The 144,179-nt window shown below is 37.4% G+C and overlaps 10 protein-coding genes and 2 long non-coding RNA genes across 22 annotated transcripts; 6 read left to right on the forward strand and 6 right to left on the reverse strand.

The window, feature by feature from the left end:
- Nucleotides 1–764: 764 nt before the first annotated feature.
- Nucleotides 765–8,499, reverse strand: LOC141590781 (uncharacterized). The gene is made up of 2 exons (XM_074411339.1): nt 8,386–8,499; nt 765–2,157 (listed from the first exon to the last, which is right to left on the reverse strand). Exon 2 carries the CDS (start codon nt 2,109–2,111, stop codon nt 765–767), a length of 1,347 nt encoding a protein of 448 aa, XP_074267440.1. The 5' UTR covers nt 2,112–2,157; nt 8,386–8,499.
- Nucleotides 8,500–11,893: 3,394 nt separating this feature from the next.
- Nucleotides 11,894–14,626, reverse strand: LOC141593041 (uncharacterized). The gene is made up of 2 exons (XR_012521272.1): nt 14,484–14,626; nt 11,894–13,003 (listed from the first exon to the last, which is right to left on the reverse strand). It is a non-coding gene; the product is annotated as an uncharacterized LOC141593041 (long non-coding RNA).
- Nucleotides 14,627–16,403: 1,777 nt separating this feature from the next.
- On the forward strand, nt 16,404–17,305 carry LOC141593040 (inorganic pyrophosphatase 1-like). The gene has a single exon (XM_074413984.1). The coding sequence runs from the start codon at nt 16,454–16,456 to the stop codon at nt 17,288–17,290; it is 837 nt and encodes a 278-aa protein (XP_074270085.1). The 5' UTR covers nt 16,404–16,453; the 3' UTR covers nt 17,291–17,305.
- A 1,937-nt stretch (nt 17,306–19,242) lies between these two features.
- On the forward strand, nt 19,243–21,867 carry LOC141590782 (cysteine-rich receptor-like protein kinase 10). Its single transcript, XM_074411340.1, has 7 exons — nt 19,243–19,558; nt 20,208–20,327; nt 20,417–20,553; nt 20,659–20,869; nt 20,970–21,210; nt 21,291–21,441; nt 21,523–21,867. Exons 1-7 carry the CDS (start codon nt 19,243–19,245, stop codon nt 21,865–21,867), a joined length of 1,521 nt encoding a protein of 506 aa, XP_074267441.1.
- LOC141593035 (uncharacterized) lies at nt 21,381–38,815 on the reverse strand. 8 transcript variants are annotated; one of them, XM_074413978.1, is made up of 9 exons: nt 38,643–38,815; nt 37,707–37,815; nt 36,695–36,798; nt 30,425–31,655; nt 26,811–27,698; nt 25,272–26,587; nt 24,683–25,087; nt 23,284–24,604; nt 21,381–21,784 (listed from the first exon to the last, which is right to left on the reverse strand). In XM_074413978.1, exons 4-8 carry the CDS (start codon nt 31,101–31,103, stop codon nt 23,291–23,293), a joined length of 4,602 nt encoding a protein of 1,533 aa, XP_074270079.1. In that variant the 5' UTR covers nt 31,104–31,655; nt 36,695–36,798; nt 37,707–37,815; nt 38,643–38,815; the 3' UTR covers nt 21,381–21,784; nt 23,284–23,290. The 8 variants fall into 8 exon arrangements, with proteins under 8 accessions (XP_074270079.1, XP_074270076.1, XP_074270077.1 ...); XM_074413975.1 differs by lacking the exon at nt 21,381–21,784 and adding an exon at nt 22,624–22,810; XM_074413976.1 differs by lacking the exon at nt 21,381–21,784 and adding an exon at nt 22,624–22,810 and having other exon boundaries at nt 23,280–24,604.
- Nucleotides 38,816–42,587: 3,772 nt separating this feature from the next.
- On the reverse strand, nt 42,588–65,404 carry LOC141593042 (uncharacterized). 4 transcript variants are annotated; one of them, XR_012521273.1, is made up of 8 exons: nt 64,975–65,404; nt 63,944–64,050; nt 60,656–61,888; nt 57,724–58,611; nt 56,190–57,505; nt 55,407–55,847; nt 53,936–55,331; nt 42,588–43,140 (listed from the first exon to the last, which is right to left on the reverse strand). XR_012521273.1 is itself a non-coding variant. In XM_074413987.1 (8 exons), the coding sequence occupies exons 3-7, from the start codon at nt 61,860–61,862 to the stop codon at nt 54,033–54,035; spliced, it is 5,151 nt and encodes a 1,716-aa protein (XP_074270088.1). In that variant the 5' UTR covers nt 61,863–61,888; nt 63,944–64,050; nt 64,975–65,404; the 3' UTR covers nt 42,588–43,204; nt 54,007–54,032. The 4 variants fall into 4 exon arrangements, 3 of the variants coding, with proteins under 3 accessions (XP_074270088.1, XP_074270089.1, XP_074270087.1); XM_074413987.1 differs by having other exon boundaries at nt 42,588–43,204; nt 54,007–55,331; XM_074413988.1 differs by lacking the exon at nt 42,588–43,140 and adding an exon at nt 51,580–51,663 and having other exon boundaries at nt 54,026–55,331.
- Nucleotides 65,405–87,301: 21,897 nt separating this feature from the next.
- On the reverse strand, nt 87,302–88,633 carry LOC141593043 (uncharacterized). Its single transcript, XR_012521274.1, has 2 exons — nt 88,279–88,633; nt 87,302–87,970 (listed from the first exon to the last, which is right to left on the reverse strand). It is a non-coding gene; the product is annotated as an uncharacterized LOC141593043 (long non-coding RNA).
- A 22,288-nt stretch (nt 88,634–110,921) lies between these two features.
- On the forward strand, nt 110,922–113,227 carry LOC141591375 (protein DESIGUAL 2-like). The gene is made up of 3 exons (XM_074411685.1): nt 110,922–111,142; nt 111,305–111,510; nt 112,760–113,227. The coding sequence occupies exons 1-3, from the start codon at nt 111,029–111,031 to the stop codon at nt 113,010–113,012; spliced, it is 573 nt and encodes a 190-aa protein (XP_074267786.1). The 5' UTR covers nt 110,922–111,028; the 3' UTR covers nt 113,013–113,227.
- A 5,439-nt stretch (nt 113,228–118,666) lies between these two features.
- Nucleotides 118,667–120,028, forward strand: LOC141590783 (protein NRT1/ PTR FAMILY 5.5-like). Its single transcript, XM_074411341.1, has one exon. It carries the CDS (start codon nt 118,667–118,669, stop codon nt 120,026–120,028), a length of 1,362 nt encoding a protein of 453 aa, XP_074267442.1.
- A 10,767-nt stretch (nt 120,029–130,795) lies between these two features.
- On the reverse strand, nt 130,796–132,415 carry LOC141593046 (oxygen-evolving enhancer protein 3, chloroplastic-like). Its single transcript, XM_074413995.1, has 3 exons — nt 131,780–132,415; nt 131,131–131,426; nt 130,796–131,030 (listed from the first exon to the last, which is right to left on the reverse strand). Exons 1-3 carry the CDS (start codon nt 132,081–132,083, stop codon nt 130,932–130,934), a joined length of 699 nt encoding a protein of 232 aa, XP_074270096.1. The 5' UTR covers nt 132,084–132,415; the 3' UTR covers nt 130,796–130,931.
- A 626-nt stretch (nt 132,416–133,041) lies between these two features.
- Nucleotides 133,042–134,902, forward strand: LOC141593045 (anthocyanidin reductase ((2S)-flavan-3-ol-forming)). Its single transcript, XM_074413992.1, has 6 exons — nt 133,042–133,223; nt 133,462–133,628; nt 133,746–133,946; nt 134,031–134,190; nt 134,301–134,514; nt 134,657–134,902. The coding sequence occupies exons 1-6, from the start codon at nt 133,082–133,084 to the stop codon at nt 134,799–134,801; spliced, it is 1,029 nt and encodes a 342-aa protein (XP_074270093.1). The 5' UTR covers nt 133,042–133,081; the 3' UTR covers nt 134,802–134,902.
- Nucleotides 134,903–137,190: 2,288 nt separating this feature from the next.
- On the forward strand, nt 137,191–142,694 carry LOC141593047 (uncharacterized). Its single transcript, XM_074413996.1, has 6 exons — nt 137,191–137,544; nt 138,534–139,521; nt 139,624–139,847; nt 140,644–140,680; nt 141,001–141,074; nt 141,381–142,694. The coding sequence occupies exons 1-6, from the start codon at nt 137,444–137,446 to the stop codon at nt 141,856–141,858; spliced, it is 1,902 nt and encodes a 633-aa protein (XP_074270097.1). The 5' UTR covers nt 137,191–137,443; the 3' UTR covers nt 141,859–142,694.
- The last annotated feature ends 1,485 nt before the right edge of the window (nt 142,695–144,179 follow it).

A 144,179-nucleotide genomic window follows, 5' to 3' on the forward strand; every position in this document is an offset into this window, starting at 1 on the left:
CATTACTCTCTTAACACCTAACAACAATGATCAAGTGCGTTCAAACCACAATTTAACTTCAAATAAGCATAATTTATGTTTTCACATTTCAATAATAACTACGAACATCTCTTAAAGTTAAGCGTAAGTACATCATGACTTCCCAAAATAGGGTCTAAGCAAGTTTGAAACATAAAGGACTCATGCGAGATAGGTTAAAGCCAGAAAACGAACCAATTCCGTCTAGACTCTTAACATAGGTAGTTATTGACCAAAAATAAAGAAACCAAAGGTAGTCGAAAACAAAAAAAATAATGTAAGGTAGTATTTTTACAAATACCCCTAAATATAAGGTAGTTTCTGACAAAAAACCCTATTCATAATCATATTTGGTACACCTACAAGTGAACAGCTTATTCGAAGTGAAAATTATCACACACATTTCATAATATAAGAGTGATTCACTGGTAACAGAAAAAATGCAGATTATCATAGGAAAGGGTCAGATACCACAAGACCCATTAATTATCTTCCTTTTAATAAACCAAAACTGGTTTCAAACTTAAACTGGTTTCAATTTTTCTTGAACTGGATCTCAACCAGATTTTTGTAAAAACAATGCAGATCAAGTAACCAAACCAAAAAAAAAAAGACACAAGTTTGAGTCTTTAAAACTGGGTTTCAGTTCAGTTCCATGTTACAAAACCAATGAGAAAAAAGTTACACGTCACCTCAGTGGATTTCTGAAGAAGTCAGGTCAGTGCTACTCATAGAGTAAAGACTTGTTAGTTGTTAAGACCACAAGCGTAAGTAACCAGATGAAACGGAATCAACATATGCTGATGTTCGGATAAGGGAAACAAAAGGAATGAAAACTGGTAAAAGCACAATAGGAAGCAATTGAAAAGGGAACGATAAAAACCTGCCCCGCCCATGCCGAACACGCCAACAGAATCAACATTATCATCATTTAGCTTCTCCAAAAGTTGGTGAAGAAGTTGAGTCCTAGAATCCAAACCCTTGAGGAAGGGAGTAGGAATGGGCTTCAAATCTTCCGTTCTTATACGCAAAGTAACTGGATCTCGCGGGCATTTACTAATTACTTCATCTTGTATATGTTTAGCCATAAATTTAGCAGCTTTGCTAATCAGATAACGGTCATGGTAGTTACAACAAAGCGCAAGTGGAGAGCAGCAACAACCCCTGTGTTGTTTGGTGACATCGTCCATTTCCTTCTTTGATCCGCGACCCCTAATCAAAAGGCCATCAATGACTTCCAATCCTAATTTGACATCCACTGCATGAGGCACGGCCTTCTTAAAATCGTCATTGTCCATTAATTTCCCAAGAGGTGTAAGCAGATAGGCTAAAGGTGTAAACAACTTCTTAGCGGCTTCTTTTACCATATTCTCACTCACAGCCTTCGCAGGTAATTTAACTAGAAGAGGTTGTAGAACATTGGACTCGTCATCCTCGCGATTTGGCCATAGTTCCTCATCACTTGAATAATATCGAGCTTCTCTGACAATCTCCTCTATCTCTTTGTCGCCTTTTGTAAGCTTATCTAAGTCACTATCCTTTAACATTCTTATGGTTATTACTGCCATCTTCCTGTCCTCCTTCATAAGCTTCTTAAACTCGTCAATGGTATCCTTCATGACTTCCACTACAACTTCAGCCACCTGTTTATAATCATCTTCTAGAATCGTCCCCATCTCTTCCTTGGACTTGTCCACGTCTTCCTTGAGCTTTTTCATCACTTTGATCACCAACTGCTGCATCTCACTCTCCTCTCTTATACGCCTCTTGAGGTACTTACTTCCCATCATTTTTACCACAAATTTCGCTGTTTCAATGTCCTTATACATAAGACCTTTCAACTCTTCATCTTCCGTCAATATCCTGACATCTTTAAGCCAACTCGCAGCTTCCCTTGTAATCTCCTCCAGCTGATCATTCCCCTCCTTCACCTTCTTTTTGATGTCGTCCTTCTTATTACAAACATCACTAAGGCTTTTATGAAGTGCACAAAGATTATTATCGCAACTTCCAATGTAACCCACATACTCTTTAGCATTGTCATAAAAAAAGGATTTAGTCGCCTTCAACACTGTTAAAACGTCGCATACCATCACTTCCGGCTCTTTTGAAGCGTCTTCTCCTAGGAAACCAACAAATCTACGAAAAAAATAGACATTGATTGCAGAATACGTTAAGATAATTGATGCAACCCGCTATAATACTCCAATATTCAACTTTGGTGATGTGTCATCGTCGACACAATTCTCTTGCATGTGTCAGAGATTAGACATTTCAGTATAGAGTTTGAGGCCAAAGAACATACTTCCTCCATTCAACTCCACTCTACCACTTTGTTTTTTCACGTTTGCCAACGCGTGTTTTACGCGGTAAATATCGTTAGCTACGTATTTACAAAAATTATAAAAGTTAGATATTTTTAATGTACTCGTAAAGACGAATGAAACAAGATCTCACATGAATATATTTTCACTTACGTATTGAGAGAAAATCGAAACTTAATGTTCACTTGTGAATAGTGTGGAAAATGAAAAGTGGTAGAGTGGAGTTGAATGGAGAAAGTATATTTTTGGCTTTCTAAAAACATTATCAGTACTCCTTTAAATGCCAAATGTAATGCCAAATGTAACCTTGCCCTTTAATCGTTAACTTAGTCCTTTAAATCCTGACATACATGAGCATTTGGCTTCTTTTATTTAGTCACCTAGTCTACTCCCTCCGTTTTTATTTTATATATTACGATTTCGCTAAATTTAGTTTTTACTAAAATATATTTTTGTCCAAAAACTTCTCATTAAGGGTGTGTTTGGCCTAGTTTGTAAAAGTGTTTTTGGACTCAAAAACACTTTTTGGCCAAACACATAATTTTCTAAAAGTTAAACAAAAATTCTCTAAAGCTAAAAATCCATATTTTTGCCCATAGAAATAGAAGCAGCTATTCGTTGTTTCTGCTTTTGAAAAACACTTTTGAAAAATTAAGCTTGGAAAATAAAAACTCATTTTTGAGAATCGAGGCCAAACATGCTCTAAATTCCCTATGAAAAATTCTTTCATATGAGTATATGTATGTTTGGCCTAATTTTTTGAAGTGCTTTTAGTCACTAAAAGCTTAAACTTGGCCAAAGATACATTTGAGGTGCTGTTTGGCCAAGCTTTATAAGTGCTTTTATAAATGAAAAAGTAAAAGTTAGGCCAAACATTATTGTTTAAAGAGTTTAAAACTACTTTTAAAAAGCCATAAACTACATTTTAAGCCACTAGAAGTAGAAGTAGCAAATTCATCCAAGGTTATTTTAGTCTTTTTATCAAATACCTTTGCCAAAAAAAAAAGGTAACGTAATCCAATTTTCAATCCAATCCCCATCTCTCTCTCTGACTACTTCCATATTTTTCTAACTCCTCTTCATCTTCCTCCATCTTCCAGTTAATGAATTATCTTCTCCCTTAAATTATTATAACTAATTGACTATGCGGAACAAATCATATGGCGTGACTCGTGAGCATCATCTTGAAGGAATTTTTTTATGAGTTTCTAATGCATGAAAATAGTTAAAACTCGTATTATTTTACATTAGCTCGTATTCTTATCTTAATAGATCGTATTCTTTTGTGCTCGTATTTTTAAGCTTGTATTCTTATCTTAATATCTCGTATTTTTAAGCTCGTTCTTATGTGCTCGTATTTTTTAAATTCGTGATTCTTTTTACATTAGCTCGTATTCTTATTTAATAGCTCATGTTCTTATGTGCTCGTATTTTTTAAATTCGTGATTTTTTTTACATTAACTCGTATTCTTATCTTAATATAGCTCGTATTCTTATGTGCTCGTATTCTTTTAATAATAGTTTGTATGATAGGTCTAGAAATCTACCTCAAAATATTGTTAGATGCATTTTTCCGTCTTGATGATATGTAAATTGCTTCTCGTTCACCGAAATATTGTTAGATGCGTTTTTCCTCCTTGATGATGATGCCAATTATTTCTCTTTCACCATTTTAAAATCATAATTATGGAGAAGGGAGATTTGTCGACTGTTGTTTAAGAGAAATTTAGAGAAAGGAAAGAGGAGAGTTTGTCGACTTAATAGAAATCAGAATTAGGGAAAAAGGAGATGTGTAAAAAAAAAATATTTTTATCGGGCTTAGATAGTTTAATATATTGTAGGATTCTATTTGTGTAGCAAATTGGTGCTTCTACATCTACTTCTAGTTTTCTTTGTATTCATAAGATGAAACAAAAAAATTGTTCACTAATTGGCCAAACATATCAAACAATGAAAAAACAACTTCTTTAAAAATTTGGCCAAACACTTATAATTATTTTAAGAAGTAGTTTATGAAAAAGTCCTTTTAAAAAGGAATTTTTTTTTAATAAATACAGGGGCAAACACTCCCTTATACAAGAAAAAGTGAAAAACTATTTCTAAAAAGCTTAAAATCAGTTTTTAGCAGTCAAAAGCAGAAGCATCAATTTGGTGCTTCTAGGTTTTATTTTTACTTTAAAAAATTTAATACAAAAATGACAAATTTTTATGTTGTTAACATTTCAATAATATAAAATAAACGGATTTTTCCCATGGTACCCATGTGGTTTGTTACTTTGTCCATGATACCCCTCTTTTTAAGAATGTATCTATGGTACCCTTGGAGGTTTATTATTTGTGCCAATGGTACCCTTGTTGAATTATGGACGTTTAATTAGGAGTAACGGAGTTAAATTAAGACCAAACTAAATTTGGCGGGAAAAAAAGTTTTTTAACAACTTTTTTTTTTTAAAATAAAGTTTGCACCAAATACCCCTGAGGTTTACAATATACCCTTTTCTCATTTAAACCTCAGGGGTATTTAGTGCAAACTCCATTTTTTTAATAAAATTTTTAAAAAACTTTATTAAACAAATGTGCCCATGTTGATCCTTAGAACTTGTTTCAAGATAAAACATGGATGGAGAGAAAAGGAAGGAGGAAATGGGAAAGGGAGGGAAGGGAAGTTTAAGAAAACGGCTAAATGAGCTTTCCCTTCAATAAAATTATTTGGCTTTTAAGAGAGAAATGGAGAAATCTGCTTTTATTCCCTACCAAATTTCTTTATTCTCATTTTGCTAACCGAACAAAAGAAAATTTCCTTTCAAATACTCACCCTTGTACTTTAAATTTCTCTATTCAAACAAAGGGATAATGAAAACAGCAAGCAACAAGAATCGGAAAACATAAAAGGAAACATGAATTGAAAAACAAAGCAGAAAATATTTCTTTTAGTAATTTCTCAGAATGAAAAAATTGAAAATCCTCAGCATTGATTCCTAAAATTGAAAATCCTCAAACAGCAAACCATTTTCGCCCGATTAGTCTTTGTTCAACAATTTATAAAATTATTGCAAAAATCTTGACTAATCGTCTTCGAAGTGTTTTGCATAAGATTATACACCCGTTTCAAGGTGCCTTTACACCTAATCGCTTCATTCAAGATAATATTCTTTTAGCACACGAGATTTTTAACTCGTTTAAACGTAAAAAGGGCAAAGGAGGTTGGATTGCAATCAAACTTGATATGGAGAAAGCATACGACAGACTAGAATGGAATTTTATCGAGGAAACTTTTAAGCAAATGGGTTTTAATGCTAAGTGGATTTCATGGATTATGGCGTGTATAAACACTGTGTCTTACTCAGTGTTAGTAAATGGAACACCGGGAGACGTTTTTAAACCCACTCGAGGTATTCGACAAGGAGACCCACTTTCGCCATATATATTTATTATGTGCGCCGAGATTTTAGCAAGATCTCTACAAAAAAATAGCGATGTTAGCTCTAGTGATATTGGTATTAGAATTGGATCTGGGGTGGAGAAAATTCCCTTTCTCACTTTTGCGGATGACACTATCATTTTCGCTAAAGCCTCTAACCAGAGTTGTAGAACTATTAAGTCTATTTTAGATAAATTTTGCACGATTTCCGGACAATTTGTTAATTTTGACAAATCCACTTTTCAATGCATTAGAAATATTGAGCGTTCTCTTCGTGAATCCTTTAGAGGCATTCTTCATATGAACGAGGAAGCTCATTTGGGTAAGTATTTAGGATGTCCTATAATTGATAGCAGAGTGACTAAAAATACTTTCGAGAACATTATTCAATATTCTTGCACTCAATTATCGAAATGGAAAGCGAATTCTTTATCTCAAGCAGGTAGACTTGTTCTTGTAAATGCTAATTTAGCCGCGAAGGGAACTTTTCAGATGCAAAGTTTCCTCCTTCCTTCATCGATCCATAATAGATTAGATAAAATTAATAGAGATTTTCTTTGGAATAAGAATCCTTCCCAACGTTCTCCTAATTTGGTTGGTTGGCATAAAGTTTGTTTACCAAAGTCGGTTGGTGGTTTAGGAATTAAATCTTCTGAAGCAGCTAATAAAGCTCTTCAAATGAAACTTTTATGGAAAATTCTTATGGATAAGGAAAGTATATGGGTCAAAGTGGTATCTAAAAAATACTTGAGAAATTGTTCACTCTTTGATCATAAGCCTAATTCAGCCTCTTCTTGGCAATGGCGTAAACTAATGAGTCTTCGGACTCTTTTTAGAAAAGGACTGAGATGGCAGGTAGGTAATGGTAGCAACATTAAGTTTTGGTCTGATAATTGGGTTTTTTCACACCCACTAACAAGCAGTATGGTTGATGATGATAGTAACCGTGATCTTAATCTTTTGGTTAAAGATTTCATAACCTCAGATAAGCAATGGGATGTTTGTAAATTATCCACTTTAGTGAATAACGATATTGTTAATCAAATTACTAACATTTCAGTGCCACATAATGATATTCCAGATACCCTCATTTGGGGATTGTCCGTAGATGGAAATTTCTCTACCAAAACAGCAACTTGGTTAGCGCAAGGTTTGTTCGATCAAGCTCTTGACAAATGTGAATTTCAGTGGATTTGGAAATTGAATATTCCTCCTAAATTGAAATTTTTTCTTTGGAAAGCATGTGTTAACGGCCTTCCAACGAAAAGTAGACTTATCAAGAGTCATATTGATGTCCCACCTCATTGTGTTCTCTGCAACAATCCTATTGAAAACAAAGATCATTTCTTTTACGAATGTCCCTTGATTGGGTCTGTTATCCAAGACCTGAACATTATTAGTTTCAACAAGTTTTTGTCAAATTATGATACTATTACAAGTCAAAGTTTTCTAACGAAACTTAATTATCTCAAGGATTTAATTCCAAAAGATGAATTTATAAAGATTATTTTTATTTGGTGGAATGCATGGTTCCATAGAAATGATATTATCTTTAATAATGTTAATTTAAGTATCAGCAAACTTATTACTTTATGTAATAATAACACTAAGGCATGGAATGTGACTAGATTTAAGGATCTCAATAATCCCGAGGTAGAAGAGTTAACTAGAAACAATTCTAGTAAGGAAGAGATTTGGTGGGAAAAACCTACAAACGGTTTTCTAAAGCTAAATTTTGACGGATCGAGAATAGAAGGTAATAAAGCTGCTTTAGGATATTCTATAAGAGATCACAATGGTAAAATTGTTTTGTTAGGAGCAAAAAAGTGCGGATCCAATAGTATCCTTATTGCGGAAGCACTTGCTTTAAAAGAAGGTATTTTAGCAGCCAAATACTTAGGAATCTCAAAGTTAATTGTGGAGGGTGATAACTTATGTGTTATTAACTCGATTCGAGGTACTTGGCAAATTCCGTGGGAAATTTCTAGTATTATCAAGGATGTGAAATTAGACCTTCATTTTTTCGATGAAGTGATAATTAAACATTGCTTTCGTGAAGCCAACAAGGTTGCTGACTTTATGGCTTCAGTTGGACATTCATGTCCAACTCTTTCGAGGTGGTTTGATAGCCGGTGGCTTCAACTTACCTCCCTCATTCGAAAGGATGAGATAGGTTGGTCCTACCCTAGAGGATCAACCTAGTTTTCTTTCCTAATCAAAAAAAAAAAAAAAAAAAAAAAAAAAAAGCAGAAAATATTAAGAAATGAAAAACTAAAAAACGATCAGTCCGTTTTTCTTAAGACCATTCTTTTTGGTCTGAAATAAGACGGGTAACATGTCATCATTTTACAATAAAATGTTGTTATTTTTTGATAACATGTTACCATTATTGTTCACATCATTTTCAGGGTAAAAAATGACACCTCTAGTCATAACATTTTGTGAATTAATTGGTTACATTTTCTTAAAAAATGGCAACATTTTATCCGTCTGACAAATAAGACCAAAAGTGTCCGTTTGAAACAAGAATTTGTGAAAAACGATATATGAATTAAAACACAAAAAGGAAATAAGAATTACAAATGGTAAAGAGTAAAAGGGAAGATTGTTTTTAGAACTTACCTTGGGAAAGGCTGAAGAACAAAAGCAACTGGTTTCTCAAGTTGTTGCAACTGTATAAGTGTATAGTAAACAAGTTGGCATTACGCTGTACTTATATATAATGCCATCTAATTGTATAAAAAATTACGGTGAATTAAATATTACGTAAGACAGTTTTATAGTATAATATAAGATTGAGCTATTATATATAAAAAGAACCGTCTCCTACTGTAAAAAAAAAAAAAAAACATTTTTATTCTATAATTTGCGATAAAAAAAATGGATTAGACGGCTCATTTCCAGTTCACATATGCCAACCTCTATTCTTAAACTGAAGTGATAATGTGATTTAACATGTTCAAAGGAGACATATTCAGAAACATTGTAATATTAATATCATAATAATCCCTTTATTCAATTAATAATGTACGTTAGTTTAATATATGCAAGGTGGTTGTCATTTCATGATCGGCACAATATATTAATATTGTGCAAAACGTTGACCAAACCACAGTTAAGAGTACAGACAAATAATTGCCACCTACTTTGGTTAATTATCATAGGATTATTAATAACGGACATAATAGCAATTCCTAGATCATACGTTGTATGATTTGGACAATGTCATTAACTAGTATACATTGTTGTCACCTTTAAGTGGTTTGTTTAGAATTTTTAGGCCTATGTATTAACATTTCACTTTTTATCTTTTAATTTCACTTAAAAATGAGAGTAAAATTATTAAGGGAGTAATAGAGCTTAAATGAACTAGAAAATGGAGGAAAGAGATGGACGATGTAGATAGAAATGGAGGAAGATAGTGTAATAGTCTATCCATTAAGGGGGTAATAATTACACACCTCTCCCCTCAAGTAATGCATTACCTCCATCTGGACGTAATAATTCCTCCCTCACCACCTCTTTCCACACTCCACAACCACCACTAACCACCAATCTCCTTCCATTTCTTCTTATTTTAGCCTCTATTACTCCCTTAATAATTACTCGCATTCCAAGCGAGCCCTTATTATAATTCCTACCTTTTAATAAATTCTGCACTTAAAAAGTTCTTAAAAAATCTTGCTCCTTATTACCATTAAATTTCTCACCTTTTGAATTGATCATATTTAAACTTTAACCTTATGGAACATATAAACTTCCATCACAATTGTAGTGTAAGACGGTCCCATTGTAAAAAAAGACAACTCTTTTCTTAATGTTAAATGAATGTTTTTTCACATAAATGGACTGTTTCATAGTGAGACCGTCTTACATTACAATTACCGAAGCTTCATTCTTGTAATCTTTCTTTTTGTGTGTTATTAACGGCCATTGTGAATTATGACCCGCATATTTCTTTATGAACAAATTCTTATTTAAGACGGTCTATATCCATCTTAAACATAAAACGGGTCAAATAGTAGTTTTATCATCTCATATGCTCTTGTGTAATACTATGTGACCGATCCAGGCCAATAATAGTTAATCAAAACAAACTAAAAATACTTCTATTTGTTTAGAAAGCAATATTGTTTCGACGATGTGATGTTTTGCTGAAGCTCGCAATTAGAAAGTACAAGAGAAGCTGACCCAACTGAAACTGTAAGTTCACCTTGAATTTACTTACCCTCTAACATACATATTCCCTCCCTCTCGATCAATAGTTATCTATCTTTTACACAAAAAAATCGAGGAGATGAAAATGAGTGATTCTTGACTTTTGACCACACAAAACATAACGACTCCACTTGCATGGAACTAGCCCCACCAAAACCTACCTAAATATAAATAGTAGATAACTATAATAAACCTCAAAACGAAAATAAATCACTTCTCATTGGGTAATTGGGTTGGAGGGAGTACAATTTAAAGTTTAAAATCTCAGAATGCTGCCAATTTGCCATACTGAAGATTCTAAAGCAACAAGAAGCAATCAGTAAAACCAAGTAACTACACCTATAAGTTATAACTTCACCTATTTCAGTTGCAAAACAAATAAATTCTTCAGTTCCTCTGGTAAGACTCTTGTATATGGAGTTACTAACCCAAAGCCGAAAATCCTAACTCGGTAATGGAGTAAAAAATTGGGAAATTAGAGTCAGTAGACTTACAGGGCGGTTCTTAGAATTGGCCGTGTTAAAGAATTCTTCATACTTTGATCGACTTTCAAGACCTCTGATGTGTTGCCTCTCCCTGCCTTCACCAGTTGATGCTCTTCTATGTTGCCATATTTATTCCAACAGCAATGCTGATTAAAATATGGTTCTCTTTGATAATCTCCCACAGAAATCCAGCAATGAAATGAGATCAAAATCACAATCACTTGCACACACCAGGTCAACTTCAATGTTTGAAACCAAAATTACTACTCTGTAAAATTTTATCTTATCCTCGACAATTTCATTTAATTTAATTGTCACAAAAATGAACAATAGGCTTCGACAAAAGAGGAGAAAAAAAAAGACACGTGGGCAAATAGGGAGCTTTGCCATGGATATTCAATATACTCAGTACGTCTGAGTAAACAAGATACGCGACCTAAGCTGCAGATAGAAACCAATGATATTCGTCATGTGATACAGATTACATGTACTCTAGAAACAATTTCTATACATGTAGCCGTTACCTAAGAAAAGCTATGATTTTACGTTTAAGGGTCCGTTTGGATTGAAGGAATTGGAGAGAAGGGGAGGGGAGGGAAAGGGAGGGATTTAATTTCCTTTGTTTGGATAAAAAATATGGGAGAAAGGAAATGGAAGGGGAGAGAAATGAGAGGACTTATTTTCCCTCCTATAGAACAAATTATAATCTTTCCAAGGGTGGCAAGATTTGGAAAGAAAACATTATTTTGACTCTAATTATACCACCACCATCCTTCAATCCTCCATCCATTCTTCATCTCCCTCCTTCCTCCCCTTCCATTTCCCTTCATAATTTTTGTTATCCAAACACCCACATTCCATTTGCCCTCCCCTTCTCTCCCCTCCCTTCACCTCCCCTCACTCCCCCTCCCCTCCCTTTCCCTCCTAAAATTGTATCCAAACGGACCCTAAAAGTCAAGAGAAAAGGAAAGAAGTATCACCTTTAATCAATGCTGAACTGAGAATCAGAAGAACTCAACAGTCTGTTGATGAACAACTCCTATCTGACACATATTCACTCATGCAGCGAATCTTAGTGAGCACGGTGATTCCTTCACTGACGCTGGCTCAGGTGAAAAATTGATGAGCATCAAAATCTTTGGGTCTCCATTTAGACAAGGCTGAAAACGCAACAGAAACAAACGAATGAAAAATTTTCTAGTTCCATTACTGTTCTGGACACAAGATTCACTGTCGAATTCTTCTAACCCACTACAGAGTAGTAGTGGTCCGTAGTAGGCATTCGTCGCTACAGAAGAACACTCACATGTATAGTACAGCAAGAGAATTTTGAGACCATGCCATCACAAATCATAAATACATCAACCATTCAAGACAATTTCTAGATTGACTATCAGTTGTCAAATGTCCAAGGATAAACTGAGGTCAGTACATAATAGCCTCACAACTTGAATTTGAAACTCTGATGAGCAAATACTTCTTATCTATTTACAACAGCAGATTACAGGCAGTACCACACCCGAAAGCAAAATTTTAAAACCATAATGACTAATAACAATACTCTTGAAACATACTTGAGCCCCAATCACTCGACCCAACTGACTGATGGTCCGAACGGAGTAACCTGTTTGCCAGGTTTACTCAACTCCGATGTTATAAGCTACAGTCCCTTGACTTAACTTTAAAAGTTATAACATAGCTACAGTAACTTGTATTAACCACAATCTACAAGGAAGGTAATTGTAGATCGCCATTGTGGTTTGCGTTTCCTGGGAAAACGCGCTGCATGTTTTGGCATTGACATAGAGCATCACATCTTTAAATTTGGGTGCTGTTAGAGACCCAGATAAAATGGACTGGATAATTTTGCAGCCCAAAAAGGACACCTTTCGCAAAGATGGCTACTCGATTGTATCCTCTGGATTACTTACCAACAACTGTTGCAGCTTATTACAATGGTGGAGGGACGCGTCTTGTAATTTAAGAGCTGAAATTGAGCCTGGTCAAAAGTGTTCCAGCTTGTTACAGGACATGGTTACAAGTGATTCAAGTGATGAAAGAAGATAGCGGCTCCGTTTTTCGGGATGGAAGAAACGATTTATAAAAGAAGCCAAACCCAATAAATTTAACTGCTTGAGGCTCAGGAGCTTGATATGTGAACCAGCATTGATCACAAGTGCTTCCATGTCACCTTGATTGAAAGAAATTGGAGTTGGTGTACAGAATCCTCGAGGACGTGAGCTTCAATTAAATAACTCCACTTCAAATTCAGCCAAAGTGGGGGAACAAATACTCTTAAAGAGATGCAGAGGTATGAGATTCAGTAATGGCAAAGTATTCAACTCTTAACGTTTTGACATGCCCACAAAATGACGTCAAAGCATCATTTACAGCATTGTACTCCTCTTTTTCGAACAACTCTTTCAATGACTGGCTACCCTTAACCGTTAAACTCTTCCAAATTTGGCAGCTGTGAATACATCCATACAAACCCACTTCTCTCCTAAATCTGATGATGAAAAGGCAGCATCACCATCCTGAAAATGAAAATCAGCGAGTGTTACGACAGTAAATGTAGGTACAGTACAAACAGTATGCAGAAATAACTCGACGTTTTGTTTATAATTTATAGATAACAATGCAAGCAAACAGTAGAAGCCATCAAAACGCTTCAAAAATCACAAGTTTACTGGGCCTTCTAAGGTTCCAAGGCTCCTGCAAAATAACTTGTTGTCCCAAAAGAAGCAAAATGATAATCTAAGATTGTGTATTGACTACCATGCACTCAACATGAGGTATTACATCCAAGGCTCCCTGCAAGGTGCCCTCTTTAGCTGATAATGAATAATGTCGCCCGCACGAGATAGACTAGCTAGCTTTGGCGTCTGTCAAAACTATGAATGTCTACTGTGTGGAGCAGATAATGAGAGCATTAATCATCTATTTTTGTGGTGCTAATATGCTACGCAGCTACAGCAAATCAGTTTGAGTGGAGGGTGAGTCAGTATGGGATGAAGCAACTGTTCAACTGTATTCAAAGGCGTGGTGTACATATATTGCATAAGCATATCTGCTAGATGGTTTAAATGCTATGAGCTATAATGTAATAATGTATGGCATATGCGGAGCCGGAATGATATCTTGTGAAATGCTCAAGTGGAGAGGATTGACTTAGTTGTCACTAAAGTCAAAAGAGAGAACTACTATAACTATAAGATACAGGGATGCGATATAGCTAAATTTTCGAGTACTACTAAAGAGTTGTACCATAGAATCCTCAATTCTTACGAACGTGAGTGTGTCTTACTAACTGTTATCCTAGGCATTGGCCTGCGTGCTCTTGTATTTAGCCTGTTCTAGGACCGGTTCAAACGATATAAATATAAACAAAGACGACAATTGAAGTAGTCCTAGTCCCAAAAGAGCAAGAATTAGGCAAAATTGAACCAAAGATCATGGAGATTAAAATTTCAAGGACAAACAGGAAACGGTGACGACACTGAACCCCAGACATGAAACATCTGGAGTTAGATTTTCCAGCAATGCTATGGATTGTCTCTTTCTGGTCTTCCCCAAACTTCTACTCTCACAAACCGATCAAATAGTATCCGACAACCAACCGCTTGCATTTGTCATTCATGTAAGTAAAATATAAAGTATTCCGTATTTTATACTTAGGTGAAAGGAGAACGTTGGAGAAAAAACCCGAAAGAGAAGGTCCTTAAAATTTTATCGCATTTTTGTACTAACTTTTATATACAGAAACAATTATTAAACACATGAAATTGCTTGAAATGACATAAATTTGAAGAAGATAACCCTAATCACAAGCCAAACAAACCCAAAACAGATCAAATAAATAACAGTTCACAAATTAAACAAATTTAATCGCAATAACAACGCAATATGAACTAAAATGCAACAATTATAAACCCTAAAAATAATTGAAATGGAAACGATAATGCGCGAACAAAAAAAATAGATTAAAAGGAAGTGGAATTACAAGTTCATACTCACATTTGATACCATAAATTCCGTGATTTAGAAGAATTTAAAAATGAAATTGCTGGATTAATAGAGGAAATTGAGAGAGTGCAAATTTGTCTAAGTATATTCGGTCGTTGATTAAGGTAATGGGGAAGCGAGACATTGAGAAAGAAACGGAGAGGATCCGATTTGAATTGGATTGATCGGTAAATTTGGCTTTTGCAAATTGAATGTTTTTTTTTTTTTTTTTGGTGTAAACCGGGTTGTCCACTGTCCGACAACAGTGTATAATCCCCTCGCCGCGGGTGCTCTCACGAAGAGTTAAACGGCTGACCAAAGAATTTGCTCCATTCCCATGGGCAGGGATCGAACCCCTAACCTCATGGTTAAGGGATGAAGTGAGCAACCACTACACAAATTTTAAGAAGCAACAGATAACATTTGAGGGTGTCAGTACGCGTTAAACGTTTCTCAGACGAAAATCGGGTATTCCTTAAAAATAGATAAATATTTGTTATATAGGGCTGAAATCGGATATAGTAACTAATCAAGCGACCTCAGACACTTGGCAGAAAAATTGGAGAAAAAAAAACATGACCCGGTACGACCTCCTCCAAAACGGCTCAAATTAAGTGTATAATACACGGTTTTCGGGATTTCAGGGTCCCGGAACAAAAATGTCTGTAAATCATACGGACGGTTCCTCGGATCAGATAAAGCAGCCACACAAAGTTTGAGAAGCAACAGATAATATTTGAAGGTGCCGGTATGCGATAAACGATTCTCGGACCCGACCCAAACTAACCCGACCCGAACCCAACCTGATTGACCTGTTTGCCAAGGTCTAGCAGTGATAGGGGGCGGAACCAGGCCCATTCTACTAGGGCTATAGCCCTAGTTGTTTCCAGTACATATACATAATAGAGTAGCAAAGAATCAACTCATTCAATTTGTCACAGTGGTGTTGCTTTTAGTTTATAGAGGGAAGACCTGGGTTCGATTCTTTACGATATAAGCATCAATTTTAACTCATATTTCAGGTATAATAACAAATGAGTTAAGCACGGGCAAGTAAGAAAACATATTATATGTTCATCATTGATAATGAAGTTCACTAATATCATCTTACAAACTCAATTTAAGTGGTTAGTCGCTATACGTCTTACGAGTAATCAAGTATTGAAAAGTGGATCTTCCCCTTTTATTCTGACACAAAAATTAAGGAAACACACTACCCCACCATATAATTAAATTTGGACCACACAAATACACTACCCCACCATACAATTAAATTTGGATCACACAAACACTTACTAAAAAAGGAAATAGGGAAGTTATTGTGAATAGACGGAAATGGAAATAGGGAAGTTTATATTGAATAGGAGGGAGTATTATTTTTCTTACACATCACCATCCATTAATTAAAGTTAGGACCGTTAGATCGTTTTGGGATAATATATCTAGACGTTGAGAGATAATGGAGAGGAAAATTAATAGAGAGAATCCAAATTAACTAGAAACCTATACAAAATTTAATACCATGAATAGAACACCATATGATGTACGATTCATAGTTTATACGCCCGGTAAGTAGTTTCGGCATCACCGCTCATATCTTCCATTAGTTATTGTGAATTTGGTAATGTAAAATTAAGTAACACGCAATAATCAAAATTAAATTAATTTCTTAGAATATTCCACATTTCGTAATTTTATTTAGAATCCAACAAACCTAGAATTAAGTTTAACACCTAAAAACAGAAAGAGGCGGTAGTCTTAATTTAATTACTTGGAGTACAAACAATCCTTACTTAGTTAAGGATTTAAGGTAATATTCCTTTGGCATAATAGCATCTATTTATAATTATCAGCGTAAATTAAGAGCTAACCTCTCCATAATACATACCTATAAATACCCTTAAAAAATCTATCAAAAATTAGTATCAACAACAATAACACAAAAAAAAAGTGCTAGCAATAATATCGTCATAATATCGATAATGGAGGGTATTATAGCGATTTTCGACTTTGATAAGACGATCATTGACGTCGATAGTGATAATTGGGTGGTCGATGAGTTAGGTTTTACGAAACTCTTTGATAAGCTTCTTCCTACTATGCCATGGAACACGCTTATGGATACAATGATGAAAGAAATTCATGCACAAGGATGTACTATTGATCGAGTTTCCGAGGTTTTAACAAGGGTTCCGATTCATCCTCGTGTTGTGGCAGCCATTAAAGCCGCGCATGCTATGGGGTGTGATTTAAGGATTGTGAGCGATGCAAATACATTCTTCATCGAAACCATATTGAGTCATCTTGGGGTACGCGATTATTTCTCGGAAATTCACACAAATCCGAGTTACGTGGATGACGAAGGAAGATTGAGGATATTTTCGCATCATCAAGATTTCGACAAGTCTTCTCATGGATGTTGTAATCCATGCCCTCCAAATATGTGCAAGGGAGAAGTGATTAAAAGGATACTACTCGAGGAAGCGAACAAGAAGATCGTTTATTTAGGAGACGGTTGTGGAGACTATTGCCCGTCTTTAAAACTAAGGGATGGTGATCATGTTATGCCAAGAAAGAACTTCCCGGCTTGGGACTTAATTTCTGGAAACCCTAGTTTGATTAAAGCCAAGATACATGGATGGAGCGAAGGAGCTGAGCTTGAGCGAGTTTTACTATCTACAATCCAAGAGATTAACTTGGCTCGATTCCTTAATGTTGATTTAGGAGATCGAACATTGGCAAGAAGTGACGATTTATTGAAAAACCGACCTACTGGATTAGATTTAGCCTCCTCGCTTCTTGTTCGAGGCATGAGCTGATGGTTTAGTCACCATAATTATTCTGGATTGAGATTTTTTCGTTATAAAAATTATGTAAGCGGTCCTTAATTCGCGTTAGACTAGTCATTGTATAATATACCGTCTTAATTATCTGAATTATATAATGTGAATGTTCATATGTAGTTGATATCACTTCATATGATCTATATATATATTTTTTGAAATACTTACGGAGTAGTACGCATTTAGGCTTTAGCACTCAAGTCCGGTGTAGGGATATTAACCGATGATCTAAGTCGAAACTATCCTATCTGAAAATGACCCGATTGTCTATACTGAACATTAATAAACGTGACCTGAAATTACCTTGAACTGACCAGACACATACCTCAATTGATTAATTTTTTTTAAAATTTTTTTTTTTTATAACAAGGGGATTGAATTACCCCGGGACCATGCATTCCCGCACCACCACATGGATCATGTAAGTCACCCCTTCGGGGGCTCCAGTGGTTAAGAGAACATCGTCCTAGCTGGTAGTCGAACCCGAGACTTCTCAACTCCTGCATTTCTGCAAGTTCAAGGTTTAACCCGGCTACCACTAGACTAACACCACTTGGAACATAATAAGCACTCGCTGCCTCGTCTTAACTCTTTAAGGTTATGACGTAAGTGCATTTCGGATCAGATTATCATATAATCTTTCCATGAGGCTGAAACATTAAGATAGTTAAGACCCCATGATAGTCATAAATGTATGAACCATTCTTGTAGATGTAGATCTTATTAGAGACTATTAATTATCATTTCGAATTACTTAATGTGATCTTGTCTAGTGCCCATCACAGTCAACTCGTCAAGAATTGACATGATCAGATCAGATGATCTGCAAACAATTTTCGGCGGAAGAGCATTCTTAAAATACTGTTCAACTGTAATTCTTGAGTAACTGCTCCACCATGAAGACATTTTCTTTCATGGAAAGAAATTTTCTTGCAGAAAGTTTCCAACCAAATAGTAACATCACAAACAGCTCAAGACAAAAGTCAACTGTTGGAATCGATCAAGAAAAACTAGATTATTTGTAACTAGCAATAACAAAGAAACTTGTATATAGTACTATAGTAGTCACTCACGGTAGCTCGTCAGGCTGTGTAGATAGCCAATATATTTCAACACGTGTCCTTTCCAGCGCATTTTTTCCACACTTATGCGAGTCCCGGGAACCTTCCCAGAAGGTCGCCAATCCTAAGATCACTAGACCAGCCAAACACGCTTAAGTGTGTAGTTGATTAGGACCAGCCAAGCACGCTTAACTGTGTAGTTCTTTTGCATGGATAACCGAAAAAGAAAGTGCGCGCTTTGTTGATATGAGTAATACATTCAATCCCTTTAAGCACTAGTCATTTAAACATATCAATAGACCTCTTCAAAGTGGTACCCACCCGAATAACGTATTCAATTCAGTGGAGTATTACAAAAACTGACCTGAGTGACCTCATTGCTACATTTACTCACAACTCACAAGATATGTTGCCATGTGTGTTTATTACTTAAATTATTATATTTTGAATAAGTTTGTACTCCGAAATTTTTAAGTCAAACAGCACTACATATTTAAAAAAAAAACTTGCTTAGCATTATGCAGAGACAAGTTATGGCACCCTCACTTCATCCCCACATCACAAAACTATCTTTTCTAATTCTTGTTCAACTTCTACTCCAAATCAACAATCTCATTCCCATCGAATCACAATCGCATCCTCTACTCGTTAACTACGTGTGTGTCGACGAAAATGGCAATTTCACAGAAAACAGCCTATATCCAGACAACCTAAATACACTCCTAACCGATTTAACAACCCAATCAGCTAACTATTCCTTCAGCAGCTCTAGCCGCGGCCAAGGCTCTAACAAAGTCTATGGTCTATTCAATTGTCGAGGCGAATGCATCTAACCCTGATAAGTTCGAACGAGTATTGTCAAATACGATGGACGCCCTGATTAATAAGGCAACAGATGAGAATACTTCAAATCATTTCGCAACAGGAGATGCGCCTCTTTCGTCATCTTTGACTTTATATTGTCTAGTGCAGTGCACTCCTGACCTTACTGGACCCGACTGCTACTCATGTTTGCGTGCTGGGTTTGATCAAAGTCGTGTATTTGATTGTTGTGGGGGCCCAAGACTGAAGTTGTTCGTTTTTCGGCCTAGTTGCACTGTGATGTGGGATACGGCACTTTTTTACACTGTTAGGCCTTCGCCTCCGCCTCCACCTCCACCTCGAACATTACCTTTACCTTCAGGTAAATCCTAATATACATTGATTCTTCGATCATTTATATGAATTAATTGTTGGTCGCCCACGTAAGACTGTCTCGTATAAGGTTTTTCTGTATAAATTTTGGGATATTCTCTCGTGTACCCCTGAACTTTTTCGTTTTCTAAGGTGTACCCCTCGTTTTTCACCCAAAAACTTTGACCGACAATAATTCTATGTTACGAGCTCAGAAAACGGTAATTTTTTTTTTTTCAAACCAATTATCTCGTCAGGGCCTTGAATTTGAAAAAAAAATCACCGCTTTTTGAACTCGTAGTCGGTAGTTATGGTTGATCAAAGCTTTTTTAACTAATAAACTTTGATCGACCATAATTCCCGACTATGAGTTGAGACGTCGGTGAATTCTTTTTCAAAGTGAAGACCTCTTAAAGAGAGGTGGTCAATTTGAAAAGAAAAAAAAAAGTCTATCGTATTCTGAACTTGTAGGCGTGTATCCAATAGTTATTGACGGTCAAAGTTTTTTTGCAAGAAAAGAGGGGTATATCTTAGAAAACGAAAAAGTTCAGGGGTACATGAGAGACCCAAAAATCATTTATTTTTCCTATAATGAAATGTCGAGAAAATAAGTTATGTCGTGGTAACTTAGCTTTAACAAATCGTTTGTCGTGAATCAGGTAAGGGCATAGGGTACTACCTGATTAGAGTCGGAATTCCTGTTGCTGGCACATTAGCATTGCTTCTCTGCGCGATTGCAATCTTCGCTTTGATGTGGAAAAGAAATCAGCAAAGGCCGGGTAAGTAAAACTCAAATGTGAGGAGCTAATACTTAACCTTTGTAGTAAATGTCTTTCTTCTAAGACAATTTCACCTTATTATCATCTAGATATCCCTTCGGTTAGACCTGCCGATAGAAACACAAAAGATGCTTTGCAATTCGACTTGGAGACTATAAGAAGGGCAACTAACAACTTCTCCGATGCAAAAAGACTCGGTCAAGGTGGATTTGGACCAGTTTACAGGGTAATACTAAAGCAAATACTTTTCCGACTCCTTAAGATTTAAGTTTTTTTCCCTTTGCTTCGTAAATTTTAAATTACTGTCACTTGTAATTATTTTTCTATGTAGGGAACGCTTCCAAATGGACAGGAGGTGGCAGTAAAAAGGCTATCGGAAGAATCTTCACAAGGTGACCGGGAATTTGCAAATGAAGTCAATTTACTAGCGAAACTGCAGCACAGAAACCTGGTCAGATTATTGGGATTTTGTTTGGAAGGAGAAGAAAAATTGCTTGTTTATGAGTTCTTGCCCAACTTGAGTCTTGACAAATTCTTATTTGGTAGACTACTTCTTTAAACACATAATTTTATTTTATTTTTGTACTCGAAAAATGATGAACACACGGAAGACAATCTCGTTTATTTACGCTGGTTTTACAGATCCAAACAACCGCAAGTATTTGGATTGGCCAACACGATTCAGGATCATTATGGGAATTGCACGCGGACTATTGTACCTTCATGAAGACTCTCGTCATACAATTATACACCGGGACCTTAAGACGGGTAATGTCTTGCTCGATCAGGAGATGAACCCAAAAATAGCAGACTTCGGCCTTGCTAGATTGGTTAAGTTAGACCAAACTCAAGCCAATACCACTACTAAAATAATTGGAACACAGTAAGTCATTATTCTTTATATTTCGGAGAAACCACAACAGTTTAATTTCTGAAATGTCTTGATACATGATCATGATGCAGTGGATATATGGCACCAGAATACGTAATGGCGGGTGTGATCTCTATTAAGACGGATGTATACAGTTTTGGTGTCCTACTTTTGGAGATTATCAGCGGGCGAAGCAATAACTTGTTCCATCAATCCCTAGGAAGGGACAGTCTTCTTAGTCGCGTAAGAAAAATGAAAACATTTTTCTTGTCCATAAAATGGCCGAGTCAAACACGCTAATGACTGTTTTTCTCGTTGATACAGGCTTGGAGACTTTGGAATTCAGGCAATGTCATGGAGCTAGTGGATCCAGCATTAAGCACCGATGTATCGAGAGTTGAAGTCCTGCGATGTATCCAACTAGCGTTATTTTGTGTACAAGAAGACGCAGCTACCAGACCAACAATGGCATCGGCGGTCCTCATGCTAAGTAGCAACTCTTCCGATTTCCAATCACTTCCAGGGCCTTCACCATCATCATCATCAGCATATTCCGTAACCTTGGACAATAATAGACAAGGGCCACCTGAATTCGATGGACAAAACAACGAGTTTCATTATACCAACAACTCTGTCGGAAACTACCAGTCTGACTTGTATCCACGTTGATACTGTCGGACAAACTCTACCATACAAATACGTGTCATATGCCTAGAATTAAAGAAAAACTAATACGGAAACTCTGTATGGTCCTACCCAAGTTATGTTGAAAATAGTTTTCAGCATTGTAATGATCGATACTATTGAATATCGCGTGGTTTAAACGAATTTCTTAGACCTTCCGAGGCTCCTTACAAGAGTTCTTGTTGTCCCCAGATAAGCAGAACTATAATCTAATGTTGTGTATCGCAGACAAGTGATCGATACTGTAGATAAACAATGTAGTTCATATTCAAATCCATTTCAGAAACACCACGAAGAAAACATCATCGATTTCACTACTCATGTAATTTTCACAAATTATTATTAACACTACAATCTAACAAATAATACTAATAACAAACAAAGACAACAATTGAAGCAATCATATTCTCAATATATAGAATTTGGGTTTCGCTAAAATGATGTCGAACTCATGGAAAGAAAAAATCTTTGTCAAAACAGAGAGGTAAACACAGACAATTAATAAAAAAAAAATCGGGAACCGTGTAGAAAAAGTTTACTCTTAAGAGCCAGACGAGCCAGACTGCTGGTAGCAACCTCTCTATCCCTCAGGCTGAAAGATTCAGATAGTTGAATAATGTCGTCGCAAAAGCCGAGATATTTCTATAGGAAATATTCTTCCTGAGAGATACTTCTACAAGAAGCCTTCTTATATTTTAGAGGCACCTTTATAAGAAAAAATTATTCCTGAGAAAGTCGAACAAGCGAAAACAAGAGATGGACTTACTTCACCCCTTCATCACGATACTCGTACAACTCTTAGCTAGACTATGAGCCAAGTTATTAAGAGTTTTTGGTACAAAACTTAAACATAAACAGTGAAAAGAAGGTAACAAAAGCGAAATATCATCCAACATCCCCGTCGAAAGGCGATGTTCCTTGTCAAGCCCTGCAATTGGGGAAAGAATTTGGAGACCATCAGAAGATAAATCTACGTGTAGATGACCCTGATTAATAGCCTATTATTTAAGACGGTCTTTTCTAGTAATGGTTAATAAAGTGGTTAATCTAAGCTATGAGACGGTCTCCAATCTCTATAATAGCTTAGATTTACAAGCCAACCCGTGAAAACATATACAGAAATATTTGATTTTCTATTGACAGTGTTTCAGAGTTGAATTTGAAGTAAAAAATAATAAAATATACTCCATATTTATTTTGGAGAAGATGGTATGAAGATGAATAAATTTGATCAAGAGGACCCGTAAATAATGAGTAGTAATAGATGAGAAAATGCTTGTAAATTCCTAGATGATTATTTCTATGGACATGCGACATGACTCGGGAAAAAGGATTGAGACCGTCTTATAGGAGAAATGGTGAATATAAACATCTCATATATAAATGATGTCACTTACTAACCAATCCATCAATCTTCATTAATATCATCATCATCTTCTTCTTCTTCTTCTTCTTCTTCTTCTTCTTCTTCTTTATCATCATGATCATCATCATCATCACCACCACCATGCTCATCATCATCATCATCATCACCATGCTCATCATCATCATCATCATCACCATCCTTAAGGAAGTGGTTTAGGTCGTCATATGGCAGCATTGAATACTCTTCTCCATCGTATGTGATTTGAGTTAATTTGGGTGCCGCTAAACGTCTGAGTGAGAATGCGTGGAGACTATGACAACGGTCGATATACACAACCTCCAAAGAAGGTAATTGTAGATCGCCATCATAATTTTGGTTTCCTGGGAAGAAGCACTGCATGTTGGAGCATACAACTAGCTTCACCTCTCTTAATTTGGGTGCTGTTAGAGTCCCGGTTGAAATGTACTTGATATTAGAGCAGCCCGAAAATGACACCTTCCGCAAAGACGGCAGCTCGATTGTATCCTCTAGATTACCTACCAATAAGTGTTGCAGGTTACTGCAACAGTCGATGGACACGTCTTGTAATCTGGGAGCTGAAATTGAGCTTGACCAAAAGTGTTCCAGCTTGTGACAGTGTTCGATTACAAGGGATTCAAGTGATGGAAGAAGTAAGGCGGCTTCGTTTTTCGGCATGGTAGAAATGCCTATAAAAGATTCCAATTTGGATAAACATAACTCCTTGAGGCTAGGGAGCTTGATTTGCGAACCAACGTTGATCACAAGTGCTTTCATTTTGCGACAACTAGAAATTTCAAGAAATTGAAGTTGGTGTAATGAATTAAGGACATCAGCTGAAGTTAAATGATTCCACTTCAATAAATCCAAAGTGAGGGAAATAATACCCTTAAAGAGATGCAGAGGTATGAGATTCAGTGATGGCAATCGTCCCAACTCTAATGTTTTAACCTGCCCGCAAATCATCGTCAAAGCATCATTGACAGAATTGTAGGCCTTTTCTTCAAACAACTCTTTCAATGACTCGCTACCCTCAACCTTTAACCCTTCCAATTTGGGCAGCTGTGAATATAACCATACAAACCCACCCTTCTCCCCTGAATTTGATGATGAAAATACAACACCATCTTGAAAATGAAAATCAGTGAGTGCGAGGGAAGAGAGATTCTTCAAGACTACGCTCGGGATCTGTCGCAACCCTGTTGAACTGCCTAGTTCCAGTTGTCTTAACTTCGGAGCAGGATTTGACGTCGTCGTCAATAATTGCATATCCCACAGTCCCCTCACTTCATCATTCACACTTATCACCTTTAGCTCTTCCAGACATGGAAAATCAATCTACAGTTAGAACAATTCCGTTAGCTAATTAACTACCATGTATATGTGTAAAAGAACAGAGTATATTATTCTGGTTACCTTTTCATTGAAAAAGGCTGAAGAATTTTCTAACTTGGCAAACATTTTCATGCTCTTCACTTCGTGCAAAGTCAACGTTTTTAATTTTGGGAACACCAGTTTGGATCGTCCCCCATAGAAACTCTCAAGATTGTCCCCCATACTTTGTTCACCAATCTCTGATTCTTCTATTTCTTCATGAGATATGACTTCATGCATCTCCCTACAGTAGCTTATACTTAAGTTTTCAAGTTGTACAAGGTTAGAAAATACAGAAGGTGAGCCGACATTCGACAACTTGTGACAACTGAAAATTTGTATATTCTTCAAATTCTGAAATCCAGGTGTATCAATTTCCTTGCCCCACAATTTACCAACATTCTCGCACCAGTCCAATCTAAACAACTCTAAGGATGGTAAGCCAATCTGCAAAATTTCAAAGATACACGTTACACTTTTTGTACTGGTAAAAATCATCCATTTACGCATGACATTATATGATACTCCGTATTTGATAAGTACATTAGTCTTGATGCAGAATTTTTTGTGTGGAGAAAATATGCATAACAAATGAGGGTGATAAAGTATATTATAAAAACAAATAACATACCTTCTCAGCAAAGAAAAGTCGAGGCTCCCGCAAAGCATCATAGCTATTAGAAAACTCTTTTGGTCCAACCAAACTTAACAAATGAGGAAGACCGCGGAGTTGCAATGTTTTTAAAAATGGTAGATCAGTAGCTAGTAGTTCTTCATCCTCAACGAATATGAACTCGAGCTTACGACAGTAACTCACATCTATCTCTTTCACGTTACGTGGGACAAGAGGCAGTCCATACCGTAACTCATACAAATAAGACAGTTTAATAGTTTGTAGGTTAGAAAATGATCCTGGTGAAACATCGGCATTATACACCTTCTCTAAACTCTTTAAGAACTCAAGTTTTAGTGATTGGAGACATGGAAAAACTATCATATTACTCATCGTGCGTCCATCGACAATGTATTTGATATCATCGCAGTTATCAAGGTGAAGAGATCTTAGGCTTCTAAACCCCTCTTGGTCCAACTGTGGGACAACACCTTCGAAATTTCTACTTTGCTCCATCTTTAAATACTCAGCCTTCTTAAGTAATAGCTTGTGACAACTTATTTTTACAAAACCACTCATGTCCTCAATCGACGAAAGATATAAGGTACGACAAGAGTTCTGGAAATCCTCTTCAGGAATTACGTCGAACTTCCCAATAGAGATTCTGAATTTATCCAAGTTTTCGATAGATTGACCATCAAATGGCAGTTCTATATCCCTTTCTATCATCTCAAGTGCATTTAAGTACGGTAGCCTAATATTCACAATCGCATTTGCTTCTTCATATTCAGTTTTCTTTTCAAGAACCGACTGCCTCTTATTATACATATAGAGTCCTTCTAATGTAGAGAGTTTATTTAAGACGCTGATGGGAACTAGTGGGAACTTACTAAATATACATCCACCCAAATCTAGTAACCGAAGTTTGCATAAATTCCCAATTTCATTGGGTATGTTTTCCATAGATGATCCGCGTAAACTGAGAACAAGAAGATTAACCAGCTCACCAACTAGTTCAAAGTTTCCCAACTTACAACCCTCCATGCACAACGTTCTCAGCTTCTTTAATTCCCGCATTGATTTTGGTAAACTAGGTTGAAAGTTCACGTTTGAAACAGCTAAAACCTTTAGATTTACCATTCCATTGAAGAAGTTGTCATCAAAGTTTGGCGACAGGTCACCTTTCAGTGTCAGAATTTGAAGCTTACAAGCTTCGACTCCGCTCAGGCGAGAATAATCACTCTTAGACGTCAAGGACATGGCAGTGTACTTATTCAAAGTCTCCTCATCCAGCCAACGAGGAATTGCTTCCACCATGAACTTGTGCTCCTCCTCTACAAGTGATAGAAAAAAAATGAAACAATTATCTTAGTTTTTCCCGTGGATGTTACTCTTCACAATGGCTTTCAAGGCATTCAAATATTTCAAACACAAATAGTTATGAGAGTGGTAACTACTCAGAAAGTCATTAGAAAGCAACATAAACTCTAAAAAGCTAATTTTTCCCTATTTTTTTTTGAGGAAATAGAAAGTTTGACGTTATTTTATACAACGTACCTCTTGCGGCATGTGAAATTGCATAGTCTCGAACAATATCATGAATCTTGACATCCTCTTTGACATCACCTTCCAGTAACATTGACGCTAGCATGAGTTCATTAGCCCATGTAACAGCTTGCTCCATGGCTTCCGAAAGATTGTTCACATGCTCAAACAAGTTTAAACCCATGCCGTATCTCATTAGGCTTTCAATTGATACACTTGAACCAAGAGGGGATAAACAAACAAGCAAGAAGAATATCCTTTTTCCATCAGGTTGTATAAACTTGTAACTCGTGTTCAAGATTGTGAAGGTATGACGATAATCACCACTCATTTGGCTTGAGACAGGCTTTTCCAAGTCATCTGCAAATTTTACCCAACTAGACAAATCCTTATCCTTTAGCGAATTGGCTGTTGCTACAATAGCAAGAGGTAAGCCTCCACACTTGCTCAACAATCTCTCAACCAAATTTTTATATTCTCCAACCTCAGCTTGTTTTCCAGCCTGACTCTTGAATAGCTCTCTAGCTTCATTTATTTTCATCACACCCACCTCGAGTATGTTAACATCTCGTACATCCATGACTCTGCAAACGTCTCTATCTCTAGTTGTGAACAAAAGCTTACAGGTATCTGGAATCCCAATTTCATCTAGATTCAACTTTTTCCAAACATTGTCCAAGATTATGAGTATTTTCTTCCCCTTTTCTGAGTTTAGTCTGTTATATAGTCTAATAGCCCTTTGACCAACATTTTCGACATCATGCAAAGGCAGATCAATCGATTCAGCAATGGCGGCTTGAATGCGCACAAAGTCTGGGGAATCAGAAACTTCCACGATCACTTTTATGGCATATGTATCTCTAACCCTGTGGATGACTTCTTTTGCCAATGTAGTTTTGCCTATTCATAATATTCTGAAGATATTAATCAAATGAAAATAAGTGAAATGTACGTTATATATAAGAACGGCAAAAGTGAAGTAGAGAAAATATGTTTATTTTATAAGTTAACGTAGTTGCTCTTTCATGGACAAAGATTACTCTTTTATGGACTTTTAACCATTACTTTTCCATACCTTTCTTCCTCCAAAAAAAAAAAAAAAAAACACACGCTCTCTAATTCTCTTCCTCACAAAATTAATCAAATCCGTCAAATTATTCAAATTATGAACGTTAATTGTCATGTCGATCAATAATTATAATTTATTAACTTTATTAACTATGTTATATCGAATTAGTACAATTAAATTAATTTAGACCAACGAATTAGGGTTCATTGTTATTTGTTCAGTCGTTAGAAGAGTTCATGAAATAATGCATCAGCATCGTAGCATCTCATCGGAAAAAGAAGCCAAATGATATGAATTGGAATGGCAAATTTTTAAGGTCGGCCCCTTTGATTCTTCTCCAAATGATTTCTTCACAAATTTCTTGTACAACTCCAACTTACATCATCTGATTTTTACTTCTAATGTGTACGGAGTAATAAAGATCTATTTTTTCAACTGGATATTACTCTGAACGACGTAAGTTGTCAAATATTCATCATTTGACTTAAGTTTACGGGAATTAAGATTGGTTTGCTATTTCTTGGCAAGTTGTCAAATAATAACAATAACAATTAACAATTAACAATTACAATAACAATAACAATTAACAATTACTAACAATTAACAATAACAATAACAATATTTGTGTTTTATATCTTTATATTCACATATAACAAATTTATTTTTTATTTATCGGGTCGGCTTCCGCAAAGGTGTAGAACTACCTCCCCATATGCACTTTTTCTCCTCATATGGGGAACCTCACTATTGCACCAACCTCCCCATAATTTGAGGTTCCACCATTATTAGAAGAGGTTCCCCAAAAAAAGTAAAGGTAAATTGTGTTCCTTTTGGGGAGGTTCCCAAATTTTTATATGTAAATGGGGAACCCCTATTTTAATTAAAGTCTAAATAATATAAAACTATAATTTTCACTAAATACTAAATATAATATTTTAATTAAAGTCTAAATAATATAAAACTATAAACTATTTAATCTTTTATTGATGCTATTATTTGAGAATGATTTGACTCATACTATTCATACTATGTATAAAGGAAACTATAAACCATTTTGATTACTTTCATAACAAAAAAATTTAGAGAATTTATAAATTTGAATCGTTAGGTTTGTGGCATAAAAAATATTTTAAAAAAAAAACATTTCAGCACATTATTCAATTCTGTTTACTTAATTCTCTTGGATTAATTTTCAGTTTTTAATTTTTTTTTTTTTTGCTCGAAACAGAATACGATAACGAGAAAAATGAGCAATTAATGAGATATCACTATTATTTTATACTCCCTCTGTCTCAGTCATTTGTTATCTGTTATCTATTTCCATTTTGGAATGTATAGTGAATTGTTATCTATTTCTATTTTTGGTAAGTTTTATATGTAAAAGGTAGTGTGCAAGTGGATGAAATAATAATATTATATTACTTTGTTAGACATCCACTTGCATTTCCTTGATCTTTGTGCTAAATAGAATAGATAACAAACGATCGAGACGGAGGGAGTAGTTCAATTTTACACAGTTAACTAAACTTGTTTATATACTATTTAAAAAAAAAAGTACAGATTAAGTTACGGAAATAGTAAAATTATATGCTTTCTATATTATCTTTTTTCCACAAATTAAGCTACGATTTAAGCTACGATTTTTTCTCATTGGCATTTTCTAATTTAAAAAATAAATATTATTCATTAGTGATTTTTAGAGGGTAGTTTAATAGTTTTACAACTTTAGTTTTAATATTTGTTTTCTAATATATAAAAGTAGTATGTTAATTTGTAAAACCAAAAAGATACTCCCTCCAATTTCATTTATTGTTACTCTTTCCCTTTCCATCCATTTTCCTTATTGTTCCCTCTTTCCTTTTTTGGACAGCTTTGTGTGGTCCAAAATCAATTTGATGTGGGGTCATGTGTATTGTGTGGTCCAAATTGATTCCCTTATTTCTTATGCCAAAAAGAAAGGGGAACAATAAATGAAATTGGAGGGAGTAATATTTTAATATTTAGGAAGTGATTTTTTTATCATAAAAACTTTATGTGGTCTAGTGGACCGGATCTAGATTCACCATAAGACATAAGCATTTGCATTTGGATTTTATATGATCCTATCAAGATCCTACCCTCTCCGTATACATTAGTTATGAAATATGTTTCGTATAACTTTAATATATAGCGATGATATTATAAGTACTATAATATTATCTCAAACTATTGTGTTACTAGCGATTCTCAATAATAACGTTCTAAGTTATAGAGATAGCAATTAGTCTCCATCAAGACGAATATATGCGTCTCAAGATTAAAACGGGTCAAATAATATATAAGACAAATATTTAGCTAATATCTAGACATTCTGCTTTTATCTTATCTAATTTATTAGACTTGTTTTAAGTTTAAGAGGAATATCTTTGTTTTAAAGAAGAATTTGTAGATAAATAGAAGGGCATTCTGGTGAATTGATATAGTAACGATTTGCAATGAAGTGAAACTAAGCGAAAAAAACGGTGTAGAAGTCAAAAGAACAAGCAAGAAATTAAGCAATAAAAAAAAAAAAAAATACCTGTACCTCCCATGCCAAACAAACCAATAGCATCAACTTGATCTTTATTCAGCTTCTCTACAATTTGGTCCAGGAGGTGATTCCTGGAATCCAGGCCCTTCAAAAAATGTGTAGGAACGTCCGGCAAGTCTACAGTTCTAATATGCACGGTTACGTCACCTTGTGGACATTTATTTATAAGTTCGTCTTTTATACGATCGGCCATCAATTTAGCAGCTTTGCTAATTAGATAGCGACCATGGTAGTTGTTGCAGGGTGAGAGCGAAGAGCAACAACCTCTTTGTTGTTTCGCGTTGTCATCCATCTCCGTCTGCAACCCGCGACCCTTTATCCAAAGTCCATCAATGACTTCCCACCCTAACTTAACTCCCTCATCCTCAAAATTAGCATCATCCATCAATTTCCCAAGAGGAGTAACCAGATTGGCTATAGGTGTAAACAAATTCTTAGCAACCTCTTTTATCGTCTTATTACTCCCACTGGCCGCTGGTATCTTACCTAGAAGAGGCTGCACATCATTGGATTCCTCGTCGTTCACGTGATTGAGAGTGTGATTCGGCCAGTGTTCCTTATCACTAGCATTCCTTGCTTCCCTAATAATCTCCTTCATCTCCTCATCGTCTTTTGTAAGATTATCCAAGTCTTTAACCTTCAATGTTCTCATGGCTATTATTCTCATCTCTTTGTCCTCTAATAAACACGTCAATAGTGTCCTTCATCACTTCAATCACTACTTCCGCCACATGCTTATAATCCACTTCTCTAAGTTTCCTCATTTCTTCCTCCTGAGAAATCTTCATATCTTCCTTCAACTTCTTCATCACTTTGACCACCACTCCTTGCATCTCACTTTCCTCACTTATACGCCTCTTCAGATCTTCCTTTCCCATCATTTTCACCAAAAATTTTGCCGTCTCAATATCCTTATACATAAGCTCTTTCAACTCTTCACACTCCGTTAATGTACGGACATCATGAAGCCAATTTGCAGCTTCTGTTGTAATCTTTTTCTGCTCATCATTCCCCACCTTCACCCTCTCTTTGATGTCGTCTTTCTTATTACACACCTCCCTCAGGCTTGTACGAAGTGCATCAAGATTGCCTTCGCAACTTCCTATGTAACCCACATAATCAATAATAGCATCAAACACAAAGGACTTAATCACCTTCACCACTTGCGAAATAATTTCCTGTTCTCCCATTACTTTTCCTTCTCTCGAAGTGACTTTTCCTAAGAAATTAAAACGACAAATCAAGGAACAAAATGTACATTAGTATCATTAAATTCTAAAGTAAGTGTTTTAATATAAAAGCATAGAGCTCGCAAGACTGACCCGACCGACCCAATGATGACCCGTATCCCGATTAAGGTAGGTTCGAAATCGAACTCGACAAGGGTCGTAACCTGAATTGATCCGATACATGTTTCGACTCGACAATTGACTCGGCCGAAAGTGACTCGAAATCTGATCTGATTTGAAAGATAACTCGACATTGACTCGGAATACAACCCAACATTAACGAAAAGTTAAGTCGATAAGACAAAAGATAGCCGACATTATGAACGGTTTTCATAAAAGAATTTAAATTAACTAACCTTATAACATCGCTAGATAAGGTACAACAATCAGAAAAACCAGCCCGATAATGAATTTATGGGCTAAATCAGTGCCATTATCAGAATAACCCGACTCCGATACGAACCAAATAATGACCTGACCCGACCCGGCCCTATCAAAACCCAATCCAACAAATATATCTAAATGACCTAACCGACAATGACCCGACTTAGCAACCCAAACTACCCCAACCTGACTCGGACGTAGTCATAATCCGAATCCGACTCGACCCAAACCCGACCCGATTCCCACCTCCACCTTTACCTGATAAACTGACACATAAGAATTTTGTATCATCGTCGACGTAATTCACCTAGTGTTACATAAAATGACGACATTTAGACAATTTCATTTAAAAATTTCCGGCCAAGAACACAGGTTCTTTTCCAAGATAGTTTATTTTAATTCTCCGACACGCATCTGCGTCTAACCCTAGAATAAGAGTATGAATATTGTAGGCAGCAAGAAATAAGAATTGAAAACACAAAAGGAAGTATAAACTGAACTAAGAAAGAAATGAGAACAGGAAGAAAAATGAAATACGAATTGGAAAACTAAAAATAGGAATCACTAACAAAAACAGACAAGAAGATTTTCGTTAGAACTTACGTTAGGATTAGGAATGGTTGAAGAAAGAAAGAAGATTGAACAAAAGCAATTGATTTTTCAGGTTCGTGCAACTGTGTAGTTATCAAATTGGGCGTATGCCGTACTTATACAGCCATGATCCCAATCTCTAATCTATAATTTAAGTTGACAATATTATTTAATTACTCGAGTTGCAGTCAACTTTTTATATTAATTTTCACAACAGCTAATTACTCTACCTTCTGCCCACCTCATCTCTCTTAGCTGTACTTAAACTGCATTATACTTGTTGGTCGTAATTTTTAATGATTGAACCTATGTTACCCGGACTCTCCGACACGGGTGTTGTGTCCGACGCGTGTCGAGCGTCGGATACGGCTATTTTGTGTGGATTTTTCAATTTTTTGGTCTAAAGTGAAGTGTCAAACTGTCGTGTCGGTATCGGACCAATAGGTGTCGGATACGCGACACGACAGCTAAGTGAAGTGTCGGAGTAACATAGGATTGAACCATACCCCCTCCGTCCCACTCATTAGTTATCAATTGTATTCGGCACAAAGATTAAGGAAGTGTGAGAGAAAGCATTATAATAAAAATATTAGACCATCAAATCTCCCTTGCACATGGGCGCTTGCAAGGTAAAGTTTACAGTAAATAGAAATGACAACTATTGACTCATACACCTATACATGGAAAATGATAACTATGGAGTCCCGGTTATTTGTTTATCTATTCCATATTTGTGTGTCTCGTTCATTTATTTGCCTTTCTACACTTGGAATATTTTTTAAAGGTAATTTGATTATCCACATAAACTATTGTCCACTTGTCATTCAATCAATATTCACAAATGACCCCCTCCTCTCTTCTTGGTTTTTGTGCCAACCAAAGGTAAAGGTAAATAAATAACCGGCAGAGAGGAAGTATTAATTAAGTTTAAGCTTTTAATTAGGATGTCTTTTCACATGTTATACCCGCAATATATAGGTTATCCTAGGCATCCACTCTTCAAAATACACCAACATTCCATTAAATGAATGTATTAAGGTATAAGATCATTAATTACGTCTCGACCATCAGCTCACAAATGTTACTTCCTCCATTCAACTCCACTCTACCAATTTCTATTTTATACACTATTCACATCTAAACATTCATTTTCAATTTTCTCTCAATACGTTAGTGATGATTCGTCTTTACGAGTATATTAAAAATATCTAAATTTTATATTTTTTGCAAATACGTAGCTAACGATATTTAGCGCATAAAACATGCGTTGGCAAACGTGAAAAAAGCAAAGTGGTAGAGTGGAGTTGAATGGAGGAAGTATTTGATTGTGTCTCGAGAGACGTGTTCAGAGAAGACGTGTTCGGAATACAATATTATACTAGTACTCTCATATTAAGTTAAGACTTATTGATTTGGTTAATTCTTGTGTGTTTATTTACAGCACAAATAATGCCAATTTGAGTACGTGTTGGACAATGTCATTAACTCGTAGACATCCTTGTCACCTCTAACTGAATAATTCAGAGTTTCTAAATATATAGAATGATGAATTTATAGTTGACATTTACGTACCTTTTATAATCCCTAAAGGACAAATTCTACGTTTGAAAATGTCTTAAAACAAATAACATTGTTTAGTCCCACTTGTTACCTTTATAAACTTTTAAACTGACAGTATTTCAACTCCTTGTAAAACATTTCCTCCTTTTAAGGATTTATGTTCTTTTACAAAAAATTAAAAAAAAAAAAGTAATAACAAAATAAGTCATTTTCATAAGTTTTTTTCCAAAACAATCCTTCATAATAACTAAATTACCAAAGTAGGGCTCGATCTAAAGTAAACGAAAATGGTTCCACGTAGGTCTGATTTTTTCTTCCAGATTCAGTTCAAAGTTGTTGAATCGCTCAGTGGCTTTGGACTAAAGCTGCTGAATAATTCAGAACTTTTGATGACTTGTACAAAAATACAAATACAAATACCAAAAACAAGTAGAATTTCAGTAATCATTCAGCAGCTTAGTAGCTCCACTTAGTAAAACAGACGTTAAAAAAAGGTTATTGTAGCGATAAAATACCAAACTTTTTTTTTACAGGTTTACATAGAAGCACTGAATGATTCAACGGCTTGATAAACGAACATACACCCCTAGCCACAGTGATAAACAAACAAGATTTTATCTTTTGATGCTGGATGCATGTTCAGAGGAGACTTGTTCAGATTCACTATAATACTAAACTATTATCACTATCATATTAAGTTATCATCTCACGATCTGCACAACAAAATACTAGAGTGCTAATTTCTAAGCGTTGACCAAGCCATATAATTGCCAGTACACATAATGCCAAATTCTAGAGCTGAGTACGAATTGGACAATATCATTAACTTATTGACACCGTCATCCCAAAGTGGACTACTCAAAAAATTTAAAACCGATTAGGTGATTGAGATATGCATAACATAAAGTGATGGATTTTATAATTGTATTGAAAAATTCTCCGAAACGGTTAAACTGCCAAATAGGTAAAAAAAATAATAGCATCTAACAGATTGGTAAAATAAGTGAGAGCCAGTATTGGTGACATTGTTGCCAAAAAAGTTTCATTTTGTTTGATTTTCTTTTCTTCCAACTAGATTTGAGAAACGTCATAAAACTGGCCTTTGAATATTTGACCCGAAACTCATCCTAAACTACACAATTATGGCAAGAAATTTGACGTGATCCGATCTGACCTATCTATACCTGAACAATATGAACCCGATATTCTCATGGTCCTAACAATTCGGCCATAAATGATGAGATCCAAAATGACACATCCAAAAAAGGCATAGCCAAACTGATGTAGTTTTATCCCGAGTTGGACGATGTCATTAGCTTGTGGATATCTCCTCAAGGTGGATTAATCAGAGTTTTTAAACCCCTTAGGTGCTGGAGATATGCATAATATAAAATGACGGATTTATCTTTTATAATCTTTATATTGAAAAATTCTCCTTTTGAACAGCCTTAAAAAAAATCATACTCCAACTAGTCACCATTAAACTTCTAAACTTTTGGATTGACATATTACAACTTCTATAATCTATTTTTGTTTTTGTGTTATTGATGGCCACTGTGATTGTGGCCGTATATTTCTTTATGTTGTATTTTCCTCCGCATCGTATTGACATGACATTCTTTTGTTTTTAGGTGAACAGAGGTAAGACCTTCGACGAAGATTGGAGAAAAAGTAGCTGCTGAATTCCCTTTTAGCAAAAGTAACTGTATTTTCCCTATCACAGTGATATGTTCTCCCACTACTATCATCCACTCTTAGTCTTATATATGGGCCGCAGTATAGAAATGGGACTACATTTGAGGCAGTATTGCCTGCATTTAGGCAAGTTACTGCAACTGTAAATGTGATCGTGTTATCAAGTCTAATAGTTACCGCAACTACATTTGAGGCAGTATTGACCGCATTTATAGTGAAATGACTGAGAATAGGCCGCAACCATCGATTTTTAGATCAAGATTCAAACCGACATTTAGTACAATGCATTCACCCTAATTCATAACCTCCACTTAAAAATTAATATTTCAATTTCACATTAAATAACCCCAACTTCAAACAATTACGATGGTGTTTTCCCAATCTGAAGGTAATCGCAAAAAAGCATTCTATCTTCATCTCCAAAATTTTAATGTTAAAAGGAAAATCATCCTAGATTTCTAAATTTCTGGAGAACCAGTCATCTTGAAGTAAGACTTGGCTAACTTAGCATTAGTCTAGAGAAAAACACTAAATGACTGAGATAATAGCTTCTGCTATGGTGGCCTCTGCCCTCTGGACACAGCAAGTCTTTTTACCTTTAGAAAACAGACATCTACTCCGTCTGTATTCAATCTAATAGTTAAAAGGCAATCACGGGGTGATTCCAGAGAAAATGGTACCAATAAAGAAACTCTTGATAAACCAACAAGGATAGCTTACTGCAACGCTATAGAGTACCCTAAACGACTCTCCACACAGAAATACGACTCAAGGAATGCAATATTGACAGGAAACATACCGCATCAGTAGAGGAACTCTCAAATTTTTCAGCTTTCTGAAGACTCATAACATCAGTGGCAGCACAACAAAATATGGGTGTGAAACAATCTTTTTGCAGCATCCCTGCCATATGACCACATCACAATAAGAGACCATCAATAATGGGTCAGCTTTTTAGTACATAATAAAATTTTAGAATCGCAAAAGAAGTAATGTTGTCAATCTCACGACTCACACAAGTACTATCAATCACTCGCTACTCACCAGATTCCAAATATCTTCAAGGACAAACAACGAAGACTCAAGCATAGCTAAAGAATGTATTTGGCTAAGATGTACCATGGCCAATAAAATGGTAAATGTAGGTACAAAAACGGACCCAAAATGATAGGATGTTCGCACCACAGGTGCTGTACCCTAGCCAAAGCTGAGAGCACTTTTCGGATGGACAACAGCGGCCCAGGCGTGCATTAAACTTACACAAAAGCCTTTGAAAAATAGCTCAAACAAAGGAGTGAGTAGTCTGATAAACCTCAATGGGACAAAAAAAAAACAAAAGATAAACAGGCTTTTTCAACTCACTACTCCAATAGTCCTCCACTAATGGCGTAAAAATACTACATTAAAATTTTCTAGGCAAAGGAAGGGTTACATACTTGAGCATCATTAAATGGACATATAGTGAAGTAAAGCAATTTACTTATAAAAAGTGAATTTCTCTTGAACTTGTCAAACTTCAATGAGACCTCCACAACAGAACATTATAGCCTCAACACATGACATACATCACAAAACGTTAATAAAAATATGCTTACACCTCACGTTTAATGAGTGCACTAGAAAGATTGGGCTTTCAAAGATTGTGGCAAAACCATCACACACACATAGGTAACTGTTTTAGTACGTCTTTATAGCACCTCGAGCTATTACAGACATTAAGTCTAAAGTCCAACCTCAGAAAAATAACTCCAAAAGAACTTGAATGCAAAAGCAAACTCAAAAGATTCAAGAGCAACTGACAAGACATATACCCATCAATGGCAGCAACAACAGGGCGCAAACATGGTCTTCTGCTAGTTCGATAGCACCGGTAAGTGATTGAGCATCTCGGCTGTGTGACCGCCTAGTACACACATACATCTGTAAGGCAGTTTTACATATGTATTATTTTATAACCGTATGTTAATTGACACAAATACATCTACAAAAGAAACTTTTAGTAAACACCATAAGTATGTGCGGTACGAGTATCCATGATGTCTTTACAATACCATAGTGTAAACTGTAAAACCCAAAAAAAAAAAAAAAAAAAAACTAAAAACTGTTTGGCCCTTCCGGATGACAAAAGCTGCATACTGGATGCCTCTACCAGAGTCTGTAATCAACTGAACCGTAGACAGTAACTCAACCAAAATCCCTCCTTTACTAGATAATTCGTAAATCAATGATGTCATCTATCCTCATTCACCAATAAAGATCCGCGCTTAAAAATGTCTCCTCCAGTAAACAAAACCAGTTAACGATCATAAATATGAATACATAATACGCATGCATCAGATGCAATGATACACACTTAGTATAAATACCGTAATATGATGGATTTAACCAAAACATCGCGATACATTGTAATACGAACACAAAATATGTGCGAATTGGGTAACCATACATGAAACAATCGTCGATAGCCCTCATTCCATAAAATCTTCATCAGATTGTTGTACTTTATAGATACATAATCATCCTAAAACACATTAAATTGCTTGAAATGTCCTAAATTTGAAGAAGATAACCCTAATCGCTAGATAAACAAACCTAAAAAAGCTCAAATGAATAACAGCTTCACTTCAATTGAACAAATTTAATCAGAATAACAGCACAATGTGAAGTAAAATGCAACAAATACAAACCCTAATCGGTGAAACAGTAAAATAAATTAAAAGGAAGTGGAATTACAAGTTCATACTCACATTTGATACCGCGAATTCCATAAATTAGAAGAATTTGAAAATGAAATTACTGGATTAATACTTGGTTCAGATTGCTATGATGATGATGATGATAGAATGTCTATTACCGAATTGACGGTCCGGAATAATTTGGGAGTTTATGAAGAAGGGCTCCATTTAAGAACCCAAATCTTCATTTAAGACGAACATACCGGTACACAGGTCAAGTAGTGTACTATTTAACTCGCTTTACTATTAACATGGTCAAGTAGAATCCCCTAAAACTAAAAGAATAAGAAAACACTAACTTTTTCCCGCTCAAATGCTCACACCTATAAGTGGGCCTTTTTTTTACATATTACTATGCTGGGCTTAGTGTACACTGTCAAATTATCTATAACATATACAAGTCCACTAAAATCTACTGTATAATATTAGTACGCTGTCAAATAATCCTAAATGGAGTAATATATCATAGAGGAATGTATATGCAGCAAATAAGTCCACCAATATCAATTAAAATATGCACTAAAAATATCCAAATTTTACATATCTTTGTAATAAAAATAGGGCGCTGATTTTCGCAGTACACATTTTTCTCATCACAGTACATTATTGACAATTATACCCCTTTCATTTCACCCTTCCATTTTCTCTCTCTAATTTCTCTCTATTATTTTCTCTCAAATTAAACACCCCCATTCCTCCTCCAATATCACATAATCTATCTGGTTATTATTGTGTGCTGGACTGCTGGGTACTACTACTTCAATTGTATACAATAATTGTTGAATGTACGTATTATGTGTACTATTACTTTCATTGCACTACAAACTTTGCACTGTGTACTAAGAAATACGACTTTCAATGCTAGTTTTTTTTGTTCCTGTTCCGGGTTTAATTCCAGAGCAGGTGTTTGATACCACTCGTAGCTAGTAGGGCGATGTCCTTGCTTGAATCCTCCTTGCGGTCTCCTGAAACGATGAACAAACTGAGGGCTCGGCTTTGGCCGAGCGTACTCACTCCGACGCTCAAGTCAGTAAACTTAGAGAGAAGTTGTTGTAACTTGGCTAAGAGTGTATTGTAGAGAGATAAGCAAGATATTACCAGATGAATAGTGGTTATTAGGTCAATTTATGGATCCTTTCCTCAATGAAGGTTGAGGAGTATTTATAGGCATTCACCTTTTGTCACGTAGTGGCCTAGTGGCCAAGTGGCTATCAGGTGAAATGACCGTCGTACCCTCGGCCGATGGACCTGTGGCAGGCTCGCCGAGGGTCTTGGATATGAGTACGCGGATTGTGTCCCGGCTGGCTAGTTGTCTGGCCGAGACCTAGATGACAGGCCGATGGGCTCCATCGGCTTAGACTGTCTAAGTCGTTGACTTTGCTGTGGACACCCTTGACCTTGCTCAAAGTGTTGACTTGGTCAGCGGTGCAGAATATGCCCCATCAATTTGCCCTCAGCGTAGTCTATGCCGTGGTATGGGCTCCGATGTATGTTGAGCGTATATTCTGCGCAAGTAGCTACGAGTGGTATCAAACACCTGCTCTGGAATTAAACCCGGAAATAAAAGAAAATGTTTGTTTACCTCAAAGAAAAACACTCGCCGGATCGAAAACCGAAGATTGGAAGAATAGAAAGCCCTTGAAAGTTTAAAGAGAGGAAGATTTTGGGAGAATTTTTGAAAATTTGAGGAAATGAAAGTAATGGCCAAAATCACGGAATAATTGCCCTATTTATAGGGAAAAGCCCATGAAGAAGGACCAATCAGGGCACAGCCCATGAAGCGTTAACCAATCAGCAAGCAGACACGTGTCAGACATGCAACCACGGAATGTCAATCGTTGCAACAGTTGAATGTCAATCAATGCTACAGTTACCAAGCGTATTCAACACGCCCATTCACATCTCTTCGCCTGTTCATCTCCCTCAACAAATTCCTAGGCGCCTTCTCTCCGCCGGCTACATGATCGACCAAGCCAGGAAGCACCGGCCGGGGGCAATCAAAAATAACCCAGCACTCTCACCCGGTCTCGCCACCGCACATTATTTCCCACATCGGATACCCTTTACGCATCCATGCGGAGGGGGGATATATGGTACGGCCTAACAAGAACCACGCCGATGCTTCAGAAGAAGCCGATACCAAAATTTTGCAAAAATACTTGCGCAGAATATACGCTCAACATACATCGGAGCTCATACCACGGCATAGACTACGCTGGGGGCAAATTGATGGGGCATATTCTGCACCGCTGACCAAGTCAACACTTTGAGCAAGGTCAAGGGTGCCCACAGCAAAGTCAACGACTTAGACAGTCTAGCCGATGGAGCCCATCGGCCTGTCATCTAGGTCTCGGCCAGACAACTAGCCAGCCGGGACACAATCCGCGTACTCATATCCAAGACCCTCGGCGAGCCTGCCATGGGTCCCTCGGCCGAGGGTAGATAAGTCTTTCCACCTGCTAGCCACTTGGCCACTAGGCCACTACGTGACAAAAGGTGAATGCCTATAAATACTCCTCAACCTTCATTGAGGAAAGGATCCACAAATTAACCTAATAACCACTATTCATCTGGTAATATCTTGCTTATCTCTCTACAATACACTCTTTAGCCAAGTTACAACAACTTCTCTCTAAGTTTACTGACTTGAGCGTCGGAGTGAGTACGCTCGGCCAAAGCCGAGCCCTCAGTTTGTTCATCGTTTCAGGAGACCGCGAGGAGGATTCAAGCAAGGACATCATCCTACTAGCTACGAGTGGTATCAAACACCTGCTCTGGAATTAAACCCGGAACAGTTCCCATTTCAATGTAGTACATAAAGAATTTACTCAAAACGTACCTGCAGGTTGCCACCGTCAGATGGTCACCGACGATTACATCAGTAGGCCACCGTAAAACGGCCGCCGGCGACAACCAAAACCCCCAAACCATCCCACCCCAATTAACCCCTAATTAATTTCACCATAAACCCTAATTAAAATATGATACAAAATTATTAAAAAGAGTCAATTTAATTAGTACGGAGTAATAAAATGGATTACTAAATTAAATACCTACTCCATGGTGGAATAATCTAATTGAAAATTTGAAGGAGGTTGAAGGATTCAACAAGGGAAAGAAGAGAAAATTAAGTGTGTTTTTTTAGTAGAGGGTAGACAAATGGAAAGTATGGTACAAAAAGTACTGCAATGAGTAAAACGAAAATTATTCCTAATTATACTACTCAATAAAATCTTTCAATATACCCCCCTAACAACCTCTCCATAGTTAAGATCTTTTGATGAATCAGAGATGGTAGTATAAACATGTCGTACAAAATATATTGAGATGGTAGCATATACTTATTTATGAATATTTTTTGCTGAAATTTTATTCTCTCCCAAAATACCAATTTCTATTGCTATATATTACTAACATTATAACGTACATTAGAACTTATAATAAGTACAACTCATTTATACAAATATCTTAAATGACCACTATATAAGCAAAACTCACAAATATCGTTCTTTAACTCTCAAATACCGTGCTTTAGCACGGGATCTCAACTAGTTTGATATGATTCCTGATTCCAAATTCATACCCATGCGCGAAACAAACACCCCTTAAAAAAAGAAAACTCATTAACCTATAATTATTCTATAACACCGACTATGAGCAAGATTTTTTTTACTTTTTTTATTTTCTTGTAGGCATTATGAATCATGGGCAAGATTTACTCAACAATAATTAACAAACTCGCCTGAAAGGATAGAGTCTAATTGTTAAAACTTCGGTGAAATTTCCAAGAAACTTAGGTTCAAGTCTCCTTAAGAACAATCTTGTGGAAAATTTATGACCGGAGTCCATGTCTTTTAAGTTAAGACAATCCAATTGTCAAGGCATGGCTTCGGCATGAAGAGGACTTGAAGACACACGTCTTAGCTCGGACACAATAAAAAGAGTATTCGATAACAATTTCCACATGAAAATTTCCCGGATTACTTGAATCGTAAGGCTAAGAGTCTTTACAATCAATTACTCAGGTCACTACTCACTAGTCCAACAACAATTTTAAAGGACAAATGATTACAATTACCAATAGATACAATCGTTAGTTCTTAGAACTGGCAAAAGTGATCAATAAAGTGATTGACCAAGTACTCCGTATCTAATACCATGGCAAATAGCCATGAAATAACATTCAAACACTGCATGAAAATAATTTCAAGGCTTTGCGATCAACAATCAGAAAAACTAGCTTTCAACCAACTAAAACAAATACAGTACTACATATAACAGGGCGTCAGGGAGCCGGAAGTTGGGCAATATCTACTCAGGTGGACTGAAAACGCGTCAATCCTCTTCCTAATCTCTTCAGGGGTTTGCGCCCGCTAGGCTGTCAACAAGTTGGCTATTCTTGATCAGACAAATGTTGGCATAGTCTTCACCTCCACCTGTGAAGCCACTTCCTACATATACAAATAACGCAAGGTATAAATATCATGGAACGCTGTATCAAAGTGTTAAACTGCAATCACCTTGTTGGTGCAGATGAGAGACAGGACAAGCACAATCACAGAGTACAAGAGAAACTGACCCAACGGAAACTAGTAAATTCACCTTGAATTTAAGCTTAACCACCGTTCATAAATACATACGAGTACAATTTAAACAGCAGTCCATGCATAAAATTTCAGAATACGCCACTCTGCCATACTGAAGATTCAAAAGATACAATAAGCAACCAGTAAAACTAAGTAACTACGTACTCCTATGAGTTCACCTATTTAGGTCGCAAAACAAAGAAATTCATCAGTTATAGGAATATAGGATGTATAGAAAGTCAAGAAGTCAAAGCTAGAAAGTTTGTTACAAAGTTGTTGAAGAAGTTAGTTAAGAGCATAACAGAATTTGTTATATATACTTGAACAATGTAATTCTGTAAACTACTACATCATTATACAAGAATCATTTTCTCTCTCTCGTTCCTCTCTCTAAAATCTTCTATTCATATCTTCATCATTCTCATCATTCTTCATCATGTTCATCATACTTGATCATGATTGATTAGTGTTTTCATATGGTATCAGAGCTTCAAAATTCGATCCAAAATCATAAGTTTTTGCTTCCGCGTTTCTTTTTTCATCATAATCTTTGTTCCAATCAAAGATTTCTTTCTTCTGTTTGTACGAATCTCTGATTCTGTTTCATCATTTCTCTAATCTTTACTACAAATATGGGTGATTCTTCTGAAACTAGTTACTACTCCTTGCTTGATGATCCTCTCTTCCTATCTCCTACTGACCAGCCAAACTTACAACTTACTGCTCAGTTGTTTGATGGTTCTAACTTCATTCAATGGCAGCGTGATGTTGTCCAGTCTCTCTTCTCCAAAAATAAGACTGGTTTCATCACTGGTGAAGTTGCTGCACCTCCTAAGACGGACAAAAAATACAATCAGTGGGTTCGTGTGGATCTTCTTGTGCTCAGATGGATCTTGAATTCTCTGGAAAAGAATTTGCGTGAGAATCTTCAATATGCTTCTTCTTCCAAGGCACTTTGGTCTGAGATCATTGAGCGATATGGCCAGCTTAATGCTCTGGAGCTCTATGATTTAAAGAAAGACCTTAGCAATGTTAGTCAGGATAATTCTACACTGATTGAATATTATAGCAAGCTCAAGTGTTTATGGGAGACTGTGGATAATCTTGATCCTATTCCACAGTGTACATGTGGTGTTATGTCCAAGTGTTCGTGTCAGTTGCTTAAACGTTTGCTTGATAGAGAAGCACATGCCAAGCTCATTCAACTGCTTATGGGTCTTAATGCTGGATACGAACACGTTCAGACCACTCTTTTGTCCATGGAACCACTTCCTCCCATCAACAAAGCTTTGGGGTTACTACAGAAAATTGAGAAGCAGAAACACATCAATGATGCTTCTGGTGATGTGTTTGCTGGTTCTGCTGCTTATGCTGCTAAGAAGAGGCATCATTCCTCAGTATCTGATTCTCAGGGTCCGCAAAAACGCTCTAAGGAAGATCCAGATGCTGAAGGTTTCAAGCATTGTACGCACTGCAACAGGGATGGACATGTTATTGAGGATTGTTATAAGCTCAAGACTTGCACTTTTTGCAAGATTAAGGGACACATTCAGGAACATTGCTATAAGTATAAGGCTTTTCTTGCTAAGAAAAACAAGGGAAAGGCTCTTGTCCAGACTCCTCGTGTGCATCCTCAATCTTCTGCTAATCATGCTGATTTGTTATTTTCTGATCAAGACTCACAGTATGAAGCAGTTACTCCATTTCATGAACCAGCTGCTGTTCCAGATCCTTCTTCTCAGTCTGTTCCTGACTTTGTGCATCATCAGTTTCCTTCTGATATGATTCAGAACATAATCAATTCAGTCACTCAGCAGGTTTTACAGTCTATTAATGATGCTTCTAATGCTAATCATTCTGATTCTATTCTGAAGTCTTCTGTTAATTTTGCTGGTATGTCATTCTCTCATGTCTTTACTGCTCAAAATCTATCTGCTAAATCAGTTTGGATTATTGACAGGGCGCCTCGATCATATGACTTGAATTGTCTTTATTACGAATGTTAGACATTTAGTGCATCCTATTTTCTGTTGGGTTACCTCGATGGTACAAATCAAATATGTGCACACCATAGGCAATGCTAAATTGATCGAGAACTTAACCTTGCATAATGTGTTTCATATTCCAGATTTTAGACATAACTTGTTGTCAGTTGGTAAATTAATCACATCAACTGGTTTAAATGTCTTATTTTGTAAAAATCAATGTTTATTCTAGGACCATTCCACTAAAAAGCTTATTGCTGTGGCTAAGAGGCATGGAGATCTCTACAAACTGGATGTTGGACTGCTGCAACTTAATAAAAGCTCCAATAGTCTTGTTTTTAGTTCTAGTACTATGAATCAATGTAATGCTAATCCTGGTTCTACTGTGAAGCCAGTTGATGTTGCTCTTTTTCATTCTAGAGTTGGTCACTCATCTTTTAGTAAGATGCAGCATATGAATAAATTTGTAAAAAATGTACAGAATTTCTCATGTGACATTTGTGTAATGGCCAAACATCATCAATTGCCTTTTCCTAGAAGTTTTTCTCATGCTAAAGCTTCTTTTGAATTGTTACATTTAGATGTTTGGGGGCCCTATAAGACCTCATCTATTACTGGAGCAACTTCTTTTCTAACAGTATTAGATGATTATTCTAGGACAACCTGGACATTTTTGATCCAAAATAAGACTCAAGTACCAAAATTGATCAAGCAGTTCATTGCATTTGCAGAAACACAGTTTCATAAACAGGTTAAGATTATACGCTCTGATAATGGAACTGAGTTTTTTCAGGTGCAATGTTCTCAGTTTTTTTTAGATAAAGGGATTATTCATCAAAAGAGTATTGTTGGAAGGCCTCAGCAAAATGGTAGAGTAGAACGTAAACATCGACACCTTTTGGATACTGCTAGAGCACTTAAGATTCAGTCCAATGTTCCTAACAGTTTCTGGGGAGAATGTTTACTAACTGCTACATACCTCATTAATAAAATGCCTACTCCTATTCTTGACTGGAAATCTCCTCATGAGATGCTATATCATACTGTTCCTGACCTTGAAGAGCTAAGGGTTTTTGGTTGTCAGTGTTTTGCCACCCCACCTATAACCCTCAGGGATAAGTTTGCCCCTCGTGCCAGGAGATGTATGTTTATTGGCTATCCATATGGTCAAAAAGGATATAAACTGTATGACCTTGAAAGGAGAATAATTTTCACAAATAGAGATGTGATCTTTCAGGAAAATATTTTTCCTTACAAGATTCCATCTTCATCAACTTCTTTGCCTTTAGTAACTGATGTTATTTCATCAGAATTGCTCCATTTTTCTGATCCTGTTACATCAGGACCTCAGACTGTTACTCAGTCTTCTAATGCACCTGTTACAGAAATGACAGTTGAGTCCACTGATACAGCAGTTGAGACTTCTACTGTCTCTGAGTCTGAAATTATGACTGATGCACCTGTCATAGACCCACCTGTCACAGAGGCTGTTAGAACATCTACTAGACTGAGGAAGCCCTCAGTTTTATTAAATGGGTACAAATATACCCTTCCCAAGTCCACAGCATTACATATTCAGGTCATAAATGAACTGAATATGCTAGACAAGGACTATATTTTATCCTTGTGTAATGTTGTAGAACAACTTGAACCAAGCTCTTATAAGCAAGCTATGACTGATAAGCACTGGATTGATGCAATGACTGACGAAATTCAGGCATTAGAAAAGAATGAGACATGGGAATTGACCAATTTACCTCCTAATAAGAAAGCCATAGGATGTAAATGGGTCTATAAGGTGAAGCATAAGCCTGATGGCACAGTTGAACGTTATAAGGCAAGACTTGTGGCCAAGGGTTATAATCAAATAAAAGATAAAGATTACAAATATACTTTTAGTCCTGTTGCAAAATTTGCTATCAGAAGGGTTTTTATGGCATTGCTCGCCATAAAACAGTGGCCTTTACATCAATTGGACATCAACAATGCATTTCTTCATGGATTCTTAGATGAAGAAGTGTATATGTTGCCTCCACAAGGGTATTCTAAAGCGAAGAAAGGACAGGTTTGCAGACTAAAAAGGTCCCTATATGGACTCAAGCAAGCTTCACGTCAATGGAATTTAGAACTCACAAAATTTTTAACAAATGCAGGCTATATTCAGTCAAAGCAGGATTATTCCTTGTTTACACGAACAGATGCTATAACAGGAAGATTTATAGCAGTACTAGTCTATGTTGATGATGTTCTAATCACTGGTGATAAGCTAGAGGATATCATTGTTCTCAAGGAAAGTTTGCATGCCAAATTCACTATTAAAGATCTAGGTCCAATAAGATATTTCTTAGGGCTAGAGGTTGCTAGAAATTCAAGTGGGATCATGATTAATCAAAGGAAGTACATCCTTGATATCATCAAGGATGTTGGTTTGGAAGATTGCAAACCTGTTGCTTTTCCTATGCAGAAAGGCTTAAAACTCTCTACTGTCAAAGGGACTCTCCTAGATGATCCAGAACCATATAGGAGGCTCATAGGAAGACTGCTTTATCTGAATATGACCAGGCCAGACATTTCCTATAGCGTACAACACTTAAGCCAGTTTGTTTCTCAACCTAGACAAGAACACTATCAGGCTGCAGTACATATTGTTAAGTATCTAAAAGGTACTGTCAACACTGGTCTCTTTTATTCATCTGCAGCACAACCAGATCTCAGGGCTTATTCAGATGCTGACTGGGCTAAATGCGCTTTTAGTTGTCGTTCTCTGAGTGGATATTGCATCTTCTTGGGTAAAAGTTTGGTCTCATGGAAGACTAAGAAGCAGGCGACTGTCAGTAAATCAACTGCTGAATCAGAATACCGCAGCATGTCGTATACAACAAGTGAGATTGTTTGGATTGAGAGGTTATTAGCTGAATTCAAAGTGCAAGTACCACTACCTATTCCTCTATATTGTGATAACCGTGCTGCTGAACATATTGCCTTGCATCCTGTTTTTCACGAGCGTACTAAGCACCTTAATGTTGACTGCCACTTTGTAAGAGACAAGCAACAAGACGGGCTCATCAAAACAGCACATGTCAAGAGTACAGAACAGCTAGCTGATATTATGACGAAGCCTTTGGGAGCTGCTGAACATAGAGCTTTCTCGTTCAAGCTTGGCCTTCATCTTCATCAAGACAGTCCAGCTTGAGGGGGGATTATAGGAATATAGGATGTATAGAAAGTCAAGAAGTCAAAGCTAGAAAGTTTGTTACAAAGTTGTTGAAGAAGTTAGTTAAGAGCATAACAGAATTTGTTATATATACTTGAACAATGTAATTCTGTAAACTACTACATCATTATACAAGAATCATTTTCTCTCTCTCGTTCCTCTCTCTAAAATCTTCTATTCATATCTTCATCATTCTCATCATTCTTCATCATGTTCATCATACTTGATCATGATTGATTAGTGTTTTCATATCAGTTCCTCCAGTAAGACTAAGACTCTTGGTTACGTAGTTACTCTTGAAACAAACAGGTATAAAATATTAAAATCTATCTTCAGTACAAATTGATTGTTCAGTTATTGGCATCTTTAAGGATGGAATCAATTGGCTGAAAATCCAAACTCCGTAATTCAGTACAATTTGAGAAAATTAGAGTAAGGTAGACTTAACTCATTTTCCTTCTCAGAATTGGCCGTGTTAAAGAACCAACTAATCCTTGGGAACGACTTTCAAGACAGAGGTTAGTACATAATAGCATCAAAACTTGAATTTGAAACTCTGATGAGCAAATACTTCTTATCTATTCACAACAGCAGATACAGGCAGTACCACACCAGAAAGCAAAATATAATGACTAATAACAATGCTCTTGTAACATAGTTAAAGTGTTAAATCTCCCAATCTCTTGACCCAGCTGGCAGATGATCCGAACGGAGTAACTTGTTGTCACTTTGTCAGGTTTACTCAACTCGTAAGTTATAAGCTACAGTCCCTTGTCTGAACTCTTTAAAGGTTATCACGTAGGTATAAATCTCTACCCCTGCTGAATGATGCAGTGCTGCAGTAGAAAATGCACAAGACTATATAATATACTCGGTACTAAATACTGTTTAAATCAGAAAGAAAGAAAGAATGTAAGAACCATTCTTGGAGATCTTATTGAGACTATTCAGCATCATTCCCTAGTTTTCAATTACTTTGATCCGGTCAAGTGCTCATCATCGACAAGAACTAATATGATTTGCATCCAATTTTCCCTGGACAAGTGCATTCTTACAAGAATGTTGAACTGTATTTCTTGAGAAACTGCGGGACCACAAAGAGCTGATACAATACATCTGTAGATAACAGATTAGCAACTCGACTGACGACTCTGTATACCTAAATGTACACAAATACATTTGTAAGGCGGTTTCACATATGTTCCCGGGTCGGAGTGTATTTCTTGGGCATTCTCATGACCTAATCACCATCATTATTTTATAACACTGTAATTCCTAAAGATTGATAGATACAATTTTCATCTCTTACGTACGATGGACTTAGCTACTACATCATTACTGAAAGACCTTAAATTCTGGTGTTATTTGCGGTTTTTAATTTTCTTGCATACTTTATAACCCTCAAAATAATTGTCACCAATCAACCGCTCCTACTCGACAAATAATCCTACAAACAAACAACATCAGAACCTTAATCCCAAAATGATTTGCGGGATCGGCTGACATGAATCATCCTTTAGAACCATCCAACAGAATAAAAAAAGAATGCATAACAAAAAATCCTAGTATAACAAAAAAGGACGACAACTTGAAGCGGTCATAGTCGCAACAGAATAAGGAATTGCCTAAATTGATTAATTCAAATACAGCAGAGTTAAATTTAAACAGGAAACACAAATCCACAAAACAACAAAATACATTAAGAAGAGAGTCGATTTTAAGTTCGTACTCACCTCAGGTACCATGACATTGCAGCTCTACGAGATCCCAATACCATAAATATAAAAAGGATTTTTCTAAAATGTGCCCTAAGGGCACATGTTAATAACCTTAATATGGTAAGATTAACAATATATTCTCACTAATTATGGTAACAAAATAATTATCCTATTTAGTCAAGACGTGTATTATTTAACCCGTTTTACTCCTAAAATGGATATACTCATATGGTTAAGATTTAAGAGAGACCAAATGAAGAAAGAAACCGGGAGGATTATGACGCGGATTTAAATTGGCGGATAAGTTTCGATTTTAAATTTTGTGTATTGAAAACAAAGTTTGAAAATTTATTTTTTATTTTGCTTTCGAATTTTAAACGTAAGAAAAGAAAACTCATTAACGTATAAATTATTCTATAACACGGACTTTGGGCAAGAATTTTTGTTTTAGGCATTATGAATCATGAGCAAGATTAACTCAACAATAATTAACAAACTCAATAAATTGACAAGTTACCGCACAACTGAGATAATGAGCAATTTTATTTAAACTCCAATTACATAAACCAAGGTCATGTTCTTTTCGACTTAATTTCAGCTCATTTAAGCTCTATGTAGTTCAGTTTCAATCAGTTTTATTCAACTCATTTCTTCAAAAAATTAATTACTTCAGCTCCATTCACTTCATCGCAGCTCCATTCCGTTTAGTTCAATTCAGCTCATCTCCATTCACTTCAATTCAGCGCATCTTCATTCACTTCAATTCAGCTCGTTTCAGCCCAAAAGAACGGGATCTAAGAGATAGACAATGCAAATTACTTCCGATCTTATGGTTGTCTGAAACTATATTCTTTCCGTTATCTCCGTAATTACCTATGAGATCAAGTTAAGACCGTCCAAATTTACATATAAGTGAAGATAACCTTTACATAAAGCCCATAAAAGAGCTTCCTTTTAAAGCCAAGGCTTCAGCATGAAGAGGACTTGAAGACAAACTCCTTACCCCCGGACACAATAGAAAGAGTATTAGATAACAGTTTCCACATGAAAATTTCCTTGATTTTTTTGGATCGGAAGGCTCAAGAGTCTTTACAATCAATTACTCGGGTCACTAGTCACTACAATCCATCAGCAATTTTAAAGGACAAACGATTACAATTACCAATAGATACAATCGTTAGTAGAACTAGCAAAAGTGATTAATAAAGTGATTTACCGAGTAATCTGTATCTAATACCATGGCAAATAGCCATGAAATAACATTCGAACACTTGCAAGAAATTAATTTCAAGGCTTAGTGATCAACAACAGATAAACTAGCTTTCAACCAACTAAAACAAATACAGTACTACATATAACAGGGCGCCATGGAGCCGGACATTAGGCAACATTTACTCAGGTGGACTTAAAACGCGTCAATTCTCTTCGTAATCTCTTCAGGGTTCACGCCCAGTAGGTTGTCAACAGGTTGGCTATCCATGATCAGACAAATGTTGGCATACTCTTCACCTCCATCTCAGTAGCCACTTTCTACATAAACATACGGAGTATAACATAAGTTATAAATATGATGGAACACTTCGAGGCCTGTATCAAAATGTTAAACTGCAATCACCTTGTTGGTGCAGATGAGAGACACGACAATCACAATCACAGAGTACACGAGAAACTGACCAAACAGAAACTAGTAAATTCACCTTGAATTTAAACTTAACCCTCGTTCATAAATACATACGAGTACAATTTAAACAGCGGTCCATGCATAAAATTTCAGAATACGCCCCTGCGCCATACTGAAGATTCAAAACAAACAAGAAGCAACCAGTAAAAAAAAGTTGCTACGTACACCTATGACTTCGCCTACTTAGGTCGCAAAACAAGGAAATTCATCAGTTCCTCTAGTAAGACTCCTGCTACTCCTGCATATGTAGTTACTCTTGATACAAACAGGTATAAAATCTTTAGTACAAATTGATGTTCAGTAGTTGGCCGTGTTAAGGAAGCAATCAATAAGCAACGTGTGATAAACACAGTTTCGGACCATTAATTAACCAGTCAAAAACTCAAGATGTATATTAGTGATGACTAACAGATGCGAAGCGGTAAACTATGTAGAGCTCTAAAGGATATATCATCATCCTCCAAAAATAAATTCATCGGATTGGGGAGGACACTACCCCTGTTCAAGAGCGAGTCGTATTCACCAATTCGCAGATCAAGCAAACTAAGCAGTTAACATCATGTTTCAATGTTAAAGTAATGGGATTATACCTTGACATACTCAACATCAATGGCGAGGAAGAGTTACATCAGGGTGAGTGAGTCATGGATTTTTTCAAAAAACCGAATTCATCAAATTAGACATGTAAAATAAGCACATTATCTTAAATCTTTCTATAATTTCCCCTCATCAACCATTGAATTAATAACTACTCGGGTACAAGTGCTATCACGGGTACTTATTTAAGTGTTGTACTCGTCACTACCCAACAGCAAACACACACGAACGAAAAAAAATACACGAGTTTTACCAGGATAAAAATATTAACAAGTTAATTGGAGATTATAAAAACTCGACTGTAGCTGCAAGACAATGAAAACTAACATGGGTAATTGGGTATCAGACCATCATTATCAGAGCAACAGTGGTCCATCAATAGTTACCAGAAAATTCAAAAATTCAACGTAGTAAACTAGTAACCCCTTACATATTTGGCTTTCACAACTAGTCATTTTATATTGTATTTTAAATTTAACCCGCCAAATATAAATTTCTGAATACGTCAGTGTATCCTAATAAAAATTTAAAAAGAAATTTACAAGAAATAATCAAAGTTAACAATTGTTCCTAATAGAGGAGCCAAACGAGAAAATTTCACGACTAAAACAATCGACATAACTAGTAAAAATTTGTCAACTTTTTACGAATTCACCCACTTTTAAATTATATTATTTTCACGGTTCTATAATTTTTAGGCAGAGACTGAAACACATCAAAAGCATGCTCTAATCAAATTCATGTCAAAACAGTTTGAGTAAATATGTCAATGTCAGTATTCTTAAGAAAATGATACATTTAACTACCAGTTAATGAAATCTCTATTATCTATACAAAAGAATGTTTTCAGTTTTACAAACTACTTTTTCGAATAATTAAAAAGAGTTAGGTGTTGTTTGGCCAAGTTTATGTGAAAAAGTTTTTACTTTTAGGAGTTTTTTCGTAAACTACTTTTTGAAAAAGTTGTGGTTATTTGACCTAACTTTTGTAAAAATAGTTTCTTAACAAATTTTAGTGGAATCCAAGAGTTTCTGGGAGAAGTGGAAGTAGCTTTTACTTTTTAGTGGCTTTTTTTAGCCTCTAATTTTACAATTAGAAAAGCACTTAAAAAGCTTGGTCGAACAGACCCTTAAACATATATCTTTGGAGCATATTAAAGACTCCAACTTTTATGCTTCATATAAGAATGTTGTCCATTCTATTAATTTATTTAAGAATGAAGCATGACTTTATTTGTTCGTAAAACAGAAAGATCAAGTCAGTTACATTAAGAAATGACAAACCAATCTGTGGAAACATACATAATATTAGTAAAAAATACTGTATATTTTGTTTTGGAGAAGATGGTACGAAGATGAATAAATTTGATTAAGAGAGAACTGTTAAATAGTAGTAATAGTTGAGAAAATGCTTCTAAGAGCTTAGATGATTATTTGTATACACATGAAACATGATCCACGTAATGCCTGGACTTGAACTCCTCACATGAAACAACTAATAACTACTATGGGGACTACGGAGTACTTGTGAGGAGTCACTTACCAATCAATCAATCTCCACTATATTAATGGCAAATATAACAATCTCATCTATACAAGAAATGATGTCACTTACCAATCAATCAATCTCCACTAATATCATCAACATTATCTTCATCACCATCACCACCATCACTATCATTTTCATCATCATCAAGCTCCTCCTCTTCTTTAGAGTTGCTAATAGTATTCATTTCCTTAAGGAAGTGGTTCAGGTCCTCATATGGCAGCATTGAATACTCTATTCTCTCGTATGTAACTTGAGTTAAATTGGGTGCCACTAAACGCGTGAATGAGAATGCGTGGAGATCAGGACAATCAGAGATATCCACAACCTCCAGAGAAGGTAATTGTAGATCGCCATCATGATTTCGGTTACCTGGGAAAAAACACTCCATGTTGACCCACTCTAGCAGCACCTCTCTTAATTTGGGTGCTGTTAGAAACCCGGTTGAAATGGACTTGAAATTAAAGCACATCAAAGATGACACCTTTTGCAAAGACGGCAACTCGATTGTATCCTCTAGATTACCTACCAATAAGTGTTGCAGCTTAGGACATTCTATGGTGTACAATTCCTGTAATCTGGGAGCGAAAATTGAGCCTTGCCAAAAGTATTCCAACTCGTCACAGCAGATGATTTCGAGTGATTCAAGTGATGGTAGAAGTAAGGTGGCTTCACTATTTGGCATGGAAGAAATGCTTATACAAGATCTCAAATCTACTAAACGTAACTCCTTGAGGCTAGGGAGTTCGATTTGCGAACCAACGTTGATCACAACTGCTTCCATGTTGTGACAGTCCATAATTTCAAGAAATTGAAGTTGGTGTAACGAATAAAGGACATCAGCTGAAATTAAATAATCCCACTTCAATTCAAACAAAGTGAGGGAAGCAATACTCTTAAAGAGATGCAGAGGTATGAGATTCAGTGATGGCAAAGACTTCAACTCTAATGTTTTGATCTGCCCACAGAACAACGTCAAAGCATCATCGACAGCACTGTACTCTTTTTCGAACAACTCTTTCAATGACTCGCTTCCAGACACATTTAACCCTTCCAAATTTGGCAGCTGTGAATATATCCATACAAACTCACCCTTCTCCTCTAATTTTGATGATGAAAATACAGCACCATCCGGAAAATATAAATCAGAGAGTGTGAGGGAAGAGAGATTCTCCAGGACTACGTTTGGGATATGTCGCAACCCTGCTAAACTGCCTAGCTCCACTTCTCTTAACACCGCAGAACTGCCTAGCTCCAGTTGTCTTAACATCGGAGCAGGATTTAACGTTGTTGTCAATGATTGCATATCCCATAGCCCGGTCACTTCATCATTCACACTTATCACCTTTAGCTCTTCCAGACATGGATAATCAATCTACAGTTAGAACAATTCCGTTAGCTAATTAACAACGGAGTATATGTAGATAATGGTTGACAGATAACTGGTTACCTTTCCATTGAACAAGACTAAAGAATTTTCTAACTTGGCAAACATTTTCATGCTCTCAAGGTTACACAAAATCAACGTTTTTAATTTTGGGAACTCGAGTTTGGATCGTCCCACGTAGAAATTCTCAAGATTCCCCAACTGGCCGAGCTCCAAGGACTTCAACTGAGGAAATACGATACTCTGTTCACCAATCACCGATTCTTCTATTTCTTCATGAGATAAGACTTTATGCATCCCATTACACCTTTTTATACATAAGTTTTCAAGTTGTACGAGGATAGAAAACACAGAAGGTGAGCCGACACTTGACAACTTTTCACAGTTGATAATTTCTATATCCTTCAAATTCTGAAATCCAGGGGTACAGATTTCCTTGCTCCACAGATTAACAACATTGTTGCAGTCTCTCAATTTCAACAACTCTACGGATGGTAATCCAATCTGCAACAGAAATCAAAAGTAACAAAATATTAAAGAGTTATCCCTTATATGATGCTCCGTATTTAATAAGCACATTAGTCTTGACGCAGAATTTTTCGTGGAGAAAATATGCATAACAAATGAGGGTGATACAGTATATTTAATTACAGAATAAGAAGGGACACATTGAAGAGTAAATATTTAATTTCTCACATATCAATAAGCCAATTATAAAGGAAACAAATAGTTTAAGAAAAAACATATCTTCAGATCAAATGAAGTAGACGATTAATTTGGTGGAGAAAAGGCTAAAAGATGACTATATAAATGGGTAAAGGGAGTCTGAAAAACAAGAAAGCATACCTTCCTTCCAAATAAAAGTCGAGGCCCCTGTAAAGCGTCATGGCAATTAGCAAACTTTTTTGGTCCAACCAAACTTGACAAATGAGGAAGTTTGTCGAGGTCCAATGTTTTTAAAAATGGTAGATCAATAGTTAGTATTTCTTCATCCTCAATGAATATGAACTCGAGCTTTTTACAACTAAACACCTCTAACTCTTTCACGTTACGTGGGACAAGAGGTAGTCCATACCGTAACTCATTCAAACAAGATAGTTTAATAGTTTGTAAGCTAGAAAATGATCCTGGTGAAACATCTCCATTACATACCTTCTCTAAACTATCCATATACGCAAGTTCTATTGATTGGAGACCTGGAAAAACTATCATGTTATTCATCGTGCATTCATCGACAATGCATTTCATATCATGGCAGCTAACAACGTGAAGAGATCTTAGGCTTCTAAACCCCTCTTGGTCCAAATGTGGGACAACGTCTTCAAAATTTCTACTGTCGTAAATCTTTAAAAAATCAGCATTCTTAAACAATTCCTTAAGACAACTTATTTTTAGAGATATACCCGCGTCGTAAATGAACGCAATATATAAGGCACGACAAAAGTTCTGGAGATCCTCTTCACTGAAGTCACAACTCCCTAGAGAGATTTTGAATTTATCTAAATTTTTGATAACCTGGCCATCAAATGGCAGTTCTTTTGTATCCTCTACTTTTATCTCAAGTGCCCTCAAGAAAGGAAGTCTAATATTCTCAACAGCATATGCTTCTTCATATTCAGATTCCGTTTCGAGAACTGACTGCCTCTTAATATACATGTAGAGTCCTTCTAATGTAGAGAGTTTATTTAAGACGCTGGTGAGAATTAGTGGTAACTTACTAGAAGTACATCCACCCAAATCTAGTAATCGAAGTTTGCGTAAATTCCCAATTTCATTGGGTATGTTTTCCATAGATGATCCACGTAAACTAAGAACAAGAAGATCTACCAGCTCACCAACTAGTTCAAAATTTCCCAACTTACAACCTTCCATGCACAATGTTCTTAGCTTCTTTAATTTACGCATTGATTGTGGTAAACTAGGTTGAAAGTTTATGTTTGAAACCGCTAAAACTTTTAGATTCACCATACCATTGAAGAAGGAGTCATCAAAGTCTGGTGACAAGTCACCTTTCAGTATCAGAATTTGAAGCTTACAAGCCTCTACTCCACTAAGGCGAGAATAATCATTCTTAGACGTCAATGACATGGCAGTGTACTTTTTCAAAGTCTCATCATCCAGCCAACGAGGAACGGCTTCCACTATGAACTTGTGCTCCTCCTCTACAAGTGAAAGACAAACAAATGAAACTATTATCTTAGTTTTTTTCTCGTGGGTGTTACTCTTTCCAATGGCTTTCAACGCTTTAAATATTTCAAACACAAATATTTATGAGTAGTTACGCAAAAAGTCCTTAAAAAGCATGCAAAATTAAACATAAGCAATTTTTCCCAATTGATGTGAGTAAGTAGAAAGGTTGACATTATTTCATACAACGTACCTTTTGCGGCATATGAAATTGCAAAGTCTCGCACGATGTCATGAACCTTGACATCCCCTTTGACATCACCTTCTAGTAACATTGACGCTAGCATGAGCTCATTAGCCCATGTAATTGCTTGCTCCATGGCTTCAGGAAGATTGTTCACATGCTCAAACAAATTTAAACCCATGCCATATCTCATTAGGATTTCAAATGATACACTCGAACCAAGAGGGGATAAACAAACAAGCAAGAAGAATATCCTTTTTCCATCGGGTTGTATAAACTTGTAACTCGTGCTCAAGATTGTGAAGGTATGACGATAATCACCACTCATTTGGCTTGAGATAGGCTTTTCCAAGTCATCTGCAAATTTTACCCAACTAGACAAATCCTTATCCTTTAGCGAATTGGCTGTTGCAACAATAGCAAGAGGTAAGCCTCCACACTTGCTCAACAATCTCTCAACCAAGTTTTTATATTGTCCAACATCAGTTTGATTTCCAGCCTGACTCTTGAAGAGCTCTCTAGCTTCATTTGTATCCATCACACCAACCTCAAGTATGTTAACATCTTCTACATCCATGACTCTGCAAACCTCTCTATCTCTAGTTGTTAACAGAAGCTTACACGTATCTGGAATCCCAATTTCATCTAAATTCAACTTTTTCCAGACATTGTCCAGTACTATGAGTATTTTCTTCTCCTTTTCTGAAATTAGTCTATTATATACTCTAATAGCCCTTTGAGCAACATTGTCGACATCATGCAAAGGCAGATCAATTGATTCAGCAATGGCGGCTTGAATGCGCACAAAATCTGGGGCATCCGAAACTTCCACCATCACTTTTATGGCAAAAGCATCTTTAACCCTTTTGATTACTTCTTTCGCCAATGTGGTTTTGCCTGTTAACAATGTTTGAAAGATATCAATCAAATGAAAACAGATAACTTCTAGGCAATCAATCAATCAATCTTCAACACTCCACCCTTTTATATGACTTATTTGGAGTGGAGAAAGGAGGGAGGTACATAAAAGGAAAGAAATGAGGTTGTTGGAGTTTTATGAAATTCGGTAAATTGGTTTTTGAATATAATTAATTATTTACTCATGCAGAGAAAATATTGTAGAGAATAGACTTATTTTGGGTGGAGAAACTACATTATGTTAGGGTTTTAATAGTATGTTTAAAATAGTCAAACTGAAATAATTACAAAAACAAAGACAGCAAAAATTCTTAGGTACACCCGGTGTATGATGATGGTGTATGATGATGTGGTATACCCTAACCAAATAAAACTCTTCCATTTTATAATACATAAATTCTTCGTAGTTATTAACGGAAAATGTTGTCATCTCCATTATTCTCTTTGGTTTTGATGTACAGTGACATGGTACACCCGGTGTATTCAAGAATTTCTCGACAAAGTAATGAGACTTTTGTAATTTTACCTTATTTATCCAAAGAAGAAAAAAAAAATATATGAATAGATTGAGTAGAAACAAAGGAGTTCAGAAAAGCTTGGTCTTTGTATGTCTCAATTAAACACGGTAAACTACAAAATATTCAAGTGAGTTTACTTTCGATTAAATTAATTTCATGGGCCTTGAAATAAAACAAATTACTTAGATACTCTTTCTTTTCATGACTCTTCGTTCATGGTCTTGAAAGTTGAAACATGGCGAGGAGATTCGCGTTCTCCAAGACTCTTTATTCATGGGTCTTGAAAATGCTCTCAAGAATACTCATAGAAGGTGCAACGAGAGGAAACGATAGAATTTATCATCGTAAGTGATCGAAAATGAAATTTTCTCACCTAGCATTTGCAGACTATCTCCTTGTGTTTGTTTGAGGGAATGTTTCATCATCTAAAGTTGTGATCATTGTACTTGAAAAGTTTGCTCATAATTTTTTTGTTAGAAGCGAAATCCCATGAAAGCAAATACTCTGTCCTATTTTAAGGAAAAGTTATTATTCTCCATATTAGGATCATTCATTGATTTGCCCCATTTCATTAAATGGCAAAAATAGTTCTCATAATAACCCAACTTATTCGTAACTCCTCCTAATACTCATCATATTACTAATTCCTATACTCCCTCATCCCCTTTCTCCCTCCCATGTCCAAGCCCACCACACTCCATCGCCAGTTTCACTGACGGCCGATGCATACGGCATACCAAGACAACCAACAGCTCGCCAGAAACACCAAACTGGTTTGGTGAACAGAACCATACTATATTAGCTTTAACAGATTCAGTTTTATTTCTTAGTTTCAAATTATCCTTCCTTCAATTGTCCTATATAAGCAAAAAAAAAAAAAAAAAAAAAAAAAAAAAAAAAAAAACTCAATTCTGCTTGTTAAGTTGTCCTTCCTTTCCGGCTGACAATCCTATATCAACCTCTTCCAGCCATCCCTTGCGGTTTAATTATGATGATTATTTTTTATATCATATCATTTTGTTTTTTATTTTGGTGTTTTAGATTTCAAATGTAATTCATTGGTGCTTGTTCTATTGTTTGAATTTAGTGTATGGTGGACATATTTGTTATTAATTCATTTTCGACATATTATTGTAAATTTTTGATTTAAGCTATTCTTTCTCATACTCATTTTTTTAATCAGTGTTTGATGGACATATTTTAGGCATTTTGATGAATTGATATGGTTATCTATATTTTCGCATTTTGAGGTGTGCGTTCACCCATGGACGGTTCTAAAGGATGATTCATGTCAGCCGGCCCCAAATCATTTTGGGATTAAGGCTCTGATGTTGTTGTTGATTAATTGATATGGTTCACACTTCACCCTAATATTACCAAGAACAAAAGCATCAACAATCAAATGAAACGGAAATTAATATGTTCTAATTCTTTCTGGGTAAAACTACCAAATGGAAAAATCGTAAAAGAAGTACAACATGGAGCCATTAAAAAATAAGAAATACCTGTCCCACCCATGCCGAACACACCAACGGAATCAACTTGATCATCAATAAGCTTCTCCAAAATCTGGTCAAGGAGTTGAGTCCTAGAATCCAAACCCTTGAGGAAGTGAGTAGGAATCGGTTTCAAATCTATTGTTCTTATGTGCAGAGTAACTGGATATTGTGGGCATTTATTAATAATTTCATCTTGTATATGTTTGCTCATAAACTCAGCAGCTTTGCTTATTAGATAACGGCCATGAAAATCATTGCAAAGTGAGAGGGAGGAGCAGCAGCAACCACGGTGTTGTTTAGTGTTATCATCTACCTCCTCCTTTAATCTGCGGCCCCTGATCAGAAGTCCATCAATGACTTCCAACCCTAGTTTGACACCGTCGGCCTCAGGTACAGCCTTTTTGAAATTAGCATCATCCATCAATTTCCCAAGAGGTATAACCAGATTAGCTAAAGGTGTAAACAATTTCTTAGCGGCTTCTTTAATTGTATTATCACCCATGATTACAGTAGGTATCTTAACCAGCAGAGCATCGGATTCCTCATTCTTCTGATTCCGACAAAATTCTTCATCACTTATATTCCCAGCTTCTCTGATAATCTCCTCCATCTCCTGATCGCCTTTTGTAAGCTTATCTAAGTCTCTATCCTTCAACGTTCTTGTGGCTATTACTGCCATCTTTTGGTCCTCTTTCATAAGCTTTTTAAAATCCTCAATAGTATCCTTCATCACTTCCACCACTACTTCAGCCACCTGCTTATAATCCTCTTCCGCCATTTTCCTCGTTTCTTCGTCGCACTCGTCCATCTCTTCCTCAAGCTTCTTCATCACTTTGATCGCTAATTCCTGCATCTCACTGTCCTCGCTGATACGCCTCTTCAGATCCCTTTTCTCCATCATTTTCACCACAAATTTTGCTGTCTCAGTGTCCTTATACATAAGACCTTTCAATTCTTCATCATTTGTCAATATCCGAACATCTTTAAGCCAACTAGCAGCTTCTCGAGTAATCTCTTCCAGCTTATCATTCCCCTCCTTCACCTTTTTTTTGATGCCGTCCTTCTTATTACACACTTCCTCAAGACTTTTACGAAGTGCACCAAGATTGTCTTCATAACTTCCAATATAACCCACATACTCTCCGATAGCATCGAACACAAAGGACCTAATCGGCTCCACCACTTTCAAAACAACTCCGAATTCTCCCGCCATTTTCTCTTTTGTTCAAGCAACTTGTCCTAATTAACCAACACATCAATGAACAAAATACACATTAAGAAAAGTGATGCACAATAACCATGTTACTTTAACAATCAACTTTAATGGTGCTCTTATATAGTGACATAAAAAACATGACACTCAGATATTTTATGCCCGATTTTAACCCAATAACATTAGTTTTTTTCATGAATAGTTGTGCTGTAATACTCCAACACGCACCTGCATCTGACCAACGCCAGAAGTAAGAATTGAGAAACATAAAAGGAAGTACGAAATGAAAAACTTAGAAAGAAATAACAATCAGAACTTACGTAAAGAAAGACGGAAGAAACAAAGAAGAATGAAGATAAGTAACTGGTTTTCCAAGTTGTAAAGTTTCGGTATGCTTTACTTTACTTATAATGCCATGTAAATGTATTAAAAATAAGTAAACGGCTCATTTCCCGTTCACATAATGCCAATCTCTAATCTATAACTTAAGTTGACAATATTAGTTAATTGCACAAGTTGCAGTGAACAGCTAATTAGATTGTAATATTCAAATTGGCCATATCCACGCATTACAGCTCATGCATAATGCCGTCTATTTGATGCTGGAGACATGTTCAGAGGAGACATGCTGAGAATACACTATAATACTAGACTACTAGTATGACAAAACTATATTACTTCAATACTATACTTTGGTCCCGTGTTGGACATTATAAGTTTCTGACACGACATGAGTCTTAGACACTTCATTTAGACTAAAAAGGTGAAAACTTTGCTGAAAATAACCCTATCCAAAACCCTGTCGTGGCCGAGACACTTGCAACTGAGTCGGAGTAAACATAGTTACAAACTAATATTCCATATAGTGCTAAGCATTGACCAAACCATAAAAATTGACACTTGACAATAAAAAACTACAGATAAATTGCCAACTACTTTGGTGAATTCCCGTTGGTTTATTGACAGCAAACATAATGTCAATTTCTAGATCTGAGTATTTGTTGAAAAATGTCTCATCGTCCCCACTAGGTGAATTATTCAGAGTTTTTAAATATAGCGATGGGGATATGTATAATAAAAAAAAAAAAAAAAGATGTATTAATCGTTGACTTTTATCTTTTATAATCACTATGAAAATTCTGTATCTGAGAAAGTTTTTAGAATATCTTACTCCTGACTACCTTTTTGTAATCTTTTTTTTTTCCCGTGTCTTATTAACGGCCGTTGTGAATTTGTGATTAATGACCTGCATATTTCCTTATGTCTTATTTCCTTCACATCTTATTGACATTCTTTTGGCCATCCAAGCTCCAAGTTTATAAGTGACCGGAAATAATACACTAATACCTTTGACAAATATTAAACAAAAAGTAGCTACCACATACACTATTAATTTGTCGAAAAAAATAAATATTACGCTGATAAATGCATTTTCCCTACCAAAGTTTTATAATTTATATGTAGGCCGCAAGATGGAAATGCGGCCAAGTTAGCTAACCTTCAATAGTTACTATGACGCCATTTTTAAGGCAGTGTCAATCACAACAGCTCCTTCAGCCTAGCAAAGGCCTTTGCTTAGAGAGTCCTGGGAAGTGATTTTAAATATCAGGATTATGAAAAATTAAAGCAATAGGAGTATAGGACTGTGATCAAGCCGTGACACCAATTCCAAGATCAACTCTCAAAAATGCCATTTGGTACCAAGTATTCAGTATTCACCCTAATTCACAATTTAAACCCAAATATTTATATTTTATTCTTTCCAGTTGAACCCTAACTTGAACAAATTACAATTGTGTTTTCCCAATCTTGTGTGATTGCATAGAAGCATTCTAGTTCATCTCCTAAAATTTTGAAATTAAAGCACAATCATCCTAAAATTTCTGGCGAACCAACCATCTTGAAAAAATAAATTAACATTAATGTGTCTACGGTATTGCATATCAGATATCAGAAAACATTGAATGGCTGAAATAGGAATAGCCAAGGTAACTCAGAGTATGATAACAAACAGGAATAGCCAGCTGCAACACAATAGAAATACGACAGACGTCAAATGCATTATTTTGCAGGAAACATACCACATCAGTAGAGGAACTGCCAAATGTTTCAGCTTTCTGAAGACTCGTGACATCAGTGGTGGCAGGAACAAAATATCTGGGCGTATAACAGTCATTTCGCCGCATCTCTGCCATGTGACCATATCATAATAAGGGATCAATCATACTGGGAAAGCTTTTAATACAGATTACAACTTAATTCAGAATTGCCACCACTTACTACTCACTATAATCCAACCAATATTTACAACGACCAACATGACTGACAGCTACTCACACAGTCCTTGTCTCCCTTAATAAGAGTGTATTTGGCTTCCATAAACCACTCATGAAAACGTTTGGATTGAAGGATTTGCAGAGAAAAGAAAGGGAGAGAGAGTAGGGGATTTAAAATCCCTTGTTTGGATAGCAAATGAGGGTGGAGGAAAATGAAGGGGAAAAGATTTGGAGGGATCCATTTTCCCTCCTCCAAGGCAAATTAAAATCTCTCCACAATAGGCAAGATTTGGAGAGAATTGTATCCAACCACCCACACCCCATTTCCCCTCCCCTTCTCTTCCCTTCCTTTCCCTCCCTTTCTCTTCCCTCCTTCCCCCTCCCCTCCCTTTTCCTTCATTTTTCCTATCCAAACACACCTTATCCGATGTACAAGTCTGGAGATAACCATTTACTAACAAAGTTCACCTCATTTTTCGGAATTTTAACGGAGTAGATAACAGTTGGCAAATTGCAAAGCATACTCGAAAACCTATCAAATTGCTTTAAATGTCACAAGTTCAAATAGCATAATCGCCATCCAAAAAAAAAAAAAAACATCAAATCTCTGAACAGCCCACTACAAATCAAAGCAACTTAATCCATACCCATCAAAGTTTTAATCATAAATGTCGCAAATATCACCAAAATATATCACAAATAACAAGGAAAAATAGATTAAATTCATTTACAGAAACCAATCACAATCGATCTACAACATAAAAAATTATAATGAAATTCAAAATGCATGATGTCAAAAACTAAGGAACAAAGTTAGATGAATTAATTAAAATTACCAGCAAAGTTTTGATAAGAGTGATTATTGAGAATTATGATCACATTTGATTCCGCCATTGATTCCAATCATTCATCACATTCACATCTCTTCATCTTGAAGTAATAAGTAATTAGAGGCACTAATTGCTACTAACACTGCCTTTTTTCCGCATTTGTGTCACATTACAAGCTTGTAAGTTACGTTAACACCGCATCGAATACGGTTATTGGTAAATAATTCCGAGTTTTCGTTCTTTTCGATATTGTCGCCGGCGATGATGGACATCGGTGGAGGAATCCGAGAGGAAAGAAATGGTGGGAGATAAGGTGTGGAGTTGGAGACGACACGGTGGAGACGACGACGGTGGCTCGCTGGCGTCGCCGGCGTGGGTTTTGCATGACCGCCAATAGGTTATGACGGCCTGTCGAGGAGAGAGGCGATGTTAATGTGTCTATTGGTTAAGGTGCGGAGTTGTGGTGTTAGTGTTATTATGGACCTGATCCGAATAATCCGACCTCGTACACGGCCCGATATTGACTAGAAATCCGAATTAATCTGACCCGATTGTTTTTTTTTTTTTTTTTGCTGCATACTGTGACATAAAATTGACCTGGACTCGACTCGGGTTTCGTCAAACCCAAAAATGACCCAATCGAAATTTGGGTATTTTCAATTTACTTAAGTTTAAGGATACAGGTTGGGATGGTGATGGGTAGGGTTATATAAGATCCATACCTACACTTATCTTCTCATAATGTACCTATACCTGACTCATACCAATTAGAGTCTGAATTTCATAGACACATACTCGGCCCTGATAGATGTGGGTAGGGTCTCGATTTCTCCATGGATCTAATCACATTAGTTTATCATAACCCGAATAGAGGACCCGATATTGCCTCGTAAATCCGAATTGACTTGACCGATATGACCTGACTCGAATATTTTTTTATTGCATACTGTCCATTATTCGTATATGATTTAATAATAACGAACACGAAACTAAACCCTACGCGAGTTTTGTCAAACTCGAAAATGACCTTTCTCGAATATTTTTTTTGTTGCATATTGTCTATTATCCATAAATAATTTGATAATAACATTTACGAATTCGACCAGAATCTGACTTGACCTAAGTTGGATATTTTCATTTACTAAGTATAACATATGAATTCGACCAGAATCTGGCTTGACCTAAGTTTGTTTTTTTGGTACAAAAAAACTTTGTATGTATACTATGATGTTAACGAGGATAAACATTACTATCGAGTTAGTCATGTTTTAAGATTATTTTAGTTTGCATTCTTCAGTTTATTCGTTCTTCTTTTTTCTGCATTAAGATTTAAGATATGTTTGATGTGCTGGATACAGAATTAGACGTTCACATAAGAAGTTTGTGATGACTATGAGCACAAAAGTCGTCCATGGGTGTGGAACAACCAATCAACTCTCGAATTCATTTTTTTCTTCCTTTTGTAATCTATTTGTTTTTGCTATTTTAACACACTTTTTATATATTACGGAGTATTTAATAGTTGCTTTTATAATTTGATTGAGGACGGATTTGAGGGCGATTTCTATTATTATTCTTTTGTACGATTTTTTGTTTGTCTTTGATTAAAATACACCTCATGAATAATAAAAAGGCAAACAATTAATTGAGATAAATGGAGTATTAATTATGTGATTTTAAAGTTAAGATGACAATTTGTGTGATAAGTTACATTATACGGAGTAGGTTAGAAGAACGATCACTAATGAGATTGATCAGGCATAGTGCATGGGTGTAATAAGAAAACCAAGTGTGAGGTCGAACGATCCTCTTACTATAAGAACAGTGTTTGTTTCAAAGAATGGTAAAGGACATGTATAGATATATATATATATCTCCACAACAAATATGTATTTATTGCTTTTTATGAGTATTAGTAAAATCTACTTATTTTGATTTATGGGTTTTTGTGTTCTTCATTTGCACATAAGTTTGCTTGCTAGCCTTCTTCTTAGAGAAAATTAAGAAGTCGAGTTGAAACTTAATTGACATTAAACTTGAAGATATAAATTTTTTACTTTTAATATTGTGGTTGAATTGTTTTTTTATTTTACAGAATATAGTAAATGGATGCCGCATGGGGTGAACGAAGCGAGGCAGACTCCAAGCAAGTTAATGCCCCCAGGCCGTATCCAGGACCATGGTCGAGGACTAAATGTACTTAGTTTTGTTTTCTATACGACCAAGGATTCAAGGACGTAGTCTTATACGTTTTTAGATCTCATTCGTTCAAAAAATACTATTTTAGACACTTCTGTAGTTCAATGACTTAGTCTTATACATTTTGTTTTGGGTTCATATTTATAACGAAAATTTCTTATAGTACCCCCTAATGTTGTTAGATTTTACAAGGTATCCTTAATTTTAAGAATCTGTTCATGGTACCCTTGAAATTCCAATTTTGTGTCCATAATACCCCTCTAATGTAATGACCGTTAAGGGAAAGTTTAAGTTTTAATGACGTGAGAATAATTAGTAATTAAAAGTTACAATGATAGAGATATGAAATAAAAATTTAAGTTTGAACATGTTTCATGATTACTACTGTACTTTATATATATTCTTTCTCACATAACATGTTCCTATTTTTTATCATATTGAGTAAGATCGAGTAATTGAAATTTAAAATAACATAAAATAAAAGTAGTATGACACCCTTATCAAGTTATTGCATTGCTAAAATTATCGGTGTGGTAGGAAACACCATATAAACTCAAGAATACCACGGGAAAATGGTTATAAGTTAGGGATATATTGGAAAAAGTGTATAAAGTACATGGGTACATGAGAAGTGTTCAAACCTTTACTTTTATTCCAGATTTATTATTAACTTTTAATTAATGATTATTGTCATGTCATCAAAATTTAACGTCCCCTTAAAAATCGTTACGTTAATGGAACCTCAAGGGCACCATGAGAATATTCTTAAAAGTAGGGGGGCCTTATGAAATCTGAAAAATTAAAGGATACCGTAGAAAATTTCTGTATTTATAATAACATTCCTACTGATGGGGCATATTCTGCACCGCTGACCAAGTCAACACACTGAGCAAGGTCAAAGATATCCACAGCAAGTCAACGACTTAGACCGCCTGGCCGATGCAGCCCATCGGCCCGCTAGCCAGGTCTCGGCATGGCAACCCGCCAGCCGGGGCACATATCCGCGTACTCACATCCAAGACCCTCGGCCGGCCTGCCGTAGGTCTATCGGCCGAGGGTAGAACGGTCTTTCCACCTGATAAGCCACTTGGCCACTTGGCCACTACGTGCCAAAAGGTGAAAGCCTATAAATACTCCTCAACCTTCATTGAGGAAAGGATCCCACAACTTAACCTAAAATACACTATTCATCTGGTAATATCTCCCTTATCTCTCTACAATACATTCCTAGCCAATTAGTATACAACTTATACCTCTAAGTTCACTGACTTGGGCGTCGGAGTGGGTACGCTTGGCACAAAGCCAAGCCCTCAGTTCGTTCATTGTTGCAGGAAAGGCCGAGAGAGGCGATAGGAGCGAGAAGGGTTCAACCAAAGACATTATTCTACAAGCCACGGGTGGTAACGATACTTGCTCTGGAATTACGCCCGGAACAATTGGCGCCGTCTGTGGGGAAAGACACTAGAAGCTAGTCACATTCATTCCCAAACAAAAAAAAACCCACCCAAAAAGCTAAGAAAATGTCTAAACAACAAGATGCAGTCGTAACCGACGAAACTGCATTTTACCAAGATGATACTTTCAACAATTCTCGAGTCATACTGACCCTCCACCTAGGTGGAGTAATCCAACCGGAGTTCGGGATGCCATCAATACCCGACACGCCACTGCCAGCCAACCAGGTCACCATCATGGGACATGTGGTTGACGTAGCCAAGGTGAAAATGCTCCTAGACCTAATTAGTAATACACCTGCTCACACTGTCACGCCGACAAGAGCAAATGAAACCGTCCGGGAGACGGGGCCCAAAATGTGACTCGAAAAACTTGAACGGAGCACTAGGAGAAGCCGACCCAGCCAAGTCGCCAGGGGAGCCCAAAGTGGGCGCGGTAGACCTAAGTCCTTCCCGCACTCGTGGGAGGACAGCGTCCCCGCCGCACGAACGAGGCTCACCCCGAAGGAGCTGAGGAGTCCGACTCGGCAGAGTTGGAGAAGAAGTCCGAGTCGAAGAAGGAGCCCCTCCCGCTACGGGGGAGGAGCCAGGTTAGGGACGCAAGGAGCCGATCGCCGCGTGTCGTTCGGCACGTGGTCGCGACCCCTCAACGCCACGTCCTAGAGGTCCCGGTGCCAAATAAGCTCAAGCCGCCACCCCCTGTCATACAAGGGGATGGTGATCCGATCGACCACGCCGAGGCCTTCGAGTCTTACATGTCGGTATGGGAGCAGCCCGACGAGGTCCAGTGCCGAATTTTCCCAACAACTTTGCATGGGATGGCTCGTAGTGGTATAAAGGGCTTCCCGATGGCTCGGTGTACTACTACGCCGACCTGAAGGGCGCCTTCCTAGCCCAAGACTACTCGCAATAAGAGAAGGGCCGTAGAGACGTCCCGATCTCCCGACTATCGACAGAGGGGGCGAGTCTCTCCGGAGCTACGTGAAGAGGTTTGATGAAAAGGTCCAGCAGATTCGAGAAATCAATCCGAGTGGCGGCCTTCGCGATGATGAAGGGCCTCCCGAAGGGAGATTTAAAAATGAGCTCATCAAGTGCGGAGGCCCGAGCATGGACGCCGCTGGCGGTTGGCCGACCAAGCCATCAAGGTAGAGGACTATCACAAGGCTGGGTAGGCCCAGCCGGCCGAGCACCCAGGGGAAAGACGCCGTGGCGACAACAGTCACGGTCCGACGAAAGACGCCGTAAGAATGATAGGTCACGGTCGACAACAAGCCTCGCTCGGAAACAAAGCCGGCGGATACCCGGGAGCTCGGGAACGTACTACAAAAAAAAGACGAAAATCACACCCTCTCGGTTGTATCGGCCGCCAAGTTTTCGCTTTGAGCAAGAACGAGGGCGAGAAATGGGAAAGACCCCCGGCCGAGGAGTGACGGTGACACGAGCGCGATCGCAAGTACCACGGCCACACCGGACACCTTACCAACGATTGCCGACACCTGAAGGATGCCATTGAGGAACCGATCCAAAGGGGAGCCTCGGCAAATATGTTGCCAAAGGCCGAAAACCAGATACCGGCGGATCGACCAACAAGTCCACCACCGAGCGGTTAGGAGTAGTCAATGTCGTCATCGGGGAAAAAAGCAGTGGGTCCGCTCATGAGCACAAACGGCCCCAGGATGAGCCTCATCCGGCCATCAACTTTGTGCCCAACACAAAGAACCCCGCTCCCAAAGATCCCGGACATGACCATTGGACAAGAAGACTACGATGGAGTCGTCGCTTTTCATAGCAACCCACTTACAAATCCGCCCGGACATAGCCAACCACTTGGTGAAGCGATGCCCGATTGACACGGGCGCCTACACAAACGTTATGTACAGAGAATGCTTTCGGCCTCGGACCGAGGATCGAAGATCTCGAATCCTCGCACCGACCGGCCTGGTACCCCGGGGTCGGTTAGATTGCCGGTGAGGTTTGGCGAGGGGAATACGCCCAAGAGTGTTATGTCGAATTCATAGTCATCGACGGCGTGTCCGCCCACAACGTTCTCGTAGGCCGGGTCACTTTGAGCGAGATCGACGCCGTGGTATCCATCGTGGCCCCGACACCGATATATGTCTCGACGGGGAGGCGCAGAAGCTCACCTCGGAAAACGAAGACCCCGATTTATGGGAGGTTTACGCTAATAGCTCGAAGGCCGACATCGTTATTATCGCCCCAAACGGAGACGTGTTTGAGCACGCCTTGAAGCTTACCTCATTGGCCTCAAGCAATGAATCCAAATACGAGGCGGTAATAACCGGAGTTGAACTAGCTAAAGCCGCCGGAGCAGAGCGTATCATGGTAACGACGGACTCACTCCTAGCGGCCAACCAGATCAAAGGGGAGTGCGAAGCCCAGGACTACGGGACGATAAGGTATCTAGTGAGGGTGAGGGTGCCGTTCGAACTAAAATCCTTCCGATACTGAAGACACCCCGCATCCGGAACGATCGGACCATCGGCATGGTCGAAGGAGCAGAGACCGAGGAGGTAGAGATTGACCCAGGCCGCACCGTAACCATCGGTGTCAACCTGGAACCAAAATTCAGAGCCGACCTCCTGGACCTGCTGAGGAAAAATAAAGATGTTTTTGCATACTCGGCGGCCGAAATGCCAGGTGTGAACCGGGAGGTGATTGTTCACAAGTGAACGTACTCACCACCGCCGCCCGATCAAGCAGAGAATGAGGAACTCCTCCGCCGAGAAGGACGAGGCCATCAAAGCCGAAGTAGACAAATTACTAGCGGCGGGTTTTATCATGCCTTGCACTTACCCCGAGTGGTTAGCCAATGTTGTAATGGTGAAGAAGTCATCGGGGGCATGAAGAATGTGTGTAGACTTTACCAACCTTAATAAAGCATGCCCCAAAGATTGCTACCCCTTGCCTCGAATAGATAGTTTGATCGACGCCACGGCAGCTACACCATCTTCGAGCCTTGGGCCGGACGCCTTCTCGGGGTATCACCAAGTGTTCATGGTCGAAGAAGACATGCCTAAATGCGCATTTATCACCGCCAACGGCACATACATGTACAAAATGATGCCGTTTGGTTTGAAGAACGCCGGAGCAACGTACACGAGGCTGGTGGACAAAGTGTTCCAAAACCAAAAAGGGCGAAACATTGAGGCTTACGTCGACGATGCTATTGTAAAAAGCAAATCCGACAACGAGCATCTGGCCGATTTACACGAAACATTTTGTTCACTAAGGAAATACAAGATGAAGCTCAACCCAATGAAATGCAACCGGTGTCCGGCGGGTAAATTCCTAGGCGTACTTGTCGGTGCTGGGGCATAGATGCCAATCCGGACAAGGTCCGAGCAATCCTAGACCTACCGGAACCAAGGAATCGGAAAGAGGTTATGATGTCGCCAGGGAGAATGGCGGCTCTTGCTCGTTTCATCTCTCGGTCAGCCGACAAAAGCACCCCATTTTTCAAAGTGTTGAAAGGAAATAAAGACTTGGTGGGGAGGAACAGAGCACGGCTTTCAAACAACTAAAAGCTCACCTTCAGACTCTCCCAACTCGTCTGTGCCGATCATCGGGGAGACACTATACCTATACATAGCGATTACCTCGGCCACGGTCGCCATTGTGATCATCGGGAAGAAGACAAGCAAAGAACACCCAATCTACTTCGTCGCCCATACACGTTGCCCGCCGAGAAAAATTACCCACTAATTGAGAAAGCGACCTTCGCCGTTGTCGTTGCCACAAGGAAGTTAAAACCCTACTTCGATGCACACCCCGTGACGGTCCTAACCGATCAGCCGTTGGAGAAAGCTTTAGAAAAATTCGAGCAATCCGGCAGGCTCATCAAATGGGCAGTGGAACTCTCCGGTTTCGGCATTCAGTACAAACCAAGGCCTTCGATAAAGGGGCAAGCGCTTGCAGATTTCCTGGCCGAATGCACATATCAGGAAGAGCCAAACCCAGGCATATGGGAGGTCTACACCGACGGCTCCTCCACGACGAATAGCTCAGGAGCCGGCATCCTTATCATCAGCCCAAACGGGGACGAGTTTGAGTACGCCCTGAAATTCACCTTCTCGGCCTCGAACAATGAGTCCGAATACGAGGCGGTGATAACCGGAGTCGAGCTAGCTAGCTAGGGTCGGAGAGCGAACACATCGTGTTGAAGATCGACTCATTTGTTGGTTACCAACCAAATCGAGGGGAGTATGAGGCTCGGGACGACGGAATGGTAAGGTACCTGGAGAGGGTAAAAGCCGACGTAGCAAAATTGAAATCCTTCCAAATCCAGTGTGTTCCTAGATCCGAGAACAACCGGGCCGACGCTCTCTCTAAGCTGGCCAGCTCAACCATCAAGAATGTCAGCCGAACCGTGCTGGTAGATATCAGGAATGCGAAAAGCATCACTGAGACCGTCGGCATGGTGGGTAACATAGAGACCGAGACAACGTGGATGACTCTGATAATGAGATACAAGCTTACGGTGTGAATTACACTGGGAGGGCCGCAATCCCTCGGCCAAAATAAAAGGATCGCCGCTGTGTACGGTATTCGAAGGGGAACCGTATAGGAGATCCGTAATAAGACCACTCTTGAAGTGTGTCGGTCCGGCCGACGCAGAACTAATCTTGTGAGAAATTCACGAGGGCATGTGGACATCACATGGGGGCAAGAACACTAGCCCACAAAGCTCTCCGAGCCGGCTACTTCCGGCCCACCATGCTTCAAGATTCGTAACGAAGACCAAGAAGTGCACGAACCGCCGATGCACGCCCGGTGATACACGCTCCCTCCGAGACCTACAAATGGTGCTTAGTCCCCTTCCCTTCGCGCAATGGGGGATGGACATGCTAGGGCCGTTCCGACGACCCTCGGAGGAGGAAGGAAATTCTTAATAGTCGCCGTTGACTACTTCACCAAATGGGTTGAGGCCGTAGCAAGACAAAGCAAAGACCACAAAGCATTCGTCGTAAAGGTAACTGGGAAAACGTTATAACCCGCCGGATTGCCCCAAGTTATGGTATTTGACCACGGTCGAGAATTTTGGAGCGACCTAATAATGAATGTTAGAGGAGCGGGCATCAAGTTTGCGTACTCTCCGTCCGCCATCCGCAGAGTAACGGCAAAGCGGAGGCGCCAACAAAACCATCCTCAACGGCTTAAAGAAGACAGTCGAAGACCTTAAGGGAAGGTGGGCCGACGAGCTACCCGCGCCCTATGGTCCCTTCGAACCACAGAGAAAGAAGCAACGGGATACACCCCCTTCCACCTAGTCTACGGCTCCGGCGATCCCCGCGATCGAAGCGACGGTGCCGACATTCGTAACGACCACCTTTGACCCAGTTGAAAACGAGGAGGGCCTAAGGGCTTCCCGGATCCGGTCGAAGAGAGCGAGACACGCACGCCCGAACTTGGCCGTATATCGAACCGGATGAAGAGAGCCTACAACCGAAGAGTCCACAAAAGGGACTTAAAAATAGGGGACCTAGTCCTAAGGAAGTCGGCCGCCACCAACAAAGGAAATATTCATGGCAAACCGACGGCCAATCGGGAAGGTCCCTACAGAGTAGTTGAGGAGATGAGGCCGGGTACATACCGGCTGACAGACATGGGAGGTGTGCCCTTGATGAGCCATTGGAACACCGACAACTTGAGAAAATACTTTGTATAGCGGCGGAGGTATCCAAACCCATTGTGGACACCCCGCCGCACAATCATAACATATGAATGAAACGCCTGTGTTCCCCATCAAAGTGTCCGTCCCCTCCGAAATTTGCCACCAAACGAGGAAAGAAACGCTATCGAAGCCGCAACCCCGATTACCTCGGTCAAAACCGAGAGCGACGGGGAACACGACGGCCGATACGCTAAAAGATAGACGTATACTCGCCGCAATTGAGACGCCAATCTAGCGGTCAATATGCCTACACACGATTCGGACGCTTATCGAAGCCGCAACCCCGATTACCTCGGTCAAAACCGAGAGCGACGGGGAACACGACGGCCGATACGCTAAAAGATAGACGTATACTCAGCGCAATTGAGACGCCAATCTAGCGGTCAATATGCCTACACAGTTACGGACGCTATCGAAGCCGCAACCCCGATTACCTCGGTCAAAACCGAGAGCGACGGGGAACACGACGGCCGATTGATGAGTAGTATTTTAGTCTCTTTTTGCCCCACATTTATAGCTTATTCCGACTCGATTTTGTGTGCTTAATTGTTTAATAGCTCATTTAATCACTAATTTGTAATAATTAGGTGTTCATTAGTCATTTAATATTTAATCGATTTTATATAATATAAGTATTATTATTATTACTATTTTATTATTTTAATTCAATGTGTAGGTGAAACGGGAAAGTAAGACGGAGTTTGAGAAGTTAATCGGATCAAGGCGGAAATGAACACGGATTTAAATATAGAAGAAAAGATGGTGAGTCAAATGATAAGCAAAGTCAAAACCAATTTGGACTTCAACAAGCAGTGTTCAATTGTTGTTGTCCCAAAAGCCGTTCACCTGCCATCTCCATTCATCATCTTCACCAATTCACTTCATCACCATTACTCATCATCATCCCATTTCATCAACATCATTCATTCATTCCACCAATACAAACCATCATCACCATGACTGTCACCTACTTGTTCAAATCCGTTTCGACATTTTAAGCAACACGAATTACCTCCAATTCACACCGTACCTGCAAATACAACCCGACAACCCGCATCTCCTCTGCCCTCGCATCACCATGGCTGCCGCCCAAGCTCCTCCAACCTCCCTCATGTTCCGAACCCAGAAATCAGCCCCCATCAATGGCCACCACGGCCTCACCAACCCGCAGCCACCGTGGTTTCCTCTCCCCCATCGACACCAACAGCGACAACAGCAGCAACAACTACCTCGCACCATCATCGTACCATCGTCATCAACACCTCGCATTCATTAATTCATCACCAATGGCTCTCAGCCGGCCAACCGGCTGCCGCCTCACCGGCTCTCAATCCGCAACAATTCAGCAAATGGTTCTCAGCCGGTCAACCGGCTGCCGCCTCACCGGCTCCCAACCCTCAACAATTCTCAAGATGGATATCAGCCGGTCAACCGGCTGCCGACACCCTCACCGGCTCAAAATCCCATCATTTTCACCTCAAAGTTACAGTGGGTTTTGCGCCGGTCTAACGACCGGCGGCCGGTGAGCCGGCTGGGACCCCTTTTTGCGGTTTTGTCGATGTCGTTTCCACTTCCCCTTTTTTTGCTTTTGTTTTTGGTTTTATGTCGTATGTTTTGTAGTCTTAGGGGAGTGTTAGGATTATTGTTAGGATTATTATTATTATTATTATTATTAGTAGTAGTAGTAGTAGAGTAGTATAAAGACATTAGAGTATTAGACACTACCATGGAGACATAATTAGAAATTAGAACAAAAATTAGAATAGAAATTACATTAGAAATTAGAATAGAATTAGATTAGTCTCTCTATTCTTCCTCTCTCAATATTTAGAACCCTAGAATTAATTTTCCTCTCTTCAATTAGTCTAGAAAAATTATAATCTTTATTAGAAATCAATGTAATTGTTCTTTAATTTATCCAAGTTCTTCATTTCTCATTAGTATACAATTAGTTAATTGGGTTGTATTTGGGAGACTAGAAGAAATTCATTCTTCCATTATTGTCCAAGAAATTTGCAAGGCCCTCCCTGCATGTGACACCAACCACGAACCCGAATATGTGCATTTTGACGAGAAATTGAATGTCATAAATGTGCAAAAGAGACGAACATGCTATGCAAGGAGTACTACTCAAAATTCCTAATGAACTGGTCATGAATGTCACCAGTTATGGGCTCTAAATCTTAATTTTTAAGTAGTTTGCCAATTTATAGGTCAAGTCTAAAAAATCAAACTTATATTTGAACAGTAAATTGTAGATTATGCGTATGACAAAGCTAAAAACTATCAACGGAAGTGCAAGGCTCAAGTAAATTGACAAGTTATAGTGCATTATCATCATGGAAATCTACCGTTCCGACTCAACCTACATGCTAAAATAAACGTGAAATTGGAAATTTTTTCTATTTTTTCAATTTTTATGGAATTTTTGAATTTTTATAAAAATAACAGACAATGCATACATAAATTAAATATGATAACAGAAATGCAATAAAAACAAGATGCAGACACAGATATGGATGCATAACCTCCCCAAACCAAACTGTACAATGCCCCCATTGTACCAAAACATGGAAAGGAAATGCAAAATCGAAGGAGAAAGAGAGTAAAAACGGAAAAACTCACAAAATGCGCGAATAAAGGGACCTCCCCAAACCAGCCAAAGAACATGGGAGGTCACTAATAGCTCCGAAACATCGTCACAAGAAGCTATCCAAGCAATGGACGTCCAAAACAGCTCGATCGAGAGGAATAGTGGTCGATCGAGTAAATTAGCGGTCGATCGAGTAAATTTTTTTTTTTTTTTTTTTTTTTTTTTTTTTTTTTTACTCGATCGAGTAGAAAGTTACTCGATCGAGTGGAAAGTTACTCGATCGAGTAGAATTCCTGCAAAGACGCAATAAAAACACGCATACTTATGAAGTCTTTGGTATAAAACCATTTATTACAACTGAAAGTAAATAAAAATGCAAAATAAAATCGCCGGGTTGCCTCCCGGTTAGCGCTAGCTTCAGTCAGGTCCCAGCTCGACCTTCTTTTTCTTCGAGCCTCTATAATTAGTCACAATCAAAACAGCTCAAAGCGCGCAAAGAAACTTTGTCAAAAAGTGCGCATGTGCTACACAAAAGAGTAAGTAGCACCAAAGTGGAACAGAGAAATAGGAAATAAAATTAAACAACCGTTTGAGTCTAACAAATTTCCTATGTGAGCTCCTAAATTTATCCACATAATAAAGGAGCGCGGGAGCAATTGTCAATATAGTAGGGTATCTATTCAGTTTAACGAAATTAAAATGATAAGGACGGTGAAAAATCGTTAAATTATACGACCTACTGGGAAGGGGTAAAGCATTGGGATGCGCAGCAAAAAGTCAATCGAGGCAATTTACTATTAAAACAAACAATAAATAAATTATCGTTTACTACCTCGTGTCGGTCACTCTCAATGACGGAATCATCAACAAAGGAAGATATTACCTCTTCCGTGCTAGGAGCAATTACCGACTCAGCTGCCTCTTTGACACCCTTCTTAGTGGAATTCGTCCCGTAAATCGCAGCCTCAAGTGCATCCAACTCGGCTTTGAATAGGGAAGATTCACCGTATCCATTATCGTCATCGAAATCGTCATCAAAATCAAACCCAAATGACGAACCAAAGCTCCCAATGGCCAAACTACTCGATCGAGTAGAATCTTCATTCGATCGAGCAGTTTCCTCCTGATTTCCACTCGATCGAGTAGAATGTTCACTCGATCGAGCACTTTCTCCTGGAAAATCACTCGATCGACCAATAATTGTCACTCGATCGAGTGATTCCTCCTGTACAGCGCTGAAATCCTCGTGTGGGGCAGTGAAATATGATAGAAACTCGTCATCCGAGTCATAGAAGTCTTCCTCAGCATTGGGTAATACGGTGTCCTCAGGGGAAGAACCGCTCTCAGCAAGGTATACTTCTTCTTCTTGCATCTCAGCTGCTATCTGAGCAACTACCGATTCAAGCTCATGGAATCGAGCGTCCATATTTTTATTACTCTCTTGCATTTGTGATACAAGCGTTGCCATTGAATATGTCAGCTCCGCGATCTCTTCTTCTTCCATCTCAATTTGCTAGTGAGCAACTCTGCACTCGAGCTTATCAACTCGCGAGACATATTCTTGTGCTTGGAATGCAAGAGTCTCCATCAAGGATTTCAGCTCCGCAATGTCTTCTTCTTGTATATCAGGGGGATCTTGTTGCGGCGGCCATTGATAGGGTAGATGTGGCGGCACAACTACAAACCGCATTGTGCTCGCAGAACCACATCTCCGTAGAGATCACCACTGTTCCATATAATGGGACATCGGTGATGGGTCAAAGGTACTCAAGCCTTCCCTTTGACTGTCTTTCACCTAGAACTGTCTAGGTAGTACCTGTGAGGCCTATCAAAACAGCACTTAAAGGAAAAAGATTAAAACGGCCTCAAGGGAAAAAAAATCCCCTGAGGCTAAAAACAGATAAAATTAAACAAATAAATAAATAGATTGCCTCCCCGGCAACGGCGCCAAAATTTGATACTGTCGTTTCGTACCAAAAATAAATACCTAAGTACTACTAACAGAAGTCAGCGGTAAGTAGGGTCGATCTCCACAGGGAGGCGGTGTACTATCTATTTGTCTATTTATCTGTCTAAATGTCACAATTGGGGGTTTTGATTGTTTTGACTATACTAATGAGGCTAAGGCAAAAGGAAATAAAAGCAAGATAAATTAACAGTAGAGAAGGGAGTATGCTAGGGGTCGGTCCACCGTGGCAGCTATCAGATCTTATACTATCAGGAATACTAAGGCGATTAGACTATTGATAAGAAGAGCTATGGTCGTCACCTTTCGGTCCTTAAACCGCCCTAGAGCGTAAAACGACTTAACTTTCGCCCTCACCGCAATGCCCTATTGTAATTAAGCAAGCCTTCCCTTCCAATCTTTCGATCCAGGTCGGGGTTAACTAAATTTATGGTCTCCTGCATGCATTCATTCGACCGGATAACAATTAAATTGCCTAATACAATTCCTATCGCAAGACTAATCTATATAAGTCAATTAAAACATCGCTACCACGGCTTCCCTAATCCTAACATACTACGGGATTTAGCTACGCATAATTAAAGGGGAAGCAAGAAATAAAAGAAGAACAATAATAAACATTAAGTAATTAAAGAGAAGAAGGGAGAGAAATTACTGTAAATAAATGATCCGGAAATAAGCAAGAACAGAAGTAACAGTGTATATGTATTAAGTGTCGAGAGAAAAGAAGAAGAGAAGAGAAGCCAAATGTCGTCCTCCCTTTCCTATTTATAAGAAAATAGGATTTATTAACCTAATTGCGGAAAATAAAGCTAAAAACCCAAGCCCGTCAAAGATTGTTGCTCGATCGAGCACTTAAGGCTCTCGATCGAGTAATATTACTTAGCATTCCTCTCGATCGAGAACAATTCCTCTCGATCGAGGACTTATTTCCCTTTAATCACTCGATCGAGAAGAAGTAGCTCTCGATCGAGCAAATGGGCTCTCGATCGAATAGAAATAGTTCTCGATCGAGCACTTCTCGCCGCGTAATTCCGCTTCGCGCACTGAACTTCAAACGGCTGCCATTTCTTCGTTACTTGGTCAAACAGGGTGATTCCGGTGGCATTGGAAAGCTAAAAGGACAAAATTTCATCTCCAATTGGAATCACCTTAATAACTGTTGTAGAACTCGAGATATGGCTCTTACAAGCAGGAACTAGCAAATTGAAGCACTCTCTTGGCTCGCCTAACTTCCTTACTCCAATGCGCATCTCAAAATAGCACTTTCCAAGCTCCGACTCAACTCATCTCCTAAATGCATGCGTAGGGACATGTTTTAGGCTTGATTCCGCATCTCTAAGCTCATTCCTGCAATTAATACAAGAACTTCCAAAGTATGCAATTCGGGGCATATTCGTAGCAAATAACTACTAAAATAGCATAAAGATGCGTGCAAGAATAGGCTAAAAAGACTATATAAAATGCACGTATCACCGATACGCTAAAAGATAGACGTATACTCAGCGCAATTGAGACGCCAATCTAGCGGTCAATATGCCTACACAGTTACGGACGCTATCGAAGCCGCAACCCCGATTACCTCGGTCAAAACCGAGAGCGACGGGGAACACGACGGCCGATACGCTAAAAGATAGACGTATACTCAGCGCAATTGAGACGCCAATCTAGCGGTCAATATGCCTACACAGTTACGGACGCTATCGAAGCCGCAACCCCGATTACCTCGGTTAAAACCGAGAGCGACGGGGAACACGACGGCCGATACGCTAAAAGGGAGACGTATACTCAGCGCAATTGAGACGCCAATCTAGCGGTCAATATGCCTACACAGTTACGAACGCTAAAGACGTTGAGCACAGTTGAGGCGTGCATTCGAACTACCTCGATCATGCCGAGTGTGGAAACGAGCGCACTCAATCAGTAACGTGAAAAGACAAACGAAGAACTATGATCGAAGCCCCGGCCAAGCCAAAGGCCGGCAAAGATAACTTTATTACAGGTAATTGCAAGGAGAGTACAAACGACGGCCGTCCCCATAAGGGTAGCCTAAACTCTACCTACCAAAGTTTTACAAAAAGCGAAAAAAACAAAAAAAGCAAAAGATTACAGACTTGGGATTTGAAGCGCCAAAAGGATGGCAGGGAGAGAAGGCTCAATAGTTGGCCCCCGAACAGCTGAAGCTATCCGAGACGCCGGGTGAGTCCGGTGACGACCGCCCGTCTCCCTATGCCTGCCGTTGCCCCCCATCAGTAGCAACGGCATCTTCGGTGGCCGGCTTTGAGGAAGGCTGACCATCTCCAAGTAACTCCTTGGCCTCAGCTGTCTGAGCCGCCTTCGCCGCTTCCGCCTTCTCAGCAGCCGCTGCCTCCGCAGCCTCAGCTATCTCATCCATGAACTGGTCATATTTATCCCACGGGAAGGAGCCGTCGGGGACGGACCTTCTGATTGCCTCCCTGGCCGCCTCCTCGGCCCGGTCCCGGAACTGGGCGCACATTCTAGGGAGGAGATCATCTTGGAGCATCGCAATATCCTTCTCTTTTTGAGCAAGGACAGCCTGCATGTCACTAAGCGCCTCCGCCTGCTTGTGGAATCGATCCTCCCACTCGTCCCTCTTGGCAACCACAGCGTCGTAGGCGCCTTTATACCTATCCCGCTCCTCCATCATCTTGGCCGTGGCGCCATCAGCATTCTCAACTTTGGCTCTCTCGGCCCTCAGCAGCTTCTCAGCCTCCTCCGCACGCTTCGCAGCAGCATGAAGATCCAGCTTAGCCTTCCCGGCTTCCCCCTTCGCAGCAGAAAGGTCAAGCTTGAGCCTTGCAATCAGCGGCCCAGACTGGGCCGTGGCCTTTTCTTGCTCCACGATGAAAGAGGCCGCCAGACGACTCCATCTCCCCAACCTCTTATATATTTTCTCGCCTTCCGCCACGAGCTCGGCGGGAGTAACCTTCTGGGGAGAGGAGTCCACGACGACGTTCTGACCGCCAGCCTTCTCAGTCGCCTTCACAGGCTGCTTCCCTACTTGCCGTTCAGTGAGAACGACAGTTGCCGGCGGTGGATCTACAAAAAGTTTACACAGAGCATCCATGTCACCTTGCGTTGACACGTCAGAAAGCCTGTCGTCAGGAATGTCCAACGAGCCGGCCAAATCCGAACCACAAGTTAAGTCCGTACCAGTTCGAACCCTCTTAGTCGGAGGGTGGTGAGAGCGAGCTCCTCCGCGGCCACGGTAGAAGCGGACGGTGGGTCTTTCCTCTTCTTCGGTGAAGGGGCCTTAGCAACGGTCACCTCCCCTCGAAATGTTGATCACCTCCACATGAACCTTTTCGGCCACCGGGGTCGAAGAGGGAGTTGCCATTGATACAGCCTCCGACTTGGACGCTGCCTTCTTTGTTCTCTTCGGCACGCCGCCAAGAACCCGTGCCTGAGCCGTCTCCGGATCCAACGCCCTCGTCTGTTTGTCCATGAGTTCGTTAGGGGATAGTCGGCGATCCTTCGTTTCAGCCGTAGGATGACGGATGAGAACCTTCCCGTCCTTATCAAGCCCCAGCCTCTTGAGTCCTTCTCGACAGATCCCGACCAAACCGATCCGCAAGAAACCGAACAAGAGTTAAACAAAAAAAAAAAAAAAAGAGTAAGAACAAAGCTCAGAAAAAAGGAACATAACGAGCAAAGGTGGGCCTCACACCGACCCCACTCACCCCAGTTGAGGGCCGGTATGAGGCCGACGCGGCATAGCAGCTCGTCTTGAAGAATAACTGGTCGGGGGCAGCCATCCCTCCTCAAAGCATCAAATAGCCGCATTGCCCGCTTCTCATCCATGATAAGAGGGACAAAAGAAGCGTCCATCTTAACCTTGCTGCCCCGGGTGACGTATTTGTCGTACTCGTCCCGGGTCTCACACCGTAAGTGAACGGGGCCCTGAAAAGACCGAGGCAACGGGTAATCCTCCGGCACTCGGACATACACCCATCGCTCTTGCCAGTCTTTGCAGGAAGTAAGCTTGTTTACGGAGACATATCCCGGCTCCATCTCGCACGTCGTACCACCCCACCCTTCGGGCGAATGAGGGCCGAAGACTATGAAGTCGGCGGAATAAGTCGACCGTAGGGACCTCCCCTTTAAAGAGACAGAGCCACACAAAGCCAATTATCGTCCTCATGGCCAACGGATGCAGTTGGGCCACGGCAAGATTCATAGCTCTGATGATGGCCACGACGTGTTCGTTCAAAGGAAACCGGAGCCCGTACTCCAAATGCCTGATGTATACGCCGATGTGACCCGGGGGAGGACAGCAGACCGCCCTGACCCTCCCGGGGAGGACAATTTTATACCCCTCACCAAGGAAGAAGTGATCTCCGAAAAGAGTTTCTCCGGAGTCGCTTGCGAACTTATTTGTCCAGTACGGTCAAGGCCAGTCGTGCAGGCCTCACCATGGTCTGGAATAGGCCTCCTCCCACCACCGACGGGAGCCCCCTCACCACGACCCGGAGTAGTAATCCTCCCACCATCACCAGGAGCCTCCTCATCTTCATCCTCATCTTCCAACTCCTCCAGGAGGGGCATATCAGCTACGGGGGAAGGAGACCTAGGGCCCCCAAACCTTAGCGGGATGGCCTCCAGCACCTCCTCCTCATCAAGACGCGACGGGGAACCCCCCGGCGCAGAAGTACCAATCCCAGCATCAGAGGACATGGTTCACAACAAATTACTAACAAGAAAAAAATAAAAGTTTGCTTGTTTACCTTAAAGAAAAATACTCGCCGGATCGAATACTCCGAAGATTAAGAAGAAGAAAACCCTTGAAAGTTTGGAAAGATGAAGATTTTGGAGAAAATTTTCGAAAATGAAATGGAGGCCAAAATCACGGAATAACTGCCCTATTTATAGGAAAAGCCCATGGAGAAGGACCAATCAGGGCACAGCCCATGAAGCGTCAACCAATCAGCGAACACACACGTGTCAAGCATGCAACCGCGGGATGTCAATCGTTGCAACACTTGAATGTCAATCAATGCAACAGTGACCAAGCGTCTTCAACACGCCTATTCACATCTCTTCGACTGTTCATCTCCCTCAAACAAATTCCTAGGTATCTAGTCTCCGCCGGCTTCCGACAAACCAAGCCAGGAAGCACCGGCCGGGGGCAATCAAATTCAACCAAGACTCTCACCCTGGTCTCGGCCAGCGTCTTGTTCCTTTCCACATCGGTTACCCTTCACGCACCCATGTGGAGGGGGGATATGGTATATGGTACGGAATAACAGGTGCCACGCCGATACACAAGAAGACGCCGATACAGAAAAATTTGCGAAATTTACTTAGTGCAGAATATATGCTCAGCATACATCGGAGCCCATACCACGGCATAGACTACGCTGGGGGCAAATTGATGGGGCATATTCTGCACCGCTGACCAAGTCAACACACTGAGCAAGGTCAAAGATATCCACAAAGAAGTCAACGACTTAGACCGCCGGGCCGATGCAGCCCATCGGCCCGCTAGCCTGTGTCTCGGCATGGCAACCCGCCAGCCGGGGCACATATCCGCGTACTCACATCCAAGACCCTCGGCCGGCCTGCCGTAGGTCCATCGGCCGAGGGTAGAACGGTCTTTCCACCTGATAAGCCACTTGGCCACTTGGCCACTACGTGCCAAAAGGTGAAAGCCTATAAATACTCCTCAACCTTCATTGAGGAAAGGATCCCACAACTTAACCTAAAATACACTATTCATCTGGTAATATCTCCCTTATCTCTCTACAATACATTCCTAGCCAATTAGTATACAACTTATACCTCTAAGTTCACTGACTTGGGCGTCGGAGTGGGTACGCTTGGCACAAAGCCAAGCCCTCAGTTCGTTCATTGTTGCAGGAAAGGCCGAGAGAGGCGATAGGAGCGAGAAGGGTTCAACCAAAGACATTATTCTACAAGCCACGGGTGGTAACGATACTTGCTCTGGAATTACGCCCGGAACACCTACAAATATCAAACAAAAAAAATGAGATCGGCAAATGTACCTTTTGTTCTAATTGAAGGTTTTATGGTTTAATCTTACGGCCAAATAAGTGTAAGAGAGTCAATTATTAATGTTCATATGGGTCGCTAATATATGAATTTTTTTAATGTTAGTAAACTGAGAGTTAATATAATTAGTTTATTTTATATGAATTTAAATTCATATAATGTATTTTTTGTAATTAGTTTTTTATATATGAATTAATGTTCACCTTACTGACATAAAAAATCATATATTAGTTACTCATATATTAATTGACTCTCTTGCACTTATTTGGTAATGCCCTCAAAAATAAATGTCTTACATGTATTCAATTTGGTCCACTTATCATCAGATAATTGTACCTCTATTCTTTTCTTGATCTTTGTGCCAAAACCAGAGGTGAACAAATGATCGTGAGAGAGGGAGTAATTATTATTTGTTCATATAATTGTGAGACAATCAAACATAGCATTTGGTAAAACTCATTTATGTAATAAGACATAACATCTGAGAGGGTAATATAATAAATCACCTGTGCACTAAGATCAATACTTTACATTGAGATTATAATTAAAAAAATCAACTCGCATGATTTAAGGAGTTGAAAAGAAAAAAAATCACAAAGTATCGTGAATGAAATTAAGAAATGCAATTGCACAAATATATGCATAAACAAAATAACTTTTCAAAATTCCGTCTAAAATCTACTAATGAAATAAGCTTACACTTTCACTTTTTAAAAAACAAACATAATCTCTACTTAGATCAATACTTTACATTGCCACCCGTGCAGTGCACGGGTACAAAAACTAGTTTTTAAAAACGAGAAATACCACTTTTTAGCTCGGTGGAAGGTCAAACAATTCAAGGATAAAATGAGGTGAAGATTATCGGAGAAAAAAGATTATACAGATGTACTACCTTATACTTAATGAGTTTTTGAGTTTTTATATATATTGTTTTTCAGTTTTATAGAGTTTATAAATTACATTTTAGTTTTATGACGTCAAAAATTAAATTTTTCTGAGCTTATATGTAAGCTTTATGAGTTATAATGTAACTTTTTGAAATTAATGTTTAAGTAAATGAACTCAAAAATTTATAACAAAACTCAAAAATTTAAAATTAAAACTCAAAAACTTTATAATTTTTAAGTAAATGTATTACAACAACGGTATAACCACTTACTGACATTATCAGCATCAAAACTTTTAACATTTTTTAACTACACAAAATCTCATTTGTGACGGCACGTATCCGTCATTTTGGAGTGACGGATACCATTTTCCCTCACAAATGACCCAAATAGAGAAGAGAGGGAAGCACATGGGAGTGCCCCCACCTTGTCCCCCGAATCCGTTTTGTGAGTGGCATTATCCGTCACTTGTTCCGACCCGTCTTCAGCAAGACTAATTGTTTTAACTATAATATAGCTAACCACCTCAAGCTACTCAAACCGATACATAACAGGTGGCCATAGAGCTACTCCGGTGGGCTGAATAAACGCGTCAATTCTCTTCCTACCCTTCAGAGTTCCCGCTCACTAGCTTGTCAACAGGAAGCCACTTTCGGCTTATACACGCAAGACAAGTTATAAATTCAATAGAACACTTCGATGTCTGTAAGACTGTAACAGCGTTAAATTGCATTCACCTAGCTGGTGCAGATGAGAGACTGGACACAATTACTCATTTACTCGAGTAAGGTAGACTCACAGGGCGCCAGGGCGGTTATCAGAACCTTTTATGTTTTGCCTGATCCTTCCATTCTTCTGTTCTTAACATAGGCGTATCCAAGGGGGGTGCAGTGGATGCACCTGCACCCCCTGTTTCTTCAAAAATAACTAAAAAGAACAGCGTAGGTGTTTCACTAATATTTAGTTGATGCAGTGGTTTGAGTCCCAATTTCTTTCCCCTGACACAGTTGAAATCCAACACTTTAAAAGATTATTTTTTTATTTTTTTGTGGTCTTTGGGTGGTGAGATTTGCTGGGCCATATCATCAACCAAAAACGCAAGCATTAAGTCCAACTTCTAGCCTATTTCATATATTCATGGCATTATTACTCCGTATAAAAACTCTCTTATAAGACCGTCCTATATTATTTGAGTTATACTCCCTCCATTCAACAATTATCACCCCATTTCTCTATTATATGTGAGGGGTATTATATTGAAATGAGGTGATAAAAGTTGAATGGAGGGAATATTAATTAGTACTTTTAGATATTTGGATGTATTCATGTATGAACCTTAAAAAATTTTATTTTCATTTAAGCAACCTTTATTACGATATGTTTAAGTGTTACTCTATAGATGATATAAATTGTTATGTTTTAATGTTATGGATGACCAAGATAAATATTTTATTATTTTATTATTTGTAGTGATGATAAAATAATATTTTCAATGATAAAAAACTTTCATAGAAATCCGCATCCCCGTTATTAGAATTCTGGAGACGCCACTGGTTCTTAAGGTTTCAAGTCGTACAAGGATGGAAAATAGACTATAACAGAATGTCGTCAATAGCACCTGGCGAGTCTCATCGCTTAAGACACCATTTCCAACCGAGATTCTGAATTTATCTTAACTCCTGAAACGACGATCAACTTGCAGATCTTCTGGTTCTGCTAATTTTATTTCAAGTACATTCAAGCAAGCATTTGTTTCTTCAATAAATCATATTACGTCTCAAAAACCGACTGCCTGTTATTATACATGTCGAGTCCTTCCAATTCCCAACTTCTTACACTGAACTTCTTAAGGCATGTTCATTATTCCCAACGTACAACCTTCCACGCACAAGTGCACAACAGTAACAACTTCTTTAAGACCATTCCCAAGCAAGGTCAATTGCTTGGTCATGACCTTGCTTGGTCATGGTTAGTTACATAATTAAGCTTCTTAATTGGTGACCAAAGTAGCTAATTTGTGACCAAAGGTCAATTTGTGACCTTTGAAGGTGAATTTGTGACCTTTGCTTCATTTTGGTGACCTCTTCCATGACCCAATAGGTGTCATTTTTTGGTTTGTTGGACACAAAAAAAAAGGACAACTTCAATCCACTTCTCCTCTGCCAAAATGGTGTTCCTCTGTCATTTTCCCAAAAATGAGAAAAGTAAAGAACAAGTTGATAAACAAAATTAAATTATGAATATATACTAAATTAAAACAAGAAAAAATATAAGTATATTAAAAAGGGCCATATTTTTTAATTGTCAACAAAATAAACTCAATTTTGATGTATTTTGACCCACAAAAATTTACCGAGTTGAACAACAAAATCGTTTAAACAGTTTGGGGATGGTCTAACAACAACAAATGAAGAAATATGGGTTGATTTGGGACTAAAAAAATAACAGATAGATGATTAAAAAAAGGATTAGAAAAAAAATTATACCTGGATGATGAAGATCTTGGAAACCCAGAAATGAAAAATAATTAATGAAGGTGAAGATCTGGGTAGGATGAAGGAGGGCAGTGACGGGAACGAAGAAGATGAAGGTTGGGTAGATGGAAGGAGATCATAGTTTTATCATTTAATTATGGTGTATATGGAGATCGTAGATGAAGATATTGAAGATGATGGAGTATATTGAAATGATTGAAGATTAGATGAAGGAGACGATTAGATGAAGGTGTATATTGAGTGTGTATTGAATGATTGAAGGAGACGATTAAAGATGATTAAAGGTACTCGAGATTTCCGATAGAGATTGAAGATAAGATAGAGATTACTCGGAATTGAAGATAAGATAAGAGAATATTGAAGAGAATACTCGGAATTAGACAAGCTACTCGGTTTTTATTAATTAGTTACTCGGAAAGAGACAAGTTACTCGGTTATTATTAATTAGTTACTCGGTTATTTTTAATTGTTAATGACATCGTCTAATCACTTTTCAAAATTATAACGTTATTTAATTTTTTTTTTTTCGTAAAGTGTTAGGATAAATAATGTGGAAAATGATATTTACAATAATAGATAAATAATATATTTATAAATAATAGATAAATAATATATTTATAAAATGTTAGGATAAATAATTGTAAAAGAGAGAGAAAAGTGGGGTAGAGAATGTGGAAAATGATTGGGAATGTTGTAAAGTGGATAATGATTGGGTTGATGACCTAGGTCGCGACCTTCTGCTTGGGAGGGTGAAAATGAGTCAAGGTTAATAATGTGAGATTACGAGTAAAATCGGGTCGTGACCTAGTTAGCGTGACCTTTGCTTGGGGATGGTCTAACTTCCGCATTGATCCTGATAAATTAGGTCGAAAATTCATGTTTGAAAGAGCTAAAACATAAAGATTCACCATTCTCTTAAAGAAAAATGTCATCAAAGTCCCGCAACAGGTCACCTTTCAGTATAAGGATTATATACATGAACCTTAAAAACGAGCAACCTGTTTTGTCATATATTCTCAACTTATCAGTTAGTTACCTACTGGTCGATCTCTTTTTAAGACGGTGACGGTTATATCCGTCTTGTATGTAAAAGAGGTCAAATATTACCTCGGATTGGACAAGAGTTTGTCATTCCCGCTTTTATCTCGTCTATTTATTTAATTCATTTCCTGTTTAAGACGGACATGATTCACATGAATCATTTGAATTAGGGTTAAATCAAGGGTTTTCAATCAGTTTCAGATCCAGGGTACTCAAAATTCTCAATAGAACAATTACTAGCTTGAAATCAGTCACATCCTATTAAAATGATCTCAAACGTCACAAACTTATAACCGTCACAAGAAAAACTTGCTGGAAAACACAAATACGGTATATATGGGTAATACTGGCAAACATAAAACCAATGAAATTTATGCTGCAAAGCGGCTCCCAAATCAATATCCGCACATTTTTTGAGTTATTAGGCAACCTTGACTGATTAATACAGCCAGAACACCTCAGTACTGTGCGGGACAAAAAAAATTCGACAAACAAAAAGACCGTCTTAACTAAAAACGTCTTTTACCTACTAATTAAAATAGAGGTTTTAAGTTAAGACGGTGTTAAAAAAGACAGACTGTTGCGGAAAATTACATATGAAGAAGAAATCCTTCAGAATGCAGGTATAGAGATTAGAGAATGCGGTAGAGAGAGCAGAGCAGGTGGTGTGGTAGAGACTATAGAGAGATTGCAAAAGGTTATATATAGGCTTTTTAATTTGGGATTTTTGATTGTTATAAACCCTAAGAGGACTCTTTCGGGTCTTTGTGGCTTTGGTCCAATGTGATAGTCACATACTCACATGGGCTTTGGATACAAGTTGGATTGGAATACGTTGTCATCCTAGTTTGACTTCGTAAAGCTAACCCGATTCAATTGACTTGATCTGGAAAGGCGATCCGAAATCCAAATTTGACCTGAGCTATAACCCCCGTATGTGACCTAAAACTCAAATTGACCCCACCCAACCCGAACATGACAGCTTTGTTTGTCATAGCACCGGAGCAGGATTTGACTTCATCATCAATGATTGCTTATCACCCGTAACGCTTCCAGACATGGAAAATCAATCTTATATTTCCTAGAATCCCCCAACATTAGCACACATCTAGGAATCAAACTCAACAAATTGTACTGACATGCTATTAAACTATCAATAGTAAAATTATCCAATGAGTTTCCCTTGTGACGGGTCAAGTATCATCCACATGGCTAGATAATATAATTTTTTTTTTTTGGTACTAGAGAGGGGCTAAGCCCCGAAAATTAATTAATTGCTATTACACGAGGAATAACAACCCAAATATGTCCTCCCGAAGGATAGTACGTAAATCATTAAAAGGTACGTCTAAATGCGTTGGAGTGGTGCTAGAATTCACCCCTGTTTTGGCCAATAAATAATTTGTCTTATTTACCCATGTGAATTTTACTTGACCTATCACAAACTTGTGACGATCGGCCATCACAAGTTTATACAGGATCACAAACTACCCATCCTTCAGTTGTTAACGGGGGCAGGCTTGCCTTGCAAGGTGTATCCGAATTCTACAGTCTGCCATCAATTTTAAGGCCTACATGCAGACAAATAATTCCACTTTAATTTAAACAAAGTGAGGGAAGCAATACGCTTACAGAGATGTAGAGGTCTGATATTCGGTGATGGTGACCAATACAACTCCAATGTTTTAACCGGCCAACAAAACAACGTCAAGGCACCATCGACAGCATTGGGGTCCTCTTTTCCGAACAAATCTTTTAATGACTTATTACCTCGAACTTTTATCTCTTCCGAATTTGGCAGCTCTGAATATATTGATACGAACCCTTCTTTCTCCCCGGAACATGATGATGGAAAATACAACATCTTCGTCTTGTAATTGGGTGAGTGTGAGGGAATATAAGCTCTCCAATATTATGGACGAGATTTTTCGCAACCTTGATGAGATGCTCAATGCCTGTTGTCTTAGCCTAGGAACAGGATTTGAAATAACCGTCAGTGATTGCTTGTCCCATAGTTCCATCACTTCATCATTCACAAATATCACCCGTACCTCTTCCATCGGGAAATTAATCTACAGTTAAAGCAACTACGTTGCTATACAAGATTAGTTCAAAACTTATTACCTAATAATCAGTAATTAATAGTTTAAAGTTATCTGTTTGCCTTATCATGGAATAAGGCTGAATAATTTTATGACTTGCCAAACATTTTCATGCTCCCAAACACGTCATGATCAACATTTTCAATTTCGGGAATTCGAGTTTGGAATCTCCTCGTAGAAACTCTCGTGATTATCCAAGTCTTTTATCTCTAAATATTTCAACCGGTAAATTGTTTATCCAATTTCCCCAGTTCGAAGTATTTAGAGATAAAAGACTTTGGATAATCTCAAGAGTTTCTACGAGGAGGTTCCAAACTCGAGTTCCCGAAAATGAAAATGTTGATCATGAACGTGCTTAGGAGCATGAAAATGTTTGGCAAGTTAGAAGATTTTTCAGCCTTAATCCATGATAAGGTAAGCGGATAATTATCAACCATTAATTACTCATAATTAGGTCATAAGTTTGAACTAATCTTGTGTAGACAATGTAATTGTACGTTTTAATAATAATACGGGTACGTATACTATAAAACAGAGTACTAATAAAAATAGTTACAATATATGATAACAGGTACAATTGTAATGAAAATATGTACCAAATAAAAGAGTCATTTTCTGCCTATTAACTAAAAGATTAAGTCAAATTTGAAATTTTTCCCACTCGAATCACTTTTAGTAACAAATGAGCTTGATATTTAAAAATTTATTATATAAATGTTTGGCTTAATTTATAATCCATTTTGTATCTATTTTGGCAACACAATATTACATTATGTATTATACACAGTATATTCACAATATAAACAGAAAATACATTATTTTTTAAAACTACAAAATCTTAACCGTTCATGTAGAAACTAAAAATCAATATTATTACTTACTAACAACTTTACAATCATTTTATTTTTGATAAATACACATTTAACTCCTCATTAAAAAAAAATCATAAATTAACTTCACAATTCATTATAAGTTTGTCACGCAATAACTTATTGTGAGATCGTAGCTACAAGACTATTGTTAATCCACTTTAAAGGATAATCAATAACATTTCGTAAATGTAATGTTAGAATATTACATTTGATCAACTTTTAAAATTCGCTAACTTTACATGTCTCGGCATGCCAAACACCAACATAATCAACTTGATCAATAATAAGCTTTTCCAAAATTTGATGCAGAAATGAAGTTCTAAACACCAAAATACCAAATCCTTAAGGAATTGTGTAGGAATGGGCTTCGAATCAACGGTTCTTATATGCAAAGGTTGCTGGATCATGTAGACATTTACTTATAAAATCATCTTATATATGCTTGCCCAAAAATTTAGTAGCTCCTGTTCATTAGACCATCCCCAAGTAATGGTCATGCTAATTAGGTCACCATTATACTTTACTATTAATTATCCATTTCTACAAAATTTTCCACTTTTCCAATCATTTATCTTTTGCACTATTTAAGGGTCGAATCCGCAAAGAGCATGGGAGAGTACTAATTGTTTTAACTCTTTTGTTTAGCTAAGTCGGCTATAATTGAGTTGTGCTTTTAAACTAGTCAACTAAACTAATTAAGATAGAATGCAATGGATTATGGAAAAAGAGCAAGTGGAATTAAAATTTGTAATTCAATGAAAGGAAAGGCGTAGGACCTGATTTCCCACCAACAATTTCGTGTTTTATATCATGATTCTCATTAACTAGCTAATTGGGGTGATACGCATAGAGGAGATGGCTCTAATTCGCCCAACACCCCCTCTCGGATTCGCATTAGGACACTAGTTTTCCCAACCCCTTCCCTTTCGGTCTCGGAGGATGGAATCCTCAGGTTGGAACCCTTCAAACCTAGAAACGTGCACTTTCCTAAGCTATCCAAGTTTCACCTAAGTCCCAAAAGCCCTCATCATTTTTCGGGTCATCCAACTCCTTCTCTCGAAGGTAGAATTCAAACACTAGTCTAGAGGTACCCTCCCTTGGTTCTCCGTTTCAGTCTCAACCTAAGTTAGCAAAAAGGTCTAATAAATTGGGGACCCGATTTCCGACCTAACCAACTTTCGTTGGTGGACAAGGGTCACAAACCAAAATTCCCCACAATTGACCAATTCATCAAATCAATCCTCTAGCCTATCCTTTACTAATCCTCCCCAACAACTACTTTTATATGAATCAATCAAATAAACCACTCATGTCGGGGTTAATCGCGCCCTAGTTAAAAGACTACTCACTATTCATGTCGGTTAAGTCAACAAAAATGAGAAAGGTTGACACTTTAGCAATAGACATGTTATCAATTCGATTTCTATCACTAATCATGCAATTGGTAACAATAATGATGATAATAAACTAATCAAACCTTAATTAAAGTGGAAACAAGCTAAAAGGTGGTAACTTTAACTACCATCAATGGAAATATTCAACAACAAGAAGAACACAAACAAGGGAAGTGAAATTGATAAATAAAACAAGGAATTAAAGAGTGGTAAAGAAAATATACCAATAAAGATCAAAATAAATAACTTCATTGAATTAATTGCTTGAATAAATGAAGAACATGAGATCCAATTTCTTCCCCAAATATTTTCTCCAACTACTCAATTTTGATCTAAAAACAAGTGTGTCTAATTATGTTCTCAACAAAATAGGTCTAGCTATTTATACAAAAAGGTCCAACAACACAAATACAAGGGTCGAAACTGAAATTAGGGCCAAAAGACCTTCATCCGGTGTTGGGAACGCCAACCCCCCAATCTGAACATCGGACGAAGGACCCGACGTCTAGAGGGTACACCCACAAGGCTTATTTTATACACCCATGAGGGAGGTCCATTTGCACCCTGGCTGAGGTTTTTACACCCACAAGGTTTGAAAGGGCTCCAAGACGGCTTCAAATATCCGCTTCTCTTCTTGCAAATAGTTCCGGCCTCTAAACGACCTCTTATTTCACCTAGAAAAATGTGAAGTATTACAATAATCTTGCAAGGCAATGTGTAAAGTAAGTAAATGCAAATTTATTATGGACTAAGGCTAAATTAGCTTAAGAGTGCATTAAATTGAGATCAAGTGAAGGATTTTTGGTCAAAATTGTAGGGTGATAATGTAGTTATCACTCATCCTATTACTTTTGCTCGCACCCAATAAAAATAGAACAACTCATCTCCACTAGGTCATGAAGGAGGTCATGAGGAAGATAAATTTGGAAAGGTCATCATTTGACCTTTTTGCTCCAAAGGTCATCCTAATTTTTGTGTTAAGTGGTAATTAGTGTGACCAAAGAAGATCATGACCTAGCAATTGACCTTGTTTAGAGATAGTTTTAGGCAACGGTCATGGAAACCCGGTGCGAGGGAAAAGGAGCAACAAATCGGTGTTGTTTAGTGTCGCAGTCCATTGTTAATTAAAAGTCCATCAATGACTTCCAATCCTTATTTGTCACCCTCAGCCTCGGGTACAACCTCCTTGAAATTAGCATCATCCATCAAGAGAGGTGCAATCAAATTAACTAAAGGACTAAACAATTTTTTCACGGCTTCTTTTACCGTATTCTTATCCATATCCACATATGATATACTCCCTTAATTTTTCGATTTTCACCCCATTTGCTTTATTGCGTCTCCAAGACGCCACTTTGACCGTATTTTTCGATGTATATATGTTATTTTTTTTTTTTTGATTTTTTTTTCGTGAAAGATTTGATATTAATTGTAAATGTTTTAGTTTTATAAATAAATAATTTTTATTCTCCAACTTATTGGCGGTCAAAGTCCGGAAACTTTGACCTCCAAAAGGCAAATGAGTTAAAATAGGAAAATGGATGGAGTATTAACTAACAAAGCGTTGGATTTAGCATCCGTATTATTCTAAGGAGGTGTTTGGTTGCAGCTTTTGGAATTGATTCAATCCATTCTAATGTTTGGTTGGAGGGTTTTGGAATTGAGTTAGATACCCAATGGATTCTAACTCTATTCCAACCCCTTGAAATCTCATACCCATGTATACATCCAAGTTTCTCTAAATCATTCCACTCTACTACTATACTCAATTCATTCCAAGATCGAACCAAACACTTGTGAGCAAGTGTGGGGTTATGACTCCATACCTCTATAATATCACAATCCATACCAATCCACTTCGATAGTTTGAACCAAACGACCCCTAAGAGAATTCCACATCACTTGTATTACCGGCTACAATCTCCTCCAAATCTTAATCGCCTTTTTGTAACTTTATCTAAGTTTCTATCCTTTAAGATCCTGGTGGGCGGTGGCAATTACCGTCATCATCTTATCCTCTTTTATTATATAAGCTTCTTAAACTCGACAATATGCCCTTCATGACTTCCACCACTTCTTCAACCACCCCCTTACAAACGCACTCGTCAATAGTAGTATACACCTTGACACAATACATAATACTACCATTTGTTTTCCTTTCCAAGGGGCCGTTTTTGTAAAGTAGAATGATTTTGTGTCTAATGCATGCAACTTTACCCATCTAATACGAATTAAAACACTCACATTTTACTTACAAACGCACTTGGGCAAATCATTAGTTAATAGTGAAAATTTTTTACTTGTGCTCTTCTTCAGTCTATGGAACCCCTTCTTTCTTTCTTGCTCGGCGGGCCAAACACCGAGTCCTATCATGCCACCAGGACTATAAGTGTGATTATACCCATCATAGTCATTATGGTTGATCCACTCCAGGGTGGATGCAGAAGCAGTGTCATAGCCAGGAATATGAACCAAACCAGCTTTAATATTACTAACATCTTCTTCTAGTTCTTTGTATTGTTTAATCACATCACCCACAGTTTTCCCAGGAAGCATAGTTTCCACCTTCTGCCATCTATCCGAAGTGTCTTGATCATACACTACAAGAGCATTCTCGAAGATTTTGTTCTCAGCTTGTATCCATTTTGCAGCTCTACTCACTAGTCACTACAAGGAAAACGCATATTACTGACGGAAATTTTCCATCAGAAACGCCGCTTATCCTTCAGAAAAGCGCATTCCTGAAGGAAATTCCATCAGTAAGGCGCATCTCTACGTTTCGTCACTAAAAACGCCTTTCTGACGGAAAATTCGTCAGTATTTCTATTTACTGACAGATTATCCATCATACAATCAAAAGGAGGTTCTGACAGAATATCCGTCACTAATAAGCAATACTGTCGGGTTTCTGATGGAGATACCGTCACATGTGTCACCTGTAGTGGGTCAAATTTTGAATTTTACATGTACTGACGGAACGACAGAAGAAATATGTTCTCCAACTTGCATATTATCCCCGCTATGTTTGACTCTAGACGTTCCATAGAATCAACTTTAATCGTAGAACTATACAAGTCTCTAAAAAATTGGCTTATCTCAGTTATTGCATTCCAAGAACCCGAAGGGAGCAAGTGTTTCAAGGCAACATGGGGTAGCTGTTCCATAAAGACATGACAATCATGACTTTTCATGGAATGCAACGCCATCTTTTTATGGTCAACACACCGACTCAAATCTGAAGCACAACTGAATCGTAGAACTACACAAGTTTCTAAAAATCATGCCTTAATCTTTTTCCAATTAATGTAATCTTTCCTTGATTACTCTTTAGGGGGCGTTTGTTTCGCGCATGGGTATGGGTTTGGAATCAGGAATCATATCTGGGTGGTATCGGGTTGGAACTCCATTCCTCATACCTTGCGTTTGTTTCAATTGTAAGCGATATGGGTTTGAAACTAAGTAAAAGTTGAAATATGTAAAATCCAAGACTTTAATTAATAATTTAAACATATTAAATCATGAGAATAAAGATTTAATCAAATAATTAAATAAAATATTTCATTTTCAATATGTTATAATATTTATTTTCACATTTTTGTTAATCATAATTTGATACCTATGGCCTATGGGTATCAATCTCATACCCACCCCCCTCCTTGGGTATGAGAAACCCATACCTCATGGGTTTGAGGTATGGGTATGAAACCCCCGAATTCGCCAAACAAACACTTGGTATGAGTTTAGCTCATTCCAAACTCATACCTCATACCTCTAATGAATGAACCAAACACCCCCTTAGTTACTTCTAGATCTAGCATTGTCGTTGGATTTCCGTGGGTTTATGCTTGAATATTAGTGACAAGTTTTCGTCTTTATTCAAGATTTCTTTCCTTTTATTGTTCAATTAGTTGGTATTGCTTCTCAATCTCCTTTTGATTTCTTGTTCATCTTTCATTAAGTTGTTTATTACTTGTTTTCTCATTATGCTTAGTTTAGATTATTTGTTTGTTGTTATTTACATCCTTCTTACTACATGACTAGTGAGTAATAACCTTGCTAGGGTTATTGTGTGATTGGGGGATAATTAAAAGGTAAAATCTATGCTTGTTGAGTCTTCAAAAATGGATTAATTGTTGTGGTTTCAACTAGTGATATTAAGTGTTTGATGTAATGCTTGTTTGACAAACTTGTATGAATCTCTATTTATTCAACACTCCTATAATATTGAGAGCCTTAGGAGTTGTTAGACCATGCACTATGTTGGATGGGCAGAACGGGTGTATGCGAGAGCTAACCCTAATCGACCTAGGTAGGGCCGTAAAACCGAGAGCCTCGGTTCATAGTCCGACAATAACATTGACCTAATTTAGACTCGCATGTGTAGAACCCTTTGATTACTCCTATAAACCCATAACACGCACTTTAGTGCTTTCTTTTGATTGTTACAGTTTTTATTTACATTCTTGTTACGGTTCTTTAGTTTCATTAGTTTAGATAAACCCAAAACCTTAACAATTGTGACACTTGCATAAATTGAAATAGATAGACTTATAACCTAAAACACATCGTCCCGTAAATCGACCTCGACTTACCTACTTGCTAGTTGCTTGTGAAATTATAAATGTGCTTGATTGAGTGAACAACAACTCGCTCCGATCACATACACCCTTGCTACGTAATTATGTAGCAAAATTAAAATATAATGGGTTTTTATAAAACCTAGCAATTGAGTCCTCTCCAATTCGGTGCGGGTTTGTGTTTGTTGCAAATGGTTTTTGTCTTTATTCAAGATTTCTTTCTTTTTATTGTTCAATTAGTTGGTATTGCATCATTGAACACCTTTCAATTCTCTCTCTACAAAATTCTCCTCCTTCTCTCTACAAAAAAACTCCCCAAAAAATTAAAACCTGACACTACCATCTTCCCCTTCCTCTCACTGATCCCTGAGTACACCTGCTCGGGTCGCCGGTGATTGGACCGTCATGTGGTCCATCTCCGGTGACCCTTTTTTCTCAATTCCCACTCTAACCATTCTTACCCAGTTTTGTGTTTTAATCGATCTCTATCTAGAATTTTCTGTTTTTTTCTTCTTGATTAAATGATCGATTATCTTGTTTTATGTTTAGTTGTGGTGTGAGCATGCCTTCCTTTCAATCTTCAATGTTCCCGTCCTCATGAATCTCCATCCACCGTGCAGGCACCTTGAGACGATCGTCTTTCTGGATCACCTTTTCCGTGCATGCAATTAGGGTGGTGATCCCCCCATTTCCCCCATCACCCTAGGCTTTGCGGTTGGACTGTTGAAGTCCGTTGTTGCTGTTTTGGGTCTGCTCGACTGTCAGGGAGGTGATCCCCTCATTTCCCCCACCTCCCTTGGTATTGCGGTCGGACCGTGATGTTGTCCGTTGTTGTTTTTATGGGTCTGATTGTCCGATTTGGCGTTCCCCTCTCCCTCGCCCTTTCCCCCGACTTTCGGATCGTTGTCTCTTTGTTCTGTCGGGTTCTGGAATTGGCCTGTCTCTCGTTTTGGTGCTTGCATGTATGTTGTTTGGTTGTTTTCGGTACTAGAGTCGATAAATTCTAGAATATAAGCGACGGGTGCAAATGCAAACTGCAGTATTTCCAAGATTCTGCGAGTTAAATCGTATTTAGTAAGCTTGGAGCCTTGAACAGGAACCAATTAAGAAATTTTTGCAAGTTGAAGGGATAGAGTGGTGTGGTATGGTGCGCAATTTTATTAGTGGGCTAATTAAATTTCTGAGCATACAAGTCATCAAATTTTTATTTACCTTCGTCCACAGTGCTTATTATTGTTGTCTGGTCCTTCGTTTGATCAAGGGTTTTCGGACGGATTTTTTCTGATAGGTCTTTTATTGTCACTTTATTGGGTATGTGTTTTTTTGGGAGCTGGAAATTTATGAGCAGGTGTATGATGGGTTGTTTCGGTGTACATGGTTGGATTGGAGGTGGTGGTCTCTTTCCTTTGCTTTATGGTGTTTCAATTCCTTTTGCTAGCTAGTTTGTTTTTCCTAATAATCTCCTCTTATATGAGTATATGCTGTATTTGTCGAATAAATATTTTTGTTGGGATAGCGAAGCAATGCTCTTGGGCTTGTGTTGGTTACGGCCGACTTTGGTTTCAAGTGGGTTTGGGTGAGAGGATGTCTTGTTCCTCTTCCGTCAATGTCGGTAGCTGGATGAATTTGGCGTTGGGCTTGGGTGCGAAGCTTCCCTCTTCCTGGCTCAGCTTACTCTTTCTCTTTGGTTTTTGATCCGTTGACTGCAGTGATCGTTCTACGTGGTGTAGGAGAGTCATCTTCACCGGAAGTAGGCCTTCGTGGTTTACCTTCCACTTTAAATTTCTACGCTCTTGTGGCGTAAGTGCACCTCGTTCTTGCCTCACGGCATCTCAACTGATCCAATCTCTTGAGAGAAATGTTTGTTGGGCAGCTGATTTGGGTGAAGATGCTCGTGACCAGACCTTTGTTCTCTATCCTCATGTTTCGGATAGCCTATGGAAGTCGCTCCCTAGTTGTTGTTTTTTATTAAGGAATTATTACTCTATGTTGTTTCTAATTTGGTTTTACATTGTAGTATTTGAGTGTGGCTCTGAGAGCCATATTACTGTAATGTAAGACTTTTGCACTCTGTCAAAAAAAAAAAAAAAAAAAAAAAAATTAGTTGGTATTGCTTCTCCATCTCTTCTTGTTCATCTTTCATTAAGTTGTTTATTACTTGTTTTCTCATTATGCTTAGTTTAGATTGTTTGTTTGTTTGTTGTTATTTACATCCTTCTTACTATATGACTAGTGAGTAGTAACCTTGATAGGGTTATTGTGGGATTGGGAGATGATTAAAAGGTAGAATCTATGCTTGTTGAGTCTTCAAAAATGGATTAATTGTTGTGGTTTCAACTAGTGATATTAAGTGTTTGATGTAATGCTTGTTTGGCAAATTTGTATGAATCTATATCTATTCAACACTCCTATAATATCTAGACCACATGCACTATGTTGGTGGGCAGAACGGATGTATGCGAGAGCTAAACCAATCGACCTAGGTAGGGCCGTAAGACCGAGAACCTCGGTTCATAGTCCGTCAATAACATTGACCTAATTTAGACCCACGTATAGAACCCTTTGATTACTCCTATAAACCTATGACACACACCTTAATGCTTTCTTTTGATTGTTACTGTTTTTATTTATATTCTTGTTACTGTTCTTTAGTTTCATTAGTTTAGATAAACCCAAAACCTTAACAATTGTGACACTTGCATAAATTCAAATAGATAGACTTAGAACCTAAAACACATCGTCCCGTAAATCGATCTCGACTTACCTACTTTCTAGTTGTTTGTTGAAATTATAAATGTGTTTGATTGAATGAACAACAACTCGCTCCGATCACATGCACCCTTGCTACGTAATTAAGTAGCAAAATTAAAATATAATGGGTTTATAAAACCCTAGCAATTGAGTCCTCTCCAATTTGGTGCGGGTTTGTGTTTGTTGCAAATGGTTTTTGTTAGGAACTTTCATCACAAATAACTCGAGTTTAGGCTATTTTGCGACCGTGTGGTGTGTTTTCGTGACGGATTGCACCGTCACAATTTGAAATTTTTTGTAGTATAAACGAGGCATAAATCAACATATATAATTTGTTCAATTATGTAATGATTTATTCATGATATAGTATAATTATTTTTTCATGATAACAACTATATATGGATGTTAATACATTTAATTAGGACTCCATTCATGCTTTTTACGAACCGATTGAGCCACATCGTTGAACAAATACATTCCCCTATTTTTTGCATGCCATATACATGCATTTTTGCCACAAAAATACTCTATAAATTTCGCGTCGTCTACAAATGCAACAAAACTCGTATGTCCACGAGAACATCTTGCTTCGCATTTTATGTTTCTTTCGCTTAAAAGCTCGATGTCCATCTCGTGTACAAACTCTTCAGAGGTTTCGAGTTCCTTTGCTCCTAAATCTATCTTACTCCCCATCTTACAGTGAAGCTTAAGTGTACCTTCTGATATGTCATTTATAATTTGAAGCACAAATTTCTCTCCGTTTGTTGATGGGAGGGTTTCGAAACTCAATATAAGCAGCAAAATCATATAGCTTAAATTACTCATTTTTTTTAATTTATTATTTGGGTTTTTTTATTGTTCAAACACTACAAGAAATCCCGTTTCGGACGACTGCAAATGGCGACAGAAAAACATAGTCGCCAAATTGGCGACTGAAAAAAAATTCGGGCGACTACTAGCTGTAGCTAAGTTGGCGACTACCAAATTTCACCAGGTTTTTGAAATTGGCGACTGAAATAAAGGGCGGGCGACTGAAATCAGTCGCCAATTTGGCGACTACCCCTCAATCAGTCGCCATTTTGGCGACTACCCCTATTTCAGTCGCCATTTCAGTCGCCCAACCCCTTAATATACCAACCAGCACGGGACTCACTCTCCCCTCTCTCTTACTTTACTAAAACATAAACACACAAAAATCGTCCCAACCGCAACTCCTATTCCGACCACCACTCCGACCACTACTCCGACCACCGTCACACCCACCACCTCGACGCCGGGAAGAAGAGTTGGTGCCTTATTTCGGTTCATCCTAAGCTATTTGAAGGTATAATTTCTGTATTTGTTTTAAATTTCAATTAATTTGTTTAATTTTAGATTATTTTTGTTATTGTAATTAGTATTAGGATGATTTGATATGTTTATATAAACATTTGTGTTGATTATTAGGTTTTTAAATGTAATTTAATTAGGTTTTGGTGAAATTGGGATTAATTAGTAATGATTGTAGTTATAGTAGTGTTGTTGATTTTGTTTAACATTAGTTTTGTTAGTGTTGTTGATTTTGTTTATTGGTTATATTGTTTAGTGAATTAGTATAATGTTAGTAAGGTGGAAATTATTATATGTTAGTAATGTTAGTGAATTAGTATAATGTTAGTAATGTTAGTAAGTTAGTATAAAGTTTGGTTTTTTAAAGGTAGTAAATTATTTTAATTAGTTTGATAAGGAGTATTCTTAAAAGTAGTAATAAATTAGTATAGTTAGTATAAATTTATTTAATTAGTATAATTTTATTTAATTAGTATAATTTTAGTATAATTACTATAAATTAGTATAATTTTAGTTGATTAGTATAAATTAGTATAATATGAGTTAATTAATATAATTTTAGTTAATTAGTATAGTTAAAGATGGTTCTATGTTTTATTGTTAAAATTATGGTTTATATATTATTTAGATTAAAATGAAGAGATTGGAACGTGGATGGATGTACGAAGAAAGGGTAGATAAGAAGAGACGTCCTACCGCTAGATTTATAAAGGGGGTTCGTGGATTTATTGAATTTGCTAAACAAAATGATGAATATGATTTGGTAGAAAATAAACTTAGATGTCCTTGTACCAAATGCAAAAACGTGAAATATCTACATGACATAGAGGTAGAAGAACATCTTTATACAAATGGGTTTTGTCCAAACTATTACAATTGGATTTCTCATGGGGAAGCATATTCTCCCGAACAATCTCAAATCCAACAAAATGAAAACCCATATAGAGATATGGTTTTTGATGCCTTTGAGTCTAATGTTTTCAATAATGACGATCATCTTACAATGAATGAAGAAGAACCACCAAATCCACAAGCAAAGGTTTTTTTTGACATGTTAAAAGCTTCTGAACAACCATTATATGAAGGGAGCAAAATGTCATTGTTACAAGCCGCCTCTAGGATAGTAACGGTGAAATGTGAGTTTAATATGCCATTTAATGCCGTTGATGCCATTGCTTCTTTGCTTGAGGATGCTCTCCCCGAAAATAATGTCATGACTCGAAGTTTCTACAATACCAAAAAAATAGTTAAAGGTCTTCAACTTCCGCATCAAAAGATTGATGCATGTCCCGAAGGATGTATGCTCTTTTGGAAAGATGATGCTTTCCTTGACAAGTGCAAGAAATGTCAAAGAGATAGATATGAGACAAGGGAGGGAGATATTGTTTTGAGGGGAAAAAAAGGCAACAAGGGTTGTAAGAGAGGTGGAAAGAGTAAGAAACCAATATCAATAAACCCGCCATTATTTTACTTTCCAATCGCTCCAAGACTTCAAAGAATGTATGCAACCAAAAATATTGCCGAACAAATGAGATGGCACAAGGAAAATCCTCGTACTCCGGGAAAGATGTGTCATCCGAGTGATGGGGAGGAATGGAAGCGTTTTGATATGATCTACCCCGATTTTGCCGATGATATGGAACCGGAGCAGCTCATGGAGTTTTCTTCAAGGCGCCAAAAGCAAGGACTTCTTCAAAGTCCAAACAAACTTATGAGCCGGGAATTGTAAGTGTCTTACAATCACAACTTGATGAAGAAAGGCGCCAAAATGCCGAGGAAAGGCGCCTAAACGCCGAAAGGGATCAACAAATGCGGGAAATGAAAGCAAAGTTCGATCAAATGGAAGCCTTCTTCGGCTCGTGCAACTCCGGTCCTCGTCCCCATTGGAAAGATCCTAATGATCCATCCGGAGGAGGTGGATTTGGCGCGGGTGCTTCTTTTCCTGTTACTTGACTTATGTGCCCCTTTCCCAAAACTTAAGAACATGGTAGTGGGTAGTGTTAGTTAGACTTGTGACGGATTTGGTTTGTTGAGGATTTGTTGGTAACTTGGTTTATTCTCATTTTATATATGAGATTTGGTTATTGGTGTTCCATTTGTGTTGTGTTGTGAGTTTGGTTTCTTTGAAATTGGTCTTTGTAGTAATAGAAATGCGGTACGAGCAATGAAAAGGATAGGGTAGTATGAAAAACCGAATTTTCATGCCAAAATTACAGGGAATTGGCGATGAAATGTAATGTTGGCGACTACTTTCGATCGCCAAAACAGAGCATCCAAAACTAAACCTCCTGATATGCCAGTGCCATTGGCGACTGAAAATCAATAATGGCGACTGATTTCAGTCGCCAATTTGGCGACTGATGAGGCAAGTAGTCGCCAATATGGCGACTGAAAATCAATAATGGCGACTGATTTCAGTCGCCAATTTGGCGACTACCAGGCCTTTCAGTCGCCAATTTGGCGACTACTTTCAGTCGCCAATTTGGCTATTTGGCGACTACTTTTTCAGTCGCCAAGTTTGGCGACTGAATTCAGTCGCCCGATTACCAATTGGCGACCAAGGTTTGCTACTACGCTCTGGCGACCAATTTCAGTCGCCTTTTTCGTTTTAACGACTGATTTCAGTCGCCAATCGTAGTCGCCCGAAACAGAATTTCTTGTAGTGAAATTACAACCTTACATACACACATATGCACCTTTTTATATGCAATTTAGGGTTAGAATTTTTACATGATATATCTAACATGAGTTGATTTCAAGTATTTAATTTGTACCCACTTTTTAAAACGGTTTTACAATATAACATTGTGATTTGTGGAACCATATAATCAGAGACCGTCTATATATATATATATATATAAAGAGTATTTTTGAAACATGTTAAATTAAATTTGAGATAGAATAATATTATCATTATAAAACCATTGTACAACCAATACAAATCTAAACCAGAGTGATATGGGTTTGGAACTCGATTCCCGATACCTTGTGTTGGTTCAACTTCGAAATGAGGAATGAACTTTTTTTGTATATCTATATTAATTATTGTACCATTTACTTATGTATTAATTTTCTCCTTTAATTTTTCATATATTAATTAGTTAAAAACTTGAATGTAGTTTTTTATACATATTTTAATTTTTTTGATATCTTAATACTTCTATTATTAAATATTATTAAAAATGTTCAAGAAAAATCATCGTTTGTATTTTTCACGGAAAAAAAAATAATTCAGAAAAAAAATAATTACATAGATATATTTAGTTTTGTGAGGAAAAAATAACTTTTTTTAATGCTAATTTTTTCAAATACTCTTCTGATACTTCCCCCTTAGATATGAAAAATCCATACCTCACGGGTTTGAGGTATAGGTTTCAAATTACAAAAACAATGAACCAAACACAAGGTATGAGTTTAGTTCATTTCAAACCCGTACCTTATACCTACAATGCTTGAACCAAACACCCATTTACCACAGAAAAGTTAAAACCAACCATTTTTAGATATTCATGAAGTTGGATATTGTATAAATACTTGAAATCAACCATGTTTAGATATTTCATGTTGAAAACTAATCAACTCATGAATTGCATATAAAAAGATGCATGCATGCATGTAAATAAAGTATCAATTAAACAATAACAAAAACTTCAAAAAAAAAAGAATAAATTAAAGATCGAAAATGAGTAATTTGACGTATTTGATGTTGATGCTGATCATACTGAGCTTCGAAACACTCCCATCAACAAACGCGAAGAATCGGAAGATTCCGGAGATAATTAGAGCTAAAGTTATAAATGATGTCACACAAGGTACTCTTAAGCTTCATTGTAAGCTTAATGGTACAAGTTTAGGAGCAAATGAACTACAAACGTCGGAAGAATTTTTCTTCGACATTGAAACCAAACGCAAAAAAGAGATGACTTGTGACGCGAGATGTTCTCATGGACACGCGAGTTTTGTTGCATTTATGCCGAAGGAGGATTTTATAAATTATTATTGTCGTCGGAATAATACATGTGAATGGCATACAAAAGATTGGGGAATATATTTGTTCAATGATTTGGCAGGTACAACACAGAAGCAATACAATTGGACTCGCAATTGAATGTACAACAATCATATGTAGTTGTAATAAATCAAGAATAAATAATTAATTCTCATGAATAAATAGGTACAACCGTACAAGTATGATTAAACATAAAATTGATACATTTATTATGTAAATAGATACGAAATTATCATGTCAACATTAATAAAAGAGTCCAAAAAAAAAAAAAAAAAAAAAAAAAAAAAAGAGTATGAAATATTGGCTCCTCAATAACTTAGTGAGAGATTCTTACAGGGTATTGGGTATATAAATTTCTGAATCCATCAGGGTAAAAATTAACAATTGCCCCTAATAGAGGGGTGAAAAAGGGAGAATTTTCACACCTAAAATATTGACAGGACCCGTAAACACGTACGTAGTTAGTCGCCTTGATATGAACTCACTAGCCAAACGTCCATCATGATCGTATTATAACCAAACCCGAACTAAACTAAATGATACAAACAAAACAATTACCTTAACCACAAATCTCCCAGCATATAACAAATAACGTATTATATACTCCCTCCATTCAAAACCAAAAATAACGCGACTCGGGAAATATTAACAAGTCTAACAACAACTTACAGGACGATTTTCAGAATTGGAAGTGTTAAGGAAAGAATCCCATTGATCCTTATGCTCCACTTTTAACACCTTTGATGTGTTACTGTGATCGTGCCTATCCATGTTTTTTTGCAGTTGATGTTCTAGTAAGTTGTTGTGATATTTATTTTAAGAACAATTGTGATTTCTATGAAATATATGCTTCTTTTGACAAAGTCTCCTATAAAAAATACAGCAAAGTTGATGTGAACATGACACTTTATGTAATTAATAAGATAAGAATCACCTACACTTGTGTGACTGTGTCCACTTTAATTTATTTATTTATCAAATTTTGAAAAAATATCTAATCTCATACATATCCCTTATTTACCGAAAATGTAACCAAAATTTCAGGTACCTTATTTTTTTAATAAGTGTTTGACAAGTAGCATATTTAACCAAATAAACTACTTAAAATGCTACATAGAGTAATATTTGAGATTTCAGGTACTTGTTTTGATTTGATTTTCCGTTTTTAACCTTTAAATCTATACTACTTCCTCCATTCAACTTCACTCTACCTATTTCTATTTTCTACCCTATTTACAAGTGCACATTCAATCTCGATTTTTTCTCCATACATAAGTGAAAATATATTCATGTGGAATCTTGTTTGATTCGTCTTTACGAGTACATTAAAAATATCTAACTTTTATAATTTTTACAAATACGTAGCTAACGATATTTACCGCGTAAATCACGCATTGGCGAACGTGAAAAAGTAAAGTGGTAGAGTGGAGTTGAATGGAGGAAGTATTAAATAATTATCATATCCTTTTACGTCATTTCATCAAAATCAGTTACCTTTTCAGTTAGTTTGTCAAACACTTTTTTATATAACCAGCTACTTTATCAGTTCCTAATTTTCAGCTACCTTCTCGGTTACCTTTTTCAGGTTTCAGTTAGTTTTTCAGTTTTCAACTACCTTTTCAATTAGTTTTACCAAACAGAGCCTTATAATGGTTACGACGAAGGTATTGTGGACAATAAGTCCCAGGTTCGAATCTCCCCTCAGCCCTTTCCCTCTATTATAATGTGATTAAGTGCCACGCTCCGTAAGACCCAAAGAAAAAAAACATACACCTCATTTCCAATCCATTGATAACATCTACTTTTTGGTGGTTTTCGAAGCAACATACGTTCAAAGTTTTCTAAATTCACAAATTCTTATTTCAGACCGCCATATTCGTCTGAAATGATCAGACGGATATCATTTCCTCTCACAAAAAACTCATTTAGGATTTGAGTGGGAAAGCACATGGGGGTGTCCCACCACTCATGTGCTTCTCACTTATGAGAGGTCTTATTACGGTCTAAAATAAGACGGTCTTAAGCAAGACGGACTGTTCTAAATTTGACATCTAAAATATACAGTAGATCTTATCATTTACAGATGAATTGGATAGAATGAGTACATTTTAACAACAAATCTTATTTTTGACGGCCTTGGCAAAAAAAAACTTCACAATCCTCTCCCCCACTTATAATCAGTTGTGAGATTTTTTTTTTTTAAATAGACCTTCTACAATGGAGATTTTTAAACATTTTAATGGATTTGGACTATAATTTCTATAACAGCAACTCTCCTATAGGACCGTCCTATAGCATAGGACGGGTCCAATAGAAGAAGTTAGCCCAACAAAGAGTTATACGGAGTACATCACAGTTAACAAATTAAAAGCTTCGTCTTTCCAGGATCATCTGGAAAAAAATTGAAATCTCCCTCTGTAAGAACCAAGTGTCCATAAACTCCCGCCGCATATACCTCCACCATCACCGGTGCTACCGCCACCAAAACCACCCTTTCAACACCGCCTCTGCTATCTACATATTCGCCGACGACCCAACATCCTTTATGTCGACGTCATTAAATTCGGTCGGCTTTCTCTCTTCTCCATTCCATCGATCAACTACACTAAATGAAGATGATCATTGATAATCACAATGAACAACAAGTATGAGTTCCATATATCAGGTTCGTAAATTTGATGTTGAAAAATCCAGATTCGAAACTGAAATCGGCAATTATTACTTTTAACTTGGGGTAACTTATTCATTTAACTTGAATACTCACTTTGTTATGTTGAGAACTTTGACATACTTGGAAAGTTTGAATAGGCACTTCTAAATGCTGAAAACTTTGACATTTTGAATACTCCCTATTTTATGTTGAGAACTTTGAGATTTATGTTAAAGAACTTATGTTTTAACGAAACTAAGAACATTTACACGTAGCTTGTCGCTTGTGATTTACAAATGAGTACTTACTACTTGATTGGCGCATATATTTAGTTTAAGATTGAAGAGTTTTAACTTTATAACTGACAATTTCAATTTCAATTTCAATTTCAAATTCAAATTTGTGATTTCAATTTCAATTTCAATTTCAAACAATGACTCACAGTTTTAGTGTAACAACTTAGTGGTTTATGGTAAAACTCATAGCCTTAGATGAAAATTTGTACGGAGGTGTTGCGCGGCAGAAAATGATGTCGTTGTTTGACTGTTTGAGGTCAGGACTTGGGGTGGAAGTAGTCGTCCATAAGTGTAAGTAGGTCAAGATGGGGTTGAATGGTTGTTAGCATCGTCGCATCGGTAGCATAACGTTTGGCGTGCTGAAAGATGGCGTAGTAAAGGGGAAGACACAGGTGATATGGGATTGGGTTTTTTTAAAGAAGTTCAGAAGACGACAACAGTTACATACTTATATCATTCAGTTTTGTATCTCAAGTCTTTTGAGTTTTTTGGGCCTTATAGTGAATGGACCGGTCTTATAGTATAAGACAGTCTCATTGAACAATTTGTGTTTCTATAAATTTATATAGTTAATGGGCTAATCACTAATGTTTGTATATGGAACGAATAAAATAGCCCATGAATAGGCCCGGTCCATGGTATGGTTTTAGCTGTAATTAGCCGATATGTCCTATGCCAAGTAGAAGTTGTATTGAGTAATCAACAAGAACGATAGCAAAATTTGTTTAATGTTTCATCTGGGATTGAAACTGAGCTGAAGTTATTTTAAGCTAAATCGACTTTTGAGCTAAATTTAATAAAAGTGAATTAAACTGAAATTAAGTCTGGAAATAAAGCATAAATCACTTTATACCGGTATTAACAATATATTGTTGGAGATATACAAACATAACATGGAATTCGTCTATAGAGTGAATATGAAACATTTCTAATAACTTGGAGGTGAAACATTGGAGGACTTTAGTTATGTTGGAGAGGATCAGCCCCCAGTGCACTTCAATGAATAAATTATCACTCGAACTCTTCTCGTTAGTTGACTATAAGTATTAATTCTTCTATGAAAGTACATGTTCAAGTCTTGACCCCTTATTATTTACGTAGATCAAGATGCGTCTCTAAGGTGAAATAACATGTTTAAATCTTATCAAAAGGTGTACATGAATGTTGCAAATTATGCATTGTAGGCTTGTAGGATATCTCAAACACATAGACATTAATACATGGCACCATTGTCGCTGGTAATACTTTGTAAGTTATTCTCCTTTTGTTGTCAAAAATAAAATAAAATAAATAAATAAATAAATACATGGCACCATTGCTTAATTTGGAGGTAATACCCTTCTTCCCTTGCTCCCCATGCAAAGAATCCAAAACTCACATAATAAAAAATGAGTTAACAATTTTAGAATAAAGCAAATTTTGTGAAGAAAAAAGATGTTTTTAGAATCATTTCAAGTTTACAACATTTATGATTTTTCTTCATGCCATCAATAAATGTAGATTATGTGCTTTTCTCAATTTTTAATCATTCTATATTCTCTACTTCTAATTAAAGACTTCCTACTAATGTTTTGCAACCTTATAAATAGTTATGCACATATTGGTCCAATAATAACCATCCAAGCCTTCTATATTTATTTAATTATTTGTATTAATTAATCAAATATTCTTAATTTGTAAGTAGAATTGTATACAATTTTTGTCAATTTTGATTTGAATAATGGCAAGGATGGGCATGGCAAATAAAGTAGGTCCTCTAGTATGTCTCTTGCTCATAGTCATGGACATTGTAGCTGGAATTCTAGGTATTCAAGCTCAGTTAGCTCAAAACAAGGTAATTGTCTTTTATTATTATATTTCGATTTCAGCTAGCATATCTGGTAAAGTCCTTCAGACGTGGTACTCATGATCTGGCTTCAAAACCAGCAACATTCGTTAGGCTATTCAGTTTTGATGTGTATAGGCCAGACCTACTAATCGAGTGATTGTTTTGTAGGCGCGGTATATGAAAGTGGGGATATTCGTATGTAGGGAGCCAAGCTTTCAAGCATATAGGCTTGGATTAACGGCTTCTATATTGCTCGCTTTAGCTCACGTATTTGCCAATGTGCTCGGTGGATGTGTTTGCATTCGATCTAGGGGGGATTGGGAGCGATCCTCCTCTAACAGGCAAATCGCCGGAGGCTCCCTCATTTTATCTTGGTATGTACTTTTGCTTTCATATATCACTAGTTTAGATCTCACACAATAAATGCGCGGTATTTATAGAGTTCTTATTTTTGTATTACTAAATCATAATAAATTAACACCTCATTAATTTTTTATATTTATGTACAAAAAAAAAATTCATATCTCACGTCATTATATTTTGATATGAGAAAAAAAATTGAGCCGTAAAATTATTCAAGAAAATTGAGTAAAATTGAACTGTAAAATAATAATGGTATCTCATTAATTGTTCATTTTTCTTGTTTTATTTTATTTCGAGCAAAAAAACAATAAAACTGAAAATTAATCAAAGTAAATTGAGTAATATGCTTAAATATATTTTTTTCAAAAAGTTTTTTTTATACCACAAAACTGATGGTTTATAGTTAATATTGTGTATACTTTAATTAAAATATTATAGTTTAGTATTTAGTGAAAATTATATATATTGATGAAGATTAATTTTAGTGAAAAGAAATATATAATAAAATCCATTATAATTATTAATTTCCTAATTTAATGAATACAATTAAATTATCAATAGTTTCCTTAATTAAAAAGATATTTTTTGGAGGGAAAACTTGTGAGTTCACGGATTGCCTTCTCCTTTAAACCATTTTGATATCAAACTCGATTAGTTGTCATTAGTGTTGAGCAAAACCGGATTTCGATCCGAATAATTCGAATATCCGAAAATCTGGAATCCAAAAATTAGGATATCCAGATTTCGAACACCAGTTTCAACCCGGATTTAAATGTACGGTAAAAATTCCACCGAGGCGGGTTGTATAGGACTATTAGCAGAGTAAAACTAAAGGCAATTTCGCTCCATTTCGCATTTTGCAACCCAGTAAAAAAGATAACGTGTTCGATCGCATAAATTACAAGTCTCGATTGCATAAATTACAAGTCTTTATTACAAATTTCAAATTACAAGTCTTTATTACAAATTTCAAAACTAGTCTAAAAACCGCATAAACTAAACATACATTTTTTTTATATATAAATTTTTAGAATTCGGATATCCGGTTGTAAGAAAATCACAATCCACGTCCGATCCAGTTTATTCGGAAAAAATCGGATCAAATATCTAATTTAAATAGTATCCATATATTCGGATTTTTTTTCGGATTTCGGATCGGATTCGAAAAAAAATTCGGATCAGATATTTTTTGCTCATCCCTACTTATGAATACCCGTAATTAGTATCACTAATAATTCGAATGTGGTACATACAATGCAGGATCATATTGTTCATTGCCTTGCCACTACTAGTCCTAGGGACAATCTCGAACTCGAGATCAAGTCAAACATGTGGATTCTCACACAAGAACTTGTTCATCATAGGAGGGATTTTGTGTTTCGTTCATGGGTTATTCATTGTTGCTTATTACGTTGGATCTTCGGCCGCCTCGGCCGAGGAAGAAAGGAGATACAGGCAAAACAGAGCTTCTGGACCTTACCCTCTTCCTACTTCTATGCCTCCTCATATTTGATAACCCTTGTTGTTTTCATGCAATTGATTGTGTTTTGCCTATATGCAATGCTGCCATTCTTTTAATTCACTTTATTCTTTTGTATTAACTGAATTGTTGTCATTATTGTTTTATCAATAATTCTTGTATATAAAACCGATTTACATAAATGTTATTGTAAAACCAAGTGATATATCATATATTACTTAAATAATTCTACTAAAATAACTCGTTAATCACCATTTTCCAAGATAAGCGTTGTTTGGTATTCAACAGATTGATATTAGCAGAAGCAGATTGATTAAGCAGATAATAAATGACAGATTGGATTAAAAAGTTTGACTAATATATTTCAATTAGCAGATTTAGTAGAAGTGTTTGATAATTAGCAGATTTTGGTTAATAGACTGTTGTATCTATGTGTAAATTGTTGACGGATTCATATTTCACAATCTACTAATGTGAATATGCTGGTTAGAGTAGCATATTGGAAAACAGTAGATTAAGCTCCAATCTACTCTTTCAACATGCCATTTACCAAACACTCAAAATAGTAGATTAATGAGTCAAATACGCTTAAAGCCTTGAATATGCTGAAAATTTCACAATCCGCCGTTTACCAAATACCCCCAAGAACATCATCAATGCCTTTTACGTAATCTTGATTTCACGGTATCTTCCAGTCTCTAGTTTGATGATATTTTACATATAAAAGTGGTAATATTTAACTTATTTTTATCTTAAAACAGATATCGACATTCTAAAAAAAGACACACGATTTATCTTGGTTCTAATCTCGTACTCCGTAAGTCCGTATATTATCATAGGGATTAGGGGGAGGGGGTAGGTGAATAAAATAAAACTATATGAGTTGATGATGTACGAGGCCTATGAGAAAGTTGGCATAATAGTCTTCAAGTCGTTGAAATTTACACGAACGTTACTCCATGCACGTCGTTAACCATGTACTAAGCCTAACTTTGACAAGTATGTGATCATACACGTAATTTTTTATTCTGCGTCAAAGTCAACCTCAAAAACACATCGAATTGAAGAATAAAGTGTAGGAATTAATGTATAAAATTACTCCCTTATATAATTTTTTTCTAAAATTACTTTTTTTAAAATACAATTTTATCAGAAATTGCTTCAAAACTCTATTTTAGGTGACTTATTCCGTTTATTTTTGAACTTATTCTCCATTGTTATACGTTTCAAAGTATAAGTTGACTAAGTCACAAACGAAATAAGTTCATAAACTGACGGAATAAGTAGCTTATTAAGTAGGAGTTTTGAATCAATTTTTGATAAAAGTGCTCTGAAGGGAGTAATTTTAGAAAAAAAAAATTATATAAGAGAGTAATTTTAAAAAACTCGATTTCAAAAGGGAGGAATTTTTAATTTACTTTTTTTTTTTAATAAGATAAGAAAATTAAATTGATCATTTAAGATAGAACTAACCTATGATGATCTTAAGATTAACCAAACAAAATTTATGCAAATTTTCATTTAATTACAACCTTATTTTAAAATGTGTGAATAAGTGTGATTTGCTCTCTCCCTTCATCTAAACATTATTTTCATGAAATAATTATAACCATTTAATTGTATCAATATTTAATCTAAATCGTTCGAAAGTAATGAATGTCCATTTTCTTTTAAGTAATAGAGATGATCTCTACTCGCCACGGACTATATAAACGACTAGAATGTGCGTATATATGCTCACTTATTCATCTACAATATACTTGTTAATTAAGGTTGTTCACACAACCAAAAAAAAAAAAAAAATATCTTTGTTAAAAATTACCCGTACGGAATACTACATAATTCTAAAAATGATCTTTGTTAAAAATTACAATATACTTTTGGTGAATATATACATTGTGACAACAATCTGAACAATGTTCAATATCGAGTAGGATTCAAGAATTGATGCAAACACGATCAACGATTTTGAAATAGGTGAGATTTATTTTTATTTTTTCATATAATAATTGGGAAATGAGCCGTCTCCATTTTTGAAATGATTATGGAAAACTTATTTCACTTTTGTTGATTTGTATATAAGTTAAAACTTTATATAAAACTCTTTAAAAGCCATGTTATAATAAACCAAACCCTATTAAGAATTTTTGTTCACAATAAAATAACTTTATATAAAATTGTTAGGTGAAAAAACTATAAAAGGAATAATGTTAAATGATTTCTCATATTTTACAAAGCTATATTTATTGGTTGTACATTTTTCAATATTTACAAGCTTGGTTTTTATTTTAGAACTCTAAATATAAAATTAGTACATCATTAGTTGATCATATTTTATCATTGTATTTTATTTTAATCAATAATAAAAAAAAAGTGTAACTAAAAATTAATCAAGAAAATTGAGTAAAAAGCTAAAATGTATTTTACTGAAAATATTTTTATAACATAAAACTTAGAATTCAATTTATAATTTTTTTCTCACTTTTTTTTCACGAAACTAATAACATCAATCTACAACTTTAGTAAAAGATTTATCAATTTATAATTCTATATCAATTTTATTGTATCTTTAATTAAAATAATTTAGATTTTAGTGAATAATTTTATGAATGGATTAGTTTTAATAAAAAGACAATTACTGAAATAAGTTGTAGTTTTTAGTATTTTTATTTAATAAATGCACTTAATTGTCATTAGTTACGTACCTATTTAAGAATTTTCATTTTGAAGGGAATTTTTTTGAGATAACCCATTTTTTCATATAGTCACCTGGCAAAATCGACTCGACCCGATACCCATACGGGTCATACTGAAGACCTGAACTTGACCGATTCTATATAACCCGGCCGCATGTTTATTGTTGCATTGATTACTATCCACAAATAACTTGCTAATAATTGATCTGAAATTACCCGATTTAAAATTGACCTGATCCAAAACTAACCTAGCCTTTACCAATCTAGTCATGCTTCACTTATTTAACATGTCATAATCAGGTGTTTAGTTGTTTGTTTTAATTCTTTTGTCAGAGGCATACGAAGAACAGAAGTCCAAGTTCAAAACAAAGATACCGAAGATGAGTTCCGAAGGTTCGTAATGTTGAGAACGATTCTACTCTATACAATATTAAGGGTTTTTTTGGTATTGAAATAGATCAATGCTTGGTTGGAGCCGTGTTGAGATGAAGTTAAATATCGAATGGATTTTAATTTCAATTTAAACTCCATCCTTCCATACTTAAAATTAAAAAGAACCAAACAACATTAAAATTTGTTGAACTTCATACTCCGTACTACTATGATTTTTTATTCCAATTCATTCCAATCATAACTGTTGTTTTTAATTAATTTTTTTTTCCAAGTGAGTGGAGGTATCTAACTAACAGCTAGAAATTGTAGACGGATAGTGTGTAGAGAAACCATATTGAATGAAATTGATTACTTAAATATTATTGATAAACGAGGGATGCTTACATAACAATTACCAAGGATAATAACTTGAAACACAATGTGGATAGTGCAAGTGGGTAGAAAATAGATACTCACTTGTCTTCCCACTTGCATTTTGTGAGAAGACCACTATTCATAGTGTCCGTCTACCGTCTCACGGATTGTAATAATAACTTCGTATTTTGGAACATGTAATGCAGGTTTGGCCACTTTAAGCCAGTTACAAAAGCGTGCTCTTTCGACTCGCGCACATGGGGCAATATATGGTAATCGTCTAATCGATCAACGCTCAATCGTCTTACTAAATGACATGTGGATGAAATTGAGTTTAAATGAACAAATTGTTCATCAAATGCAATTTAAAATAGAAATGACAACAATTAATTGAGACACACAAAATCAAAAAAAGATAACAAATGACCGGGACAGAGAGAGTATAATTATCCTTGATTTGGTCAAATATTGACTTTATATCTGGCCGTTATCCTCTCCTGCCTGGTGCCAATCTTGGGCTACCCTGACACTTATGTCCTGATCGTAAGTCTAGGCCCAATAAATATCATATAACTGTCGTACATTGTATAATTTCATTAAGGGTTGTGCTTTTTACCAAAACCAAAAGACAACAAATGACCGGGACAGAGAAATTATGGAGAAGATATGGTCATAAAGATGGAGCGTTTATTCGGGTAATTAACCACAATTAAGGAGCAGTAAATAGCGTCAATGGAGAATATTGCGCCTTAATAATGAAGATTATCCCACCGTTCAAGCAAACTATATAAGGAGCTGCCAAGATTATTCGAGGACACCTTCATACACATTGCAAGCAACACAAATACAATGCTTAGAGATAAAATAAAATATTGTGATCGTTATAGATATATTCTCTAAAATCATAGTGAAATAAAGGAGATGAATTATTGTTAACATGTACTCCCTCCGTTTCAGTGATATGTTTACACTTTCTTTATTTCCCCTCATAAAAATGAAGTGTAAACGTATCACTAGAACTAGGGGTGGGCATAATCCGGTCCGGACCGGAAAAATGGACCGGTCCGGACCGGAATCTAGTGGACCGGAACTGGAATTAAAAATTCCGGTCCGGTCTCCGGTTCACCATTTTCCAAGATTCCGGTACTAGAACTTATCTCCTTTATTATTTGCAGTGTTGTACGGGACGTTGATAACATCGTCGACGATAATGTGGATGATGATATCGTTCTTCACCGACGAGTGGAAGTTCAGTTACACCTATGCCGCTGGAATCCGAAACATTTGGTCAGGCTCAATATTAGTATTGCCGCTCCTACTCATCCATTTAGTTACCACTTTCACCGGAAATTACTACATGATTACTTGCGGCTCTCTTTTATATACCATCGTAAGTCCAAGTAAACTTATTGATCCTATCTCTTCCGGAAAATGCAGGCGGTGCTCTTGAACTTTGATATTTTGTCCGAAATACCCATTTTTGTTATTCGGAAAATTTTAAGAGGCTATAACTCGTGTTTACGTCCTCAGAAAGTGACGATTTTTTTTTTTCAAATTTATTATCTATTCGAGAACTACGACTACTTGAAATTTTTTTTGACGAGTTTGGAATTCGTGACCAACAGATATGGTCCCTCAAAGTTTGTTCGGTAAAAAAAACTTTTGACGTCCAAAACTCCTAGCCACGGGATCCAAATACGACAATTTTTTTTTCAAATCGTAGTTCTCGGAAAGATATCAACAACATCAGAGCCTTAATCCCAAAATGATTTGGGGTCGGTTGACATGAATCATCCTTTCGAACCGTTCATGGGTGAACGCACGCTTCAAAAAATTCCGATTCATGTACATAAAATGTGACTAAGTTTTTATGCTGGCTGCCACAGACCTACCGCAACCCTCCTCCTTTATCCGGGCTTGGACCAGCAGTGAATGCCCGAAAACACTCACAGGCGGAGTTAGTTCTCGGAAAGATATCAATTTGAAAAAAAAAAAAAATTATCACTTTCTGAACTCCTAGACGCGAGTTATAGCCTCTTATAGATTTTCAGAACAAAAAATTGAATATTTCAGGCAAAATGTGAAACATTAAGAGCATCGCGTCCATTTTCTCTATCTCTAACATGAACTTTGGTGTTGCTTGATTTGTTAAAGGGGTTAGGAATACTTTCAGCATCTAATCCACCGGCGAGCTGTGAGGGCATAACTCTTCAAGTAGTCTCAACATGTGCGATAAAAGAGAAGATGACTCTGTATGCAGGATTAGTCATCTCAATGGTGGGTCTGGCTGGTATAGGAACCTCTCTGATCGAGTTTCAAGCAGAAGATGCTTTGAAACGACCGAAGGAGGAAGCCGATCGCGTTGTTGAAAAATCAATTGCAGGATCGTATTGGTACATGTTTATGGGCTTCGCTCTCTTAGCGTTTTTAACTCTAACTATATGCATATACTTCAATCTGATAAAATCATGGCATTCTCGGTTTGTAATAACGGCAGTGTTTGTGGGGGTTGCGACCTTTTGGTTCATTATTGAAAAAAGCACATATGTCGCTGAAACAGATCGGCTACAAGGTCACAAGAGCACGTTGATAGTCATAGTATTGAGAGTCTTGGTGGCGTCGACATGTAAACTATTTTACAGGCATCCGGGGAGTGACAATCTATATAAGGCTCAAGTTGATGAAAAACCATTGGAATCGACCAGAGGCCTACGGTGTTTTGACAAAGCTGCTATTATTAAACCAGGCAATTTAGTACAAGAGCAAGAGAAAAATCGTTGGACATTGTGTACCGTAACAGAAGTTGAGAAGGCAAAGATGATGTTTCATATGTTACCGTTATGGGGAACATGGATATTATTGGGAGTGGTATCGTCCTTGGGAGATTCCTACTTCCAGGAGCAAGCGAATCACTTAGACAAAAAACTCGGAAAACTGAAGACCCCTCTGGTAGCGCTCCTGGCCTTTCAGAAATTAGCCGGTTTTGCGTTTGGATACGCATTTGAATGGGCATGTAACAAGATTGTTCCTGAGAAGTATAAACGAGTACGTGCAGCAATTGTGGTCGCACTAGCAATGGTTTTTTCTATTTTATGTTGCATTGTCGCTACCAAAGTTGAAGAAAGACGACTACAGGTGGTGCTTAGGGCTGGCTTAATCGACAAGCCAAACAACCGGATTCCCATGACCATATATCTACTGGTACCACAGTTCATGTTGTTGGGTGTATCTGAAACATTGTTTATTCTAGGCAGCCAAGGTTTTGTCCGCTCATTCATACCTGTTAGTATGATAAGGTACATGATTCTTTCCACAGAAGCTATTAGGGGAGTTGGGCGAATAGGGAGCGTTCTCTTTGTTTTTCTAGTCGGGAAGATTAACCATCGGAAAAATCAGCCTGATTGGTTTCAGACGACATTGAACACAAGTCGATTAGACAAATATTATTGGGTTCTTGCTCAGTTAAGTACTCTCAGCTTTGTTGCATATCTTGTAGTCGTTTGCTGGTATTTCTACAGAGAGTCTAAGAGGGCGGAAGCTGATGACCGCGTTGGTAAAAGTGAGCATTCAAACTTCTTTGAAGATGCCAAATTTTGTTGTCTTTGATCCAATTCGAAGATTGATAGAAAAATATTACGATTGTGCTCTATCGCTATCCTTGTTGTAAGCATGTACTTACAATGTGTGTTGTTTTTCTTAGACTATTTAATGTTTTCGCAATTTTGCAAATTTACTTTTGTCAAACATTTTTTTGAATAATGTTTTATTTTCCTAACCTAATCGGTTTGTCTCCTTGTTGCGGTATGGGTCTTTTGTTAGGTTCTTGAAGTGTTTGTCGGGTCCTTCCATGTGGTGTCTCTGGGTGATTGCTTTCTGTTTTGTGAGTATCCGAGTAGGTTTGTGTCGGGTTTTCGGTGGGGTTGGTGGGTTTGGAGGTGGTGGTTTCTTTTTTAACTATGTCGGCTAAAGTTTTTTTACCTTGCTGTTTGTATTTGTTGCTAATAATCTCCTCGTATATACTCCCTCTGTCCCGGTCATTTGTTGTCCTTTTCCATTTTGAGGTGTCTCAGTCATTTGTTGTTCTTTCTATTTTAAGAATGAATTCGATGAGTAATTTGATCATTCACACCCACTTTACTCCACTTGTCATTTAGTCATTGGCCCTCTCCCCCTTTCCTTGGTCTTTGTGCCAAAACCAAAGGACAACAAATGACCGGGACGGAGGGAGTAAGACTTTGTTGTGGCTCTTGGGATGGTTGTCATCTCTTTAGGAAAGTGTTAAATCGAATAAATGGTTTTGATGGTGCGATGATGCCGTTCTCTTTGGTTCGTGGCGGTTTCATCCAAGATTGGTTTTGAGTGGTGTTTTTGGCTCGGAATTTGGTTGATGGTAGATTGCTAGAGGGGCTGACTTCGTTCCTTTGTGCATGCTGGATTTCTTGATCCATTGGTCCTATGATCAAAGGGGCCGATATCTAAGGTGTAGGAGATTTATCTCCGCCGATGGCAGACTTCGTCGTCTTGCTCGTCACTTTGTCTTTCTACACTCTTTTCGCAAGAGTGTAAGTACATATGGTTATTGTCTTTCTGCGGCTCGTATGTATCAATGGGATTTGGAGGTCTCTTGTGCTGATGGAGCTCGAACTATAGCTCGTCATTCTTATGTCTGTCCCTATTAGACCTTTGTAGTTCTACTCAGTTCTACTATTGTAGTTTTAATTCCAAGTAATGTTCATGTAGTTTCTATGTGTGGCTTGGTAGTACCATATACGGTTATTAGGCGTCTGGTGCTCTACTTAGTCGAATGGTAAGTTTTTCGTTGAACCTATTGATATTGCAGAAGGACTGGCCATGCACTTTTGGGGGCTAATTTTGAAGGCAAAGCCCACTAAAAAATTGGGGTGACCGAGTTAAGCTATTTGATAAGTTTAAAATAAATAAATTCTACTGTTTAAGGTACAACTATCGTACATATGATGAGAAAACTATAACCACTCACTTTAAAAAAAAAAAACTAAACCAACCCATATTTTTTTTTGGTAAAAGGAAGCGGGAAATACTCATAAAAAGAAAGCAAATAACCAAAAACAGAACTAAACAAACATAAATTAACAAGGAACTATTCTAGGCCACGAAACGCTACCAATGTCTTGTTACGTCAATCCAAATAGTTGTCTCGGTATATCATTTGGTTCAATAATCATTAACTGCGAATTTTGAGAGATGCCTCAGTTCGCAAGCCAATCCGCACATCCATTAGCTTCTCCCCTCGGCATTCCTCGAGCAAAATCATCACTTTATTATACACTTTAAATCCACTAAAAAGGTGTTTGGTTGGCTACTTTGGAATGGAATGAATTGTGTTCATTCAAGTGTTTGGTTGGGTGATTTTGGAATGGAGTTAGATACCCAATGAATTCTTACTCCACCCCAACCCCTCGGAATCTCATACCCACCTCTTCTCCTTGGATTCCAACTCCATTCCTTCATACTTATTATTAAAATGAACCAAACACGTTTTTAAAGGAATGGAATTAGAACTTCATACTTCTATGATTTCTCATTCTAATCCATTCAATTCCTAAGCAGTGAAATAAACGACCCCTAAATTGTGTCCATTGGGCAAGATGTAGGCGCGTAGCTAATAGCCTAATACCCAATCTATCTTTAGGGTAAGATTATTGGTAGTCTTGAGACAAGACTTTGGTGAGTCTTAAGACAAGACTCACTCAAGACTACCAATAATCTATCATACTTTTAATAAAGTCTTGACAAAGTCTTGACAAAGTCTTAAGTAGAGTCTTGAAAATCCAAAACTTAACTTAAGATTCTACATGAGTCTTGACCCCACTATTAAAAGAAGACATCCAATGAAAGAATGACAAGTGTTATACTCCATCCGTACCATACCAAAGGTAACACTTACTATAAACGGACGTACCACACCAAAGGTAACATTCCTTATTTGGCCCACAACATTACCAAATTATCCTTATACCCATTTGATATTTACACAAAATGTCATTATATACCCCCACCTAACAACCCACAATTAAACCCACAATTACATACCCCACCTATTTTTTCCCTCTTTACCCTTACTTTTTCCACCTTTTCTTAAATACTCCATTTTTCCCTACGTTACCTTTGGTGTGGTACGGAGGGAGTATTATTTTTGTTCTTTTTTTCTTAAACCCCACATTTTCTCAAGTAAAGTGAAAAAGTAGAGTCTGAGGTGGGTTTGACTCATAATGTATAAAGCCTGAGGTAAGTCTGAGGTGAGTCTGAACAATAAATAAATAATAAAAGTTAGTGAAAAACTGATGTGCGGAGTCTTAAGACTTTGGTGAGTCTGACTGATAATCTCACCCTTAGTTCTCGTACAAAAATATCTTCACAAATTCTCATTGAAGACATGACATATCCGTCACAAGCTTGTGACGGATACCACTTTACCTCACAATGTACCCACTTTTTCTCTCTCTGCAACACTATTCATGTGGTCCCCTTTCTCCACTAACCCATTTTGTTACCATTTTATCTCACAAAATATCCGCCACAAATGATAACCCGTCACAAGGGAGACCAATTGAAATATCTTTCCCTCTTGGATGACTACAACATGACTAAACCGACTAGAATCTGAAAACAAGACACGCCCAAAGAAAAATGACACGAACCCAATACCAAATTACTTGACTATGTGACACACGATTTAAAATTGGTTTTTGGGTTGAGCTTTTTAATCTGTTTGACTTGAATTTTAGCAACTCTTTTGTATGATTAGGTCAATACAAATACGATATAAAATTTATTTAAAATAAATTAATATTAAGATTCATAACTCATTTACATATGACATAAACACAAATCGGAGTTTCAAATTAGAGAACTATCAAACTACTTTCATTAAATGAGTCATTAACTAGTCTTCTTTACCAACATAACGTCTATATCACTCACTATATGTATGCAACTTTTCCACTTCTCAAGCAATTCTACTCACTTCTTCAGTATTTCACCTTTCAAATTCTTCCTTGAAAATTTTCAGGTATGCTTAAGACGATCTCTTTTCATGTTACCTAGTTTATTTAATACCGTTTGTCTTTAGTTATAGTTAAGACGGTCTTAAACAAGACAAATTATTTCGACAATGGTGCGCACCATTATGGGCTTATTTGTTCAGCCCACAACCAGCTACTGAACCTAAATATGTTTTTCCGGCATAAACTGAGTTTAAGGCCAGTAGCCACTAGCTAGTAGGTTAATTGATCATTTTCATAACTATTTTTTCTCCTCATTTCAAAAAAAATATTCCCTCACATATATTAGAGAAATGAGGTGAAAATTTATGTGTGGAGGGAGTATTAAACTTACGGCTACACTATATTTACTTTAATCATGGACAAATAAAACTTTTTAAATCAAAATCTTGACTTTGTTTCTATTGTCTAAAGTCTAAAACAATAGGAGCAAGACATTCTGTCGTAAGAGCATCCACATCGAAGAGGATGATTTTCTCCTCTTATATTTTCTCTTCCCTTCTCTAATTTGGACATCTCACTTTTACCCATATTCCACTATTTCCATCCTCTTCTTTTTACTCTTCTTAAAAAATCTCCACATCAAAGAGGATCCTCTTATCCTCCTCTCCCAATTTTTTTATGAGCAAAAATTAAAAAAGAAATGAATTATATGCCACATGCTAGATAATGAATGATAAGTGGGCACAAGAGCCAATGTTGCATATCCTCTAAAAATAGAGGAAGTGTTCCTCTTCCTCCTTCAAAGAGGACATGTAACAATGGTTCCACATTAAAGAGGATATCCTCTTAGATGAGAGAGAGTGTTAAGAGGATGGTCAATCCACTTCAATGTGGATGCTCTAAGACCATCCCCAAGCAAGGTCACCGACTGGGTCGTGACCTTGTTGGGTCACCTTAACGACACCTTAAATTAGGATTAAGGGGTTAATTTTGGTGACCTTCAACTACTCAGGGTCAATTGGTGACCTTGAGTTGAGTTGGTAACCTTGTTGGTGACCCGCTAGGTGGCACACTCCCATTATTTGGAAACAAAAAAAGGACAACCGTCAAAATAAAGAGAAGGTGACCTTTGGTTGAGTATGATGACCCGGTAGGTGGCACTCTCTCATTGGTTAAAAAGTGAAAAATAATTGGGTTGGTGACCAGTAGGTCTTGACGCCTGGCAGGAGGATGAAAGTGGGTCAAGATAATTAAGGTGTGATAATGAGGAAAAATATTGGTGACCCGATTAACTCGACCTTCTGCTTGGGGATGGTCTAAGTAATTTGGAATTATTGCAGCCTTAGTCGGTACAAATTTCGGGTCTAGATTCCTTCCCAGACCTGACCCATTATTTGGATCAAGCCTCTTTGGGCCGGGTAATGGCTTTTTCGGCCCAAAGTTAAAGCCCAAATCCTCTTAAAATGCGACAGTTGGGTCATTTGATCAACTCTAACTTAAAAGCCTAGTATCTAGAGTACGGAGTAATTTTGGGATATTCTCTCGTGTACCCCTGAACTTTTCCATTTTCTATGGTGTACCCCTCGTTTTTTGCAAAAAAACTTTGACCGGCAATAATTCTCTATTACGAGTTTAGAAAACGGTAATTTTTTTTTCCAAACCAATTATCTCGTCAAGGCCTTCAATTTGAAAAAAAAAATCACCGCTTTTTGAACTCTTAGCCGGTAGTTATGGTTGGTCAAACATTTTTTAACAAATAAACTTTGACCGACTATAATTCCCGACTACGAGTTGAGACGTCGGTGAATTTTTTTTCAAACGAAAGACCTCTTAAAGACGGTCAATTTGGAAAAAAAGTTTATCGTATTCTGAACTTCTAGCCAAGAATTATTGACGGTCAAAGTTTTTTTTGCATGAAAAGAGGGGTATATCATAGAAAATGAAAAAGTTGAAGGGTACACGAGAGAATATCCCAAAACTTTAAGTCGAAGTCATAAACCCAAACCAACACGTATATTTTTTTTTTTTTTTTTTTTTTTACAAAAGCAATATAATCACTTTTTATTAAGGAAAAACAAAATAGTCACTTTATACACTTTAAATCCACTAAATTGTGTCCATTGTGCAAGACTGCAAGGTATAGCTAATGGACTCCGTACAATCTAATCCTTAATAGCTAAGCCTATGCCCTATGGTACAAAAATATCTTCCCTCGTGGATGTTGACTAGTAACTACAATATGACCAACCGGATTTAGAGCTAAGACAATCGACAACATTTCGAAAAAATAAAGGGTTATTTCATGGGAATAATCCATCCTATGCCCCCTCTTCTCATATTAATCTATCCTCGTGTTTAACTGAGAATAATCTCATCTTTGCCATCATTTAACTTGTAGTAGACCAATAGACCGGTTACCTAGACAACCGGTTTCCCTTGTGTATAAACTTAATTAACCTTTCCTCTCCCTTCATTTTATTCATAAAATAAAAACCCTAATTTTATTTACCCAAAACTCTCTCCAACTCCACCACCACACACTCCCACCACCGACAACACCCACCACCCACAACAACACCCATCACCGACACCAGCACCAACCGTACACTCCCTCTACCCGACAACACTGATGCCGCCTACTTCTTAGCCACCAGCCCACACACCTCCGACAACAGATGACCGGCGGCCTTAGCCCTTACTCCCTTTTTTCTCTCCTTCCTCTCTCCTTTTTGTTCTTCTTCCAAAATTTGCCCAGAAATCCCAAATCAATTTGTAACCAAAACCCAGAAATCTCAAATTGTTCTTCTTCCCAAATCTAAACTAATTTCAATATTAATCAAAATACAAAAATCAATCAAACACTATACTCCCAAATTTCAGCAAAAACCCAGAAAACCTACTATTTTCGAGATCATGTACTGGTGTTGATCATGTATAGGTTTGTGATCAATAATTGAGTAGTAAATTAGAGTTTGTGTAAAGATAATTAGGGGGTTGTGGCCAGAGAGATCTGAGATTTGGCTAAAAACAGGGAAGATCTGGATTAAGCTTTATGAGTTGCGTAGGGCGCGCCAGCGAGTAACAATGTAGCGGCGACCTTAAGTGGCTATGGTGGTGTAGAGATAAGGGGGAGGATGAGCAGGTATGATGATAAAGAATGATTAGGAAAAATGAAGAATTAGGATTGAATAAAGAATGATGAAATAAAAGGGAAGAAGAGAATATAAAAATCAGGAACAAAAAAAAAAAGAAAAAAAAATGACCTATTGAGAAACTGGCCATAAGAGGTAATTAATGACCCGAGTCTATTATAAGTTAAATGATGGCAAAGATGAGATTATTCTCAGTTAAACACAAGGATAGATTAATATGAGAAGAGGGGGCATAGGATGGATTATTCCCATGAAATAACCCAAAAATAAATCGAACCAGACACAAACTTAACGAGTTTAGGTTGAGACTTAATGAACCAACTAGTGTAGATCCCGCGCAAATGCGCGGTAAATATAGGCCTTTTAATTTTTAGTGTATTAGTTATAGATTTTAGATTTATATCTCACAAATTTTTATAAAAAATAACTAATATTAAAATTAATAAAAAGAATTGAATAATTCCATTAATTGTATTTTTTATGAAAATATTTTAATTACATCAAATTATTTTAAAAAAATTCTTTTTTCATTACGAAATCAATAATAGGAGATACAGTTTTTATGTATAGATTATTTTAAATGGAAAATTAGTTTAATAAATGAAAATCTAGTTTGTTTCCATACATAAGTTTGAGCACTTTGGAGGAAAAACTTTAGAGAAGTTGTATTATCTTAGCATATAGGAGTATTTATATACTTTTTAAATTTGCACCTCATTAATATTCATCAGTTCACTCAATTGTATTTTGATATGAAACAAAAAAATGAAATGGAAAATTAATAAAAAAAATTATTTAAGTTGTGAATTTTTTTAGTGAATGTTTTTTTGTCACGAAGCTGATAGTAAGCATATGTCAAGTTACTCTCTGCAGTAATAATTATTGCATTACTGAAAATTTTAGCAACTTATACTTTATAGTTTAATATCAATTTTATTTTATTTTAATGAAAAAATCATAATTATGAATTTATTTTAAAAATTAGAGTTTATTTATAAGAATATATTCATTGAAAAGATAATAATGTAACGAATTTTTTTTTTATTTATTACCTTATTTAGCCAAATGCTTTTTGGAGGGAAAACTAAGAGAATTTTTATTCTCTTAGTAGTAGGGGGATGTAATAAAGGTTGAAATGAACACTACACAAGATTTAATTGGATCGAATTTAAGTTGAGCTTTTAAAACACGAAACCGACACAAATAGCTTATTTATTACATCTACCCTAAATTATTTTAAAGCCGTAACATAAATATATACACTTTTCATATATTAACCTGACATAAAATTAATCAATTAGATTGAGGCTAGATGACTCTTTTATGCCATCGAATCAATACAAAAACGATACAAGATTCACCACGTATTCAGGTACGACAAACACAAACTCGACTCGACCTGATTTGAGTATCTACGGGTGGTCAAATTGGAGGAGACTCTCAAACTACTTTCATTAAACTAGTCGTCTTTACCGATATAACGTCTATATCACTCACTATATGTATGCAACTTTTCCACTTCTCAAGCAATTCTACTCACTTCTTCAGTATTTCACCTTTCAAATTCTTCCCTGAAAATTTTCAGGTATGCTTAAGACGATCTCTTTTCATGTTACGTAGTTTATTTATTTAATACCGTTTGTATTTAGTTATAGTTAAGACGGTGTTAAACAAGACTAACAATTTCGACAATGGTGCGCGCCCGGAGACGCAAACCAGCAAAACTCGAACCCGAACCCAAACCCGACACCGTAACCGAAACACTGCCTCCATTGCTCCCGACCCCTTTACCCAAGCTCAAACAACCCAGACCCAATAATCCAACAACTCAGATTATGAAAAGGGTATGGAGTAAGTTTGATGTGATTGTTGTTATGAGAGGCATTGTTGGTTATATTGCTGAAATTGGTGTTGATCCCATGAATAATTTGGATAATTTTGTTGAATTTATTAACAAAAATTCATCATCTTTATCTTATACTGGGTATGATTGTGGTAGGATTACTTGGAAATTGGGGAAAAATGGTGGTGGTGATGAAAAGAATTGTACTTTGCATTTAAAAACGCGTAATTTTGATGATTTGGGCAGGACTAATGATGGGGGTTTTGTTGTTGGTGATAAAGATTTGAACTTGGGGAAGAATGATTGTGGGAAAAGTGTGAAGAAGGGTAGTGTTGTTGATGATGTTAGGGTTTTGAATTTGGGGAAGAATGATGGTGGAAATTCGAAGAAGGGAAGTGTTGTTGATAATGTGTCGAATTCAGGGAAGAATGATGGTGGTAGTTGTTTAGGTAGTGTAAGTAATGGGAAGAAGAATGGGAGTGTTAATGAGAATGTGTCGAATTCGGGGAAGAATGATGGTGGTGTTAGTTGTGCAAGTAGTCCGAGTAGTGGGAGGAAAAAGAGTTGTGTTAGTGAGAATAAGTCGAATTCGAGGAAGAATGATGGTGGTGTTAGTTGTGCAAGTAGTCCTGGTAGTGGGAGGAAGAAGAGTTGTGTTAGTGAGAATGGGTCGAATTTGGGGAAGAATGATGGTGTTAGTTCTGTAAGTAGTCCGAATAGTGGGAAAAAGAGTAATCTTTGTGAGAATAAGTCGAATTTCAGGAAGAACAATGGTGACGTTAGTAGTTTAAGTAGTCAGGATAGTAATCTTAGTGAGAAAAAGTCGGATTCGGGGAAGAATGATGGTGGTGTTAGTTGTTTAACTAATTTGAGTACTGTCAATAAGTTTGGTGGTTGGTGGAAGGGGGATTGTCAAGAGATTGTTGTTGGAAATGAGTGTGTAAGTAGTCGTAAAGACCAGGAGAAGTCGAAATTAGGGATGGTTTATGGTGGAGTTAACTGTACTGAAACTCAGAAGGACATGAAGAAAAGGAAGAAGAGGAGAAATAGGGTTGGTGTCAATAGGTGGACATTTGGGGGTAGGATTAGACGAACAACAAAAGGATTAGTGGTGGGGAAAAAGTCGATTCCGAAAGGAAAATCTGATGGTGGTGGAAACAAACAGAACAACAGAAACAAGTATGCTTGTCGGGATCACTCGGGTATTCAAGTTAAGAAGGGTGGAGTGAAAACTAACAATGGTGGGTGTGCAAATTTGTCTGATTTTGGTGGTTGGGATAAGAATGAGGTGATAATGAGAGAAGCTGTGAGACGAATGATCTCAAGGCGATTGAGCCTAAGAGATGAACTAGAGACCGATTTATTATGGTGTCCTCCGAGAATTGGGGTGTTGAAGTGGAACACTGATGCTTCTGTAAGGGAAGATGATAATAAGGCTGCAATTGGAGGGGTTTTAAGGGACTGGAATGGTTCATTTAGGTGCGTGTTTTCCTGTCCGCTTGATTGTTGTGAGAGTAATGAGGCAGAAGTGAAAGCCATTTACAAGGCGTTAGAGATAGCCTCGTGTAAGGACTGGCTGTTGAACCTTCATATGGTCATTGAGTCTGATTCGATGAATGCAGTAAGGTGGTGCAACGAGGAAAATGGTGGTCCTTTAAACCTGGGTTATATGCTGAATTTTATCAGAGAATGTAGGAGATGGTGGCCGGGACTGGAAATTGTATATATGGGCAGGAAGTCGAATTCAGTTGCAGATCGCCTTTCTAAACAAGGTCACGAAAGGAGTGCAGATTTTGTTGCCTGGATGTAACCTGATGAAGGATGGACGGATGGTTGTGGATCGCTCAAAGCTGAATTTGGGAGCTTTTTGTGAATGGTCTTTGAATTATCATTAATATAACCCTAATTATCGTTATGGGTCTTTTGTTCATAAAATGCTGTAACTTTTGGAACTTTCGAGTTCTGCCTTAATAGGCTCATATGCTGTAATGTTTTCAGACTGTAAGTTAGGCATTAGTGCTTAAAATGCTAATTGCTGGCGCAACTTTTTTCTGCTGTTGTTATAATATGTGCAAAAGCATAATGCTAATGGCCGCACCTTCTATTGAACTTATGGTATCGAATTGTTTTGTCGTTCTGCATGCCAAAGATCTGTCTTTTTGGCTGATTCATCCCGTCTTTATAAAAGCCTTCATATTGGCAGATATTTAGATACCGATAGTTAGTGTTCAGTTTCTGTTATATTGCCGGTTGAAATCACAAAGATTGTTGTGTGAACCTGTTATTATGTTTTCTCTTTGTTGTTATTGATCAGAAATTCTCCTGACCATGCCTGTTTTAATGCGCCGATGCATTGCTGATGTATATTTTTGTGGTTAAAAGATCTGTTGGGTTATGAGAGAATCAGCTAATGACATTTAGGTTGCAGTAAACAAAATAGGCAGACGGAGATTGTTCATACAGATTGGTTTTCCTGGAATGTAGAAATGATTCCTTACACAAGATTACAGTAAAATTTACATTAATGATCAACCAAGCTTGGCAAGAACATCGTTGATGCTAGATACGGTCTCAGCATAGTATTTCTCTGCTTCTGAACTGCTCTTGATTTTTGCAGCATGGTCCAACTGTCACAAAAACACAGCAGATTTCAGAAATTCCGACACAATTATACTAGGAGATCAGCATTGGAAAATAGAATGGAAATTGGAAAGAAAATGGACTCACGTTATCGATGGTGCTGAAAAGCTTGGCAGTGAGATCCTTGAGGGATTTCTTCTCCTCCTTAGGCTTTGCAGCAATGACGGTGTTGAGGTCATAACGAAGGTATGAGGCCCTAAGACGAAGGTCATTCTGGACATATGGCCATGCCTTCTTATCGATAAATGATTTGACATTGACTATTTCCTTGGCAGAGTCCTTTGCTCTTGTGGCTGCCTCGGTTGGGGTCAAAGGTTGCAAGTAGAACCTTTCTTTCAAAGGTAATCCAAAGTCTCTCGCTTCATCAGAGTTCAATGTTCCCGCTGTCAATAAAAACACGTTACTGAACATCAGAATATTATCGATAGTTGCACATTCAGAGCTTCACAGGCTCTTGTCTAGATCGGCACTGGTTCACTCCGCACTCGCGTGTCAGGTACAAGTTGGGTCCTGATATTTTCTGTCTAGCTACTGGGTGAGTCAATCAGGTTTGAGTCGGGTGATGTCGAGTTTGGTCAATATTGAGTTTAACAATGATCGGGTCAACCACAGATTGAATCGAGTCATTAGGAAAATTGAGTCGAGAATTACAGACAACTGTTTCACAATCAAAATAAAAGGCGCATCACACCACCATCTTTAAAAAAACCGAAATTTGTTGATTAGGAATACTTACGGAGACCACCAGAAGGCGGGGGAGGACCACCGACAGGGATTTTTTTAGCTTCAGCAAGAACTGCCTGAACAAAAGAACCAGAAGCAATACCAGCAGCAACCAGTCCCAACATAGCTCGGCGACTAGTATCCATACTCTCAGCAGACACTTGTTGAGCTCGGACGCTCAAACCCGCCCTAGGGACAGCTACACGTCCGCTGTTTGGTGCTACAAGGCGGCTTGAGCCGCTCAGCTTAAGGCTTCCATCCAAGACAGCTTGAGACGAGCCACGTAAACCCGACATTGAAGCCATTGCTTGAGCCATACTGATATCTCACACAGTTCAGGTTAGTTTTGTGATGCAGTTTTGTGACAAGAGTTGAATAAAACAGTCAGAAATGTGGAAATATAATTATTTAGTGAAGGCAAGTGTGAGGTGGATGGTTCACCAATGAGGGTTGGTTTTGTTGCCAACACCTTATCTTGTGTGGACCCTATTTGGATCATATTTGGATATGAGATTAGCCATTAACTGACTGACATGTGTGTGGTTTTTATATTTTTTTGTTGTTATGATTTAGGCTACTAATGTTGCGCCACGTGGAAGTCGGAATATTTCTTGGTCAGTAACTTGGTGTGGTTATTTACTGATTTTATGGTGACATTTCATATGGGTTATACTCGTAGACCCGGCAAACGGGTCAATCGGTCGGGTCATTTTGGGTTTGGGTTGTTCGGGTTTGCAAGAATTGGGTCTGGGTTGGGTCGGGTTGGTTGTTATCAAGTTATTTGAGGACAACGGTTTGTATGCGATAATAAACATTCGGGTTGGGTTGAATATGGTCGGGTCAATTCGGGTTTTAGGTCTGGTTATTCAAGCCGGGTCATTCAGGTCGGAGCAATTTTGCCAAGTCTATTTATAGTCTCATGGTGACGGTTTGCTCTTGGTTTTCAGCAATCTTAGCGGCTTCTCATTCCGGGTAGATGATCAAATAGCGCCTAACTAATGAATTGTCGCGACTCGCGTGTTACAATGACTGATTATTAGTCTGGGAGTTACATTTGCGGTGTAATTAATTTTCCACATCTTTTTTTAACATAAATAACCTTAATTACAGATCAATGAAGTTTTTGATACTAACAAGTAATAATGGTTGAATTTAATTAGTTGAAAATCACATTCTGACCTAATAACTATTCAGATGATCACATGTCTCACCAAACTAAAAAATCTACTAGTCAAAGACAATAACTTTTATGATTATTTATAAAGACATAAACCTTAAGCATTACAAATAAAAATCATTAAAAAAAAGTCGAAAAATGGTGGAAAATCAAGTTGATGTTAAAGAGATGATAACAAAGAAAGTTTGTGTTGTTGGTGGTACTGGATTTGTTGCATCCTTGCTTGTTAAATTGTTGTTGGAGAAGGGCTATGTTGTCAATACCACTGTTAGAGACCCGGGTAACATTTCCGTCTTTTTATTTGTGTGACATCTGATAAAATTGGAACGATATGTTATTTTCTGTTTTCTTAGGTGTCCGAGTTAGATGAACGCATGTCGTAGACTGACTTTAAGGGTTAGATGTACGTAGCTTTACTTATCTTGTAAAAGACAGAGAAAGACGATTTCTTCCCTAATGCATAATGAAATTTTCGTTGTAAAATGCATCGACAACTAATGTCAATTATGTAATCTCAGATGATGAAAAGAAGATATCTCACCTGTTAACACTACAAGATTTGGGAAAGTTGAACATTTTTCGAGCAAATCTTACTGATGAAGGGAGTTTCGATGCTGCAGTACAAGACTGTGACGTAGTTTTCCTGGTTGCGACTCCTGTCAACTTTGCTTCTCAGGACCCTGAGGTAATACAATTTCTCAATTTTATCCGTATTTTAGTTTGTTTCGCGTAAAGGAGATATAATGACAATTTTGATGTTGACGGTGTTTTCATGTCATATATAACTGACAAATATATGCAGAATGATATGATCAAGCCAGCAGTCCAAGGAGTAACCAACGTTCTACAAGCCTGCGCCAAGGCGAAGTCTGTCAAACGTGTCGTAATGACTTCTTCAGCAGCTGCAGCAACGATAAACTCTCTCCCTGGGACTGGCATTGTCGTGACTGAAAATGACTGGACTGATGTCGATTTCTTGTACTCGGAAAAACCACCTACTTGGGTAAACACAACTAACCACCATGCCTTTTTTACATGTTATTGGCTTAAACATTTGGGTCTTATAAATACGACTTGTTTAATGCAGGGTTATCCTGTTTCTAAAACCCTAGCAGAGAAAGCGGCTTGGAAATTCGCTCAGGAAAACAACCTCGAACTTATTACAGTAATTCCAACTCTAATGACGGGTGCTTCTCTTACTCCTGATGTTCCTAGCAGCATTAGCCTCGCGGCAAGCTTGATGACAGGTCAGTTTCACTCTATTAACTCGCATTAGGGCTTACTGATTTATTCCGTTTTTTGGTGTATAGGGAGCGCGATAGCCCACATGACACTTTGATGTTGTCGGGTTTTGCAGGAAATGAGTTCCTGATAGGTGCATTAAAGGGTATGCAGATGCTATCAGGATCAATCTCAATTACCCATGTCGAAGATGTTTGTCGAGCTCATATTTTCCTAGCAGAGAACGATTCAGCTTCAGGCCGTTACCTATGCTGCGCCGTTAACACAAGTGTTCCTGAACTCTCCTCTTTCCTTAGCAAGAGATACCCTCAGTATACCGTTCCAACAGAGTAATGTTTAAACTCGTCCAAGTATCTTAATCACACGGGTCAATATATCTCGCTTTTATGACACTAGACGAGGCCAATGGGTCTTGAATCGGGTCATTTTTTGACAGGTCTTATAGTCGATGTTTTGAATGGTAATTTGCAGATTCGGCGAATTCCCCTCCAAGGCGAAGGTGATCATTTCCTCCGAGAAGCTTGTTAATGAAGGGTTCGAGTTCAAGTATGGGATTGAGGCGATTTACGATCAAACTGTGGAGTATCTGAGGATCAATAACATCTTGAAGAATTGATAAGCCCTAAGAAAAATTGTGCATGGAAGTCACATTTGTGTATTGTAATAGTGCTGAATAATTACCATGCTGCTGATTGCAAGTGCTTGTTGCCTACTCCTATATATTACTCTCTACGTTCAGTCCAATTCACTACATTTCGATAAGATAGTAGAATCTTAATAAGTTCTAAGAGCGTCTTAAACTGAATCTTATACTCGGACAACTTAATAAGGTGATTCTAATCACTTGAGTGAGTCGCTCTCTACAATAATTCATCAGAAATCGATACACATAGTTTATTTCAACAAAATTTATCAACGCTCTTTAAACATGATTTTAATGTACTTCATATTAACTTCCACTTAACTCGTAATAACCCGAGTAATTAAATAAATAAAAAATAATATAATTTTTTTTTTTCTAATCTATTCCACAAGCAAAATCTTAACTTTAATTAATTAAGATGAATTTCTTACATTAGGGGTTTACATCCATTGATCTTTCCTAATCGATCACATTTATATGTCTAGATGGATAAGGCTAGACCTCACAAAACTGGCTAGGCCTAAATGATCAACTCGACACTTGTACTGAAGACCGGAGAATGACTCACAACTTGAATTGACCCGAAGAACGATGACCTGATCCGAATATTTATGGTTGTAAACTTAAAGTGATCATTTTCCCTAAAGATCTTGATAAATAATAAACTCGAAAACAAATCAAACCAATCCTATTTGATTTGATGTAACTCTATTCAATTGACTCGTTTTTAGATGTATCCGTTTTAAACGAGAGTACGGGTATAGTCCCAATAAAAGAGTGAGAGCACTAATCATAGATCTCCCACCCGGAGTAAACAATAGTAAAAGGACCCAAACTATTGTGTTTTGAAGGTTTAAGGACCTCAATTATTTTTAGGGAGGTTTAAGGACCTATGAATGATGTCCGTTAAAAAGACCGTCAAAGTCTAAAAGGTGAGCCACAGTCAGCCGTACATTATGCTTGCGTAGTAATTGATGATCCAAAAGTTCCCAATTTTTTTTTTCTTTGAGGAGTGTTTGTTTACGCTTATCTACACCTCCCAACTTTTCACTCTCAATTCCCACTGTTTTTTTATATTATTGAAGCTTGTAATACAAAAAAAAGAGGACACATTTTTGTTAGAAATTGTGGTCAAGTGACAAATGAAGGACTCTATTTTTATCCTATAAAAAAGTTATTTCCTTGTTTACAAAATAAATAAAATATAAAATATAATCCGTATCTCATTAAAGCTTACCATTTTATTAAAGCTATCATTATATTGCGATTTCCTGTCCCCTTTTATGTACCACGTTTTAATATAGAAGATTACTCCCTCCATCTCATTCAATAGTGTTATCAATTGAATTCGGGAGAAAGACCAAGGAGATGTTAGATAGAGCATTTTAAGAATAATATATTGTTTCACAAATCTATCACTTCACATGGGTAGAACCGTAGAAGATACTATAAATAGAAATGATAACTATTAACTGTTACGACAAAAAATGGGAATTGATAATGATAACTATTGACCGGGCAATAGGAAGTATATTTATAATCAAATCTAGCATTATATTACTATTTTTCACAAATTTATCTGATTTACAAGTCGGTCATGAGTCTTGGGTCTATATTGTTGGATTATTTTGTGTTAGGGTCATGCCTAGGTCATGGGTCAAGATGCATTGGCTCATAACTCAAAAATAGGTCTGGTCGTGTTAAATCTTGTTAAGTCGTGTCAAATCTAGTTAAGTCGTGTTACTGGGTATATACATCAGTTGTTCAATGAGTCACTACCTGTAACTTTTCAAGCATAAAAAAAATGTCAAGATCATACGTACATCTAATTCACGTCAACCACTTTTCAATATGTGATTTTAATGATCCTTCATTCCCAAGTCGGTGGTATATGCAAATGAATTTAACTTAAAATGTGACTCGTAAAAGCGAGTGTAACGGGAAGTTTAGATAAATGGATTAAATTAATTGGTCATACAAAAATTCTTGTTTAAGACGGAAATACGGACATATCCTTCTTGAACAATAAAACTGATTAAATAGATGGATGAGATAGAAACAAAACATTAAGTAAATGACAAACTTTCGTCCTGTCTAATTCTATAAAATTGTGTTTGTCCCGTATTACTTGAGACGGATATAACCGTCTTAACGAAAACAAACGATTTACCATAAATCATATGCACCGTCAAAGTTTAAAACAAAGAAAAAAGCAAGCCTGACAATACCATATCTCACACCTCACTCCTTGGTTACATTTAACGGAAAAGATAACTGCGGGTCCTTATTGCTACGCTCTAAAATGTTAGGTCCTTAAAGCCATATATTCACATAATTGAGGTCCTTTTAGTGTGGTTAACTCCTCCCACCCGTGAGATGAGACCCATCACTCTCACACAAAAAAAACACAATCTCCTTCTACAATTCCAACTCTTATTCCAACAAATTCAATCGTAAATCACAAATTCACAATTCATAACCCTATTATTTTCCCCCAATTATTGTCAAACCCCCTTTTTCGCGCTTCTCTCATCAATTCTTCAAAAACCCACATCACAAATCGTACCATTTCCCTCAAAAACCATATAATTTGATCGAAAAAAGTGAAAAAAAAAATGTCGAAGAAGAAAACTTCAGGTGGTAATACAATGACACTCAAAGATTTTCATGGTGGTTCAATTCCTTCTGATCTTCCTCTTCCTTCTGCACCCGGAGTGTATGCCTCTTTCTCTCCCTTTTTCGATATCGTTTTTGTTTAAGATCGTTTCGTTTACGTTTCTGTTTTGATTGTTGTTATTTAGGGTTTTGTTTTTGGGAAATTTGTAGATCTGGGTTGTGATTTGATTTGATTATTCAGTTTTTTGATGTTAGATTTGATGTGGGTTGATTTTAGAGAAGAAAGTTTTGATCTTTTTGGATTTTTAGATTTTATGATGGTGATTTTTTTTTTTTTTTTTTTTTTTTTTTGTAATTTTAGTTTTATTTGTGTAACTTGTGTTTGATATGTGATTACGAAAATAATGTGGGATTGAATCATAGGTTGATTTTAGAGAAGAAAGTTGTGATCTTTTGGATGTTTAGATTGTTGGATTGTGAGGTAGATTTGTTTTTTGTTTTCATGTTTTTTTTTGTTATATTTGATGTTTGATTAGGTAAATGATGTGGGATTGAATCGTGGAGTCGATTTTAGAGAAGAAAGGTGTGATTTTTCGGGGTTTTAGATTGTCCGATTGCGAGGTTGATTCTGATTTTGTATGGATTTTTTAGTTAGATTTGATTAGGAAAATGATGTGGGATTGAACCGTGGAGTCGATTTTAGAGAAGAAAGGTGTGATTTTTCAGGGTTTTAGATTATACAATTGCGAGGTTGATTCTGGTCTTGTATGTATTTTTTAGTTAGATTTGATGCTTGATCACGAAAATGATGTGGGATTGAATTGTGGTCGATTTTAGAGAAGAAAGTTGTGGACTGTATGATTGCGAGGTTACTGATGATTGATTAGGAATATGATGTGGGATTGAATCGTTTGTTTATTAGGTAGATGAAAGTGGTGATCTTTGATGTTTAGATTGTAGATTGTAGATTGTGAGTCGTATTTTCTTTTTGGTTACATTTGATGTTTGATTAGGAAAATGATTTAGGATTGAATCGTGGGTTGATTAGAAAGATTAAAGTTGTGATCTTTTTGGATGTTTATACTGTAGGATTGTGAGGTCGACGAATGATCATCGACCAGGATATGACCGGCAAATGTCGTGGGGGAACTCAGTAAACAGGTCATCGGATCATAGGTTGCGTCCGAGTTCGTCTGGTTCAATGCGGAACAATAGTTTGGATGATAAGACGCCGTTTTTAAGTACTAGTGCTAATATAGGTAGGAACTTCGATGAAGATGAGCGGAAGCCACTTGATGGTGGTTCATCTGTCCCTCGTAGGATTGTAAATGATGATATTATTCGAGGTCCAGTTGTGCGTTCTGAGCCGAGGATGGATGTAGGGAGAGTTGCTGGAGGTCGGGAGAGCTTAGGGTTAGGTGTTGGTGGAAATTCGTACTCGGCTAGGGTTGTGGAGGGTGGGAACTCAGGTGCAGTGACTTTGGGCGTGAGATCAAATCCGTGGGGTGTAAGGAAAGAGGTAGCTGGTGTGGGACCTGTCGGGGCTGTTGTGAATGAGACAGTGTCTAATACATGGGGTGGAGGACAGAGTACTGCGTCGAAACTTGCTCAAGCGAGTGCACTTGATCAGATTTCTTCTGGGAGGTGGCAAACTAAGCCAGTGCATCATCAAGTTGATGTAGAGGTTATTAGGCAGTCGGAATCTCCAAGTAGCTTGTATGTGAAAGAAAGTGAGTATTTTGGTGGTGGAGGTCGTGGGAGTGAAAGGGAGTTCATTGATACTACATTAGTGAGGCATGTGGAAAGGGGGCTTGCTATTGACGACGGAGTGCGAGGTAATTTTAAGGAAGTGCCGGGTGTGGAGAGGGTGCAATCTCCTCGGGTTTTTGACGGAAGAGAAAAAAGTTCAGTGTTGTTTACTAACAATGGTCAACCAACGTACCCTGAGGGAAAATATGTGAACTCTGAGCCTCTGGTGCATCAAGAGGAAAAGACACCCGAAAAGCCTAAGTTGAAGTTGCTACCAAGAAAAAAGCCGCTGGGGGTCCCAGAACCGTCTATTGTTGATTATAAGCAGGTACCCTAGTTCATGAATGACACTGATATATTGATTAGATAAATTGTACTTTGTTATGTATTGTTTCATTAATGTGTACGTGTTATTTTTTCCATAATGAAGGAACCTCAACAGTGGATCAATAGCATTCCCTCAGAAATGGGTTCCAAGGGCCATGGAAATGTCAGGCATGTGAAGCCTGGTTTAGCAAGCAATGAAGTTAGTCACGCTAAGACTGGGTTAAGTAGCAGCGAAGCGGCAAACCAAGTTGTAGAACGCCCAAAGTTGAATTTGAAACCGAGGTCTCAGCCACTTGATCAATCAGAAGTAAACAATGAAACAAAAAGGTATGTAACTTGTTCGTCTATACTCTATCCAATTGGTTGTAAATTGTTGTTGGCGAAGAAATATTTGGGTAACGCTCTGCTATCAATTTGATTAACGCTCTTCGTGATAGCATGACGAATTGGAGATGCTTATGCCCTAATGTATGTGCTAGACCAGTTGGTCAACTCGTATGCCGGTAATGTCAAGTGTGGGTACTTCGTTAGGCTATCCTTATTCTAGGTGATTAAGATCTAGTAACTGTTTGTTGGCTCGTTTTTGGTATATTCAAGCCAAACTTTGGATCAAATAGAATTGGAGGTTCTATAGTTAATGGCTTTGAAGAATAGGTGCTTTGTTGAAAGCCCACTTTGATGGCAAAAAAGAATGAATATATTGTGTTGAATGTTTTGAGAGTAAACAAGGGTAGGACTGGTGATGGTCACGGGGCAGTATTTTTTGGACGTCTATCAATCAATGGTGCATTGGTGCTCATGGAAGCTTGATGTGTTGATGACAATTCTGCTGATTAAATGTTGTAATCTTTAGTGTCATGCAGAACTTTTAATAAACTATCAAAGGAATATTGTTTACTGTTTGACATTTTGATATCTATATTTCTTCCAGTTTGGCGCATTGTAGCATAAGCCATAGTGTCATATCATGTAGCATATTATTGCAAATAATGCAATTTAGCATCACATATTTACTCGTTTCTTAATTTGAACAAAGGGGCTCTTTTATGTAGGATTTGCCATTTGAATTTTACAGATCACCTTGCCAAGAAATGACCCCTTCTTTTGCATATAAATTTTGCAGGGTTCCTTTGTTTGGTGGTGCACGGCCCCGAGAAACTGTGAGTATTAATTTTATACTTTAATAACTACAAGTATGGTGTTATAATGTTACTCGCTCTCAGACATTATCTCTCTTGCCTTCTGTTGAACAAAATTGTCCAAACGGTCAGATTTACTATGTTCTAGTTTCCTATGATGTTTTCATTGCCTCTCCTTCCTCGGGCATTTTATGAAGGAAGAGGGATAAGCGTAAACAAGGAAGAGGACAGATTTCCTGTCTATTTTGCTGCTTGTTTGTCTGGGAATTTATGAATGTGTAAATATCTAGCTTTGTCTTGGTGCTCTTTTTCTTCTGCTGATATTGTTTATTATGGGAAAGGTTCTGAAAGAGCGTGGAGTTGATGATGTAGTCAGCAGCAATGAAGAAACACAGCCGACACAGGGACCAAACAGGTATGGGATCTATATGCCCATGATTGACCTTGGTTGCTCAAATATATCCAAAACTTGTTTTACTCAACCTCCGGTACATATGATGGACACGGGCGCATATCCTAGTGTCAGATTCAATAAGACTCAACTTTGTACTTGTCGACACATGGAGTCCGGCACAATATTATAATTTTAATTATAATTATAAATTGTTCAAGTAAAATCGTTATAAATATCATATATACAAAATGCCTCTACTATCCGAGTGAGCAGTCTAAGTCTAAAACTTCTTATATCCTTATTTGACTATCCGAGTTGTTTGTGAAGGATGAGAAAGGACATTCCTCGAACTGAAGTAGCGCCTGCACATACGAGTATCCAACGCCATGCTGAAAGGGTCCCAAATCATACCATTAATCATAGATCTGGAACTGGAAGAGGCCATGACAAGAAAGAGCAGCAAACAGATGTTCAAAAGGCTGATACACAAAGAAATAATTGGAGAAATGAGAATTGGAGAAGCGCGAGAGACAATGAAAAGCAGCCGCCTAAGCAAGAGAGGCCTACTTCTCCCGAGACCTGGCGTAAACCTATTGAGCAGTCAAAACCCGCTGATGCTCACAACTCACTGCGTTTTGGCAAAGCAGTTTCTGCTGTTGAACTTGCTCAAGCCTTCTCAAATCCAGTCTCTGACCCGAAATCACTTGATCGCTTTTCTGGTCAAAGAGGACTTCCTGGTCGTACCCAGATTCCCTTTTCACGGCTTACAGGTCCGCCAACTAGGCCTCAGCTCAATGGTTACTGATTCAGTCAAGCTGTCCGTGTTCACAAGTGATTTGGAGTAAGAAAATTTTCACTTTGGGACCCCTTGGTTTGGCTAATTCCATTTTGGTGTCTTGAGGGTTGACATATTTCCTTAGAGACCCAAGATTTGAAAATCATTATTAAACAAAATATTCATGGTAAATTTCGAAATAATTTTATCAAAAAGTACTTTCTAATATTTAAAAACATAATATGGTTTGGTAAAAATTTTGATAAACAGCTTTTTAGGTCTTCAAAGTGGACTACGAGTCTACAACCCAACTTTAACTCGTGAAAGGGAATTAGTGAACCTTTAGGACAAGAATACAAGATGGAATTTGCGCAAATCTGAGGGCACTAAAGTGAATATCTTCCTCGAGTAATTCTTGAATCGACTATTAAGAGCAAAGGTGATAGATAAAGGATGTTGGCCATTTTTTTCTTCTCTTTTTTCTTTTTCTGAGATCGACAAGTACTCAAGAGGCAAGAGTTTACGTATATTTGTCCATGATTGACGATGAATTGATGACGGCTGGGGTACATTTTTGCAACATCATGGCAGTGGACTGCTGGTGCTAACTTTGGCGTGGGTGATATTTGTCGACAATGCTTGAGATGAATGCTTAATTCTTGTGGAGAATTTCTTCGACTTGAGTCGCTGAAATTCTTTGCTGTATTTGATTGTATGCAGATGGTAGTTCAGACAATGTCTTTAGCTCGACATTTTCGATCATTTCATGGGTAATGAGCTTGGCTTTAACCTGTTTGATCAATGCTTGTGCTAGAATGAAAGCTTTAACAAGAGAGATCGTATAATAGTAGTAATTCAATATCTCATTCCATGTGACCGTTTTATGGTAGGACAAGTTTTAAAGGGAGAAAAACTTTTAAACATTTAACTCTTTTAGTTATTCTACTTTGGATTTTGGTGAAATTTTAATATTTATAAGAAACTCATTCAAATATGTCTCATTATTCACAAAATCTCATTGAACACGGCGATATCCGTCACAAGCTTGTGACGGATACCATTTTCTCTCACAAAATACCCATGAGAGGTGAGTGGCGAAGCATATGGGGGGTGTTCCACCTTGTCCCCTCTCCCTTTTTGTGAGAGATCTTCGGCTTGTGACGGGATTAGCCCGTCACAAGCAAGACGCTTTGCTCATTATTACACTTTATCGGGTTGTTTATCAAACTTTAATGAGGTTATTAGGTTGTTTATCAAACTTTAATCGGAAATTGGTTGCGCTTCTCCCTGTTGTGACTCGTGAAGTACCTTTCCTTCAATGCAATTCTCGACGCAAATTTCATCTTAGGTGATTCAAAAACAATATCTTTGTATTGCTAATACAAGGGTATCCCACTCCTCCAATCCCGCAATCTTCGGAAATCATTGAGACAATTGGTAATGTAATTATTGTTATTATGCTACTTTATTAAAAAATGCTCTACATCCACTTAAATTTGAGCCGTTATGGAGGTCATACCGGGTTATGTTTCTTTTCCTCCCGGTTTTTCTACCACGTGTCTGGGGTCACTTCATAAGTTACTGTATTCGATTTTCAGCCCTAAATAAGTAGTATTCATCTATTTTTAAGGAATACCTGATTTTCATCTAAAACTCGTTTACCGCGTGTCGGGACCCTAAAATGTCCTTTGTTGCTTCTCTAAATTAGTGTGCCTGTTTTGTCTGACCCTAGTTACCGTCCGTATGATTTACATACTCCCTCCTATTTCCTATGATGTTCCCATTTCCTTTTTCAATCGATTTCAATGTTGTTCCCTCTTTCCCCATTTAGTAAATTTTTTGGCTGTGAAATTACCAGCTTGTCCTTGTTACTTTTCCTGATTTACAAAAAATGCCATCAACTTGGCCCACAATTTCTAAACTTAAACAGCCCAATTACCCCATCCCCATACTAAACTACACTGACTAATCTACCCAGCCCATAACTAAACCTAATTACTTATAATCACTCCCGCCCTTTTATTTGTCCAGAATCTTCTATCAAACCCTAAATGTAATCTCTCATCCCTCTCTCTCTCTTCCGCCGTCTAAGATCTTCATCTCTTCATTTCAGATCTTCATCTCTTCCATTCCATTAATCCCCATCAAACCCTAAAAATTCTGAGACTTATTCAACCCTTACGATTTAGCCATACTCACTACCACTCCCTTACACATATCTTCATCTCTCCCTTTCTCTCATGGCCTGTTTTGTTTTGTACGATTACGAGGAAGATCTGAAATCTTCAGATCTGGTTTTTGAAGATGAACCATGTTTGTTTAACATGTTCAATGTTGTTGATCCAGAGGTT

This window comes from Silene latifolia, chromosome 7, assembly GCF_048544455.1.
Source record: "Silene latifolia isolate original U9 population chromosome 7, ASM4854445v1, whole genome shotgun sequence".
Lineage (NCBI taxonomy): Eukaryota > Viridiplantae > Streptophyta > Magnoliopsida > Caryophyllales > Caryophyllaceae > Silene > Silene latifolia.

Bases quoted from the DNA above. Each gene is read 5' to 3' on its own strand.
- LOC141593035 (XM_074413978.1), bottom strand. From the start codon at position 31,103: ATGAGAATAATAGCCATGAGAACATTGAAGGTTAAAGACTTGGATAAT. The intron at 26,588-26,810 runs GTACGTTGTATA...TATCACTTGTAG, and splicing joins AATTTCACATGCCGCAAGAG to AGGAGGAGCACAAGTTCATG. The intron at 24,605-24,682 runs GTAACCAGAATA...TTCTAACTGTAG, and splicing joins CAGCCTTTTTCAATGAAAAG to ATTGATTTTCCATGTCTGGA.
- LOC141593046 (XM_074413995.1), bottom strand. From the start codon at position 132,083: ATGGCTCAAGCAATGGCTTCAATGTCGGGTTTACGTGGCTCGTCTCAA. The intron at 131,427-131,779 runs GTAAGTATTCCT...TTTTATTGACAG, and splicing joins CCCGCCTTCTGGTGGTCTCC to CGGGAACATTGAACTCTGAT. The intron at 131,031-131,130 runs GTGAGTCCATTT...TTTTTGTGACAG, and splicing joins TTTTCAGCACCATCGATAAC to TTGGACCATGCTGCAAAAAT.
- LOC141590781 (XM_074411339.1), bottom strand. From the start codon at position 2,111: ATGGTATGCGACGTTTTAACAGTGTTGAAGGCGACTAAATCCTTTTTT.
- LOC141591375 (XM_074411685.1), top strand. From the start codon at position 111,029: ATGGCAAGGATGGGCATGGCAAATAAAGTAGGTCCTCTAGTATGTCTC. The intron at 111,143-111,304 runs GTAATTGTCTTT...ATTGTTTTGTAG, and splicing joins CTCAGTTAGCTCAAAACAAG to GCGCGGTATATGAAAGTGGG. The intron at 111,511-112,759 runs GTATGTACTTTT...CATACAATGCAG, and splicing joins GGCTCCCTCATTTTATCTTG to GATCATATTGTTCATTGCCT.
- LOC141593040 (XM_074413984.1), top strand. From the start codon at position 16,454: ATGGAGGGTATTATAGCGATTTTCGACTTTGATAAGACGATCATTGAC.
- LOC141590783 (XM_074411341.1), top strand. From the start codon at position 118,667: ATGACTCTGTATGCAGGATTAGTCATCTCAATGGTGGGTCTGGCTGGT.
- LOC141593042 (XM_074413987.1), bottom strand. From the start codon at position 61,862: ATGGCGGGAGAATTCGGAGTTGTTTTGAAAGTGGTGGAGCCGATTAGG. The intron at 55,848-56,189 runs GTATGCTTTCTT...TTTCTGTTGCAG, and splicing joins GACTTTTATTTGGAAGGAAG to ATTGGATTACCATCCGTAGA. The intron at 55,332-55,406 runs GTAACCAGTTAT...TTCTAACTGTAG, and splicing joins TAGTCTTGTTCAATGGAAAG to ATTGATTATCCATGTCTGGA.
- LOC141590782 (XM_074411340.1), top strand. From the start codon at position 19,243: ATGGACGCCCTGATTAATAAGGCAACAGATGAGAATACTTCAAATCAT. The intron at 19,559-20,207 runs GTAAATCCTAAT...GTCGTGAATCAG, and splicing joins AACATTACCTTTACCTTCAG to GTAAGGGCATAGGGTACTAC. The intron at 21,442-21,522 runs GTAAGAAAAATG...TCGTTGATACAG, and splicing joins GGGACAGTCTTCTTAGTCGC to GCTTGGAGACTTTGGAATTC.
- LOC141593047 (XM_074413996.1), top strand. From the start codon at position 137,444: ATGTCGAAGAAGAAAACTTCAGGTGGTAATACAATGACACTCAAAGAT. The intron at 139,522-139,623 runs GTACCCTAGTTC...TCCATAATGAAG, and splicing joins CTATTGTTGATTATAAGCAG to GAACCTCAACAGTGGATCAA. The intron at 140,681-141,000 runs GTGAGTATTAAT...ATTATGGGAAAG, and splicing joins GTGCACGGCCCCGAGAAACT to GTTCTGAAAGAGCGTGGAGT.
- LOC141593045 (XM_074413992.1), top strand. From the start codon at position 133,082: ATGGTGGAAAATCAAGTTGATGTTAAAGAGATGATAACAAAGAAAGTT. The intron at 133,224-133,461 runs GTAACATTTCCG...ATGTAATCTCAG, and splicing joins TACCACTGTTAGAGACCCGG to ATGATGAAAAGAAGATATCT. The intron at 134,191-134,300 runs GTCAGTTTCACT...CGGGTTTTGCAG, and splicing joins CGCGGCAAGCTTGATGACAG to GAAATGAGTTCCTGATAGGT.